The sequence below is a fragment of the Hemitrygon akajei genome, chromosome 31, assembly GCF_048418815.1.
Source record: "Hemitrygon akajei chromosome 31, sHemAka1.3, whole genome shotgun sequence".
Taxonomy (NCBI): domain Eukaryota; kingdom Metazoa; phylum Chordata; class Chondrichthyes; order Myliobatiformes; family Dasyatidae; genus Hemitrygon; species Hemitrygon akajei.
The window spans coordinates 17,034,765-17,178,006 of NC_133154.1; the positions used below are offsets into that span (position 1 = coordinate 17,034,765).

General features: G+C 45.2%; 6 protein-coding genes across 13 annotated transcripts in view; 4 read left to right on the top strand and 2 right to left on the bottom strand.

Moving 5' to 3' along the window:
* Positions 1-1,235: 1,235 nt before the first annotated feature.
* Positions 1,236-10,112, top strand: hmox1a (heme oxygenase 1a). The gene is made up of 8 exons (XM_073033846.1): positions 1,236-1,385; positions 2,019-2,139; positions 2,854-3,345; positions 3,573-3,637; positions 5,157-5,277; positions 6,424-6,915; positions 8,145-8,235; positions 8,741-10,112. The coding sequence occupies exons 1-8, from the start codon at positions 1,372-1,374 to the stop codon at positions 8,878-8,880; spliced, it is 1,536 nt and encodes a 511-aa protein (XP_072889947.1). The 5' UTR covers positions 1,236-1,371; the 3' UTR covers positions 8,881-10,112.
* An 11,778-nt stretch (positions 10,113-21,890) lies between these two features.
* Positions 21,891-46,706, top strand: mcm5 (minichromosome maintenance complex component 5). The gene is made up of 16 exons (XM_073034124.1): positions 21,891-22,413; positions 23,048-23,174; positions 25,279-25,407; positions 27,187-27,359; positions 29,035-29,190; positions 29,452-29,618; positions 31,584-31,755; positions 34,196-34,307; positions 37,094-37,237; positions 38,429-38,494; positions 39,559-39,735; positions 40,199-40,311; positions 41,507-41,635; positions 41,750-41,892; positions 44,637-44,764; positions 46,346-46,706. Exons 1-16 carry the CDS (start codon positions 22,247-22,249, stop codon positions 46,445-46,447), a joined length of 2,205 nt encoding a protein of 734 aa, XP_072890225.1. The 5' UTR covers positions 21,891-22,246; the 3' UTR covers positions 46,448-46,706.
* Positions 46,707-54,099: 7,393 nt separating this feature from the next.
* On the top strand, positions 54,100-60,985 carry ndufa6 (NADH:ubiquinone oxidoreductase subunit A6). Its single transcript, XM_073034100.1, has 3 exons — positions 54,100-54,270; positions 58,914-59,029; positions 60,779-60,985. Exons 1-3 carry the CDS (start codon positions 54,135-54,137, stop codon positions 60,908-60,910), a joined length of 384 nt encoding a protein of 127 aa, XP_072890201.1. The 5' UTR covers positions 54,100-54,134; the 3' UTR covers positions 60,911-60,985.
* Positions 60,986-66,864: 5,879 nt separating this feature from the next.
* Positions 66,865-72,671, bottom strand: smdt1a (single-pass membrane protein with aspartate-rich tail 1a). Its single transcript, XM_073033478.1, has 3 exons — positions 72,479-72,671; positions 71,443-71,586; positions 66,865-67,916 (listed from the first exon to the last, which is right to left on the bottom strand). Exons 1-2 carry the CDS (start codon positions 72,638-72,640, stop codon positions 71,449-71,451), a joined length of 300 nt encoding a protein of 99 aa, XP_072889579.1. The 5' UTR covers positions 72,641-72,671; the 3' UTR covers positions 66,865-67,916; positions 71,443-71,448.
* Positions 72,672-74,153: 1,482 nt separating this feature from the next.
* naga (N-acetylgalactosaminidase, alpha) lies at positions 74,154-105,541 on the top strand. 5 transcript variants are annotated; one of them, XM_073033473.1, is made up of 10 exons: positions 74,154-74,290; positions 77,849-77,970; positions 78,612-78,774; positions 81,054-81,228; positions 82,833-83,010; positions 89,669-89,763; positions 93,267-93,428; positions 96,967-97,164; positions 98,650-98,793; positions 102,523-105,541. In XM_073033473.1, exons 3-10 carry the CDS (start codon positions 78,623-78,625, stop codon positions 102,679-102,681), a joined length of 1,263 nt encoding a protein of 420 aa, XP_072889574.1. In that variant the 5' UTR covers positions 74,154-74,290; positions 77,849-77,970; positions 78,612-78,622; the 3' UTR covers positions 102,682-105,541. The 5 variants fall into 5 exon arrangements, with proteins under 5 accessions (XP_072889574.1, XP_072889575.1, XP_072889577.1 ...); XM_073033474.1 differs by having other exon boundaries at positions 77,852-77,970; XM_073033476.1 differs by having other exon boundaries at positions 74,154-74,286; positions 77,852-77,970.
* Positions 105,542-138,279: 32,738 nt separating this feature from the next.
* Positions 138,280-143,242, bottom strand: part of serhl (serine hydrolase like) — a 37,949-nt gene continuing 32,986 nt past the window's right edge. For all 4 annotated transcript variants that reach the window (XM_073033910.1, XM_073033907.1, XM_073033909.1 and 1 more), the window contains exon 13: positions 138,280-142,456. In XM_073033910.1, coding sequence (XP_072890011.1) covers positions 142,346-142,456 — 111 coding nt within the window. In that variant the 3' untranslated portion in view covers positions 138,280-142,345. The remainder of the gene's footprint in view (positions 142,457-143,242) is intronic.

Sequence of the window (143,242 nt, forward strand, 5' to 3'; positions counted from 1 at the left end):
GATGGGGGGTGGGGGGTGGGGGGTGAAGGGAATAGTACAGTTATGTTGGGAAAGTGGGGAAGACAGAATTGAGAGGATTATGGAGAAATGGACAGAGCGTGTCAGGAGAATGAGAAGGAATTCGGAGGGAAATTCGGAGGGTGAAATGAAGTTAAGATAGTTAGTCTGTCCCGAGCCTTATGGGCTCATCAGGCCAGTTCCCGTGGCATGAAGCGACTGATGAAGCAGTTGGTCTCGACTGAGAGTACGAGACCACCCCCCCCCCCCCCAGATAGGACACCAATCTATCGCGAGGTTAACCCCCAGCATTTTGCCGGTACCCGTTTTCAGCTGGGTGGACTGAAGCAGAGTGTGGTTAAGTGCCTTGCTCAAGGACACAACCTGTTGCCTCGGCTGGGGCTCGAACTCACGGGCTAGTCCAACGCCCTAATCACTTGGCCACGCGCCACACATGAAATGATAATAAGCAGAAGGGTCTGAGATTGCTGGGAGAGATAGCAATTAGGTTTGTGGGAAGTGACAACAAGAGCGAAAGGGGACAAAGATTGGGAGGGGAGAAGGAGGTGAGGAAGGAGAGTGTCTCTACACTGTCACCTTCCTAAAAGTGACCAGTGTGGGAACATCAGACTCTTCCACCTACTGGGTTACCTTGCAGACAACTTTTCTGCCTGAGGGCTTACGTCACTATCAGAGGTGGCATTTATTGATGGGAAACAGGTCCCAGACATTTTCTGCGGGTGCAAAAGGTCTTGGGGGACCATTTGGGAGAAGGGAGAGTTCTCTGCGTACCAGCTTGCGATCAGTACCACAAAAGTACTTGCTCCATCCACTAAAGTGCGGAACTTGGCCGCTCGTAGATCGACTGTACTGATAGAAAACCTCAGTGGGCGCGAAATGTCTCACAACCTGCAAGCTGCATCTTGCTTCCTGAGCCACACCGTGACTTTCCACAGACTCCTTATCTTGTAAACAGCAACCAAGGGGTAAAATCCGGGCAGAGTTCTGCTGATGCCGATTCTGTTGTTTGCACCACCCCAGCCTGTCTGAGATGGGGTGGGGGGGGGGGGTAACCTAAAGCCACAAGGGAGCAGACTGTGGTCCCTCTTCTCTTGCTGCAGCTGGGAGCAGTGGACAACCCCTGAGGAAATGAAATCAACCAGCTCCAGGGCGGCCTCATTGTGCAAACACCGTCATGTGAATGGTGGGAGGGACCTGGCAACAAAGACAACCCCTCGGCGCGTCACTAAAGCCCGAGAGGGAGATAAAAGAGACTGAGGCTGCCCACTTCCAGCAGACGTTTCATCAGGGAGTCCGAAAATCAGAAGCAACGAGGGGAATCAGAAGCAAGAGCAAGAGGCGAAGACATTCCCCATGGACGCTGAAAGGTAGGAGAGAGCGGTTCTGAGCCAGGACCGAGGCTGGGATTTGGAGCACGCAGAGTTAGAGGAAAAAGTGATCCGAGTTTCGGAGCAGATGGGGAACCGGGAGCTGGAGACGGGATGACAGACAGCAGAGCGGAGGGATTTGAACCGGGAGTTAGGGTAAGGGAGTAACCCAAGATTTGCTGTGGGGAGGGGGAGCCCAGGATTTGAGGTTGGGGAGGGAATTAACCTAGGAGATGGAGCAGGGGTGGGGGCTAACCCAGAGAATGAAACAGTGAGGAGGGGGTAACCCAGGAGATGGAGCGCTGGTTGGGGGTGGGGGTTGTGACCCAGGAAATGGAGTGGTTTGGGGGTGGGGGTTGTAACAGAAAGAGTGTGTGAGCCCAGGAATTAGAGCCATAGTGGGGAGTGAGGGAAACCCATGGGATGGGGATCGAAACTGGGAGTTAGAGTAGGGTAGGGGGAGGGAGCCGGAGCCAGATGTGAGGCACCCAGGAGTTACAGCAGGAGTGGGGGACTTACTCAACCTGATTAACTCCTCCTGTCCTGCCCAGGGATGTGTTTAACTAGGATAACTTCCTGTGTACTGCTGTACTTGACCCAATTTAACTATATCCTTTGACCTCTTTGTCCTAGCATGCCCACCGACTTATCCGAGGCTCTGAAGCTGGCCACAAAGGAGTCACACGAACTTGCTGAAAACTCTGAATTTATGAGAAACTTCCAGAAGGGTCAGGTCACTCCGGATCAGTTTACTGTAAGCACCTACCTTTACAATTCGGTCAAACAAATATACATGGGGGGGAGGGGGTTAAGTGGGATGGAACCCCAAATGTGGATAGTCACCTGCTCAGTGTTATTCCTTCGAGTTTTGATGGTCTCCCTTCAAATGTAGGCCATAATCTCTCAGTCAACTTCGAAGGACAAGGTGAAAGATCTGATCAGGGCCAACACCGCTTTACTTTCTTTGAAGTACTACAGTGTGATCTCCCAATCTCCTGCCTTCAGCAAGTATGCCCAATTTGTGTAACCAGTTCTCTCGACCCAGTCCCTCACTACAGAGGCACTTCTGGTATGGAATCTGTAGTAATGTGGGAAAGAAGGCTGCCAATTTGGCAGAGGCATGATCCACACTATAGATAAGATTTCCTATCGTGATGTTGATTGAGAAACAAATATTGGCCAGGTTCCCATGGAAACTGAATGGATTATATGTCAACTGGGCCAATGTAGTGTTTCCTTTGTCAAGCTTGGAAAGAAGGCAGAATCTGCTATCTGGGAAGGCTCACTCTGACCCCACCCTTCTTTGTCCCTGTGCCCTCTTTAATATTACTCTCTCTACCCATACCCCTCACTCTGAACTGTCATATTCATTCCACCCTCATTCTCTCTCCCCACGTGCCTTTTCTACATTGTTTGAATAGTGAGTCAAGCCTTGTTTACCAAACGCTCTCTTCCGTCCCCACTCCAGCTGTTACTAGACTCTCTGTACTTCATCTACTCTGCCCTGGAGGAGGAGAGCGAGCGGAACAAGGACCATCCAGCCTTCGCCCCCGTCTACTTTCCCTCTGAACTGGATCGGAAGGAAGCCTTGGAGAAGGACCTGGAGTACTTCCATGGGCCGGAGTGGAGGAGCCGCATTCAGTGTCCGAAGGCCACCGAGAAATACGTGAGCCGGATCCGGCACGTGGGGCGCGAGGAGCCGGAGCTGCTGGTCGCCCACGCCTACATCCGCTACCTGGGGGACCTGTCCGGGGGGCAGGTGCTGAAGAAGGTAGCCCAGAAGGCTTTGCAGCTGCCGATCACCGGCGAGGGGAGCGCCTTCTTCACCTTCGACCGCGTCACCAACGCCAACAAGTTCAAGCAGCTCTACCGCTCGCGCATGAACACGCTGGAAGCTGTCGGAGAGACTCGGCAAAGGATCCTGGAAGAGGCAAATAGGACCTTTCAGCTGAACGTGGAGGTAAGTGAGAGGTCCCGGTCGAGTATCTCACTGGGTGTTTTTAATATTATCAAAGGCCATTTGGATTTGTTTCTGGTGCACGCTCAGCTTCAGTAGGAAAGTTGTTTGTCCTTGGTACAAATAGCTCACTAACTTCATACTGAGGGTTTATGTTTGGCCTGATACTTGAGGCTTGTCTGGACTTCATTCTTGGTCTCAAACTGCCTCAATTTATTTCCACACTACAGGTTTTCAATGAGCTGCTGCAGCTGGGAGCTCAGGACCAGAAGGACAGCAACCACCCGAATGGCAGGTAGGACTTCTGCAGCTTGTAACACAGTTATATGCAGAGTGACGCTCCAGCTTCCCAAGCCAAAAAAAATGTCCCAAAGCCACTCCTTCAATATTTAATTTGGGGGGGTGGTATTACAGTTATTGACCCAGCAAAATATTGGGTAGGGGAACCATGTGATGGATGTGATTAGTTGAGTAAGTGAACAGGATACCATAAGGACAGATTAACCACTGAGCTGATCAGTATGGTTCTGTACAAAAGACTTAGCTAGGATTCCTAAGACTTTTGCACGGTACTGTATTTGTCAACGTGGAGCGGAGAGGAAGTTTGTAAATCTGGTGGGAGCAAGGGACATTGGGAATGCCGAGGGTAGAGTGCCACGGGAGGGTTGTGGGACAGGTGGCAGAGAAGGAGTGCCAGGGACAGAGGTTGGCAAAGGTCCAGACAGGCCCAACCCTGAGACACCCGGTATGGTCAATTGGTTTATTGATATTATAGAATCTCTCTCCCCTCCCCCCCCCCACTCTCCCTTCCCCCTTTCCCAACCATGATGCCCCCTCTCCCTGCTCCCCTTCCCACTCTCAGTCCACAACAGAGACCCATATCAGAATCGGGTTTATCATCACACACAGACGTCATGAAATTTATTTTCTTTTTGTTTGAGGCAGCAGTACAGTGCAATAAATAAAATTACTACAGTACTGTGCAAAAGTTTTGTCCACTTTACCTATACATGCCTAAGACTTCTGCATAGTACTGTACAAGTATCGCCCGTTCTCTGTCCTTTGCCCAAGTGGAGCACGATGACAACAAACCTACTGGACTCGGGAAGCACACAAGATGGATGGGGAAGAGCAAGAAGGGGGCTTCCTCAATCCAAACCCAAATTAGTCACATAAAATGCCCGGATAAAGGTTTTAGCGAAAAGTGCTCTTCATGCATTGCTGTCCTGAAATTGATACCTGCTACATGGTAATCCATCCCCACTTCACACTAGCCACACTTTGGTGTTTAATGTTGGTAAATCCAGCATTTCCTGGTGGCGAGGAGGCCAAGCAGCTGGTGACTGAACTACTGCAGTGTGAGTTGGAGAGGAAGTGGGTAGGAGTTGTAATCTATTACAACATCCTGAATTGGAGAGCGGGCTGGCAGGAAAGGTGTGTGCCCACACAGCTCTGGGTTGAGATAGGCAGACGGCATTAATTCCCTGTCGTGGATTGGGGAGCGTAGAATAGCACAAAAGACACCAGAATGCCTTGGCATTGCCCTGGGTTGAACCGGAGGCATAATTGAACTCTGGCCTTTAAAACACTGAACAGAGAACCGAAAGTGTACACTGGGAAAGGCTTGGTGTACTCGCGTTCACAGCTGAATAAGCTTCTATTTCCCTCCATAAAGCTATTGGTTGGAAGAGAACTAATCAGGAATTGTGCATGTGCTTTGGAGATGGGTCTGTTTGAACCAGGGAGTTTGTCTGTGGAGACTGAACTGACATTGGACTCGTCCAAACTAATTCCCTTTCGACTTCTTCCTTCAGCATGCCCAGTGACCTGTCAGAAGCTCTGAAGCTGGCCACAAAGGAGTCCCATGAATTGGCCGAAAATTCTGAGTTCATGAGGAACTTCCAGAAGGGACAGGTCACCAAAGATCAATTTACAGTAAGGATACGAGAATGTACCATTCTCTTAGTTTGAAGTTGGACTGTAATCATATATCCTGTTTCATATTTTCTTCATTGTTTGGCCTGCACTTGGCCCATCCCTTCTCTTTTTCCATCCTTCCCACATCTCTCTTCCCTAAGTTCAGCTGGTCTTGCTGCTTTCTTGCGTGGGGTGGTAAGACAAATGTTTGTAATACACTAGTTGAGAGCAGCTAATTCTGACCAAGGATGAAACGGAGAGATACAACTGATCAGTAGAGCATAATACCAACTCGGGGAGGATGTGGGAGAAGGCCTCTTGGAGAATATCCACCTTCCTTATGATCCTCCATGTATACCATGTTCCTTTAATACAGCCTCTGCTGCATTGTTTCTCGAACGAGCACTCTTTCAATATTGGTTAGAAATCTGGCTCTCAGATCAATGAATTCAGAACCATGGGAGTTCTTTTCCTGCCTTCCCCTTCGTGTTCAATTCTGGTCACCTCATTATAGGAAGGATGTGGAAGCTATGGAGAGGGTGCAGAGGAGATCTACCAGGATGTTGCCTGGTTTGGAGAACAAGTCATATGAAGCAAGGTTAGCAGAGCTGGGACTTTTCTTTTTGGAGCGTAGAAGAATGAGAGGGGACTTGACAGAGATCTACAAGATTATGAGAGGCATAGATAAGGTGGATAGCCAGTACCTGTTTTCCAGGGCATGAATAGCAAACACCAGAGGGCATATATACAAAATTAAGGGAGGGAAGCTTGGGGGAGACATCAGGGGTAAGTTTTTTTTTTACACAGAGGGTTGTGAGTGCCTGGAATGACTTGCCAGGGATGGTGGTGGAGGCTAAAACATTAGGGGTATATAAGAGCCTTTTGGACAGGCACGTGGATGAAAGAAAAATCCATGAGGTTATGAGGTAGTGTGGGTTTAGTACTTTGTTTTAAGGATTATATGGGTCGGCACAACATGGAGGGCTGAAGGGCCTGTACTGTGCTGTAGTGTTCTGTGGTTCTATAGTACCCTCATATTGCTGGCAATCTCACTGAGCTGAGCCAATGTCTACTCTGCCCTCTCCCTCTGTCCCTTCCTATGTTGATGCTCCAGTCATGAGTCAAGCCTTGTTTACCAAACTCTCTCTTCCATCCCCACTCCAGCTGTTACTAGACTCTCTGTACTTCATCTACTCTGCCCTGGAGGAGGAGAGCGAGCGGAACAAGGACCACCCGGCCTTCGCCCCCGTCTACTTTCCCTCCGAACTGGATCGGAAGGAAACCTTGGAGAAGGACCTGGAGTACTTCCATGGGCCGGAGTGGAGGAGCCGCATTCAGTGTCCGAAGGCCACCGAGAAATACGTGAGCCGGATCCGGCACGTGGGGCGCGAGGAGCCGGAGCTGCTGGTCGCCCATGCCTACATCCGCTACCTGGGGGACCTGTCCGGGGGGCAGGTGCTGAAGAAGGTGGCCCAGAAAGCTTTGCAGCTGCCGATCACCGGCGAGGGGAGCGCCTTCTTCACCTTCGACCGCGTCACCAACGCCAACAAGTTCAAGCAGCTCTACCGCTCGCGCATGAACACGCTGGAAGCCGTCGGAGAGACTCGGCAAAGGATCCTGGAAGAGGCAAATAGGACCTTTCAGCTGAACGTGGAGGTAAGACGTGCTGAATGCTACGTAACCAGTAACCACAGTTTCTGGTTAAATTTGTATGCTCTGTGGGTCAGCAAATCATTTAAGTCTGGCAGTGTGCAGTGGTGGTTCTGCTCATATCCGTACGTTCTATTTTTTGTTTCAAACACTGCAGAGGATGTAACCTCACTCTGACTAATACAATGATGGAACATGTCACAAATCCTCTCTGCACCACCTCCATCCTAACCGACAATGAAATTATTCTGAAACTACTTTTTTTTAATATAAAAAAAACTACAGATGCTGGAAATCTGAAATATCAGCAGTTCTGAGAAAGGGTCACAGACATGAAGGTTTGACTGACCTGAATTTTTTTTTTCTCTCTCTCCCTCTGCAGCATTTTCAGTTTTTGTGATTACTTAAACTTTTTTTTTTGATGGGATGGGAAGATGTTTTGTGGTCTTGCACATACAGTGCGGAGGGGATGCAGTGATCTTATCAGACCATGGTATCCCTTTAGCTAGTCCAGAACTCCTACCCAGTTCTCCACTCAACCTTCCAGGAGGGCGTTCCAACACTGCTCCTTTGATTCAGAGGCGCGTATGCTGCTACCCAGCTCAAGTCAACCTCTCGAGTCAAAGTGTCCAGTTAGCTAGTCCAGAACTCCAACTCGCTGTCCTCTCACTAAGACCTTCCAGAAGGGAGTTCCACCACTGCAGCTTGGATTCAGAGGCAGGAATGCTGCCACCCAGTTAAAGGCTCGCTCCAGTGACCAGGCTTGCTTGGCAATGTATTTCGTGTAGTGCGGATGGGGGTGGGGGGGGGGGGAAGAATGATAATTGGTTTACTTGTAGTCACTTCCTCCACCCCCATCCCCAATTTTCTCCCCAACCCTCCCCCACCACCACCGTACGGCTGACACCTTGTGGATGGGGTGACCCTGTATCCTTCGATTCCTTGTCCAAATGTTGGCCGTGGTATTTAAATATAGCATCCCGGCAGTCAGGCGATGGAATATTTCCTGCCAACTTGAAGAACAGTGGTCAATTGTATCCCTTTTACTTGTTTTAAAGATCAGCTGCTCCGAACCTCTTTTGGGGGTTGGAGCCCAGCCTTCTCGGACTATGGCACATTGATTTGAGTTGCTCAAAACATCCCTTCCCTAAACCACCATTTCGCGCCCCCCCCCCCCCCCCCAAGTGGCAGCTGCATCCTTTGGAATAAAAACCGCTCTTCATTTCCAATTGCAGGTTTTCAATGAACTCCAGAGTCTGAGCTCTGGGTCAGAGAGAAATGGCACTGTGCACGAGAGTGAGATCCGGAAACGTACCGTTTTTCAGGGTAAGGGAAATGCGAGGGGGCATAACTTTGTCTGGAAGATGCCGGGCGGGGGGGTGTTGATTCTAGTGGATGATCGGAAAGGAGAACTCTAATAGTGGGTCAGTGGGTGGAAATAGGATGGGTTACTAACCCTCGCCGTGCCTAGGAGTCAAATAACATCTCTGGACTCTGCAAAAGGAGGGTGTAGAAACAAATCGAATACAAAGGCTTGCATGAGGATAAAACAATATTCGGTTTTAATGTAAACACAATGATTCTTGCAACCACTGGCATAGGAAATTCTGCAAATTTTGGAAATCTTGGACAATGCACACAAAATGCTGCAGGAACTCCCAAGTTGGGCAGTGTCTATGGAGGGGAATAAACAGTCGGCCTGAAACATCACAGGTTATTTCCCTCCACAGATGTTGCCTGACTTGCCAACTTCCCCCAGCATGTTTGTGTATTACTTACAACCACTGGCTGGTTATAATTAACCAATGACAGCAATCTGCTTTCTTCACAGAACGGGCAGTGCACAAAAGAAACACTCCAGATCTGCCTTCACAACCACACGATTTACTGGCGGACAGTCCCAGCCTGCGATTCGCTCTCTTTTTTGGCTTGGTGGTAGTATCACTTGGCTTTGGATGGTATCTGCTGTGAGCCTGTTGGACACGAAGCACAGGGTTTCAACCTAAGTGGACCTCTTCTCCTACATGTCTGTATCTGCAACGCTAACTGAATTGAATCATATGTCAGCTGTGGCTGGGTGGATTGTAGTCAGAGGGGTGTGGGTTCAAGTCCCACTCCAGTGACTAGAACACCTGATCAAGGCTGATTATCCCAGTGCAGGATAATCAGAGATGCTATGTTTTGGACAAAAAGTTAAATTAAGATCCCACCAGCCTATCTGAGAATTCAAGAGCAAAGTAGAACAGAATTCTAAATTCTTGGGGTGCCAGCAATACTTGGCTCTGAGCCAACTCGCATTGAAATCGATAATCTGGACATTATTGCACTACTGTTAGAGGTTCTCAGGGTTTCTAAGTACTTCAGATGCTCTTGAAAAAGACATTTTTGTCAATCTTCTTTGAGGTCCTGTGGTGCTCTGCCCATGCAGAAATAGTGCTCCAGACCCATGCACTGGAAGACTGGGCCAGTGTCCAGTTGCTCAGGTCCTTGCCTGATCTTGGTCCTGCACTGTATCGGGCACTGGAACAACCTCAGGGAAGAGAATGCAGGATCAGGAAGGAGCACGGGAACAGGAAGCATCTAGATCCTTGAGTTGGATCCATGATTCAATTAAATCAAAGCTGATCTGCACCATTCACCAGCTTTACTCAATATCTATTAATATTCTTACCAAACAGAAGTCTATCGGTCTCAGTATTTAAAGGTAATAATTGATTTCCCCCCCCACTACCTACAGCTCCTGGAGAAAATCCAGGTCTATGTGTCCTGCCTTTCAACAAAGTGCATCAGACAATGAGAAACACGAAACGGAGAATTTGCGTATTTTCTTAAAATAATTTTTTTTTTGTTTTGCTTTCAAATGTGAACTGTTGGAGTTGTTAATGCTAAGAGTACAATTAACAGTTGGATCCACCTCAGTGTTGCAATCAGCAACGAACCTTTTAGCTGCCCAGCCCATAAACTTTGTACTCCCTGCCTTTTAATTTCCCTACCCCAGATCTCTCTCCTCAGACCAAATCTTGGTGTCCTATTAATCTGGCATTAAATTTTGTCTGATTGTCCCTTGAGGTATGTGAAGTTTTTAAAAGTTATAGACATTTTTCTATTTTTTTGATGTTCCGTATATAAATATTTGTACAAATTATTTTGCAATCATGTTAATCCAAACTACTGCTTTTGAAATAAAATTTGCATCAATTATATATTGCATGATGTCATTCAGTGATTGTGGAAGTAGATGGAATAAGAGTTTGAGAATTTGATGGGTTAACTCAATGGTGAGATACACAAAGCCCCTTTTGAACTCTGGTTCTGTGCTGATCTCAGTTAGTACTGTCACGAGATATTAACTGATCACAGAACCACTGATAGAGGAACTTCGTCAGTAAGGGGAATGGGTAATGTGGGGAGAAATTCACTCACGTTCTTGCCCCCGCCACAATAACCAATGCAAGCAGCTGTACACCAGAAATAGCTTTGGATGTAATGCCACTTTGTATTTAAAGAGCATTGGATAATTGGGTGAAATACCTTAGAGGCACAAATGCTTTTAAAATACACAAACTAGTGGGCACACTCACTGCAAAACTGCAGCTTTAAAAATATCCTGTGGAGAATGTGCAGACGGTCTCTGACTTGCAACATGAAGCAAGGGGAGTGTTTTCACAAAACTGGACTGGAAGGAGAGGGTTACAACTCTGGGACAGAAAGGGCTTTCAAAGTAAATGTTATTATCAAAGTACATATATGTTGCTTTATACAACCCTGAGATCATTTTCTTGTGGGCATAAAACAATAAGCCTTACAGAATCCATAAAATTTTACTCAACTAGGGCATTCAACCAGATTGCAGAAGACAACAAACAATGTAAATACAAAAAGAACAAATAATAAATATCAAGAACATGAGATGAAGAGTCTCTGAAAGTGAGTCCAGTGGTTGTGGGAATACTTCAATGATGCACCTTCAGGAGACATGAGAGATAGCCTTCGATGGAAGAACCAGAAATCGAGGATGTAGACTGGGCCATGGGATGTAATGTTAAAATAGGTGTTAAGCTGAACAAGTATTGAGCCATCCAAAACAAAAGCCGTGACGTGAAACCCATAAAATTACGATTTTCAGTTGGTAATTGGTTTATTTTTTCACCTGTACTGAGATACAGTGAGACTTTCATTTTGCATATCTTCCATACTGATATTTCCAAGATAGCACAAAGGGAAAAGCAATAACAACGTGCAAAGCTGCCGAGAAAGTGCCATGCAGATAATCAATCAGGTGGAAGAGCCATGACAAAATAGACTGAGAGATCAAAAGGCGTCTGAAGAGCATTGTTGGGTTTCCTTGTGTAACACCATGCCGTCTCCATTATGGTGCTGCTGCTTCTAATAAACTTGTTTTTGGGAGGCCTCGACGAGGCTCTCCCCATCTGTTTTCAGATGATCTTGTCAAACACGCAGTCCGTGAGGTGGAAGGTGATTTTCTAATCCGCACCTCAGCCCTCTCAAGGGCAGCGTGCAGCAAGAGCGATTTTCCGGCTGCGTAGGAAGAATCCGATGGGGAGGGTCCCTCTCACGACAGTTGGGAGGGGTTTGGCGATGAGGCCTCTGCCGAATAACAAACAGGTTGCATAGGAGACCACCCCACCAGATCCACCAGCAGCTTCATCTGCAGAGCTTCCAGTTCATTCTGCGCTGATGGATGCTGTCAAAGGTGTTCTTTACTGCTGAAACTTTTCCGTGAAGGGCCTAGGTCCAACTGAGTGTAATATTGAATGGCGCTGAGGCCAGGATCATCCTCTGCAAAGGCGTGGGTGGGGGAGAGAGTTAGCCACACTAGATGGTTGTGTACTCCAGCTTGATGCAGGCACATAAAAAGGTGGCCGTTGAGATCGGGTCAACGCTGGGACTCCTTTCTCTGGACACCATTCAAAACCTCCAGCTGATCCAGCTGAATCTAAAGATGGGTTGGCTGGCTGCTGTTAGACAACAGTGAGATACGGGCCACATCTTCTCCACATACTCCACTAAGAAGTCTCTGGATCGGAAGACGATCTTAGTGGACATCAAGGCCTGCTGACACTTTCCTCTCAGAGTTCCTCCTCTACATCCATCCCATTGTTTTCAGCAGTAGCAGATTACACACGTGTCTTTTAGAGTTTATCCAATTTCTCTGAGGCAGCCTTGCTTTCTAAATGCATTGATGAATTCCCATTGATGTCCTTCAATTCTCCCCGCTAGACACCAGGGAGTCTAAGAGGGTCTTCATGGTCTCTCCACCATTTAATACCTCCTATGTTTCTCAATAATATCTGAGTCAGCAACTTGACATCCAACTTCAATATTCCCCTGGTCAGCCCTGAGATACTTCTGTAAGCCACAGTCAGCCAGAAGGAAGCAGTGTCAGAGCCACTGGTGGGATCTGACCGCAAGTACTTGAAGGACAAAGAGGAAGTCCATCTGAACAGTTTGGTCTTGACCAGGAAAACTGTTGTTGTGCTCCACCTGCAGGTTGTCGAAGACATTGCACAATTTGCTGTCTTTCTGCTTCACCAGGACTCTGGAGATGATAATCCAGTTTGCTGTTGGAACTGCAGGGAGTCATCAGTCGGAATGACTAGGTAGAAAGTGCCAGCAGTGGTGGTAGTGGAAATAGTGGAGCTCTGGACTTAAGCTCCCCAAAAAAAAGCACGAGACTTTTCATGATTTTATTTCAAATTCAGTTTTCATATCAGTAGAATCTGGGGGGATTCATAAGGATGTGGGAGAATAAAAAATGGGATTAGCAGAGGATGATGGCCAATGCGGACTTGATGGGCTGAAGGGCCTGATTTCTATAAACTATCACTCTATGACTTGTTTATTTATTGAGATACAGCTCAGCAACCCCCAATTTAATCCTAGCCTAATCATGGGACAATTTACAACGACCAATTAACCTACCACCAGATTGTGGGAGGAACCTGGAGCACCCGGAGGAAACCCACATGATTAAGGGGAGAACGTACCAACTCCTTACAGGCAGCAGGAAGAATTGAACCCAGCTCGCCGGTACAGCAAAGCATTGTGACTTATGCCACAACACTGCTTGTTTCAGCTGGTTTAATGGGTTTACCAAGAGTGGTGGAAAAACCCTTCAATACCATATGCAAAAATGTAGAAATAGTTTCTACATGGAAAAATATAGTCTTCTACGAAACCCTGAAAAAATTGTCAAAAGCAATTTGTGCTCAACTGCTTTTACCCAGTTTTTTGATGAAACAATGATGTGTTACACATACAGTCTTCTTCAGCTGTCCGTCGATTACGATGTTGACTGAAGTCTGGGCAAGGTTATATGGAAGACTGGCAGTTGCCCATGCTGCAAGTCTCCCCTTCTCCATGAAACCAATGTTGTCCAAGGGAAGGGTAAGGGCTGATACAGCTTGGCACCGGTGTCATCACAGAGCAATGTGTGGTTAAGTGCCTTGCTGAAGGACACAACACAGTGCCTCAGCCAAGGCTCGAATCAGTGACCTTCAGATCACTAGACCATCCGGAGATGCTGGAAATCCAGGTCAACACACACACACACACACACACACACACACACACACACACACACACACACACACACACACACACACACACACACACACACACACACACACACACACACACACACACACACACACACACACACACACACACACACACACCCCTCCACCGGTTAAATGGGACGCATCGGGACCAGAACAGTTTGGCCCAGTTAAGCAGCTGCCCCAATTAACCAAAGTTTCATGGAAATAAGTCAAACTACCATTTAACTCAGTAACAAATTATGTATTTAAATAAAATACAAAAATTGAACACTACCAATACTAATTGATTATTACTATCGTAATAGTTATCAATGGAGGAATTTATCGAGTGTACACTGCTGTGTTCTTTTGATTGACTGTAAGTGAACAAAATCAGTGGAGACACCTAGTGCAGATAACGGACTGCCTTCATTGCCTTCCTTCAGGTGGATGGCTTTTAATTTGGTCCAGTCGGGTAATTTTTTTCGGCTACTGTAAAATCCTTTTGTGGCATCTTGACAAGAGCCTGAAATTCTTAAAAGTCAAAATGAAAACAAAATGGTCAAAAATCACTGCTTTTTGAATCGGTTTCTGTCAGCCCAAACGGATAACACAATGCAAGTACACACAATGCTATTTAAAACCTGCTCGCTCTGAACGTGGTGTAGCATCTAACGGCCACACAAATGCACACAACTGACGCTAGTTAGAAAATACTTAGAAAGTCCTGTCCCAAATAAGTGGCATAGTGTCCCAAATAAATGAAGAGAATTCTCGCTATTTTCTGGATTATCTTTTGTTCCGTAAGAGTTGTCCTAATTAAGTGGCTACCCCAATTAACTGATGGCCCAAGTAACCAAATAATTGCCTTCTTTATGAAAGAAGACATAGAGAGAATATTCTTGTGGGAATCACCCATATGGATAGAACCATAGGCCATAGGGAAAGAAGGGAATAGCCACTCTGATGGGACTGTATTATAGGCCCTCCCCCCAACAATCAATGGACATTGGAGGAGCAAATATGTAGAAAGATTTCAGTCAGTTGTAAGTATAATAGGGTAGTTTTAGTGGGAGATTTTAACTTTCCTAATATTGACTGGGCTCTCCACGGTATAAAAGACATGGACCTTTATCATTAAATGGAGGGAACTACGAGAGAGTGGACTTCCTGCTGGGAAATGAAGTAGGGCAAGTGGCGGAAGTGTCCGTCAGCGAGCACTTTGGGACCAGTGACCATAGTTCAGTGTTTCTACCACTATGCCACAGGGGTCAGTGCTGGGACCTTTGCAGTTTGTAATCTGTACAAAATGATTAGCATATGAATGCACAAGGCACAGTTAGTAAGTTTACAGATGATACTGAAATAGGGGTGTTGTAGGTAGTGTAGGCTATGATGCACCATCAATAACTCACTCTGAGACATAAAAGCGAGGTATCGGCTTTTATTGACTGGAAGAAGGAACGAGCAGTGAGCGACCACCATACTACATCCTGGAGACTGAGAGGCCAGGCTCAGACCTCCATCACCTTTATACAGGGGTCTGTGGGAGGAGCCACAGGAGCAGTCATCAGGGGGCGTGTCCAGACAGGTATATGTAGTTCACCACAGGCTATGAAAATGTACAGGAGGATATTGGTCGGCTAGCTATTTGAAAGAAGTGGTTTTCAATCCAAATAAATGTTGGATATTGCTTTTTGGGAGATCAAACCAGGGCAGGACTTAGACAATTAGTGCCAGAGCCCTGGGGAGTTTTATGGAACAGGGACTAGGGAGTGCAAGTGCATAGCTCGCTGAAAGTGACATCACAGGTAGACAGGATGGTGATTTGACATGCTGGCCTGAGCACAGAATATAGAAATTGGGAAGTTATGTTGCACAATGCTGGTGAGGCTGCACTTGATGTATTGTGTACAGTTTTGATCACCGTGTGTGAGGAAAGATGTTATTAAACTAGAATCACAATTAGAATCATGTTTAATATCACCAGCATATGTTGTGAAATTTGTTAACTTAACGGCAACATTACAGTGAAATACATAATATAGGAAAAAATAAATACAGTGCCTATAAAAAGTATCCACCTTAATTGGAAGTTTTCGCGTTTTATTGTTTTACAACATTGAATCACAGTGGATTTAATTTGGCTTTTTTGACACTGATCAACAGAAAAGACTCTTTTGTGTCCTGTGCTTCCCTTGGCCACATCTTCTTGGTCCTCAGTACTGGTGCTGCAGTCTTTAGTCTCTGCCGATACTCAGGGAGTTGAAGTACAGCCAGGTGATCAGACTTCCCAAAGCACAGGTGTGGAATAGCACGGTAGGCATTCTAGATGGTGGTATAGCAGTGGCCCAGTGTGTCGCTTCCTATGGTACTACCAATGATTTGTTGCTGATAATTATTTGGTGACTTCTTCAAGCTGGCCTGGTTAAAACTCCCAAAAACGATGGTGAAATCATCAGGGTTTCCTGTTTCATGCATGTTCATCACCTCACTCAGATCATCTAGAGCCTGTTGACATTGGCCTGAGTTGGAATGTACACCGCAACCAAAATGATCGCTAAAATTTCCCCTGGTAGGTAAAATGGCGGACATTTCATTGCGAGATATTACAGGTCTGGTGTGCAGAATTAGGACATCACTGACACACTTGCGCACCAAGAAGAGTTGATCATGAGGCATACACCTCCACCTCTGCTTTTGACAGTCCCATCCCGATGGTGTATAGTGAACCTGTTCATCTGAATCGCTGTGTCCGGTAAGGAAGGGGTTAACCAGGATTCCATGAAGCAGAGGTCCCAACGCCCCTCTGTTACAGGTACCCTACCTCTGAGATTGTCAGTTTTATTTACCAGGATACATATATTTGCCAGCAATATAGGCAGTGCTGGGAGTCGATAACCTCTTTTTTTAAAACACATTGTAGCCTGGTACAGCAACAACGCTTCTGACGAGGAGTAAGGATATTACAGCCACAGCTGGCATTATTTCCATCGGTTTTAAGCAGCGATAGATTGTTTGATCGCATTAAAACATCTTTATTAACTGTATAGACCCTGGATGCAATTGTGTTTCTCCGCGGTGGCAGGCGGAAATGGGAATATTTAATTGTATCTGTCGAGCTGTGCCGTATCGAGTCCACCCTGAAAGTGCCCCGGAAGCTAAACAAAGTGTGTAGAAAAGATTTACCTGGATGTTGCCTGGCCTTGGGGGCCTGAGTTACAAGGAGAGGTGTTGTAGACCAGTGCAAGAAGAGGGAAATGGATCAACCTTGATGAAATGGTGGAGCAGACTCGATGGGACAATTGACTTAATTCTGCTCCTATATCTTAAGGTCTTTGTTCCCTGGAACACAGAAGGCTGAGGGGTGACCTGACAGAGGTGCATAAGATCATGGGGTACATAGAAGTGTCCAGAGAGAGGGCACTAAAAACAAAGGGGGCATAGATATAAGATCAGTGGCAGCTCCTTCATGCAAAGAGTGGTGAGTATTTGAAGTGAACTGCCAGAAGTAGTGGTTGAGGTGGCCATATTAGAAGCTATCTGGAGCAGTACATGGGTAGGAGAGATTGTGGTCTGTGAGCCAGATTGGACTAGCTTGCTGGGCCACATAGTTGGCATGGATTAATTGGACTAATGGGCTTATTTCCATTCTCTATGACTTAACAATTCCGTGTGGCAGAGAATAACATCGTAGAGACAGAATCTAGCCAGGAAGCATTGGTCATGGTTAGAAAATAAATCAAAGGAAAGACTGCAGATGATGGAAAAGACTGAAATAAAAACAGAAAGTGCTTGAAAAAACCCAGCCTAACCTGCTGAGATTTTGCAGCACTTTTGTTGCGATTCTTGATCTTGGTTCCAGCCCGTCCAGGATTCTTGCGACTTCCTGCTCAGCTGCTGGCCTGATTTAAAATTTCCCCAAATCACTCAGATTTAAGTGCCATGCATTTCATAATCATTGATAGTAAGTGGCATGCTTAACGCCACTACCTTTAACAAAAAGATGAGTGGAGAGATTCAGCAATTTCTGTATCCTTCTCACCCTGTGAGATTGCTGTGCCTCTCCGATTACTGACGCTCACCACAAACCAAATTTCTTCTTTCACCACTGGCAATTATGACTTCAGCTACTTAAGCCAAGCTATAGTATTTCCACTCCAAAGCTCTCTATATGATACTCACTGAATCCTAGCTCGTAGCCAGGATTTTGGTCGGCAGTCCGAGTGCCAGCTGATGTGACTCGATATCAAAATGTTTTTTGAGAGCATCACTGTGAAATGCCTCGGAATAGTTTCACGCCCTTCACAAATGAGAGCAGCCATTGAGAGAGATGCTGTTGCTCGATTTGTCAATGGGACAAATTGCTCAGGATTTTCAGTCGCTAGGACTTGCCCAGCTGTTTTCAAGATTAACCCTCGGCCAGACATACATAACACCCAAACACACTCTTATTTCACTTCCACTAGGAGGGCACGGTAGCACAGCGGTCAGCGCATCGCTTCACAGCGTCAGCTGCGAGAGGAGTTCGATTCCCACCGCCGCCTGTGTGTTTTCCCTGAGGCTCCCGTCGGTTTCCTCTGGGTGCTCCAGTTTCCTCCCACGTTCCAAAGATGCATGAGTTGGGAGAGCACGCAAAGATGTGGGCATGCAACGTTGGTGATACCAGCGAACTGCCCTCATCGTATTATCCATGCAAAAGATGCATTTCCTTGAACGTTTCCATGTACGCGTGACAAATAAGGCTGACGTCCTTCGTTTATTCCGCACCCCCCCCCCCCAACATGTCACACAGTAGTACGTTTAACAGCAAGCACGGTGCGTTTAAAGGAAGCGGGAACTATACAAGCATCTGCACCCTTGGTCCTCACTAATAGTGTCTTTAGTCTCTGCCTATACTCAGGGAGCTGAAGTCAGCCAAGTGATCAGACTTTCCAAAGTGTGGGCGTGGAACCGCACGGTAAGCACTCCTGATGGTGGTGTAGCAATGGCCCAGGGTGTTGCTTCCTTTGTAGCACTGGCTACAGGACTCACCCATAGTCCTGGCTGTACATCTGGTCCCCAATCGAGAAAGAGCCCAGCCCAGGCTATACGCCCTCCTTGTTCTTTGGACCCTGACTCACACCTGGATTAATAAGTGACCCAAATATCAGGCTATCAGGATTTCCAAGTAATTGAATGGTGTTGTCAGAGTTCCACTGTAAATAGTTGAAAGGCTAGTGGAGATGAAAGGATCAGAATAATAACTTAATGCAGGTGCAAAATCAGGCAATAAGGGCTGTATTAAGCCTTCATTTTTTTTTAAGATGGGGAATTGCACGAGTGGGTTACAAGGGATTAATAAGCTGCTAGAACTAAACAGGAGGTGGAGGCTCCTGTGTAACATGACAGCGTGGATCAACTGGGCTGAATTAATGTTTTTTTTTCATTGTACATTTTCTGCAATGCAAAGGTAGCGATTTCAAAATTTGTGCTCAATATGAAAAATAATAGTAAATGTAAGTTGGTAAACTGGTTAAATGGACAAATACAAGATTACATTTAACAAAAACTGCTGTAGTTCCCAGAGTCCAGAGATCTTCAATATAAAAATCCCTCTCAATTTAAAATGTTCGATTGGTCGTTTTTTTCCTAGTTCTGATGAAAGTTCTTTGAACTGAAATCTGACTTACTATTTCAGTTCCCTGTTGCCTGCATGTTAATTTAATACCGTCAGGATGGGTTAAAGAGGCTGTCATAAAGATGCCTGTGATTCCTTAGCAATAGCAACTAATGCACAGGAGGTGTAGTACACCTTTACTGACACAGACTTCCACATCGTGTCTAATTTTGGGAAATTTAGAAGGAGCTGGGGCTTCAGAGCAGCCTTAAGTTCCTGGGTGTCAACATTTCATAAGATCTGTTCTTAGGAGTGGCATCAATCATATCAGTGCCCAAGAGCGGGATGGCGTGCCACACAATTTCCACCTGACAGAGCACAAATCTGCTGTTGGCCATGGTGGATTTTAAATATGGAAGAAAACGTTGAGCTCGAATGGGTCAAGGACAGTGGAAGCAGACAGATCAATTGTCTTTGTTCCTGCCATGTGCCTGGAGGTGGGGGCTGCCATCTTGTGGAACTGTTTTACGTCCTCCATTTTGTGAGACGGAGTTGCTTTAATGTAGACACAGGTTTCAGGTAATCTGCTGTACTGGAGATAATTTCCAAATAAGAAGTTACTTGTGAGGTGTTTTTTGATATAACACAACATGCAGGTTTGTGAATGTTGGGGCTGGTGCCTGCCTGGAGTGATTCGAGCTGGTTACTGAGGAGAACAAAGAGCCATAAATCACCGACTGTCACCTGCTGGAAAGAGCGCAATAAGTGGATGCTGGCCTGGAACAGAGCCAGTAAAATATGTTTCAGGTCAGTCAGATGACCGATAGCCAATGACACTGGAATGCAATATTTGAATTGGTAAGGAACGGGTATAAAAGTGGACTCTTCGAGCGTGCTTTCAGTGATAACTCTCTCAAGAGGCCCGCCATCGCAAGGAAGAACCCCCATGCCAGTGGCTGGGCGAAGAAAGGATTGATTATCTGTTATAAAACAGACAAGTGGTCTGAGTGTGATTTGGTATGGAGGGAACAGTAGAATTCATGTTCTAAGTTATTGGCCCAGGGTCAGCATAATATGTTGTTGATTGCACAGAGACAATAAAGTGCGAGCTTCGATTAATTACGAGTTGGGCAGCAAATTTCCTAACCTAGTTCTGTTGACGAACCGTCAACACTGCTGTGATGAAATGCTTTGAGAGTTTGGTCAAGAGCAAGGACCTGGATCACTACAGTTTGCAACAAATTTACAGCAGACACAATCTCACCCCCTTTTCTTGACCTTGGAGCACCTAGACAACAGCAACACAAAGGTCAGGCTGCTGTTTATCAGTTACAGCTCGGCATTCAACACCATCAGCCCAGCAGTACAATTCCACAAGCTTTAAAACCTGGGCCTCTGGCCCTCCCTCTGCAACTGGATCCTTGACTTCCTCACTGAGAGACGAGTCTGTATGCGTAACATCTCCTCCTTGCTGACTATAAACGCGGCTGCAACTCATGATTGAGACGACCTCGCACTGCTCGCCAGCAAGACCAAGGAGCTGCCGGTGGTGGACTTCAAGAAGAGCAAGTCTGGAGAATCCACAATAGTCTTCATTCAGGGGTCAGTTAGGGAAAGAGTGAACAGGTTCGAGCTCCTGGGCATCAACATCTTAAAGGATCTATTCGGGACCCGACATATCGATGCAATCAGGAAGAAGACACGCCAATGGCTCTACTATATTTAGGAGATTTGGTATGTCAACAAAGACTCTTGTAATCTTCGTCAGATGCACGATAGAGACCATCCTGATAGGTTGCATCACCACCTGGTAAGGAGCTTCCAATGCACAGGATCAAAAATAAACTGCAGGATGTTGTAGACTCAGCCAACTCCATTATGGAAACAGGCCTCCACACCATCGAGGACAAGCCTCAAAAATTCAGCATCCATCATTAAGGACCATCACAGACATGCCCTTTATGTGTTACTTCAGGAAGGAGGTACAAGAGCCCGAAGAACCACACTCACCGTTTTGGGAGAAGTTTCTTCAGTGTTTCTTTCTGAATGCTCCATGAAACCATGAACACCCCCTCGTTATTCCACTTTCACGCAGTTTATTTATTTATTTTTGTAACTTTTACAGATTGAATTGCACTGATGCTGCAAAACAACAGATTTCACGACACGCGTCAGTGATAGCAAGCCTAATTCTGATTACCCGGATTCTTCGAGTACCCGTGACAAGGTGGTGCACACAAGGTAACAAGAGCCAAGCTACTATCACGGAAAGAAGATCGGTTGATTGTCAGAGAGCGAAGATAAAAGCTTCCTTTTCAGGATGATGTCAGCGACTGGTGGGATTCTGCAGTGGTCAGTGTTGGGACTGCAACTTATCGCTTCCTACTTGAATGGCATTGTGGCCAAGTTTGCAGATGACGGTGGATGGAGAGTCAGAGTGTCACAGTGGCATGGGGTCTGCAGGCCGTGTACAGGTTTTATGAGTGGGTCAAGAAGTGGCAGATGGAAACTTAGGGGAGTGTACTACACCTTGGTAGTAAGTATAAAGATGCAGGATATTTTCTCTGTTGTCACAGAGGGCCAAGATGTTGGGTGCTTTTAAGTTAAAAGAGTGATAGATCTTTGAAAATTAAGGGGGCAAAGGGAGAACCAAGATTAGGGTTTAACAAAATCAGCCATGAATAAAGCAAATGTGATCGTCCAAATTCTGTTCTAATAGGGTGGGTGTTGGGGGAGAGCGCGGCGGGGTGAGTGAGATACTTTTACACTGTGGCGAAGAGATTTCAAACCCCGTTATTCATTCAGGTTTGTACTTTATAATCCTCCCGTCCTTAGCGCCCTGCTTCCGGGATGCCGACGGAACTTCAACTAGAACCCAAAGCAACGTCGCGATTGGTTCGCCCAGGGTACCGCAGTTCTACAGAACCCCACCTCCCGTTTACGTCATGTCCGCTCCTGTTTCGCGCCATCGTTTCACAGAAGGGCGGGGCCGTGGCTGACACTGACCAATTACCCATCGGTCTCGGTCCGGCAGCCAATCCGAGCGGAGTGGGTGGAGACTGTTGCTCGGTTTTGGCGCGAAACCCCGGCTGGCGCGGAGCGAGTAGCCGGAAGCGGGAGCGAGTCCTCGGTGTGTTGTGTTCGAGTCCTCAGGTTTGTCTCTGGTGCCGGCTCCGCCATGTCCGGTTTCGATGATCCCGGCGTCTTCTACAGCGACAGCTTCGGGCCCGACCCGCAGGGCGACGATGGGCAGCTCCGCCGCTCTCAGGTCAAAAAGCGGATGCGGGAGTTCCTGCGCCAGTACCGGGTGGGCAGCGACCGCACCGGCTTCACCTTCAAATACAGGTCGGTGCAGACATAGGGGAAGCGGGAGGAGGGTTTAGTTAACCAAAGGCCTGTTCCTCAATACAACCCTCCCCCCAGAGATCGCCGCTTCTCAACAACCCCTCCCCGTGGTTGCCCACTCCTCAACACCCCTCCCCGACCGAGATCGGACCCTATTTCTACCACCTCCACACCCCCTTCCTGCTCCCCCTGCCATTTGGAATCAAACCCTCCCACTTCCTTACTCCCTTATCTCCCTGGGCTCGTCCCTGCTGCCATTACCCCCCCCCCCCACCCCAAGATTGATCCCAATATTCAAGCTGGCCCTTCGCCCACATCTGTCTCTTTACCCAGTCCCTCCACTGTTGTCCATCCTCCTTCCTCGACTCGCTTTGCTTTCCTCCTTCACCATGTTAGACAGTCAAATTTAGTTTCATGCAAGTGCCAATCAGGAAGACCCTCTGGCTAGAGCTTGTGTTGTGGCTGATATCAATGGTCAGTTGCTGGATCTGTCTGCACATTTGCGCACTGGGGGAGGAAAAGTACTTCAGCGGTACTTCCTTGGCTGAGTATTGCTCTGGAGGTGCTGAGATTGTTAAGGATGCTGTGTAAATGCTGCTCTCTTCCCCTCATCATCCTCCTTACCCCATTGTAGGGATGAACTTAAACGCCACTACAACCTGGGTGAATATTGGATTGAGGTGTCTGTGGAGGACCTGAGCAGTTTCGATGAGGATCTGGCCGACCTCCTCTTGAAGCAGCCATCTGAACACCTGCCGCTGGTAAAGTTTGAGTGCATTAATGTCTACTGTGGCATTGGGGGACTTGTCTAGTCCACACAGCTTCAGCACTGATGGGCTTAACTCTTCTCGCCTGCCTATCACCTCCCTGGTGCCCCTTTTCCTTCCTTTTCTCACATGGTCCACTCTTAATGTCAGAGAAATGTATATAATGTGCGCCCTGAAATTCCTTTTCTTCGCAAACATCCGCGAAAACAGAGGAGTGACCCCAAAGAATGAACGACAGTTAAGCGTTAGAGCCCCAATGTGCCCCCCCATCCCCATACACAGGGTTCTCTCCTATCAGATCCCTTCCTCTCTGGCCTTTTACCCTTCCCACCCACCTGGGTCCACCTGTCGCTTTCTAGCTTGTTTATTCCTTTCTAGGCCTCGTGAAGGTTGTTGGCCCAAAACGTTGACTGTTTATTTGTGCGTTTTGCCGACGGAGCTTGTCCAGTGCTGGTCTGTGTGCTGTTGGTCAAGGTGATTCGATCAGATCTCTTCCTGTATGAGGGGGAGATTGGGTCACCCCGTGGATGGATAATCTAGTGTTAACAGGCCATTTGAGAAGAATTGATATTTGGAATGAGGCAGGAGATTTGTTTTGACAATAATAGTTGGCAAGAAGCCGTATTATTTGGCCTCATGGGTGAACCAGGGATTGTGCGTCCCATGTGGGGCAGTGAGGTTTTAGTAATGCATTGTTTGCAGTTGCTTTTCCCCCTCGCTGGCCAGCAGTTAAACTGTGAAGGTAGAATGGTGGAACAGGAGGATGCTACTCAGTCCGTCCATCATTCCTGGGCCAGGTCAGTGACAAGATACCCAACAGGTCCCACTCCAGAGCTTCCTTTTAAACTCTTTATTCTCTTGCCCTGTCCTTTCAGGTCAGGAACTTCAGTTTAAAGTTCAAAGTGCACGCCTCAGATTCGTCTTTCCAGAGTCATAAAACAGAAACATGGAACCAACCTGTTCAGAGAAAAACATCAGGTGGGGGTGTTATTTGGAAGCAAAGCTGTCACCAGAGCGTGCCCAGTGTGCACCCTCTGTCAAGCAGGGTTTGGTGGATGTGGTCCAAGGGTGCTTCTGTGTCTCCGTGCGCTGTACAGCAGTGGCTGGATTGGCAGCTCTTGCTTCCAACTTTGTCTTGTGCAAATTGGCATTGAAGAGAACTTCCAATGCTGTGTCCAATAGTGCGCGTGAAGCTGGTGTGGAACGTAGAAAAACCCTCATACCCACAAGCAAAAAACAATTGCATTGACAGCAACCGAAAACAGATCAAAGACGCAAGAGGCATATTTCAGTACAGTTTTACAACATATTTCAGACACTGTTTGCAATTCACTGCTTCAAAGGTTTCGCCTTGCCTCAGTTTCCATTGTTTTTTCCCTTCTGTCTCTTCGCTGGTCACCGGGTCTTGCGTTACGAGAGGCGACTTTCAAAATCCCTGGATCTGGTCACCGTCTGTGTTGTGAGAGCAACCCGGGAACTAATCCATTTGGCATCCAATAGGAATATAATAATTGTGGTCTCGGGTAAAACCAGTCCTGCCTAAACATTGGATCAGGAGATAAAAAAACTAGGTTCATGCCCAGTGTCAGGATGCTGCACGTTATTCAGCCCCAGTGGCCTAATAAATACGGTACTGGCTTCCTAAACCAGGGATTGTGGGTCCCCTCTGGGGTGGTGAGTTTTTAAAATGATGCCTTACATTGTTTGCAGTTTGGTTTACACTTCAAGACGTTTTCCCCCATGTGAGTTTCTTCATAATCTCACACTTTGCATCCAGACGTAAATGTGGTTTATATGATGTAAAGGCTGGTGCGGCAGGTAGTGCTGCTAATCCAGACACAATCCTGGCCTTGGCCCAGCGTGTTTGGAGCTTGTGTGTTCCCCCGGGTGCTCAAACCTGTGACGGTTGATAAGATTGTTGTAACTATAAATTATTCCTTGTGTCGGTAGATGATGGGAGAATTAAACAGGGATTGACAGGCTTGCGAGAGAGAGTGTAGGTCAGAGGGAAGTGAGTGGGAGGATGGGTTACTGTTTACCCTGGTTGGTGGACCTTCTGGTCTTTCACAGTTGCCTCTTCTTTCCTTTGTTCCTGTAGCTGGAAGAGGCAGCGCAGGAGGTGGCAGATGAAGTGACCCGTCCCCGCCCGGCGGGTGAGGAGATCCTACAGGAGGTCCAGGTCATGCTGCACTCCGACGCCAATTGTGCCAGCATTCGCAGCTTGAAGGTAACTCGACCGAGGTCAGCTGTGCCCTCGGAGAGGTAGGGGCGTTACTTGGAAGCAAAGCCGTCACTAGAGCGTGCCCGGTGTGCACCCTCTGTCAAGCAGGGTTTGGTGGATGTGGTCCGAGGGTGCTTCTGTGTCTCTGTGCGCTGTAGAGCAGTGGCTGGATTGACAGCTCTTGCTTCCAACTTTGTCTTGTGCAAATTGGCATTGAAGAGAACTTCCAATGCTGTGTCCAATAGTGCGCGTGAAGCTGGTGTGGAACGTAGAACTCCTTGCTTGTTTTGTTAATCCTCAACACAAGATCAATCTGAAGGAAAAGACGGGAGCCCAAGAGAAGTGAGTCTTATTTTGGGGTGGCAAGGTAGCGTAGTGGTTAACACGCTTTACGGCTCCAGCGGCCTGGGTTCAATTCCTGCCGCTGCCTGTAGGGAGCTTGTACGTTCTCCTCGTGACCGTGTGGTGCTCCGGTTTCCTCCCGCAGTCCAAAGACTTTCTGGTTGGTAGGTTATTTGGTCATTGTAAACTATCCCATGATTAGGCTAGGATTAAATTGGGGGATTGTTGGGCCGTGTGGCTTAAAGGGCCAGAAAGCTTATTCTACTCTGTTAAGTGAGGTGCACATGTATCACATGACATATGAAAGTTATTTATTTTTATGTATAACCCATAATAAATTATTTAGACTAGGCATTCCCACCCTGGGGTCAGCAGACACCTTTCTTTATAGGTCTATGGCATATAAAAGGTTGGGAACCATTAATTTAAATAAAAAATGATGTTGAATTATGCAATATTACTCAAATACTACTGAAATATTAAATAGACAATATTGATAAATTAAGAAAGTCAATGTTACTCAGCAGTAGAATTTATTTATAGGCACCCATTAGTCTCGTGAGACCATGGGTTTGTGCTTTGGAAGGTTTCCAGGGTGCAGGCCTGGGCAGGGTTTTATGGGAGACCGGCAGTTGCCCAAGCTGCAAGCCTTCCCCTCCACCCCACCGATGTTGTCCAAGGGAAGGGCACTAGGACCCATACAGCTTGGCACCGGTGTCATCGCAGAGCAATGTGTTGTTAAATGCCTTGCTCAAGGACACAATGCATTTCACATCACTAGACCGATGTCTTATCCACGCGCCAACACAGAATTTATTTAGATTGTATAACTCCCAAGATTTTTAAAGTATCATTTCAAGTCAAGTCCCTTATATTGTCATTTCAACCATAACTGCTGTTACAGTGCATAGTAAAAATGAGACAACGTTTTTCAGGACCATGGTGTTACATGACACAGTACAAAAACTAGACTGAACTACGTTTTTAAAAAAAAAATCTGAATCTGAAATGACCAACACAAAATTATCTTTTGTCTATCGTTTGGCGATTAGGGTTGAAGCTTTGGTCTTGCATGAGTGTTATGGCTGCTGAAGTCAGTGCTGCCAAGACGTTAACTGCCAGATAAACCATGTAGTTTTGGTCAGTGCTGTTCTCTGAGAAATGTAGAACTGCAAAATACATGTATGCACTGCCCGAAATTTCAAGCCTGGTGTTTTGAAAGTCAAAGGTTCCAATCTAATCAGCCTGAAGGGGCAATTGCACTTATTGTTCTCATTGTTCAATGATTTGCTCTCATTGTTCTCAGAGCATTTAAAGATAGATTAACACTCAGAATAGAAGGATCATTCGTCATGTTGATAGATGGATAGCTATCTCTGGTTTTGAAGGCAACGTTTATTAATGTGTGAACTTACAGACTGACCCTCACTCTTGCTCCTTCAGTCAGACCAGATGTCTCGGTTGGTGAAGATCCCGGGAATTGTGATCTCGGCGAGCACCGTGCGCGCCAAGGCCACCAAGATTGCCATCGAGTGTCGCGGCTGTCGCAACGTGATGAGCAACATTGCCGTCCGGCCTGGCCTGGAAGGATACGCTTTGCCTCGTAAATGTAACACGTGAGTGTGATGCCAGTGGGGAGAGAGGGGTGCTCACAGACTCGGGGACCCTCTGATTCTGACAATTAATAGAGAATGTCGAGTGCTTCCTACTAGTACCTTGATTATCTGTCGCTGTAGAGGCCAGTGTGAAACTACATCTGTAACTGACATGTTTTGTGGACATTCCCACCGTTGCTGATTAACTGGACTCAGATCTCGCACTCGTTCCGCAATCATGCTATTTACTTGCGTGTGAGGAGAGCATCATGATTTCTATTACTAAACCATACTGAATTTTGAATCTAGAAATGCTACTTTTATACAGAAGTTACTACTTGCGTGCAGATATTGACCAATTGATAACTTGGTGGAAGTTCATTTTCCTTATTTGTATAATCACCAATCACACTGCAGTAATACAGGTATTGATGGCCAATAGAATATGCACATTAAAAGCCAATAATACTTCCAAATTAGTAAAGTAATTGACCAATTGTAAGTGTCGTCCTATAATCTTTTCATTTTTACTTTGTCTTGGTAAACCAAAGACAAACCTGTGCAAAGGAAGCAATATTTTTCAAGACCTTCATTGACCCAGCTGACTGCACACCACTATCTGTGAAGTATCCTTTGCTGGACATTATCTTAGCCCTTGCCTCGTTGCAATTCTGCAATTGTGGCTCAGTTTTTGCTGTGTGCTGTGATGGAAAAAGCTTTGGTGATACCGTGTGAGGAAAGGCCGGTTAGAGGTGCTTAATCCTTTGCCCTTTCACTTGGTAGGGCTGACGTGTCCTTGTGTTGGATACCATTAACTCGGTGTCAGTTGTTCGTCTGATGTCCTCTCTCCTTGAGTCAACGTCCAGTGCCATCATTGCCTCCTCCAGCCATGTAACAACACATGGATGTGTGTGTGCAGATTTGTGGACTGTATAAGATTCGCCAGAGTCCGGAACATAATCCACATGGTGCTTGACGCTATGCCTCGATCCCAATTCATTATGGTTGTAGGGTGGCACGGTAGCGTAACAGGCAACACAACGCTTTACAGTACAGGCGAAACAGGTCCAATTCCCACCGCTGCCTGTAAGAAGTTAGTACGTCCTCCCCGTGACCGTGTGCATTTCCTCCCAATGCTCCGGTTCCTCCCACGGCCCAAAGATGGGTCATTGTAAATTGTCCTGTGATCACACTAGGATTCAATTGGGGGATCACTGGGTGGCTCTGTATCTCAATAAATAGATAATTGTACCAAGATACAGTGAAAAGCTTGTCTTTCATACTGTTATACAGATTGAATCATTACAGTGTATTGGGCTAGAATAAGGTAAGACAATTACCACTCAGAATGAAGTGTAAAAACTACCAAAAACGTGCAGTGCAGGTAAACAAAATCACAAGGTAGATTGTGAGGCCAACGGTCCATCTTATTGTACAAGAGTCTGATAAGTCGATAAAAGCTGTCCAACATGCTTGTGAAGGTACTTTTTTTTAAAAAACCTTGACATACTGTAAAAATATCCATAGAATTGTGAGGTGCCATTCCAACACAGCAAGAGATTCCTGGGCAGGGTAGGAACACTGGCTTGGGGCTTGCAGTTGCTGAGGGGAGGGTGGTGTCTTTCTGGTGCCTGGGAGCAGGGCTGCCCTCTGAGAGTGCTGTTTGCTGAACGAAGGCGGTGTGTTTGTGTTGTAGGGATCAGGTAGGCCGGCCCAAGTGTCCTGTCGACCCGTACTTCATCATCCCCGACAAGTGCAAGTGTGTGGATTTCCAGACCCTGAAACTACAGGAGTCCCCGGACGCCGTGCCACACGGAGAGATGCCGCGACACTTGCAGCTGTATTGTGACAGGTAGGGGTCTTGGGAAGGGGAGGGCCCCCCATCGACGCGGTGTAGGTGGGTGGTAGGAGGGTTCAGCAGACTCTGTCCCCGTTGATTGGGATGAGGAGTCTCTGCCTCCTGGTAGTGGGGCTGGGGCGGGCGGAGGTTGTGAGCCTCTTGCCGAACGATGGAACAGCTTTCCAGTTGATGGTGCCGGAGGTGTGCGCCAAATATTCGGGGTTGACCACAAGTATGCTCCAGCCTCTCAGTGACTGCTCTCTCCACCCGCAGGTACCTGTGTGACAAGGTTGTCCCCGGCAACCGGGTCACTATTATGGGCATCTACTCGATCAAAAAGTCGGGCAGGACTGCCAACAAAGGTCGAGACCGCGTAGGCGTGGGAATCCGGGGCTCGTACATCCGAGTGGTCGGAATCCAAGTGGACACTGAGGGCACGGGTACGTTCTCTTTCCTTGGGACTGTCCTGTCCGGCTGTGGCTCCCTTTGCTGCCTTATTCCTGCTATTGCCAGCTGGCATGTGTATAAGATTAACACTAGATGTCTGTAGATCCTGTATCTAACATAAAGTGTAACACAACACAGCCATGCTAATTACTCACGTTCTTGCCTCTTCAAAACTACAACGATCTTCAGATCTCATGATTGATAGAAGAATGTGGAGCGGTTAAGCGTGGCACCTTTAAGGGGTTATCACCATGGCCGTAAGCTTGGAAGGAGAGTGGGGATCCAAGTCGGGCTGAGATGCTGTGGAACGAGGCCTCCTTTATCCATCATCTTGTTGGCGAAGGTGCAGTTTCTGGAAAATAAGATTGACAATCTCAGGACAAGACTGTAGTGTCAGAGGCAGATCTCAATTGTTTGCTGTGCCGAGGCTTGGCTATCAGACAATCCCACAGAAGGTAGTGGATTTGGCCAGTACGTCATGGGTATAGACCTCCCAACTATTGAATACATGTACATAAAGCGCTGTCGTAGGAACGCAGCATCCATCATCAAAGATCCTCACACACCCAGGCCGTGCTCTTTCCTTGCGGCTGCCATCCTGTAGAAGGTACAAAAGACTCGGGCTTCGAGCTACTGGGTTCAGGAACAGCTATTACCCCTCAAGCATCAGGCTCTTGAACAAAGGATCTTATTGATCTGTTTCCACAACTAATGATCTTGTATTAACGACTCTTTATCTTGTTTTTTCATGTTCTTGTTATTGTTTTATATTGCAATATTGTTTTATATTGCACAGTTTGTTGTTGTCTCTGCTCTGTTCTTTCATTGATCCCGTGTACAGTTACTATTCTATAGATTTGCTGAGTTATGCCGGCAGAAAAAAATAATCTCAGGATTGTATGTGATGACATGTGTACTCTGATAATAAATTTTACATAATTACGGATGCCCACCACCCAGGACAAGTCCTCTTCTCATTGTTGCCATCAGAAAGTAGGTACTGAAGCCTGAAGGCACACAGTCAGCGATTCAAGTTCAACATCTTCCCCTCCACCATCCGATTTCTAAATGGAAATTGACCCCGTGAACACTACCTCACTACTTTATTTTTTTAACCTGTTTTTGCACTACTTTTAATTCAACTATATACAAGTGGCCCCCGCTTTTGGAACGTTTGCTTTACGACAACTCGCTGTTATGAAAGACTTACATTAGTACCTGATTTTCACTAGCCAAAGAGAATTTTTGCTTTTAAGAAAAAAAGACGCCCTCTTTATACGTGTGTTTACCGCAAGCAAGACTACAATGACCATGAAGCCTTGTGCGGGCAGTGTATGTGCATACGTATACATGTACATGCCGATTTTATTTTAAAAAAATCTTTTTCCTCTCCAAATCGATTTTGGCTCACTGCCTTCCTGAGTTTGATGAGTGAAACTACACCGTACCTACAATATTTCTACTTTATATAGGGTGTAAATTTATCATATCATTCCTGCTTTTACTATATGTTAGTGTTATTTTAGGTTTTATGTGTTATTTGCTTTGATTTGGTAGGTTATTTTTTTGGGTCTGGGAACGCTCAAAAATTTTTCCCGTATAAATTAATGGTGATTGCTTCTTCGCTTTACGACATTTCGGATTACAAGCGGTTTCATAGGAACGCTCTACCTTCGAATTGCGGGGGAAATCTATATATAGTTGTACAGTGTGCGTACTTTCTGTAGGCTTTGCTTGTAAAGGAGATGGTGGGGCGAAGGATTTGCTGGAGTTGACTGAGGTTCAAGCTGAGGCTTTGGGCTGCGTGAATCTGCCCCTTCATTACCTAACCCTCTGAGTAGCTAACAATAACCGCATCTAGAGAACTTTTTTCCCCTGCCCCTGGTCTGTAGGGAATTGGGAGGATATCTCTGTGGCAATGGTTTCTAATGAGTTCAGTTCCTTGCTTTTCGCTCCAGGTCACGGCCTGCCTGGGACCACGTCGCCGCAGGACGAGCAGGAATTCCGCCAGCTGGCCGCCATGCCCAACGTCTATGACGTCATTTCGAAGAGCATCGCTCCCTCCATCTACGGCAGTGCCGACATCAAGAAGGCCATCAGTTGCCTGTTGTTCGGAGGCTCCAGGAAGCGGTGAGTGTTGGGTGGGGGTGGTTATAGACTGCATGAAGCTTGGGCCCAGGTTTTGTCCTCGACTGAGCCCAGCAGAGAATTCTGACCATTGTGTTGGTGCTATCTATTTGAAAAGATCTTCTTCATTAGTCCGTTCTCCTCTGGTCTTTACCCATTACTCGGTAAAATATCCCGTTTGAGTATTTTTCTAAAGTTCTGATTGAATGTTGCTTTTGAATGTCCAATGCCATAACAATGTGCTGTATCTACTAAACAGTTTCCCATTGGTTCTATTGCTAATTGCCTTGTATCTCTGTCCTCACTGAAGCTTCTGCTAAAAAAAAAATAGTTTGCCCGCATCTCAGGAAAATCCTGTCTCCATTAAAGATCATCTAATGGTGTTCTCCAGTGTAAGGAGGTTAATGCCTATAAGGCTTTGCGGGGTTTCTGGGTTGAGAAGTGCAAAGAAAGAGCAAGTTGCGCAAATGGCAAAAAAGGGTGAAAAACACAAAGTTAACCATCAAACCACGGTCATTGAAACAGTGTGGGAAGTTCAGTTCAACTGAAACAGGACCGTGCACACTCCTGTCATCCCAAATGGTCGGAATCCATTCTTGTTTGACCTGCGTGTTTCTATAATGAGGGTAAGACCACATCTCGACCAAAGGGAGTGTGAGGCGCTCCTTCCCTCCTCTAGCCTGCAAGTCACCCTTGGGCAAGGTGTCGCACCTGTTTGCCCCCCCCCCCCTCCAATCAGGGTCATGTGAAGCCACGGGGGCATGGGACATACTTATTTTTTAATGTACATTGTTAGCAAGACCTGCATTTATATTGAACCCCTAATTACACTTGAGAAGTGGTAGGAGATAGATAGATAGATTATTCATCCCCATGGGGAAATTCAACTTTTTTTCCAATGTCCCATACACTTATTGTAGCAAAACTAATTACATACAATACTTAACTCAGTAAAAAAATATGATATGCATCTAAATCACTATCTCAAAAAGCATTAATAATAGCTTTTAAAAAGTTCTTAAGTCCTGGCGGTTGAATTGTAAAGCCTAATGGCATTGGGGAGTATTGACCTCTTCATCCTGTCTGAGGAGCATTGCATCGATAGTAACCTGTCGCTGAAACTGCTTCTCTGTCTCTGGATGGTGCTATGTAGAGGATGTTCAGAGTTTTCCATAATTGACCTTAAACACCTTCAACTACTACATCATTCCTTGGAGTAGAGATACTCTCTTCTGGCGACTTGGAGGAAACCTTGCATGTCGTTGTATTTCCCGTTCATCTACTGGTCTTGTCCTCCTTGTCGGGTGTGAGCATGCGTTTAAGCGTTATGGTTGGAGTAGCCTAGCTGAGTAACTCAGTTACAATGCACTAGGTCGCTCCCTCTGTGGCTTACCAAAATGAAAATGCCCTGGTGGTTAGTGAACTAGTCCTCTATTCATGCTTGTACGTTAAACCAATATTTAGAGCCCTTGTATTCTACAGGAACTTTTTAGGTACTTTATCAAATGCCTTTTGGAAATCCAGATAGGCTGCATCTACAGCCTCCCCTTCGTCCACCTGCTTGTTATATTCCCAAAGAATCACCAAGGCATGAAGGGTAATCCCCTAACGTAGGTAAATGGGGTTAGTATAGATGGACAGAGCGGGTGTGAAAATCGGAGGTGAAGGGGCTATTTGAATTCAAAAACATTAGTGAATCACTATTTCCTTCTGTTGATTTGGCTTGGTGGTTCTATGATTTTCTAAATCTGTTTTCAGAATGGATTCCAGCGTTGTCTGCAGTAACAGGTTCTGGGCTGGCTGGGCCTCTCGTCTCCTGGTTTCTGCATCCTTCCTTTCTTGAAAAAGGAGTTTACATTTGTACTTCCCCGTCTGCTGCATCGCAGTCAGGACCTGCGAGGTTTTGGAAGCTCTCAGCACATCCACTGTCTCTGCAACTGCTTCTTTTGATAGCGACAGCCTCTGGTGACCCACTCATTTACTTGGTTCCTTCACAATGATGTTCCTGTAAATTCCTTTCGTTTTGTACACCCCCCCCATCTCCAGGTTTTGTTTCTTACTATTTTCAGGAGGCATTTAGTGTTTTCCCTTAAATCTGTTGAGAATATTTCCTTGTGTCACTAATAACTGCCCAGTGTTCTCCTGATGCATCCAGCGTTTATGGTACTTTCAAAGGCAACACGAGTGAATCTGCAGATGCTGGAAATGAACAGGCCAGATAGCATCTATGGAAGGAGGTAGTGACGACGTTTCGGGCCGAAACCTTTCATCAGGATGTCTGGCCTGCTGAGTTCTGCCAGCATTTTGTGTTTATAGTACTTTCCTTTCTTTCAATATGCTCTGTGCATTGCTGTGTACGTGATACACAGGGTGGACTTTCACGGAGAATGGGATTGTGCGCAGTACTGCGTGTGTTCTGACTGGTTTGTCCTGCCCACTGCAGGTTGCCCGACGGTCTGACAAGGAGGGGCGACATCAACCTGCTGATGCTTGGCGATCCCGGCACAGCCAAGTCACAGCTGCTGAAGTTTGTGGAGAGGTGTTCGCCCATTGGGGTAAGTGAAGAGGTCTGGCTTCTGGATCTTCGTCCATTCCGTTTATTGCTTCCCATCCTAAGTCCGTTGCGAGTCAGTTAATTGCCCGCTGTAGGTTGCCTCCAGTGTGTAGTGCTGCTGGGGGAATGTGGGGAGAATAGATTTCAAAAGAAATTAGTGGGGAATGGGAGTTCCGAGCTAGCACAAACTGGATGAATTGATGTAAGGAAACCTGGAAATAGAGGGGTTAAACACACCTAGCCTACAGTTTATAAGAGTGGAAGGTGATCTCACTAAAGTCTGTTTGTTTGTGCTTGGAGAGCTGTTGAAAGTGATGGTATCATGTAGTGAATGTGGTGCACAGAGGGGTCTGACTGCTCCATTTTCTGCAAACTGAAAGTACACCAAGAATTCAGAGGACAAACTGTGCAATAGCCTCTTGCAGGGTTTCCACCTTTTTATGCCATAGACCCCTACAATTAACCCAGGGGTCCATGGACTCCCAAGCTGGGAACCCTTGCTGTATTGCAAAGGGATGAAGTAGTAAAGGGACAAAGTCTAACTGGAATTGAGCAAGGGTTTTTAGTGACACTTTGCTGGCTTTGATCTTGGATCCTAAGAAAAGACGCATTTGCTGGGTAGGAGGTGTAAGATAGGGTCACTCGAATGATTCCTACTGTTGACTGGGATGAGATTGGTTAAGCCTTTACTCATAGACTTCAGAAGAGTGAGATGTGTGACCTGATTGAGACTTGAAAGATTTTGGGAAGGGTTAGATTGCAGAACTGACATCTGGAAACAAGCCCCCACTCTTGGGGCCAGCACCGCTTAGGACTAAGATGAGAAATTTGGCTGCAGACAAAGTTTTTCAGTTTTTATCAGAGCTTGCTGATTGCGTACGCTCAAGACTGTGACACAGGTAAAGTGGTCACTTCAACGTTTTGGTTATGGGCACCAGGCAGGAGACACCTGAACAGACCTAACGTGACCTGCTCTGAACTGGGAAGGATGTAAATGGCTTCTGAGTACCCAGCTGCAGTGAATGGCTTTGTATTAAGTCCCTGTCACTTTGGTCTGTGTTAGTATTGCCCGCTATGAACGTGCTGCCTTGCCAGATCTGTGCAAACCCGCGGGTGGCTGATTTGCTGTTGTGCCTGATCCACGTATGGAGAGGCAGGTGACGGCCCAGTCAGAGCAGAAAAGAAACATTTGCCCACTCATTCCTGCACTAACCCAATGTCCCTCAATTGCTTTATTATCCAAGAGTCTATCCATCTATCTTGAATATTTTTGGCTGTTGAGGTCCCATGTCCCTCGTAGGTGAAAAATTCTGCGGATTAGTCATCCTCCAAGAGAAGAAACTTCTATGGATTTCTGTCACAAACAGCCAACCTGGTCTGGGAAAAGTATCAATTCTATATCTGTCATGTGACATCCTGTTGTATGTTTCAGTCAGATCACCTTTCATTCTGATAAACTCGAGCGTACTGGGTCAGTGTGCTCAACTGCTTTATTTCCATGTTCCGTTACACCAATTGGAGTATGGCGCCTCATAGAATAGCCCTGGTATCTACTGATTTTCCCTGTGAACACATTCTCCCCACATTCCAGTCAATCCCCCCAGATTCTACCACTCAAACACACATGGGGCGATTTACAGTGCATGTCAACCTACTCAAGCAAGTTTTTGTGGTAGGGAGCTGGAGCATATGGGAGAAACCCACGAGGTCACGGAGAACATGCCAACTCCACACAGACAGCACTTGATGTTAGAATTGAAGCCGTTTGACGGATGCTGTGAGGCAGCAACTCTCCTTGCACATTCTGCTCTGGTGTGGCAAAGCTCATCAACCGGGGATCTTGCCATTGATGACATGTATACAGAAAGGTGCCAGTAAGGTGAAGGATCTCTCCCACCCACCCTGCGCATGGACTGTTTGCTCCACTCCCAGAAGGGAGGACGCTGCGTAGAATCCACACCAGGACCACCAGGCTCAAAAATAGTTACTTTCCCCAAGGAGAAAGGCTGATCAATACCCCCAGTCCCCACCCCACCAGCACTATTTTATCATTTCTTGTCAGTCAACGTGTGTGTGTGTGGATGTATATACACAGGTGTCCCCCGCTTTACGTCACTTTGCTTTTACGAAAGACCTACATTAATAACCTGTTTTCGCATTACAAAGAGGATTTTTGCTTTTACACAAATTTTTCCGTGTAAATTAATGGTTCTTCGCTTTACGCCATTTTGGCTTAAGAAAGGTTTCGTAGGAACGCTCTACCTTTGTAAAAGGGGGGGAGACACGTGTGTGTGTGTGTGTTTGTGTATATACATATTTATGTCAATGTATATAAACTATCTTATGTATTTTAATTTTTTTTTACTATTGTGTTGACTCTTACTGTGTTAGTTTTGTGCTGCTTTGGATCCTGAGTTACAATTATTTTGTTCTCCTTTACACTTGTATACTGGAAAGGGCATCAAAGAATCTTGAATTCCCCTCCCAGGGGTTAAACTGGTGAACTTTCACTGCATTCCCTCTATCAGAGAGGAAAGAACAGTTACAGACGACACTGTTAAAGTTAATATCACCTCTGTCCCTCTAGCTTCCAGCCCCTGCCCGCTGGGACCTCTGCACAGCTCCATCGCCCCATGGTTAGCCCTTGGACCCCAGGGGCGGCTGTGGCTGCATTGCTCTATCCTGTGATTGCCTGTTGCCTCGAGGGGTGCAGTGGGGTGGGAGGGGGAGCCCTGAACGGTGGCCGTGGCTGTTTCTCCACTAATGGAACTCTTTGTCCTGGCGCAGGTGTACACCTCCGGGAAGGGGAGCAGCGCGGCTGGGCTGACCGCTTCCGTCATGCGAGATCCGTCCTCTCGGAATTTCATCATGGAGGGTGGCGCCATGGTTCTGGCTGATGGAGGTGTTGTCTGCATTGATGAGTTTGACAAGGTAAAACGTGGATACCATCAGTGTTGCACTAGGAGACAGTTATGAGGAGATGGTCTGTGTGGTGTTCTTGGGGTGGACAGCAAACTTTACTGCACACCAGAGTTGTCTGGACCAAGGCCAGCTACTGACTTAGGCCCTTCTGTTTGTTCAGTGTTCAGAGCGAGACTGCCAGCTTTTGCCCTTACGATGCCCCTGAGCTATTGAAGGAATTGCTTGCCCATGAACTGTTGCTGTTCCTCTGAAGGTATTGCCACAGTACGAGGCACGAGAGAGACTGTCGATGTCGAGAATCCGGATCAGCGTGCCCAAAAAACAATGCTGGAGGAATTCAACTGGTCAGGCAGCCTCTGTGGAGGAAAATGATCAGTCAGTGTTTCGGGCTGAGGCCCTTCACCAGGACTGTCTCCCAATCCTGTTGTAGGATCTCTGCTCGAAAGGTCAACCTACGTCCATAGATGCTGCCTGAGCCAAGTTCTCAAAGTTCCAAGTAATTTTATTATCAGAGTACATATATGTCACCACATACAACCCTGAGATTCATTTTTTCTGCGGGCATACTCGGCAAATCTATAGAACAGTAACTATAACAGGATGGATGGAAGGTTCAACCGGAGAGCAGAAGATGACAATGTGCAAATACAAATAAACAGCAATAAATAATGAGAACATGAGATAACGAGATGGTCCTTAAATTGAGATCATTGGTTGTGGGAACATTTCAGTGGATGGGCAAGTGAGTGTAGTTGGCCCCTTTGTTCAAGAGCCTGATTGTTGAGGGTAGTAACCTAGTGGTGCAAGTCCTGAGGTTCTTGTATCTTCCACCTGATGGCAGCAGTGAGAAAAGTGCACGACCTGAGGGGTGAGGATTTCTGATTGATGAATGCTGCTTTTCTACGGCTGTATTTCATGTAGATGTGCTCAATGTTAACTTTTGTAGGATTTTCTCTTCAAGGACATTGGGGGGGGAAAATAGAACTTGTGAAAACCTACCTAGTGCCTCCAGGCACCTATTATTCTGAGTAAAGAAAGAATCCTTCCCACGTGGCCTGTTGGGTGTGGGAAGGGTCAGAAGGTGCTGGGGTTTACTGGTGCACACATCCCAGGACTGGAAAATGAGATCTGATGGGTGCACTGGTTCTAGTTCCTAGTTCATTGCCTGTTTTGCTGACCGGTTTTGTCCTGTCTCCCCAGATGCGAGAAGATGACCGAGTTGCGATTCACGAAGCCATGGAGCAGCAAACTATCTCCATTGCCAAGGTGAGGAAGGGGTGTCAGTCCAGAGTGCCTAGGGACCGGTGTACGGTTATGGAAATGGAGTTGACCAAGTTCCAGGAGATGGTGTCCTCGACAGGAAATCTGTGTATTATATGCATGCCAGAGAGAAGATGCTAACTGGGGAGTGGATTGAGATACTTCGCAGACAGGGTGGAATGGAGGCCACATGGGCTATGGGCACGGGAGCATGTGTGGATCTCGGAGCTAAATGTGGATTGGAGTGTTGTAGGGAGGATAGATTTCATGTGGGAGTGATACCTGGGCCAAATATCGTGCGATGCAGCCAGACTGACGATCGTTAAAGAAATAATTGAGGCACGTAACTAAGGTAACACAGTGCCTGGGGGGGAGGGGGGGAGGGGCTCAGTTTTCATATCAACTGCACAGACTAAATTCAGCAAGGTAGCCTTAAGGATGAATTTGTGGTTTTTGTTCAAAGTGTAGGGTAGTTATGAGGAAAGGTTAAGGGGGACAGATTGGTCAGGGGAAGTAGAGGGGAGGAGGCAGGAGTGAAGGTTTTGGAGACAGGGTTTTTGCAGGGAGGAGTTAAGGGTGAGGGAAATAAAAATTAACAAAAGAGGACGGTTAAGAATCATGTGACAGTGTGTGAGATGAGGAAAGGCATAATATCTGTTTTCCAAATTTTGAAGTTCCAACAGTATTTCAAAATGTTCAACTGATTGGTTGCTGGGTTAGAGTGTATAATAGAAGACAATTGGATGGGTTTTGTTTTGTGCAACTGACGGGCTGGTGTAAGATGTGGGTTGCCATTTTAATCATGGACAGTGAGGAGCAACTGTCCCTGTGTTCCTGGGAGAGGTTTGTCTGGTTTTCAGGGTAAGGGTTGCCATGGTTACTGTAGATCATGGAGTGGCTTGCAGTGGTAATCTCGTGGTGACTGTACGCTGTGGAGATTTTTGCCAGGGGCATTCCTGCAGAGGAGATTGGTGTTTCGTGGGAGCCCTACTTTGAACATCTGGAGTTGGCCAGGGTTTCTTTGGAAAATCTGTTGCTGGGGAATTGACGGAGATGTCTTCCCCATGCAGGCTGGCATCACAACCACCCTGAACTCCCGCTGCTCCGTGCTGGCCGCAGCAAACTCTGTCTTCGGCCGATGGGATGACACCAAAGGAGAGGAGAACATCGATTTCATGCCAACTATCTTGTCCCGGTTCGACATGATCTTCATCGTGAAGGATGAGCACAATGAGGAGAGAGATATGGTGAGTGCCGGGGAATGAGGAAAGAATCTTGTGTTTGGGGCGGGGGTAGGTTAGTGTGGAATCTGAAAAGGTTTCATCGTTGATCCTTTTCAAAATGGGAGCAGGATATTCAGTCCTTTTCATTTTTGTTCCCCCTTAATATATCGTGGCCCTTTTACATTTGCCTCCATTTGCCCGACTGAAAGTTATTGCTTCCAATTCCTTTCGTTGCCTTCTTCCAGTAACTCCTGGGCAGCAGCAATATCTGGTGCTCTGCTTGGCAATGGCTGCCTGGCCAGAATCAGAATGCCCTCGGTGGGGAGGGTAGTGCCTGTGCTGGAGTGGGCTGAGTCTATAACCCTGTGCGTTCCATACCCGGCGTTGACGCGACCAGTTGGAATGCTCCCCGCGGTGGGCCGGCGGGTCTGGCTTTTGCTTCCTTACGGTGTCTCTGCCTCACTTTGTCCTCCGTCCCCTCGCCCAGATTCTGGCCAAGCACGTCATGAACGTGCACCTGAGCGCCCTGACGCAGACGCACGCCGTGGAGGGGGAGATCGAGCTCAGCAAGCTAAAGAAGTACATCGCCTACTGCCGCACGTAAGTGGCCGGCCGCTGTTGTACCGCTTGTGCCCCATACCGTGCTCACATGGTCAACGAGCCTCTGAAAGGGACATCTAAGGAATGATGTGCTGGGCCTTGAGAGGATCCGGGGGGAGGTTTACAAGAAAATCCCGGGAAAAGGCTTAAATTATGAGGAGCATTTGATGCGCTCTCTGGAGTTCAGAAGGAGGGGAGGGGAGGTTTCCATTAGAGGAGTTTAGACCCAGAGGGCATAGCATGAAGGGATCTCCCTTTAAATCTGAGATCATGAATCTCTTCATTCAGAGGGTGGTGAATCTGTGGGATTTGTTACCACAGAGGACTGTGAAGGCCAAGTCATATGTATTTAAGGCAGAGACTGATAAGTTCAATTGGTAATAAGGTAAAGGACTATGGGAAGAAGCCAAGAAAATGGGGTTGTATAAGAATCCGTCATCACTGAATGGCAGTGCAGGCGGCCATAATGGTCTAATCCTGCTCCAATATCTTAAGTCTTTCTTTATCAATCTTTTTTATTGAGTTTCCATTAGATAAATATAACAATGATAATGATAGAGAGATGGGGATTACATTAATAACAGCTAACGTATACAGAAACAGACTCCGATAATAAACGTGTAATCTAAGCCTCCCAATCTCTTAGTAACTGAACATGAAAAAGATTGAAAAAAAATTTGTTTTTTACAAGAGAAAAAAGTCCCTTAAACTTTAAGCGAAACAAAAGTTGGGCTGCCATGTTTCATCGGTTAAAATCGTTATTTGTCATTAACTCCGCTCCTCTATACACCAACAGAAAGTTATTGAGAAGGATTCGGAAAAGGTCAGCTTACATCACATGAAAATGTTGAATAAATGGCCTCCAAGTTTCTTCAAATTTAACCGAAGGGTCGATAGTTCCACTCCTAATTTTTCCTAGTTTAAACGTGTTATAGTTTGGGAAAAACCATTGAAATGTAGTAGGAGAAATATCTCAAGTCTTGTAGCGTTTGGGTCCCACTGAAGTGACTTAATGCTGGGGTCTCCTCTGAATGTCACCATGATGCCGTGGATCACCCTGGGTGTGATGTCCTTTGTGGGCAGATGGATCGGTGCCGATGTCTGCCCAGGCGTGTGGGTCAGTCACTAGGACAGGGCTGATCGGGAGAAGTGCCAGTGAGGTTCGATGGTGCCTAATCTGCCCTCTCTCCAACAGGAAGTGTGGCCCGAGGCTCTCGGCTGAGGCCGCGGAGAAGCTGAAGAATAAGTACATCCTGATGCGGAGCGGAGCGCGGGAGCACGAGCGGGAGAGCGACCGCGCCAGCAGCATTCCCATCACAGTCAGGTCAGCAGCGGGACGGGGACCCAATCCGGCCGGGGGGTGAGGTGTGTCTAGACGGTCTGTGTGCTCACTCCACTCTTCCCGCGCTCACCTTTCCCTTCCTCTTGCCCGCCACAGGCAGCTGGAGGCCATCGTTCGCACCTCAGAATCGCTGGCGAAAATGAAGCTGCAGCCGTTCGCCACGGAGCGGGACGTGGAGGAGGCGCTGAGGCTTTTCCAGGTCTCCACGCTGGATGCGGCGCTGTCCGGTAGTCTGGCTGGTGAGTGGGAGCCGGCCAGAGTGAGATTGGTGCTTCGGTGCCCTTGGCTGGATGTAGGGGGGGTCACAGAGTATAGGACAGCTCGGGTACAGGCCATCTGGCCCACAATATCTGCGGCTTATTCACCTCTCTACCTAAAAGCCTCTTAAACATCGCTATCATATCTGCTCCTAGGGGTAACCCCCTAGTGTAGTGGTTAGCACAGTACCTGCAACCCAGGTTCAATTCCCAACGCTGTCTGTAGGCATTTGTACATCCTCTCCATATCCACGTGGGTTTCCTCCCACGGTCCAAGGATGTACTGGTTGGTAAGTTAATTGATCAATGTAAATTGCCTGTAATTAGGCTAGGATTAAATCGGGGGTTGCTAGCCGGTGTGGCTCGAAGGGCTCTGTTTTGCACTGTGTCTCAATAAGTAAAAGTACTCTTGTCCCCTGGCAGCCTGCTGCAGGCGCTATCACTCTTTTCAAATAATAAAATCTTGCCTCACGCAGCTCTCACATTACCTCTGGTATTTGACATCTCTAACCTGGGGAAATTGATTCTGGCTCTCTACCCAATCTATGGTTTTCAGTTCTCTCCTCAGCCTCTGCCATTCCAAAGAAACTAATGCAAGCTGCCAGACCTCTCCTTTTAACTCTAGAGTAGGCAATATCATTGAGAAGGGTACAGACGAGGTTTTCCAAGCATCCACTTCTAACCTGGACTAGATCAACCAGAATTGCACGCAGTGCTCCAAATGCCAACTGCTCAAGCTTTTATATAACTGTAATGATATCCTGACTCGTGTACTCAGTGCCCCTAGCAGTGAAGGCTAGCATACCTTATGCCCTCTTTATCATCTTTAATACTTGCGTGGCCACTTTCAGTGAATTATAGACTTGGTCCCCAACATTCTTCTGTCTATCGATTCTGTTGCTGCCACTAACTGTATACTTCCTCCTTTGATCTCCCGAAGTATGTTCCCTCACACTTGCGCAGATTAAACTACAGTTGCAAGAAGAAGTTCGTAAACCCTTTGCACTAACCTGGTTTTCTGCGTTAATTATTCAAAGTGTGGTCTGATGTTCTTCTAAGTCACAAGAGTAGGCAAACACAATCTGCCACAGACTAATAACACACAAACAATTGTACTTTTCATGTCTTTATTGAACACGTTGTTTAATCCTTCACAGTCCAGACTAGAAAAAGTACTGTATGTCAACCCTTGTAATTAATAACTTGTAGAACCTCCTTTAGCACCAATAACCTCCACCAAACGTTTCCTGTAGCTGCAAAACAGCGAGGAGGAATTTTATACCATTCCTCCATGCAGTTCATCGATATTTCTGGGATATCAGGTCATGCCACAGCATCTGAATAGGGTTAAGGTCTGGACTCTTTGACTCAGCCATTCCAAAACATGTTTTCTTCTTTTTAAACCATTCTGCTGTTGGTTTACTCTTGTGTTTCGTATTATCTTGTTGCATTGTCATCGCTAGCCTGACATTTTCTTTTAAAGTGCATTGATGCAATTTTGAATTCATTGTTCCTTCACCATTGCAAGCTGTCCAGTTCCTGAGGCGCCATGATGCTCCTTCCATCTTGCTTCAGTTAGGGATGAGATTTTGTGTTGATGTGCAGTGCCCTTTATCCTCCAAACATAGCAGTGTGCATTTCTACCGAAAACTTTGGCTTTTGCCTCATCTGTCCACATAACATTGTCCCAGACGCGTCCCAACCAGGTCGTCTTATGCAAACTTGAAACGTGCAGTAATGGTTTTTATTTTGACGAGCAGTGGTTTCCTCTGTGGTGTCCTTCCATGAGCAGTATCATTCTTATAGTGGACACATGAACAGACTTCAGTAAAGTCCAGAGGGTTCTTTATCACCTCCTTCAGTGTTGCACATTGTGCCCTTGGTGTGCTCTTTGCAGGATGCCCATTCCTAGGGAGATTGGCATCAATACTGACTTTCCTCCATTTGTAGACAATCTCTCTCACTGTGTACTGATGAACACTCCGGTCTTTAGAAATGCTTTTGTAACCTTTCTCAGCTTCATGCGTCTTTACAATTCTTCACGGGTCTTCTGAAAATTGTTTAGACTGAGGCATGGTGCGCATAAACAGATCTTTCTTGAGAAGAGCAGGCTTTGTCAGTAACCTGACTTTGTGTCTTTTTTGTAGAGCAGGACACCTCTACAACCCACACCTCCAATCTCATCCCATTTATTGGAACACGTGACTCCAAATAGCTTTTGTAGAAGGCATTACCCCAGAGGATCACAGACCTTTTTTAAACTTGGACTGTGATTGTTTAGATAGTGTTCTCTGTATTGATGAGAAGTACAACTGTTTGTGTGTTATTAGTTTAGGCAGATTGTGTTTGTCTATTATTGTGGCTTAAATGAAGACCACATTTAATGAGTAATTAACACAGAAAACTAGGTAATTGCAAAGCATTCACATCTTTTTCTTGCAACTGTGCATCTGTCATATCTTAATCTTTTGACAAACTTCACTGCCAATTTTTGTGTTACTGCAAATTTACTAATCCACGCATCTACGTTTTTATTAGTCATTTGTATCACAGAGGTCCCAGCACTAATCCCTGGGATCACAGGGTTCTGCAAGTATTGGGTCTGACAGTGAGTTGGTGGATTAAACTGTAGCTCTATGGTTCGGAAGGGGTCAAGGGGCAGTTTGGTGCTTGGGAGGTGTCAGCGGTGTGTCGGACTCTGCCCCAACATGGCCTGTTGTTCGCAGGAGTGGAGGGCTTCACCACAGCCGAGGACCAGGAGATGCTGTCACGTATCGAGAAGCAACTGAAGCGTCGCTTTGCCATCGGGTCGCAGGTGTCTGAGCACAGCATCGTCCAGGATTTCCTGAAGCAGGTGAGTGCCTCTGTGCGGAGCCACGTCACTGGGTTGTGGGGCTGAACGACCTCCCTCTCCCTGACGGTCATGCAGGAAGCAAAAGAAGAGAGTGCTGTCTGCGCTACAGTCAACGCTGGCGGGCCACTGACCGAGGCGATCGGGTTGTTGCTGAGGACTGGTGGGGTGCGGTTAAACTGGCAGTGTTGACTGACCCCCTTTCCCAGGAGTTTGAGGTTGGGCTGAGATCGCGGCCGGGACAGCAGGGTGCCAAGTGACAATAGACAGTAGGTGCAGAAATAGACCATTCGGCCCTTCGAGCCTGCACCGCCATTTTGAGATCATGGCTGATCAATTACTATCAATACCCGGTTCCTGCCTTGTCCCCATATCCCTTGATTCCCCTATCCATAAGATACCTATCTAGCTCCTTCTTGAAAGCATCCAGAGAATTGGCCTCCACTGCCTTCCGAGGCAGTGCATTCCAGACCCCCACAACTCTCTGGGAGAAGAAGTTTTTCCTTAACTCTGTCCTAAATTACCTACCCCTTATTCTCAAACCATGCCCTCTGGTACTGGACTCTCCCAGCATCTGGAACATATTTCCTGCCTCTATCTTGTCCAATCCCTTAATAATCTTATATGTTTCAGATCCCCTCTCAATCTCCTTAATTCCAGCGTGTACAAGTCCAGTCTCTCTAACCTCTTTGCATAAGACAGTCCGGACATCCCAGGAATTAACCTTGTGAATCTACGCTGCACTTCCTCTACAGCCAGGATGTCCTTCCTTAACCCTGGAGACCAAAACTACACAATACTCCAGGTGTGGTCTCACCAGGGCCCTGTACAAATGCAAAAGGATTTCCTTGCTCTTGTACTCAATTCCCTTTGTAATAAAGGCCAACATTCCATTAGCCTTCTTCACTGCCTGCTGCACTTGCTCATTCACCTTCAGTGACTGATGAACAAGGACTCCTAGATCTCTTTGTATTTCTCCCTTACCTAACTCTACACCGTTCAGATAATATAAGTGGTGGGGAGCCTGTGGATGCCACAGCACAGATATGAGATATGCTGGGGGTCGTTCATCTGTCATGGTGGTGTATCTGTTTGCAAGCTTAAAGTAAGCCCTGGATGAAGTGAGAGAAGTCCTAGTTGAGCGGGGGAGCCGGCAGATCCGTCCGACCCGAGTCACTTGCTCCTCAGCTGACGTTCCAAGCTCTGTTGGTGGTGAGATCTCAGTCTGGACCAGGGTGTTCATTGGGTCGCGGTGCTGGTGGTATCTAACTTCTTGTTAGAGCAGGACGGCCAGTCCAGAAGGTCAGTGCAAGCTCAGGCTTGTGATGTCAGTATTCCCTCTGTGCGTGCTGTGTTAAGCAGTGAGGCATGCACTGTCACAGAAACCCTGTCCCATCGCACACCCATTGTTCATGAGCTGCGCCTTGATAGAAGGGCGGCTGCACTCATTAAAGGACTTGGCCCTATCCGGGCCCCTGGAAAAAGAGGGCAAAGGACCTCGCGATGTGGCACGCCTTCCCGCCCACAGGCCTCGCTCTCGCACCCCCACATTGAGTGTCATTTGTTTTTTTTTACTCCTCGCAGAAGTACCCGGAGCACGCCATCTACAAAGTCCTTCAGCTGATGATGCGTCGGGGGGAGATACAGCATCGCATGCAGCGCAAGGTGCTTTACCGTATCAAGTGATGGCCGCCGCCCGGCCTGAGAGAGACGAGGTGACTCCTGCAAGAGTGGCAGTTCCGGGTGCCCCTGTCCGATGGTGCTCACCCTAGCATCCCAGCCAGGTCACTGGTAGTCAAACCGGACAATAAACCGTGTCCCAGCTCCGAACGCACTTCATCCGGGCTGAATTTTTACCTACCTTGATTTTGATAAAGAAAGGAGTTTGTCACACACAACACAGCTGCTTTTGTTATTCCCTAATAAAGTTGCTTGTCAGAATGAATTGTGTTCCTATGTTCTCAATAGATTTCAAATAGGTACATTTAATGTCAGATAAACATATACAATATACATCCTGAAATTCTTTTTCTTCGCAAACATCCACAAAAGCAGAGTGCCCCAAAGAATAAATGACAGTTAAATGTCAGAACCCCAAAGCCCCCCTCCCACGCAGTAGCAAATCGACGACCTATCATACATCACCAGCTCCCGCTGATGCCCTCCGTCCCCTGGACTGTCGCTGCACCCAGATCCCTTCAGATTCGTCACACTGACTTCCATTTGCTTCAGAGGCATTGCAGCTCGTGATTGTGAGTGTCCGCCAATGTGGTGCAAGCTTCGGATGGTAGACGAGTGACCACCAGGCGTGGTAAGGGGAGTAATCAGTCGGGGTGGGGTTCCCATCGGTGGATGCTGCTGGGGAGAGGGGTGACCTGCCAGGGCACAGCAGCAGCCGGGCCAGTGGAACTGTGGCCAGCTCTGAGGCTCAACCGGGAAGGGTAAAGTCAGGTGGAACGCTAGTGAAAGGAGATTCGATTGGGGGGGTGGGGATGGACAGGAGATTCTGTGGCTGTGAAAGAGATCGGGTTGATGTGTTCCCTCCCAGGTGATAAGGTCACGGATGTCTCAGGAATGGCAGCAGAAAATTTTCAAGAGGGGAGGGTGGGTAGCCAGAGTTTGTGGTGCATGTTGACACCAGTGACATGGGCAGAAAGGGGGAAAAGGTCCTGTGCAGTGAGTATAAGGAGTTAGCGAAGAGGAACCTGAAGGTAGTCCTGGGTTACTCAGTACCATGAACAGGTCAGGGTAAGAACAGACTGATGGCACAGGTGAAGGAGTAGCTGAGGAACTGGTGCAGGGGGCAGGATTAGGATTTAATGATGGGATTTATGGCTTTGTAGTTGATACAAAGATGGAGGGGCAGGAAGTAAGGAGTCTGAAGGTTTTGGATAGATTGGGAGAATGGGCAAAAAAGTGGCAGATGGAATATAGTTAAGGAAGTGTATGGTCATGTACTTTGGTGCAAGGAATGAAAGTGTGTACTTAAAATCTGGAGTAATTTCAAAAATCAGAGGTGCGAAAGGACTTGAGAGTCTCCGTGCGGGATTCTTTAAAAGTTAACTTACAGGTTGAGTCAGTGGTAAAGGAGGAATGTTAGCATTCAATTCGAAGGGCTAGAATGGGTGCAATGCTGAGGCTTTATAAGGCATTGGTCAGACCACACTTGGAGTATTGTGAGCTGTTTATCTAAGAAGACTGCTGGCATTGGAGAGGGTCCAGAGCAGATTCTGGGAACGATAGGGTAAATGTACGCAGAGCATTGGATAGCTCTGGGACTGTACTTGCTGTAACTTAAGAAGAATGGCGCGGTGGGGGTTCTTACTGAAGCCTGTTGAAAGGCCTAGATAAAGTGGGCCTGCAGAGAATGTTTCCTACAGTGGGTGAGGCTAGGACCAGAGGACACAGCCTCAGAATAGAGAGATGTCCATTTAGAACAGAGGTGACGAATATCTTCAGCCAGAGAGCAACGAATCAGGAATTCATTGCCACAGACCATTGTAGGGCCCAGGTCATTGAGAATATTTAAAGTGGAGGTTGATAGGTTCTTGATTCAGTCAGGACATCAAAGATTATGGGAGAAGACAGGAGAATGGGGTTGAGAGGAGCCCTCAACCTGGAATGGCAGAGCAGACCCAAAAGTCTAATTCTCCTGTGTTTTGTGTTCTGGAAAGGGTAAACTAGTCTGAAAATGGAGAGAGAGAGAGAGAGAGAGAGAGACTGTAGTATGTCGAATACTACATGTTGAATGCTGGGTAAACAACGTAGTCTTTGGGGTAACTGCAAGTCTTGCTTTGCTCACACGAGTGCTCGGTGGTGTTGATGCATTTATTTTTGTCTGGGGGGAGGGGGATTGTTGCTCGCTGCCGCTTACGCGCGGGAGGGGGGGAGTTGGGGGGGACTTTGGGGTTCTAACATTTAACTGTCGCTCTTTCTTTGGGGCATTCTTGTTTTTGTGGATGTCTGCAAAGAAAAGGCATTTCAGGATGTATATTGTCTACATTTCTCTGACATTAAATCGTACCTTTGTAAATGTGCTACTACTGAAATATATTTCTTCGCCCGCGTGCTGTTCCCATTAACCCTTCCTGTTCCACATTGGCATTGGTTTATTGTTACATGTACTGAGATAGTGAAAAGCTCGTCTTGTAGACTATTCATACAGATCACAATGCAATGAGGTAGAACAAGGTTAAAACAATAACAATCAAGTGTACAGGCTACAGGGGAAGTACAGTGCAGGTAAAGCAAGTGCAAGATTATAATGAGGTTGATTGTGAGGTCGAGAGCCCATTTTGTTGGAAAAGAGGTCCATTCAATCGAGAAGTCTGTTAACAGCAGCATAGAATCTCTCCTTGCTCCTGATGTTACGTACTTTCAGGCATTTGTATCTTCTGCTCGATGGGAGAAGAGAGAATGTTCAGGTTGGTTGGGTTCTTAATTATGCTAGTTGCTTTACTGAGGCAGAAAGAAACAGAGTCCATGGAGGTTTCTATTATGTATACTAAGCATGTGATGGCCATTCTGCTATTGAACCCTCTATCTCCTGCTGTTGTTGCAGCCCATGCACAGCCTGCCCCTTTCAGTTCCAGAGCAGCACTCTGCTTCTCTAGAACCTCTGCTTTCTCCTTTGACCTGCCTTCTATGTTTGTACCATTCCATTCTAGAATCTTCTCTTTTGAAAGCAAACAGTGTGTGCTGACTTGGATGAAGGCAGCTGTGAGTGTCAGCTGGTTCCCGTTGGCACCTTTGGGCGGCTGGGTGTGGACACAAGGGGAAGGGGGTAGGCAGGACTTGGTGGAACCAGAGAGAGGCTGCCCCCGGCGCGGTGGGATGGGGCAAGATGCTGGAGCAGCTTCAGAAGATCGACCAGCTAGGCCTGGCAGTGGACGAGGCATTTTATTCGTGGACTATCAGGAGCTGTGAGAGGCTGAGGGCCATTCCCTCTGTCCGGCTGATGTTGAAGTGTTGCCGCTGCTTGTTGGCCTTTCTGGGGAGGGTGCTGTGCTTCAGGACGCTGGTGGCTTACTGGGGCTGGGCAACCAACTGGCTCAATGAATGGGTGGCAGAGTTCGAAGCCGTAGCACAACTGGACTTGAAAATGCCGCTGGGGGTCCTGGAGATGAACAGGTAATGGACAAAGCGGCAGGGTGAAGTTTTATTGGTCAAAGAGCCGATTGCCCAGACTGAGGCAGAGGTGCCATCTTTCACTCAAACGTCCTGCAGTGCTACTTGTGAGAAGGCCAGGGATCTTAGGCCCGTAGCACCAAAACAAAATGGCTTCATTTTATAACCTCACTGTTGGTGGAACTTTGCTTTCTTTCCCCCTAACTGAGAGGAACTTTAAAAAAAATCATTTTTTAATGTAGTCAAAAACGCCAACTGAAAAATGGCAGAGACCTATTGGGAGATTACTATAAGTTTGGTCGGGGGAAGAGGGAGGGAGTTTTCTCAGAAGGTGGAACTGGGCCCTATAAGGGTCGAGAGATAGCTCAGTGAGGCCAGAAATGAGAACGGTTACTGGGGAGGATTGTCGAGTGACCCGGTTAGAGAAATGGGAAAGGGTATCAGAGAGTCAGAGGGAGAATGGAAAGTAAGGAGAAATGAATTGGCTGTGATTGAATAGGCGTGTATACTCGATGGACTGAATGGCCTAATTCTGCTCCTAAGAGCAATGGGATGTGGATGGGCTGTTGGTAAGTTAGCGGGGTGATGTTGGAGAAGGGCCAGGTGGTGCTACAAGGCCAGTGTTGTAGTGGGGAGAGCGGGTGGGGTGTTGGAGATGTTTGAATTGGAGGCAAAATGTTTTGGGGATATCTACCACCCACCCTCTCCTTTTCCCCAAGCCCTTTGCCCCTCCCGCTGCCCCCACTCCTTTGTAGCTCCTCTCCCCATCCAACCCCCCCCCTTCCTCACCGTCCTCTGTGCCGTGCGCCGCTCAGCCCTCCGCTCTGTGTCTAGGAAAAGGTACAGCTACTATCGGAGCCTGCAGGATCAGATACTGCCACTTAACTGGGACCCGAGCACCCGCCTGAAGCAGGACCTAGCCGAGGCCATGGCCCTCAGGAAGTACCGCAATCATCTCCTCGACGTGCTGGAGTGGGCCAGCCAGTCTGCTGACAAACAGAGGTACACGGTGTCTGGCTCGCAGCTGGGGCAGTTATAAAGCGACCATCCTTGCTGTTGCGGTGAGGCATCCGTTGCAAACCAACCCCCCCCCCCCCCACCCCATCACCTGCTGCCACAGCAGGATACAGGAGAGGAGACCCTCACGTCCAGCTGGTGGGCAAAGACAAAGCTCTCCCAGATGTATGTTGGGGTCATTGAAACCCAGGATGGGGGGGGGGGGGGCTCTCTGAGTCCCCTCACAATGTCTTGTCTATCCCTTGGCCCAGGCTCATGTTATACCTAAGCAACATGCACAAAATGCTGGAGCAACTCAGCAGGCCGGGCGGCATCTATGGAAAAGAGTAAACAGTTGACGTTTCGGGCTGAGACCCTTCAGCAGGACCGGGGGAGAAAAAGAGGAGAGGTGGGGGAGGGGAGGAAGAAGCACAAGGTAGCAGGTGGTAGGTGAAACTGGGAGAGGGAGGGGTGAAGTAAAGAGCTGGGAAGTTGATTGGTGAGAGAGATACGGGGCTGGAGAAGGGGGAATCTGATAGGCAAAGCCATGGAAGAAAGAAAAGGGGGAGAGGAGCTCCAGACGAGGCAATGGACAGGCAAGGAGAGAGGGAAAGGGGAATGGGAATGGTGAAGTGCCGGGGGGGTGGGGGATTTACCGGAAATTTGAGAAAATCAATGTCCATGCCATTGGGTTGGTGGCTACCCAGATGGAATATAAGGTGTTCCTCCAACCTGAGTGTGGCCTCATCACGACAGTAGAAACACGATCAGATTAAACACTATTCTGATTCCTATTCACATGCTGTTAATAGCTCTACAACAGATCATTGCCCTGTCCCAGACTGGGATGTATACAGACGGGTGGGAGTAGGTTTGGGTCTGGCTGAATGACCCTCTGCTGATGTAAAATGGGCCTGGTCGATCAATCCCCACTGGTCCTGATGCTGCATTTCTATGGAGGGACGTTGGGGAGTGTTTCTGGGGCTTTGCTGGTGTGACTGGGGAGAGGAGAGTGGCTGCTTTTACAGCGGAAACCATCAGGGACTGCTGTTTATTGCAGGATCATAATTCAGGAGGGAGAGCTGGCCCGCAACCTCCAAGCAATGGACGATCTTAAGAAGATCTGGAGACTCCTCGTCAAAGAAGAGAAGCGACTGAGTGAGGAGCTGAAGAATTACCCAATGCAGAGTTTTATACAGGAAACCTCCAGCCCAGGCTCTCTGCCCGATTAGCCTTTTGTCTCACCTCCAAGATTCTTATAAATAATAAATAAAAGCATTCAAAGAAAGATAAGTTGACAATTTGTTTTAATAGCCCAGTGGTTTCTTAGATTGCAGACAAAATGGGTTTTGGGGAGTTATTTCTGTATAGGCCTTGTTGGAAATGGTACTTCACTCAAAAAGGTAAATAAAAACGTCACACGGCAACAATAGTTAAAAGTTGTGCTTGCGGAATGCAGGTTGCATGTAACGTTCAGACGTGGCACCAAATGGAGTGCACTGCCCTGGGAAGAGATGTTCACTTCATCTGCTTTTTCAGACGGAGTTGACAGCCCAGTGTAAGATGGGTGGCAGGGCAGGGAGTATGTGTGTATGTGTTTTGTGCTCTCATTGCATCCCCAATCCGATAACTCAACTCTCAACTGGCACCAGTGACAGCAGGTCATCTACTGTGTTTCAGTGGGTGGAACCTTCCTGTGCCTGGAGCACTTGCCACTTTTCTGACAGAGCTATGCCGAGGTGAAAGGGGTTTTGAAGTGACAAGTGCTCTTATAGGCCATGTTTTTAGACTGCTTCTGCACTGCTCTACACACATGTTGAAAGTATGTTTATTATCGAAGTATATTTACAGTGTACAACCTTGAGATTCATCTTCTTGCAGGCAGTCAACAAAAGAAAGAAGCCCAATAGAACCCATCCAGAGAAAAACCCCACACGACAAGACCATCAAATAGCCAATGTGTGGGGGGAAAAAACTGAACACATCACGCGAACAATAGGAAGTCAACAAGTGGCATTAACCGCAGACTTTCCAACAGTGAATCCTCAGCTCTGTGCCATTGGCCACGGGCCACAGCTGCAGGGTCAGTTCAGCGCTGAGGCGGCCCGATCAACTCACGCAAATAGTAAAGGAAGAAGTAGTTGACAAAATGCACAAGGAACATGAACTGCGGAGTCCACAATCGCGGAATGTGTTCTGCGCTGAGGTGGGCCAATGAACATAAGAACGTAAAAAATAGGAGCATGAGTTGGCCATCTGGCCTGTTGAGCCTGCTCCGCCATTCAATAAGATCATGGCTGATCTGACCATGGACTCATCTCCACCTACCTGCCTTTTCCCCGTAACCCTTAATTCCCCTACTATGCAAAAATCTATCCAACCTTGTCTTAAATGTATTTACTGAGGTAGCCTCCACTGTTTCATTGGGCAGAGAAATCCACAGGCATCAGCTGTTTCTGAACTCGTCGGCTTGGGACCCAAGGCTTCTGCATCTTCCACCTGTGGGTAGAATCTCGAGAGACCGGTCAAACCCAGGCAGACTGTTTGTTTACCGCTCGTCCTCAACAATTTCAACCTTGCTTGATACTTTCATTGGCTCGGAGCAATGGAGCCAACCGTAGGTTCATGTTCCACCATTAGGGATCAATAGAGAATCTCAACCATGCCTCACCCTCCCACCCCCAGGAGATCGCAGCAGTGGCAGATTGTTCAATTGGTTCAAAAATATATTAAGACCATAAGACAGGAGCAGAATTAGGCCATTCAGCCCATTGAATCTGCTCTTCCATTCCATCATGGCTGATCCTGGATCCCACTCAACCCTTTCTCGCTTTATCCTTTGACGCCCTGACTGATCAGGAAACGGTCAACTTCCACTTTAAATACACCCGCAATCTGTGACAGAGCATTCCACAGATTTACTACTCTCTGGCTAAAAAATTAATCTATTTTTGTTACTTACCCACCTGCACTGCACCTCTTTAAATAATAACTTTGTTAACGCCGGCGCTTGTGATTGATGTAAATATTAACCAATAAATGAAGGGGAAATGACAATCTCTGCAGCGGCAGAACTCGAAGTCAAATATCCACCAATTAGTGCAAAGAAGGGTGCAAGATGACACATGATTGATGTAAATATTTACCAATCAGTACAAAGATGTGAAAACTTTACACAGTTGTCATGAGGTACGCACCAATAACCTTCCAGTGGCCTCCCTCCGGAGGCGGGCATTGCGCTTGAGTAAAGATGATGGCGGCGGCCGGCCGCGCCGTTGCGGCTTCAGGGAAGGTGGTGAAGCCGCTCCTGTCCCGGGACCAGAGCGAAGCCAAGCGGCGGGTGCGAGAGTTGTACCGGGCATGGTACCGAGAGGTGCCCAACACCAGTAAGGAGCGGCGGTGCAGTGTGCACGGGGGTCGGGTCAAGGTCGGCGGGCGGCCGGTTGCCTGGCTGCGAGTCCAGGGAACCGCGGCCTAGACTGCCTGGCTCTATCGCCGGGATCTGGGAATGGTTGAGGGGCGAGAATAAGACTCCGAGCCCCAATGTGGTCACTGACTACCCGGTCTTTTGGTAGGAGATGCTCCAGGGTAGGTTAATACTGGCTAGTGATGTCCTGGAATTTAAGCATAAAAATATAAGCAGGAAGCACGTCTACAAGCACAGCGAGTAATTGGAAAAGAATATTAACGGAGTACTAACACTTCCTTTAGCTTTTAGTCTCACTGGGCTTGTCAGAGGGTGGAGAGGCTTTGTAGGCAAAATGGCTGGGTAGAAATTAGATAGGTTTATGATTGGTAAAGGGGGTTAAGGTCAGAGAATTGACTTTTAAAATAAGCAAACATGACCGAATGGTGGGACAGACTCAATAGATGGGATGGCCTGAAACTGCTCCCATATCTTATGGTGTGATTTAGTGTAAATCCAGAGAGGTTATGTAGACACAGGAGACTGTGGACACTGGATTTTGGGGCAATGAACAATCTGTTGGAAGCATTCAATGAGCAGAGAGGAATTGAAGTCCTCCTTCATGATTTAGATCCAAAACATTGACAATTCCTTTCCTCCCTCAGATATTGCTCGACCCACTGACTTCTTCCAGCAGACTGTCAATCAGGAGGTTATGCTACTGTAATATAGGGTCTTGGTGATATCTTAATTCCAATAATCTCTTTGTAAAACCAAGTCTGTATTGAATGTACAATCACTGAGTTTTCTTGGGCAGAGATTTCAGAAGATTTCTAGACTCTGGGGAAGAAATTTCCTCTCATCCCAGCCCTGCATGGCAAACCTCTGGTTTTGAGTCTGGTTCTAGACAGTTCAGCTAGCAGAAGCTTCATCCCCTGTCAGACCCTAAGATTTTAGAATCTGTGGGTTAATTCTCATTGTATAGCAATGTTACTCCTATGTCTTATGGTCATTATCAGAATTGATCTTGAGGGTTATTGTACTCCTGAGCAGTATAGGAGTATACAGGTCCTCTCTAGGTTTCTGCAGGGTTTTGTTCATTTGAACCATTCATAACCTAACCGGTTCACAAATCACAAGTCGGAAATACTGCCGTGAATGGAGTTCCTACGTGGCTGAGGTTTCCCGTAGCAGCTACTGTCTGATTGTTTATCAGTATAAGCTGTGCAAAAGATGGGTGTTTGTAAGCTGAGTCGGGATGTTCCAGATGTGATCGCAGGAACATCCCATAAAGTTGGAGCAAGACATTTCTACTGCGATAAATCCTCTTCACACTCAAATTCAGTTTATTGTCATTCAACCATATACGCGTATACCACCAAATGAAACAACGTTCCTCCAAACCAAGGTGTGCAAGACAGTGGATGTCATTCACACACAATGTAATAATGCCTCAAATAAAGTAACAAATAATGTGTATATACTATGCACGTTATAAACAGTGTAATGCTTACCTGCCCATCACCTCCCTCTGATGCTCCTCCTCCTTTTCTTTCTTCCATGGCCTTCTGTCCTCTCCTATCAGACTCACCCCCCTTGTATCTCTCTCACCAATCAACTTCCCAGCTTTTTACTTCATCCCTCCCTCTTCAGGTTTCACCCATCACCTTGCGGTCCTCTCTCTCCTCCCCCCCCCCCCCCCCCCCCCCCCCCCACCTCTTCAATTTACTCTTCAGACACGAGGAACCCCGTCTCTGGAGCTGGGAGGCTGGAGAATCGCCATGTGGGCACAGGAAAAGCATGCAAACTCATCGGAGGTTGGGACTGAATCCAAGTTGCTGGAGCAGTGAGGCAGTTGCTGTGCTGCCAAACAGAGCAGGGAGCACCTGGCTTCCCTCATGTCCAACGGAAAGGCTGTAGGCTCCGGGTAACCTATCCGCCTGTGGAGTGAGTGCTGTTGGTCCCCTGCAGCGGCCTGCACTGATTGTCCACTTGCACCCCTGAGCCTCTTCTCAGAGCTGTGTGTGTGAGATTCATTGCTGCAAGAGCACAGACAGAAGGTGGGGATTTGCTAGAGCCCTGCCACTCAGAATACCACCTCAAAGTACTATCGGAAACGTATCTCCCCTCTGCGACATCAGTGCCGTCGGAAATGCATCTCCCCCTCAGAACCATAAATTGTTAGACCTACCATTTACAGCATTGATCTCATTCTTGGGGGCACATCCTGAGCACCGAGAGGTGCACACATTTTTAAATACTTAACAGCTAGCTGCAGTAGCCAGTTGTACAACCCTACTCTGCCATTCAACTGAATCATGACCTATCTGACTCGCCTCACTTTCCCTGATAACCTCGGGGCTTTCTGCACTATCGTGGAACAAATTACCATCAACGTTTTTTTCTTATCATTTTATTCTCTATCTTCAGTCATTCCAGAGCTCAAGTGCTGGAAACGTCGATGCAACTCCCTATGCTACATACTTGGCGTGCTATTTTGGTGCCAAAAGAGGGCTGCCCAGGACAATCCTTGCTGATTCAATTTGACACAAACAACGCATTTCACTGTATGTTTCAATGTACCTGTGACATATAAAACTAATTTCATCTTATCTACCTAAGCCCCCTGCAGGTGGTTATTCTGCCTCCCAGAATAGCTGAGCTTCCACTGTTTAATACTTGAAGCACAATTTATTTTGATTCCAGGGTCTGGCCAGATCCTCCTCCCAGTTGAGTGTATTTGTGCTTCCATTTCCTTTTCCACTTTATGTCAGATAATGTTGTTTCCATTAAGTTTCCTGCCTTGTTGCCCAGGATTAGGTCCAGAAGTTTCCTTTCTTCGGCTGCAGACACACAGATAGATTACATTTTCATGAAATCCTCTTCTTCCCCAGCTTCTCTTATCACACTTACACATTCCCATTTGTATTGCATCTTAATGAAGAAATGTAAAGGCCAGTTTTTGCACAGCAAGATCTCAACATCAATTATATAATCACCAAATCTGATCCAAGGTGTTGCCTGAGGAACCAGGACTTCGACCTCATCTGTTCTTTGCCCCCGTGTATCTTGCGTTCACTTGGAAAGGAAGATGATTATTGGTTTAACTTGTCACCAAATAAATGGCTGTCTCACTTCCTCATTAATCAATTTGACCAAGACCAAGGAGATGATTATGGACTTCAGGAGGAGAAAACCAGAGGTCCATGGACCAGTCCTTATTGGAATATCAGAGATGGAGAGGGTCAGTATCTTTGAACTTTTTGGTGTTATTATTTTAGAGGACCTTTCCTGTGTCCAGCATGTAAGTGCAATTATGAGGAAGAAAAGCTGTGCCTCTACTATCTTTGGAATTTGCAAAGATTTGGCATGACACCTAAATCTTTGATAAACATCTGTAGATGTGTGGTGGAGAGTATATTGACTGTTTTCATCACAGCCTGGTATGGAAACGCCAATGCTCTTGAAAGGAAAATCCTACAAAAAGTAGTGGATACAGCCTAGTCCATCACAGGTAAAAACCCTCCCACCATTGTGGACATCTACATGGAGTGTCGTTTGCAGGAAAGCAGCATCCATCATCAGGGACTCCACTACCCAGGCTGCCATTAGGAAGAAGGTACAGGAGCCTCAGGATTCACCACCAGGTTCAGGAACTGTTATTACCCGTCAGCCGTCAGGCTCTTAAAGAGGATAACCACACAACTTCACTTGCCTCATCACTGAACTGTTCTCACAACCTATAGATTCACTTTCAAGGACTCTTTATCTCATGTTCTTGATATTTATTGCTGCTTGTTATTATTACTCTCTTTTTGCATTGGCACAGTTTGTTGTCTTTTCCACTCTGGTGGAACGCTGAAGTTGGTTTGGTCTTTCATTGATTCTATTATGGGTATAATTTTATGGATTTATTGAGTATGCCTGCAAGAAAATGAATCTCAGGGTTGTACATGGTGATATATGTAATTGGGTAATAAATTTACTTTGAACTTTGAATTGTGTGCCTCAGTCCCTGGGATAGATCTTAAACTTAATGGTACAAAGATGGTTGGCAACACTGCCTGCCAAGCCTTGGCTGATGATAATTGGGATTTCTGTTGCAGTTTTCAGAGCTTTACAATGTCTCAGATCACCTCGTATCCAGTGACCTATCCTAGCAGAACTGTAACATAGTGGAACTGCAGTCCTAGCACGCTTTTCCTCCAGGCAGCCTGTGCTTGACGTCTGAAAGCACGATCCGTGTAGAGCTTCTGTGGTTAAAGGTTGTGACCGTGGGGAGTGAGAGCCAGATACTCTTTGTAAGCGAGAGGACAACCTGGTTCTGACACACTTAAACCATGGGATGATATTTTTTCTCTACAGTTGTCATGAGAACTGGTTAACCAATAACCAAGCCAGAACTGTTGCTCAATATGCTGAGTTATGATCAGCCACAAGTCCCAGAAAAAAGGATGATAAAATCTGTTCAGGTTGTGTTCGGGTAGAAAGAATCTTTTGAAAAGTCTATATTCTGACTTTGCTCAGTTGGGCCAAATGTCGTTTCTATGCCTTCTGAGAGAGTGGTAGAATCCTGCAGCGTTTGATCACTGCTTGATGTTTGGTATTGTGTCTCCTCTGCAGTACAGAAGTTCCATCTGGATATCTCAGTCAAACAAGGACGTGATAAAGTGCGGGAGATGTTTATGAGAAACGCCCATGTCACTGACCCCAGGGTTATCGACATTCTGGTGATTAAGGTACAATCTCTTTTGAGTCAGTTGAAGCTCAGCTGTTTTTAGCTTTTCACTCTGAACTATTTCTGTCCAGGTTCAGGTCAGACAAATGCTCACTCGCCTTTAGTTTTGCCTACTTCTTTACTCATTTTATGCTTAAGGTTAAAATAGTTAACAAAGCCCACAGGGATCAATGCTGAGGTGAACAGGGGGGAATTCATCATGCTGTGAACACTGCCTCTCAAAGGTCCCTTTACCTTGAGTGCCCTAATCAAATTGGTTCATTCCATAATATTAAATCCAGAATTGCCTTTTTATTTGTGCATCTGCCACATGCTGTTCCAAAAAGCATTCTTATAGACCTTCTAGAAGTTATTTATCTTGAATTTCACAGTCTACCTACATATTGAAGTACACCCATGCCCACTGTAACAATACCTTTCTTACATGCCTGTTCTACCTCTTGTTACTCTTGCAATTGTAGGAGAGGACTATGTTGAAAAATAAATGTGCTAGGTTTTCTAAAATTGACTCCTACCTTAGGCCACCAACTTATTAATCACCCCTCGTATGATACCCAAGTACAACTATATTTCTCTTCCCTCTCCCCTCTCAAATGGCTCCCTGAATCACAGGCTACCATTAGGTTGCTCATCCTTCCTGTAGACCCCGCTCTCACCCTCACGGAGTAAGAATTTCAGTCCTGTTAGACAAGCTTGAGGGCTGAGGCTCCTCCAGTTCTACCTCTTGATGTTGACCGTAGTCCAGATTTGAAGCAGTTAATCTACTGGGTATGACTGCCACCTGAATCACAGTATCCAAGTAACTCCACCCCTCCATGGTGTTTGAAGCTCAGATTCCAGGTGATCAATTTAGAGCTCGAGTTCCTCAAGTTGCAGAGATTGTAAACAGGAATTATGCTGGGGTCCACCAGCAACCTCAACTGCATCCCTGCTTTATTTAATTAGTTGTAGTTTTACTGTCAACCACATTTTCAGTAACCTTGTTTAAGTCTCAACTAGTCAGCAATTAGTCTAGTAGTTTAAAAAAGCTTCTTGCCGAAGCTTCTCAAGTCAAAGCCCTATAGCTCAGCCACTCCACTTGCACTCACCTCCCTTTCATTAGCAGTTGCTGTCCAATTAGCCAATCAGCCAACATTTTGCCGAGATTGTGAATAAATTAATATGGTTATGTGAGGCTTATTTCTTTTATATATGTGCACGCCAATAAAGTGGTAATTAAGATGATAATAAAGCAAAATCCTATAGAGACTTGTAGGATAGATTCACATATCATTAAAAGTAAAACTGTAGGTTAATAATAAACAGAAACCAAGTAGTGGGATTTATAGCTGGAGTAACAGAATTCTGAAGCAGTTAAGTTAAACTTGTATAGAAATAAAAACAGAAAGTGCAGCTCAGGCAGAATCTGTGGAAAAAGAAACAGCTGATGTTTCAGGTTGAGGGATTTCCCATCTGCACTTGATCACAGACGTTCCCCATGTCCTCCTCAAATTCTCTGGAGGTTAAACACGTTGGATTTCTAACTCCTCTCCATTCCTAAGAGAGGTTAGCAACCTAAAATGCCGACTCTGCTTCTTCCTTTGCCTGACCTAAATATTTTCGGAATTTTCTGCTGTTGTATCGGAACTTGCAAAGGACTTTTGCATTGTCCACACTTCTGATTTAGCCACAGTTCCATTTACTTAATCACCCCATCTTTGGTCGTTCATACTCCCCTAATTTCATGCCCTGTTGGTTTTTCCATTTCCAGGGTAAAATGGATCTTGAAGAAACAATTAAAGTTTGGAAGCAGAGGACACACATCATGCGTTACTTCCATGAGACAGAGACTCCTCGACCTACCGATTTCCTATCTAGATTCCTCGCGGGCCACGATGTGTAAATAATGAGGCAGTGTCTATTGTAAAATAAAGATATTCAAAAGTAATAAATCTGATGGATTTAGTCTCTTTCCCTAGAGATGTCTCATGTTGTTATTTGGACACAAATTCATTGTTTTACAGTCAGTGAGCTCTTGTATCCCCAGGTAATTTCCCATCAATCTGGGTCTGAGTCTGAGTCTGGCTTCTAAAAGGTTGGGTCACAACTTCATGGTGCTTCACACCAGAGTACCTTAGATCAACTCTTCTGTCCACTCCTAACCTCATCTTAGACCTACTGCATCTGTTGTCCCTCAAACATCTGTTTTTCTCATAAGGACATATTTCAGGAGAGCAGGACTCTGCCCTGTTAGGGTGTATTCTGGAGTGAGGGTATATGGCAGGTATTAATTTCGGTAGCAAACAATCTTCAGATTTGAATGTGGATCGTAGATTGAATTTAAAATGCAGCTCTGAACGAGCCTCCCTGGTGCTGCAGATTGGGGTTGATTACAAACTACACATGCACTTGACGTCAGCATATGCGTGAATCTAGAGTCAGTGGGGATTAACACTCATTTTGGGTGTCAGTGTGGGTATGAAGGAGGATGTGTTTGGAAACTATATGTAATTCAAAGGAAGCATTGTGGATGCATTTTAACGAGAGAATTGTCCTGCTGTTACCTTTGATCTTTAGCATGTAAAAATGCGATGTAATATTGTGTCAAGCAGACCTCCTTTTCTGAGAGTATCTCAAATAGCTGCTCATTGTGCTGAATAAACTATATCCACTGTCTCTCCAACGGTGCACTTAGCTTGCCCTACCTTCAGTTAGCCCACAGCTGATCTGATCTTTAGTGTCAACTTCACTCTCCCTTTTCACCACCATTTAGCCCCAAAATCCATCTCTGCTTTCAATATACTCAGCGACTCTATTCCCATGACTCTCAGGAGTAGAATATTCCAAGTATTCACAACCCTCCTCACCCCATTCTGAAATGGGAGACCCTTGATCTTGAAATTAAACTCTGGAGGGAAAATGCAGAGGATCAAAAGAAACTGCAGAGAGTTGTAGACTGAGCAAGGTCCATCAAAGGCACGAGCCTTCTTATCAATGGCATCCAGGACATGTCCTTTTTTTTAACCATCATGAGGAAAGAGGTACAGTAGTCTTAAGATGCATACACAATAAATTAAACACAAAATGCTGGTGGAACACAGCAGGCCAGGCAGCATCTATAGGAAGAGGTACAGTCGATGTTTTGGACCGAGACCCATGAATTCCCAGCATCTGCAGATTTCCTTGTGTTTGCATCAATACTTTAAAGACAGTTTCTCCACCATCAGATTTCTGAATGGTCCATGAACATGATCTCACTATTCCTTCTTTACACTTTTATTTCTTACTGCAACTTACCATAATTTCTTTGTCTTGCACTGTATTGCTATCACGAAACAACAAGTTTCATGACAATAATAAACCAAATTTTGATACTTGGTGGACAATTCCTTCAATCCAGGAATTAATTTTTAGCAGGTTAATTGGTCATTGTAAATTGTCCTGTGATTAGGCTAGTGTTAAATAGGTGGGTGTTGTGACTCATTGGGCAAGAAGAACCTGTTCTGCAGTGTATCTCTAAATAAATAAATTCAATGAGTCTCTTTTATTATCTTCTTAGCAGTTACATTTATCATTAAATGAGGGACCAAGACATAGATGCCACAGGGGTGCAGCAGGTAGATCTGCTACCTCTCAGAACCAGAGATCCAAACCTTCAACATTATCTGTGTGAAGCTTGCATGTTCTGTGACTGTGCAGTTCCGCCCCCACTACCACAATGTTCCAGTTTCTTCCCACATCCCAAATATGTTTAACTTGGCCCTTGTAAGTTGTCTGTGGTATGTAATGAATGGCAGAGTTGGGTAGTTGGTGAAAAGATATAATTACTGTATAAAAATGCATTGATGTAGGATCAGTGTAAATGAGTGGTTGAAGATCTGTGGAGACTTGGTGTGTTGGAAGAGCCTGTTTTGGTACCATGTGGTTCTATGGTGTTAAAGCTGCTGGTCTTCTAGCTGTTATCTCTCCAAATCTATCCACTACTCTTGTATCCGACAAAGCCATCCCATCCCTTCTGCCCACCTGTCTTGTCAATAGGATATATATCCTTAGATGTTTAGCTCCCAACTGTGATCTTCTTTTAGCCATGACTATGATGCCCACGGTGTTGTACCTGCTAAATTCTAACTGTGCTATAAGTTCTTACAACTTGTTTCATATACTGCATGCATTCAAATATGACATCTTCCATCCTGTATTCAAAATCCCTCTTCTCAAATTTTGTCTCCGTGTTGCCTGAAATTAAATTTTTAACTCTTTCTAAACCCTCATTTTATTCTGGAGACTTCAATCACTTCTCCTGACCTCTCCCTCCCTTTTAGTTTATCCACACGTTTCCAGTCTGCTGAATCCACTCCCCTGCTACTTAGTTTAAAACCCTAGTCACAGACCTAGTTCTGTGATTTGTCAGGACCCTGATCCAAGCATGGTTCAGGTGGAGCCCATCTTATCAGAATAGTTCCCTCTCTCAACAGTGGTATCAATGTCCTACAAATTCAAATCCACTTCCCCACACCACTCTTTGAGCCACACATGTAACTCTCGAAACTTATTGACCCTGTGCCAATTGCATATGGTTAAAGTGGCAATCCAGAGATTATTATCTTTTCCATTCTGCTTTTTAATGTTACCCTTAGCTGTTCAAATGTCATTCGCAGAACCTCTTTGCTTGTTCTACCTGGTACCCATATAAACCATGACAACTGGGTCTCTCCCCTCCCACTCCAAATTTCTCTCCAGATCATATTCAATCTCCTGCAGCTGGGCACCAGGCAGGCAACACAGTCATTGGGACTCTTGATCCTTGCAATAGACAATTACCCTGACTATATGATGCCCAAATATAACTATATTTCTCTTCTCTCCCCCTTCTCAAATGGTTCCCTGAACCGCAGGCCCCAATTAAATTGTTCATCCTTCCTGCAGCCCCCAACTCTCACCCACACAGGGAGTAAGAACCCTGTTAGACTAGCTTGAGGGCCAAGGCTCCCCCAGCACCACCTCTTGAATTCCCCTGCATGCCTCACTCATAGTCACACCCTCTTGATGTCGACCACGGTCAGAATTTGAAGCAATTAATCTAATAGGTATGACTGCCACCTGAATCACAGCATCCAGGTAACTCTACCCCTATATCAAGGACTATTTCTTTCATCCACTGCCTCTGGAATTCAACCTTATGGTTCATTTGTCCAAATCTGATAACTTCTGTCAATTCAACATGTTCCCAATGACTCTTACCAACTTTTGCAAATACACTATATAAAGCCTCCTATTTGGAGGCCTCACAGCTTCTGCCCAAAACCACAAGAAATGCAGAGTTGTGGACATTGGCTAGATCATCATACAAACAAACCTTCCCTATTGACTCCATCTACACTTCCTGCTGCCTCGAGAAAACAGCCAATGTAACCAAGGACTCCCTCTTATCGGCATACGTCGTGAGATTTATTAACTTTGTGACAACAATACATAATAACAGGGAAAGAACTGAATTACAGTAAGTATATATATTAAGTGTGTGTAGGTGTAGGCCTCTGTTAGTCTCGATAGACCATGGATTTGCACCTTGGAAAGTTTCCAGGAATGGAAGACCGGCAGTTGCCCAGGCTGCAAGTCTCCCCTCTCCACACCACCATGGGAAGGGCATTAGGACCCATACAGCTTGGCACTGGTGTCATCGCAGAGCAATGTGTGGTTAAGTGCCTTGCTCAAGGACTCACAGCCTAGCCAGGGCTCGAACCAGCGACCTTCTGATCACTAGGCGAACACCTTAACCACTTGGCCACGTGCCAACACATATATTAAATAGTGCAAAAATAGAAATAAAAAAGTGGTGAGGTAGTGTTCATAGGTTTAATGTTCATTCAGAAATCGGATGGCAGAAGGAAAAAAAGCTGAATCATTAATTATTCAGTTTATGCCTTCAGGCTTCTATACCTCCTTCCTGATGATAGCACTGAGAAGAAGGCATTCCCTAGGTGAAGGGGGTCTTTAATGATGGATGCTGCCTTTCTGAGGCATCGCTCCTTGAACATGTCCAGGTTTCTATGTAGGATAGTGCCCATGATGGAGCTGATTAAGTTTACAACTTTCTGCAGCTTACTTTGAACCTGTGCAGTAGCCCCAAACCAGATGGTAATACAGCCAATTACAAGGCTCTCCCATGTTACATCTGTAGAAATTTGTGTGTTTCAGGTGACATACCAAATCTCATCAAACTCCTGATGAAGTATAGCCACTGTTGTGTATTCTTTGTAGCTGCATCAATATGTTGGGTCCGGGTTAGAACCTCAGAGATATTGACACCCAGGAACTTGAAACTGCTCACTCTTTCCTCTTCTGATCCTTCTATGAGGACTGGTGTGTCAGGCAGTAGAGAAGTCTGAGATTACAAACCATCAGACTCAAGGACAGCTTCTATCCTGCTGTTATGATTCTTGAATTGTCTTCTCACTTGCTAAAGGATGAACTCCTGATCTTCCAGTCTAGCTCATCATGGTCCTTGCACCTTGTCCGGCTGCACTGCTCTTTCTAACTGTACACGATATTCTACATTACTTCTCCTTTTACTACCTCACTGTAATGTGTTCCATAAGGATGGTACATAAATAAAAGCTTTGCACTCTACCTCAGTATGTGCGACAGTAATAATCAAATCTAAACTGGCCATTGCCTAAGCACCATGTGATCACTTTAATGATTTTGACTGTTTGGGTAGTCACTATTGGACTTGTCCTACAGTTTGTGTCCACGATATTGTGGGGCAATTATCTGATAGGAACCCATAACTACACTGGCAGGCACAAGTATTTGTGGTGTTCAGGTCTTCAGTAGTACGGTTGGGAAGTTGCCTGCTCCTGTAGCCTTTGCTGCATCCTGTGTTCAGATATTTCTCAATACGAGGGGAAACTTCTTCACTCAGAGAGTGTGGAGCCAACCACCAACTCAAGAGGTGGATGCAATTTTGATTTAGCATAGTGGTTAGCACAATGCTTTACAGTACAGGTGACCCAGGTTCATTCCTGCCACTACTTCTTACGTAAGGAGTTGGTCCGTTCTCCCTGTGATCATGTGGGTTTCCTCCAGGTGCTCCAGTTTTCTCCCACAGTCCAAAGATGTACTGGTTGGTAGGTTAATTGGTCATTGCAAATTGTCCCGTGATTAGGCTAGGATTAAATCAGGGTCTAGTTGGGCGGCATGGCTCAAAGAGACGTAAAGGCCTATAGCACGCTGTATGTTTAAAAAAAAGTAAGAAGTTTGGATAACTACATGGATGGGAGTGATATGGAAGGCTGTGCCTGCGTGTAAGTCAATGGGACTAGGCAGTTTAAGTGGTTCAGCACGGACTGGACGGCATGAAGGGCCTGCTTCTGTGGTGTAGCTTTCTATGGCTCTATATTATACAAACTGTTCAGTTCCTTAATAAATTGTCTATAGAGGGAATATCCACATTTGACAGTATTAAAGGGGGCAGGAGCAGAGTGCGGAAGAATACAAAGCTCTTGGTAACAATGGAAAGGGATGTTTCTGTGCAAGTTTGTGGACAAATCTACTGTCCAAGCAAGTTTTCAGAATCAGCTACCTACTCACACAGATCATAGGGCTGGTACTGAGAAAGAAAACTTGAATTTAACAAGATGAATGGGGGAACCTGCGCAGGTAAAAAATACAAACAAAAGCCCGCTGTATTGGGGAGAATTCGCCAACATTCACAATAAGCATTCATGTCAGCCTGCATCAAACTTAAAGGCCTAGGGTAGGGAGAAATAAAAATTAGGCCACACAATGTACAAATCTGCTAAACCATTTGTCAAAATGCAGCTCACCCAGTAATATGCAGAAAAACACAAGCTGTTTGGTCAGATTTAACCAGTTTTATTGCTGTGGGTGACAGAAACACATTCCATCAAAGACACCGGCAAATCTTTAAACCAGAGGTAACGTGGCTGAATCCCACACATCATGCACGAAATAAAGCAAACAGCAGGCAGTCAGTTACACACCAGATGTGCACACTCACTGGCAGCATATCACACGTTCCCAACCCATGCGGAAGTCCAGATGCACACAACCAGCCTGAATCTCGTTCCATTTTTCTTTACATTAATTTCTCTGTGTTACTGGTCGTAATGATCTAAACTTTCTAAAGTATTACTTAGTTCTGGGCCAAAAAAATAACTACTGATCACATTTCACTCTGTTCAATGTTTCTAAATTTCAGTTACTTGTTTCAAGGAAGTACTTTTTCTCGTTTGATTAGTTTAGTTGTGGAAATTATACATCCCTTAACCAATATAGAGTTCAAGCCCTTCTATCCCAAACCACCACTGGCCCCCTTGCTGATTCCAAACTGCAGATGATAAATTTGAAGAACCAGTAAGGAGTGTTTAATCCCTGACCCAGTGCTGACAACTGTTGGGTCACTTCAACCAACATATAGCAGGCATTTAGTGAAACTATAATTCAAAGGCATCCACAGAGCACCAACACCATCCAATTCTAATTCTGAAGCAAAAGCAAGAGTTTTAGTGCAACAGGACATTTACATGTGCTGAAGTCCAGCCTGGGTTTTGTACTGTTGGAAGTAGAAATACAATTCAAACATAAGAAGTCCTGGTCTAATTAAGTGTTAATCTAACTAAGAATAGTAAAGTTTTCTGAGAGTGATCCTAATTTTAATGAGTGTTGATTGTCTCCCCCATACCCTCTTGATCCAAACCCCACCCCACACACAGACTATGTGCAACACATGCAAAATATGGTTATGTTTGATTGCTCCTCTCTTCAGAGAAGTCGTCTCTTCAGTCCGAGAGATTTGGGCGATTTAGTTACAGGATCAATATGTACAGATAATGGCTCCCATGGATTTCAATCAAACGAGACAAGCTTGTGAACAGAGGTAGAACCTGAAAGACAAGAAGGAGAAAGATGACACCATTTTCACTGCTTCTTTCTGCTGAGTGTTTTATTTCCCCATGCAGTCTTCGGGGGGCAGACTAATACTGAAGCATCTGCTGCTGATTGTCATCAGTGACGTTGTGTTCACATCCCTCTATGAATAACCAAGATAATCTCTGGAAGAACGACCCAGAATCAGGAGATTTAGAATCGGAAGGCTGATGGGTTGTAAAATCCAACTTGTTCATCAATGCCATTCAGGGGAGAAGACTGGCTGTTCACAATCAGAGTGTCCCCTGTGCAGCTCTTCCCCCACCCACCTTCCAAAATGGCAAACAATTTGGTCTTGCACTAAATCTATGCTCTCAGAACTCAGAGGAACAATGTTTCCAATTGAATCTGCAAAGCAAGCTCCCACAAATCCCAGATAATAAACTCATTTTTAAAATCCAGTCAGATTAGATAAATACTAGCTGGTGCTTCAGGGAAAAAAAATGTTCTTGCTTCTCTTCACATAGGTCATAAAATGCTTTCCATCGAGGTCAGGCCGAGCCATAGTTTAAAAGGTTTGTATGTAACTCGTCATCACTGACAGGAAATAATGAGTGTGATTTGAACCCATAACCCGATTTAGAGGCAGGAACACTACCCACTGAGCAGGCAACTTCAATTTGCCAAGACACATAGTAAAACCTTTACACATTGGTGGCTCCCTCCTGGCAGTGACAGGGAACAGTTTTCAAGGACAGCAGTTCTTTCTTTAGATAGCCCTGCAAGTCATCCTAATGACAGCTTGATTCTACATAGACAAGGATTACACTCCCTAGCAGTGAACTGCCAGTCAGTCTTTGTTCTCCAGCGTGGGTATCTGGAGTAATTTTGAGATACAGTCGGCCCTCCTTATCCACGGCGGATTGGTTCCGGGACCCTCCGTGGATACCAAAAAACACTGATGCTCAAGTCCCTTATATAAAATGGCCTAGTATTTGCATATAACCTACGCACATCCTCCCGTATACTTTAAATCATCTCTAGATTACTTATAATACCTAATACAATATAAATAAGTGCTATGTAAGTAGTTGTTATACAGTATTGTTCAGGGAATAATGACAAGTAAAAAAGTCATGTACATGTTCAGTACAGACGCAACCGTTGTAGCTCTTCTGGGAACCCTGATGCCACCTCGGCATCAGCCGATCCCGATTCTCCCGTGATCTTTAAGTTCTTAAGGCTGTAGCGCTTTACATAGCTAGCCAGCCATCCCTCACTAGCCTTAAACTCCTTCCTCTCGCTCACAACACAAGTAGCGAACGAACGAGATGCGAGGTGAACAATGCTCAACTTCCCGGTTTTCCCGATCCGCAGTTGGTTGAATCCGCGCATGCGGAACCCGTGGATAAGGAGGGCCGACTGTAGTACAGTTCACTCCTGTTTCCTGTCAACACCTAGTGCCTTCATCCAAATCGTTAACGTAAATGGTAAACAGCTGTGGTCCCAATACCGAGCCCTGTGGCACCCCACTAGTCACCACCTGCCATTCCGAGAAACACCCATTCACCGCTACCCTTTGCTTTCTATCTGCCAACCAGTTTTCTATCCATGTCAATGCCTTCCCCCCGATGCCCTGAGCTTTGATTTTACCCACCAATCTTCTATGTGGGACCATATCAAATGCCTTCTGGAAATCGAGGTACACTACATCCACTGGATCTCCCCCGTCTAACTTCCTGGTTACATCCTCGAAAAACTCCAATAGATTAGTCAAGCATGATTTACCCTTGGTAAATCCATGCTGGCTTGGCCCAATCCTATCACTGCTATCTAGATATGCCACTATTTCATCCTTAATAATGGACTCTAGCATCTTTCCCACCACCGATGTCAGGCTGACAGGTCGATAGTTCTCTGTTTTCTCCCTCCCTCCTTTCTTAAAAAGTGGGATAACATTAGCCATTCTCCAATCCTCAGGAACTGATCCTGAATCTATGGAACATTGGAAAATGATGAGTAAAGGATATTATGAGTGATGGACAATGGGGTGCAGAGTTAACCATTTCCACCCCCCCCCCCCCCGAGAACTACAAACTATTGCTGTTGCTATGCTGCTATTGAGAGAGATAAAGCCCAGGCAAGAACATCTGCTACAGATAAGAGGGGGAGAGAGACTGTTGATTTACTGCATTATGACTCTTCCTGGATTATTTACCTTCTACTACAAGGACTGTACTTTGCTTGTTAACATTCCTCAGGAGATAGCAGGAGTGGCCTGATTTGATGGACACGGTCATTCAGAGTTGATGGATAGCTGAGACCCCGTGAGTGGGGATAAAAGACAGGTCTGGAGAGACACCCTTCAGACACACCAGTGGACACTGATTGAGTGTTGGGAACCCACAGAAAGGTGGGGGCTTCGGAGACCGAACCAGGAGATCGGTCAGTAAAGCTCACAGTGTTACAGCAGGGCTGGTGGGGACTTGTGTGTGTCTCCACTCATGCCAGAGTGATGAGTCCACCACAGAAGAACGGACTAGCTGAAGACCAGAGGGGTCATAACTGAATGACCACAACGATACGACGGATTAAGAAAGCCACAAAAAGGTTTGCCTGCCGCAACTGTTGCTGTTACATCTCGCTCACTCTCTCTCTCTCTCTCCGATTTCAACACAACAACCATAACTACTTCAGCATTTATGAACTGAACTCTATACTTTCCTATGACAATTCATTTACCCCTAGACATCGATAGAGCTTGTTTATTATTGATTATTATTATTCCTACAACTTGTTTTATATGTATATTTGCATTTTTGATACTGTATTGTGTAGTTTACTAATAAACATCTTTAGTTTGGTACCACCAGACTCCAACGGATTCTTCTTTCTCTGCTGGTCAGATACCCAGTTACGGGGTACGTAACAAAGCAAAGAGGGCAGCTTCACTCACCCCATCACTCAACTGTTTCCACAACCTATGGACTCACTTTCAAGGCCTCTTTGTCTAATATTTATTGCTTATTTATTTTTTTTGTATCTGCACATTAGTTGCCTGTCTTGTGTGTGGTTTTTCATTGATTCCATCATTTCTTTGTATTTACTGTGAATGCCTGCTAGAAAATGAACCCCAGGGTGAGATATTTAATTTGAACATTAGTAAGTTTTTGACAAGGCCATTCGGCCCATCAAAACTTGCCAAGCTCCTACTCACATAGCGTGTTGAAATAACTACTGAGTTTAGATTTACAAGTCTCTAAGGTACAACTCTTAACTACAAAACTAGATTGTTCTATGTGTCCACAACTGGCTGTGTGAAGAAATGCTTCCTGAAATCGGTCTCCACCTATGGCCCCGTGTCCTCATTGATGGATTAATTTTGAAGTGACAGCTGGCATTCAGCTTACTTTAGACCCTTAATGATTTTGAACACTTCTATCATGTATGGTGACACATATGTATTTTGATAATACATATACTTTGAGCTTTGAAAAGGCAGGACGGGCATCAGACAATAAATTTGCAGGCATGCTCCTTTACCCTGAGTCAATCATCATCGTCGTCATCAGCTGGGACAAAGATGTCATGTTCCTCCAGCAGCGAGGCAAAGTTCTTGCTGATCAACGTGCCCATGTATAGAAAAGGAATGACCACAACGAAGATTTTCAAAAGACCAAACGAAATCTGCAGGAAGGAAAGTCAAACTTTATTTTAATATTCATCGCCTTCTACCAGCTCTGCGTGCCAGCATCAGCCCGCGAGGTGATGTTCCCAACCCAAACCTGCACAGTCTCTCTCATCCGATGTTCACACAGATGTCAGCCATAGCCGGTGTCAGAAAGCAGAGCATCATATCACACCCTCCCAGGAAACACAGCATTCACATCCCATGAAGAAATAAATGTCATTAAGTATATTCAAGATAAGAGATGGATTTCTGGTCTATAAACGGAGTCAAGGGTAATGGAAAACAGATAAGAAAGTGGATTAAAATAAAACCTGTAAGTTGCTGAACATCGCAAATAAAAATAGAAACTTCTGGAACCACTCAGCGGGTTAGGCAGCATCTGTTGAAAGACAAGCTGAGAATATTGTTGGGAGTTATTAAAAAGCTTTAGAAGCAGATAGGTCATGGGAGGAGAAGGGAAGATCAGATCAGCTATGACCTCACTGAACGCACCCAACAATCCTAGGTGGCGTGCGACCAAATCCTGACTCCATGTTCCAATGAAGCTGACAACTTAAAATATGGATCAGAACAGTATAATTAAATCGGTCTTCAAAGCCTGAAGTCATTCATTGAAACACTGAAATAAAATATAAACACTGGAACACTTAGCTGGTCGGGCAGCATATGTGGAAAGGGGAACAGTCCTGACTGACGGTCTCGGCCCGAAACATTCAGTTTATTCCTCTCCCTCTCCATAGATGCTGGCCGGCCTATTGAGTTCACCAGCATTCCTTCTCGTTCATCAATGGGCAAGGAACATATCAATCATCGCCCTTTGCCCGCTGATTGGTGCAGCACGCCGTCAATAAAATGTCTACCGTTCACCGGCCGAAGAGCCGACCTTACCTTTTCAGGTTTGGGTAAAATGGCTCCTGATTTTGACACCAGCATGTTTCGGGCCGAGTCAAGCTGCCCCCCAGGTTTGTTCTGGGGATGCAGCAAGCCCCGGGTTACCCCGACCTTTAGGGTGTTTCTGAGACCGAACAGAGACCGCCCAAAAGCCGCCATGTCTGTGGCAGGAGAGAGGAAGTTGCTCACTGCAGACGTCACGCATTTTTTAAAGGCTGCGCCCCGCCTTCGACTGGGTTCACATGGCAACTGGTTACTATGGCGCCGGAATCAACACAGTAGGGAGGTCCACACCAAACACTGCGTTAAAGGGTCAGTAATAGTTGGTGATCGAGATTTATTTAAAAAGCCAACTGAAATGTGCAGAACAAAAGTAAATGACAGTGTTAAGATCTAAATCACAGGTTCGAAGGGCCAAATAGTTTGCTCCCACAACAGATGGATTGCACACAAACCCTATTGTCAATACCTGATTACACTCACACACACACACACACACTCAGTGCTGGAGGAACTCTGCAGGCCAGGCAGCATCTATGGAAAGTAGCAAGGCTTACAAATTGCTGGATTTCCAACATCTGCAGTTTTTTCTTGTCTGTCTATGGCAAGAAGTGCATTTGAGGTTCCAGGCCGAGACCCTTCTTCAGGCCAAATCTTTTGTTCAGTAATAATCTAATACTTGCTGCCTAAAATCAAGTCGTCAAGTCACTTTTTATTGTCATTTCGACCATAACTGCTGGTACAGTACATAGCAAAAATGAGACAACGTTTTTTCAGGACCACGGTGTTACATAACACAGTACAAAACCTAGACTGAACTACGTAAAAAAAAAACACAGAAAAACACTGGACTACAGACCTACACAGGACTGCATAAAGTGCACAAAATAGTGCAGGCATTACAATAAATAATAAACAGGACAATAGGGCAGTAAGGTGTCAGTCCAGGCTCTGCGTATTCAGGAATCTGATAGCTTGGGGGAAGAAACTGTTACATAGTCTGTTCGTGAGAGCCCGAATGCTTCGGTATCTTTTCCCAGACGGCAGGAGGGAGAAGAGTTTGTATGAGGGGTGCATGGGGTCCTTCATAATGCTGTTTGCTGAAATCATTGAAGCAATGCTTTCAAAAGAGAATTGGAAAGGCACTTGAGGAAATGAACGGGAGATTGGGAATGAATGGTCTGCATTACAGGGTTCTATATGACATCGATGGACAGAATGACTCCCAGAGCTTTAATTCGATGATTCTAAGTTATTTCTGATCTGTAATTATTTGAGTTGTGATGACAATGCCTGAGTCAAAACTAAGGATATGGGTAATCGAACGAAGATGCACGACAGTATTCAATCCTTGCTTTAAAATGGTCCATTGTTCTCATTATTTGTAAATTAAGTAATTCCCCTTTATAAATGCTCACGTTTCTACTTCGGGCCTACGTATCCGTGGCAGATGGGAATCGCAATCACAGGTTAGGTCGGCACTGCACCTCCTGTAATGTAAACGATGAATTTATAAAGTAACGAGTTTATATTTAAATCCGGCCCCAACAGGGTGTGGGGGGTCCTCTATGTGACGGGGAAGAGGTTACGCCAGAAGTGAGCTGCAGGTGGCAGTGTCGCGGGAGCTGTGCTTTGTCCCTCCCGACTTTGCGCTTTTTTAGAAGCAGCAAACTACCGGGATCGCGTTTGCGTGGCATGGGAGGTGCGAACTAAAGTTGAGGATTGATTGCTGTCAGGTGACACAAGTCAGCTGATGCTGAGGTTTCAGCTCTAACTCCTGCACTGCAACTAGCCAAGTATCAGTGGTGGGTAAGTAAATGACAACGGGGGCAAGAGGGAGAGGGGGGAAAGGGGGTTATGGAGGAAGGGATCGTTGGCAAAGGAAGAGAGGGTGATGAATGAAGCTCTGTCAATTGGAGAGAGGGAGGCAGGGTGGGAAATGGAGAGAATATTGGAAGAGGGATCATGCACATCGCCATGGAGAGAGTGATAGATAAAAACTATGTGTTGGTGAGTGGTGGCAGCGATGGGCAAAGTTTCGTGGTATCTTCCTTGAAAAAACTAAGATTGGTTAGACACAAATTACCATGCACAAAGCCATGTTTTTCACTGTCTCTAGTCAGTCCCTGTCTATCCAAATACTCATACATATCCTGTCCCTTAGAATACCTTCCAATAACTTTCCCACTCCTGTCAAATTCACCGGCCTATAATTTCCTGGCTTATTCTTAGAGCCTCTCTTAAACAATGGAGCAACATTATCCATCCTCCAATCCTACGGTGTCTCACCCATGACTAGGGATGTTTTGAATATCTCTGCCAGAGCCCCTGCAATTTGTACACTAGCCTCCCCCCCCCCCCCCCCAAACATAAGGTCCGAGGGAACACCTTGTTGGCTCCTGGGGATTTATCTACCGTAATTTGCCTCAAGACAGCAAACACCTCCTCCACTGTAATCTGTATAGGCTCCATGTTCTTGCTGCTGCTTTACTTCACGTCTATAGACTCTGTGTCCATCTCCCGGGTAAATACAAATGCAAAAAAAAATCATTTTTAAGATCTCCCCCATCTCTTTTGGCTCCAGGTATAGATTACCAATCTGATCTTCCAGAGGACCAATTTTGTCCTTTGCAATCCTTTTGCTCTTAATATATCTGTAGAAGCCCTTGGGATTCTCCTTCAATGTCTGCTAGAGCAACCACTTCTAGCCCTCCTGATTTTCTTCTGATGTGTTCTCGCATTTTTATACTCCTACCTCATTTGTTTCTGCCTGCCTCTAACCAGGGCCTCAATATCTCTTGAAAACCAAGGTTTCATAAATCTGTTATCCTTGCCTTTTGCTTTGACAAGAACGTATTAACTCCGTACTCTCAAAATTTCACTTGAAGGCCTCCCACTTACTAAGTACACCTTTGCCAGAAAACAGCCTGTCCCAATCCACACTTGCCAAATTCTTCCTGATAACATCAAAATTGGCCTTTCTCAAATTTAGAATGCCAACCCATGGACCAGTCCAATCCTTTTCCGTAATTTCCTTGGAACTAATGGCATTTTGATTACTAGGTGCAAAGTGTTCTCTTATACAAACTTCTACCACCTGCCCCATCTCATTTCCTAATAGGAGATCTAGTATTGCATCCTTTCTAGTTGGGACTTCTATACAGATTAAGGAAACTTTTCTGAATACATTTGACAAATTCTTTCCTATCCAGCTCTTTTAGAGATTGGGAGTCCCAGTCATTATGAGGAAAGTTAAAATCACCCACTTACACAACCTATATTTCTTGCAACAGTCTGCGATCTCTCTACAAATTTGCTCCTCTAAATCCTGTGGACTATTGGGTGGTTTATAATCAAGATGGCGGCGCGACGACGCAGGGCGCAGCGGCCACTCCAGTAAGGAATATCCGTTATCTGTAAGTAGGGGCCGTGCACAATCCTGATTTGACTGAGACGGATGTGTGAAGCACGGAGGAACATCTGGCGAAACTTCTGACATGCCTGTGCTGCTGACGCTGCTACTGAGCGATCGGAGAGATCTCCAGAGAGGAAGGCCCCGAATCCTCGGCTTTGCCTGTTGCTTGGTGGCCGGAGCCGGGGTTGAAGCACTCGGCAGAGATGGTGCTCGGTGCTCGGTGTCGGAGGGCTGGTCGGAGGCACGAAGTTGTCGGAAGTTTTCGGACGGACTCACAGTTGGCTGTGCTCGGGTGCTTCCAGAGGCTGCATCGGGAAGTTTTGCCACGTTGGAGGTTTCTTCCTTCTGCCATCTGCGTGAGATGATGGGCTATCTGGGACTTTGAGACTTTTTTTTTTACCGTGCCCATGGTCTGCTCTTATCAAATTATGGTATTGCTTTGCACTGTTGTAACTGTATGTTATAATTATGTGGTTTTTTTGGTCAGTTAGTCTTGGAACTGTATGTTATAATTATGTGGTTTTTTTGGTCAGTTAGTCTTGGTCTGTCTTGTGTTTATGTGATATCATACTGGAGGAACATTGAATTTCCCCTTGGGGATGAATAAAGTATCTATCTATCTATCTATCTATATAATCACATTAACGTAGTCATAGCTTTCTCATTCCTCAGTTCTACCCTTAAAGCCTCACTAGACAAGGTCTCCAGTCTGTCCTGACGGAACCCAGGAATGTTGCGCTGCCAGTCCTGACCCTTCTGTAACCAAGTCTCACTAATGGCTACAATCACTGTCTTAATTCTACATGCTGATCCATGCCATAAGCTTGTCTGCCTTGCTTACATCATTGCATTGAAATATACAGAGCTCAGAATATCTGCTCAACTTTACAGATGCTTAACAACATCTTTCTCCACCGCCAGTCCACAATCTGTTCTGGCACTCTGTTCCCATCCTCCTGTAACTCTCATTTAAATGTGCCCCCCCTCCCCCCCAGTGCAGCAGTAGCAAACCTTCCAAATAGGATATTAGTTCCCCTCCAGTTCTGGTGCAAGTTATCCCTTCTGCACAGTAATCACCTTCCCTGAAAGAGACCTCAATGATCCAAAAGTCTGAAGCCCTCCTTCCTGCACCAACTCATCATCCATGTGTTCAACTGATTAATCTTCCTATTTCTGGCCTCGGTGGCACATGGCACAACCGTGGTGGTCCTGTCCTTTAACTTAGCACCTGACTCCCTGAACTCATTTTCCAGGACATACCACCCATCCTATCCAGGTCATTGGCACCAGCATAGACTGTGACCTCTGGCTGTTCTCCCTCCCTCCCACTTAAGAATGTTGTGGATCTCGATCTGAGGAATAGGTAAATGTACTTATCTGAGGAGTAGGAGTGGGGATATAGCCCAGTTCCATCTTCCAACAAGTAAGGCTATTTCCTTTCAGGTTGATTTTAGGAACTGGCGATCGGGAACTACAATGAGCTGGATGGAAGGGATGGTAGGGAGAGGGGAACTGTGATTGCTTTCCAAAAAGTTTGAAATGCAACCTATTGTTTGGCTTTTTCTACCTGCCGTTAGGGTTGAAGGCCTTTAATTATCTGCATTTATTTGCAGAGAATTCCAAAGTTTGGCTTCTTTTTTTTTTGAGAGGACAAACTCCTCCTCATTATCAATTATGCTCAGGCCCCACTTACCAAGGTAGACATCCTCATAGCACCTGCCCTGGGAATCACCATCCACTCCCCCATCCTACTGTCCCTCTCTCCTAACCCCTCCAAACGCAGGGCCCTGAATATTTCAGTGTGATCATCGTCCATTCTTAAACTCGTCAGAGAGTGTACGCTCAATCATTTCTTGTAACACAGCTGTTTCACAGCAGCAACTCTCCTCGACTTTGTACCTGAGATTTTGAGTGCTTTAAGTGAAGTTAATGAGGAGGAACGCTTTCTCTAGCAGGACACACAAAAAGCTGGAGGAACTCTACAGGCCCGGCAGCACCTGTGGAAAAGACTAAACAGTCGACGTTTCGGGCCCAGACCCTTCATCAGGACTGGAGAAAAGGAAGAGAAGTCAGGGTAAGAAGGTGGGGGAGGGTGGAAGAGGAAGAAAAAGTCCAAGGTGATGGGAGAAATTGGGAGAAGGGGTAGGGGTGAAGTAAAGAGCTGGGAAGTTGATTGGTGAGAGAGATAAAGGGCTGGAGAAGGGGGAATCTGCTAGGAGAGGTTAGAAGACCGTGGAAAAACAAGGAAGGAGAAGGAACACCAGCTGAGGCAATAAGGCGAGGTAGGGAAACAGGAATGGGGAATGGTGGGGGGGGGGCATTACTGGAAGGTCAAGAAATCGATGTCCACGCCATCAGGTCGGAGGCTACCCAGACGGTATTGCTCCTCCAACCTGAGTGTGGCCTCATCGTGACAGTAGAGGAGGCCGTGGGCTGACGGTAATAAGAAGGGGTAGATTTTGGACAGGTGTATATGAACCAGGGCTGAGCTGAGGAAGGTTTTGTGCAAGGAGGTGCGTTCTGAAGTGGGCTGTCTAACAGAACATCGGGGGAGGCAAGACACAATAAAAACTTTCAAAAGGGAATTGGATAGGGAAGATGGGACACGAGTCGCCGGGACATAGGGCTAATTTGGAAAGGTCTCCGTCAGGGTCAGCTGAAGGACGGAGCTCAGAGCCGCTCTGCTACATCAATCTCTTTCTATTAACCGTACAGGTTGTTGAGTGATGGAGCTGCTGGTTTTGTCTCTTGTGCTGCTTGCCCACTTCGCTCTGTCCCTGGACAATGGCCTCATGAGGACCCCTCCCATGGGCTGGCTGGCATGGGAACGGTTCCGCTGCAACATCGACTGCGCCACGGACCCCAAAAACTGCATCAGGTGAGGCCAGTTACTCCCCGGCACTGAGACGTGGTACTGAGGTCCATGGCAAGGTCTTATACACAGTCCCATTACCAGGAGAATAGATACTTGTGGGTCCTGGTGGATGGGCAGTTCACTGAGGGTGCTGACTGTAGTCAAGATCCCTTTGTTGGTGATGCCGACTGTTGCCAAACTCCCATCTCCAGGGAGGTGAATGCTCGCTAAGCTCTCCTGGTCAGCCGCATCCTTACCTGCTGACATCGCCTTTCACAAAGTTTTTTTTCCAGTTTTTCTTTGTGTGGATATTATCCCTCGCCAGGTTCCTGATGGTGGGTGGGTCCTTGGCTCTTCTCAGGGTCCCATCCCCAGTGGCATTGACTCGTGTTGGAGAGTGGATTTTGTGACCTCAGAGCCTCTGAAGTCATGCTGTGATGAAACTTGGTAACTTAAGAAGGAAAGAGCTTCTCAAACAGAGGCAGGATTGGGCCATTTGAATCCTCATACTTGTTCCATTAGTCAGCAAGATTACAGCTGATCCTCAGCACCACTGTCCTGCACTGATCCTATATGTCTTTACTCAGAAAACTTGGATCTGTGTTTTGAAAGTATTCAATGACTGAGCCACCACAGTCCACTTTGTAAATAATTCCTAAGACTCACCATCCTTCCGGTAAGGTTGGTTTCTTCCCATCTCAGCTCAGCTTAACCCTTATTTTGAGACTGTTGTTGCAGGAATTTGTGTGCTAAACCTTGACCCTGAATCTGACTTTCACACGGGGCCCAGTTGCCTCTTAATTACAGCTTAGATCAGGATAGCACACAGAGGAAATCTCTTGTGCAACAGCGGTGAGTTTCTCAAACAAATTTATTCAGACCCGATTACAGTGTACGCTGGGGAGCTCTTCTAGTGAGAGTCCAATACTGATTCTAAAAAAAAATCTAACAATTTATAGTATTTGTGTTACAATAGTTTCATACAGAATTTACAATCTCACTTTAATTTGTGCTATTTGATCTTTGTTTCATTTCTTCAGAGGTTGTCACTTAACTGTTTGACAAATGGGACTACTTTTGCCAAACAGCAACTGTGCCTCCCTCCGCCCCACAAGGTGCTCTGATTTATGGTCTTGCCCTTTTTTGCCCTTTTATGGTGTCTTGGTTTGTCTCCTTTAATTAAGCTATATTCCAACCTCCCATTTATTTATCTCTGATCCAGCCAACTATGCCTTTTAATCGAAACTCTTCCCTGCTCTTAATAGTAGCCTGTTTCTGTTCCACTGCAACAGGTACAAAATGCTAGAGGAGCTCAACAGGCCAGGCAGCATTCAAGTCAAGTCAACTTTTATTGTCATTTCGACCATAACTGCTGGTACAGTTCATAGTAAAAATGAGACAACGTTTTTCAGGACCATGGTGTTACATGACGCAGTACAAAAAAACAAGACTGAACTACGTTAAAAAAAAACAACAATACAGAGAAGGCTACTCTAGACCACAGACCTACACTGGACTGCATAAAGTGCACAAAAGCAGTGCAGGCATTACAATAAATAATAAACAGGACAGTAGGGCAAGGTGTCAGTCCAGGCTTCGGGTATTGAGGAGTCTGATGGACAATCAGCGTTTCGGGCCGAGACATTTCATCAGGGTTATTGGCCTATTTTCCCATCAATCCATTCTAATTTGAATGGCACTTAAGTTGACCTTATAACAAAGTTCCCAATTTTCTTAATTCCTAGAGGTTCCTTGCTCAAACATGAACCCCAATTATAACCATCCAAACGGGGTTGTATCTATCCTATTAAGTTCTTTAAGAACTATTCCTTAGGTTCTAGTCCTGACGAAGGGTCTCGGCCCGAAATGTCGACAGTGCTTCTCCCTATAGATGCTGCCTGGCCTGCTGCGTTCCACCAGCATTTTGTGTGTGTTGCTTGAATTTCCAGCATCTGCAGATTTCCTCGTGTTTGCATTTTGAAGTTCTATAAGAACTGTGCACCTTTCGGAATGAGGTATATTACCACTGGTGTACAGTATATCATGAAATTTGTTGTTTTGCGGCAGCAGGGCAGTGCAATACATAAAAAAAATCACCTACTATATCAATATATCAATGATATCACCTTTCATTCTTCATCTCTCCGGAGAATAGGCTTCGTTTGTTTACCTTCTCCTTATGGGACTCATCTCCCTCCCCTCCTCCATCCCAGGAATCAATCTGTAGGACCTTTGTCGAACTCCCCTGTGACCAGGTCTGTACACAGTATTCTAAGTTCTAACCCTATGCCCTCTGTGAACAGTGAGAGGTTGTTCATGGACATGGCCGATCGGTTGGCAGAGGACGGCTGGAAGGAGCTCGGCTACCAGTACGTGAACATCGATGATTGCTGGGCGGCAAAGGAGAGGGATTCTCAGGGACGTCTGGTTCCCGATCCTGATCGATTCCCCAGTGGAATTAAAGCTTTGGCACAATACGTGAGTCCATATGTTAACTCCCTCTTTCTATCCTGATTGTCCCATACCGTATGTGGCAATGACTATACCAATGAAGGGGTGAGGGTTCGTGCAAGGGGGTGGTGCAAGAGGGTGGTGTAGTTGGGCTTGGTCATGTAACTACTGACCCCATGACTGATTTGGGTGGTGAACGAGTCAGAATGCGGTGGGAATCGGCTGCAGTGGCAAGTTCTGGTTTCTGCAGAAGAAGGACTAACTTCTGCATTTGTTGCTGTATTGTGGGCAGTGCTGGCTAGAACATCTGTTGTTGCTCTTTACTAGACAAATAAAAGGCAACCAAATCGGTGCTTGGAAGACACGTAAGGGATAGTCTTGAGTAAGTGTGGCCGATTTTCTTCCCCCGACAATCATTGGTGAACCAGAGGAGATTTTGCAACAGTCTGGTGTCTTCAAGACTACTGCTACTGAGACCAGAATATTAAGTTCAAATTGTGTATTTGTCACTGTCTGTTACTCCGCTGGCGTTTAGGGCAGCAGTGAAGGTCCTCCATCTATGGCGGTGTTCAGGGCTTCCTTCATGTCAGTAGCTTCCTTTTGGTTTTTGCTACTGTCTGACATGCAAGTCCTGGATGGGGACTCAGGAACACTCCGATGTCGAACTGAGAACATTGCTGTTTCTGCAACAATTTTGCTTGACCAGTCAGGGTTGTTCGTCCTGAGCTGAAGCCCAGAATCTGGAGGTCTGGTGGACCACTCTTAGTCTGCCCTCTACCCTTTGACCTGTTTGGCATGGGTGACCCTACCAAGAGCCAAAGCCTAAAGCTCTGATTCCAGCCAACATGGCTCTCTGGGTCATTGAGGCACGCAAGTCTCCAAACCCACAACAAGGTTGGGGAAGCTTTCAAATACCAACAGAAGACAATTAAAAAGTCATTAAGAAGGTAAAAATGGAATACAGAAGTCAGCTACCCAATAATGTTAAAGGGGATAGCAAACATTTCTTCAGATACATGAAGTGTAAAAGGAAGTCAAGTGTGGATTCTGGACCGCTGGAAAATGATGCTGGCAAAGTAGTAATGGGGGACAAGGAAATGGCAGGTGAACTGAATAAGTATTTTGCATCAGTCTTCACTGTGGAAGACACAAGCAGTATGGTGGAAGTTCCAGGTGTCAGGGGTCATGAAGTGTGTGAAATTACCATTACTAGAGAGAAGGTTCTTAGGAAACTGAAGGGTCTTGATTGAAATGTGAGGGTCCTGCGGGGTGGATCTGGAGAGGATGTTTCATCTTGTGGACCATCTAAAATCATGGGTGGTTGTTTGAAAATAAATCAGCCATTTCGAGCCACGAAGAGGTGTAACATGGGTACAGGCCCCCTTGGCCCACAAAGTCTGTACCAGCAAAAGACAGGACTGTCTGTTATCTGACATTTGGTATTGAGTGTGGAAGGTTGTGATCTGTCTGATCGGAAGACGAAGCGTGTCCCATGAGCTTATGTCTAGCCTTATTGGAATAGCATAGCAGGTTGAAGAGCTGTTAAGTGTTTCCAACATTTTCTGTTTTTAATTTTAGATTTCTGCAGGTTTTAGATTTCTTAAAATAATTCAACATTTGTCTTGTTAAAGGTCCATTCTAAAGGTTTGAAACTTGGCATTTATGGGGACCTAGGCAAGTACACTTGTGGTGGCTACCCGGGTACCACCTTGGACAAGGTTGACTTGGATGCCCGTACCTTTGCCTCCTGGGGAGTGGACATGCTGAAGCTGGACGGCTGCTATTCAAGCCCTTCCGACAAGGCTGTGGGTAAGGATTGGAGCAGGTGGCTGCCTCGTTTGGTAAAGAGAATGAAAATTCAAAGCTATAGAATTCGCTGAATTTCCATCCTGACCTCAAAGAGGCCATTGATTCATTCAACTGAGGAATTAAAGGTTCAAAGGTTCATTTTATTTATCAAAGTATGTATACAGAATACAACTCTTAAGAAGTGTCTTCTCCAGATAGCCATAGAATACAGAAAACATATAGTTGAAAGAAAGACATTAATCCCCCCCCGCATGAAAAGAAAAATAAATAAAAACTTGTAAACCCCAAACACTCGCAACCCCTCCCTTACACAAGTACTAACGGATCACCTAAACCCCCAGCCAGCCAATTGGCATCAAGAAAGAATGGGTGAGAACACGAAAAATAGCATTGACTGAAAAGGCCAATTTGAACTACGGTACTACCCATAAATCTCAGAATTTTGATAACACCTCCAAGAGCGTCGGGACCCAGCAGCTTCTCTGAGGGAAGTGACGTGAACCAGCAAGACTGTTTAGTTTGGAAGTTGTATTTCCCAATTGGATGTATGTGATTATAAAACTGGTGATTGACAGTATGAATAGAACTTGTACTGGCTCTTTGGAAAACAAAGCAATGGAACCCATTTTTCTACTCTTTCCCTGCAAATATTTTCCTCTATAAGTATTTGCCGATACCTTTTTGAAAGTTCAAGCCAAATCCAGTCATATGCACGATGAAGAACTTGCAGCATCATCACTGGCACTAAGATCTAAACAATCCACAGTATAACAAACATGAGAAAGTCTGCAGATGCTGGAAGTCCAGAGCAACACACGCAAAATGCTGGAGGAATTCAGCAGTTCAGGCAGCGTCTATGGAAAAGAGCAAACAGTCGACGTTTCGGGCCGAGACCCTTCTTCAGGACTGAGAAGGAATGGGGAAGATGCCTCAGTGGAAAAAGTGGGGGGGGGGGGGGAGAGGGGAAAGAGGCTAGCTGGAAGGTGATGGGTGAGGACAGGTGGGTGGGAAAGGTCGAAGGCTGGAGAAGGAAGAATTTGATAGGAGAGGAGAGTGGACAATAAGAGAAAGGGAAGGAGGAGGGGACATGGCAAGATGTAATAGACAAGTGAGAAGTGAAAGGTCAGAGTGGGGAATAGTGGAAGGGGCACTTCAATTTGTTCACCAGAAGGAGAAATTGATATTAATGCCATCAGGTTGGAGGGTAACCAGATGAAATATAAGGTATAAATTGTATACTCCTATAAATTGTACTTCAATGATGTGATATAAAACTGCAAAACAAAACATTAGTGCAAAAATAGACATAATCAAAAACATGTCCAATGTAGTGCAAGAAGTTGTCGTAGTGTTCTGTTGTGGAGGTAGTTTCCCCATCCTAAAACAATTTAATATTGAAAGGTCCAAAGAGAGTGGATGTGGAGAGCATATTTACATTCATAGGAGCGCCTAGGATCTGAGAGCATAGCCTCAATGAAGAGATGTTCCTTTAAATCTTGAGAGATGGAGCAATTTCTTCAGCCAGAGGGTGGTAAATCTGTGGAATTCTTTGCCACAGAAGGCTGTGGAGGCCAAGTCACTGAGTATTTAAGGAAGAAATTGGAAGGTTCTTGATTAGTAAGGAGGTAAGGGTTACACAAGGAAGGCAGGAGAATGGGGTTGCGGGGGGGGGGGGTGGGTGGGTGGTAAGCGAAATCAGCCATAATGGAATGGTGGAGCAGACATGATGGCCCAAGTAGCTAACGCTGCTCCTAAATCTTAAGATCTTAGTAGTGCAGAACATCCCAAGAATCTGATGGCTGCAGGAAAAAAACTGTTCATGAATCTGCTCCTTTCCATACTGGAAGTACATTCTTGATCACATTAACTCACAGTATAAAATAATTCCCATTTCTTCACCTGGGTTTTTACTCATTTCCTGTTTCTTCCCTCATTATCTTTTCCCTCTGACCCTCGTATCACTAGAAGCAGTCGCTTTTTCTTTACTACTTTCGTCATTATTTATGAATAACCGGTCTGCAGCTGATTTATTTTCTTGAGAGTCTCAATGGAATGTTCTCCAAGCGTCAGAAATCTAACTCTCTGACTCGCACTTGATTTGTAAGCCAGTGTATGATGGATATTTAAGCTGTTCTTAGAAAGACTATTGATTGATCGGCTCCAGCATGCCAATGTCTGTAGCTCTGTGTTCAGAAGGGAATTGTATTTGGCCACAGAGTCTTGGAGAGATACAGCACAGAAATAAGTCCCTTGGCTCAATGGGTTTCCAGCAACCAACAACTAGCACCACCCATTTCCACTAATCCTGCATGAATCCCGCTTTTTATTCCCCCTGCATCCTCAGCAGCTTCTCCCACCTACAAGCTAAAGGGAAATTTACAGTGGCTGGTGTTTGAACTGTGGGAAGGAACAAGATCTCCTGGAAGAAACCTATACAGTCACAAAGGATGTGCAACCTCCACACAGAAAGCACTGGAGGATAGAATTGAATCCAGGTTTCTGACACAATAATAGTAGTCTTGTCTCTGGTGTCCTGTCACATTTACCCCTTGGCCAGAATTGCCAAAAATAAATACCTAGTCACGTTCAGGGTTGTAGCTAGTGAGATCTAATCGCTGTTGCACTTCCTTCTTGACAACAATGACTACATTTCCTTTTTTTTGTAATTTATTTTTTATTGAAGTTCATCATCAAACAGACATTTCCATAAGATGCATTTCAGATATTGTGCATATATATCATATAATCACATATGTCACAAATCTCCACGCAGTATTTATCTGAGGTATATACTTGTGGAAAGAAAAACAAGCAAAAGAAAAGAACTATGTACAAGTAGGGAGTGATTGTTTCTTTTTTACAACAGATTCATTGATTTGTGAGAATAAAATCAGGCCTATGAAGCATTATGTACAAACATTTGTAGATAAGCCATATTTCCCAATATGAATCAAATTGTTCCAGCTTATGATTAACAGATGCTGTTATCTTCTCCTTTTTGTAAGTGTCCATTGTAATTTCCATCCATGCATTTAAGGTTGGGCTCTCCTGTGATAACCATTTCCTAGTAAGACTCTTTTTACCAGCCACCAACAGTATATTCATTAAATATTTATCTCTTTTCAACCATTCTTGAGGTATATACCCAAAATATATGGTCTTACTCTCTAAGGGTATTTCACATTTGAAGATGTCTTGTAGGGCATTGTGTATCCCCCTCCAATAGTCTTTGATAACAGGGCAGCCCCAAAAAATATGATAATGATTTGCATTTTGATTTCTACAATTTCTCCAGCAAACAGGGAGGTTACTATCATAATGGGATTTCTGAGAGGGTGTAATAAAATATCTTATAAAGTTTTTCCATCCAAACTCCCTCCATTTCTGTGAACTGGTACACTTCCATTGATACCTCCATATTATTGTCCATTCTTCCTGGATATAATTATCCCTTCTTCCTTCTTCCATTTTGTTTTAATGTATGGAGTTGAATGTGTTTTAAGATTTGACAAACCCTTATACACGCTTGAAATGATTCTACTACCGTTATCTGAATTATATGCTTTTCTAAATAGCTCTATCAAGCATGTACTTGCCTTGGTTACATTTTTAAGTGTCCTATTAACATTGTCACATCTGTAAATACCGATAAAAATCTTGTTTTTCTAATAATAAGTGTTTCTCTTTAAGCATTTCAAAACTGAACAGTGTTCCTTCTTCCATTCTGTTGCAAAGAACTGTTATTCCTTTAGCTGTCCAGTCCTTAAATCTCGCATCCAGTTTATTCGGTGTAAAATCCGAGTCATATGCACATCATTTAAGAATTGCAATATCTCCCTCTAGATTATATTCTTTTATAGTAGTTTTCCATATTTTAAGAGTCAATTTCACCCATGAGTTATCAATAGTATTTATGTACCTTTGCAGGTTGTTATCAACCAAAATTACTTGTATGGGGATGGGAAGTACCCGCTCCTCAATGTTTTTCCCATTGAGCGTCATATGATGGGTTGCACCAACATATCACAGCTCTCAACTGTGCTGCAAAATAATAATCTCTAAGAGAAGGTAGGCCTCATCCCTCCTTTTCCTTTGCTAATTGCAAAGTTTTGAGACGAACTCTAGGCCTTTTACCCTGCCAAGTATACCTTGATAGCATCTTGTTCCATTCATTGAATTGATTTTGATTAATCTCTATTGGTAGGGTCTGAAAGAGATATAACAGTCTGGGCAGTATATTCATTTTAATGGACTCAATCCTTGAACTGAGACTAGAAAAAGGAATCAGGTTCCATCTTGCCATATCTTCCTTAATTTTTTTTTATATAAAGGCTGATAATTACATTTTGATAATTTTGCCAAATCTTTTGGCATAATGATGCCCAAATATTTGAAAGACTCTGTTTGCCATGCCCAGGGATATCTACTTTCAATTTCTCTTGGTGGGCTATAGTTATATGAAAGCAATTGGGTTTTATCTGTGTTGATCTTGTATCCTGATAATTGACCATATTGTTCAAAGGATTGCATCAACTTAGGTAAAGAGTATGTTGGTTGCCCTAGATAGATCAAAATGTCATCCGCATAACAAGCCAATTTATGCTCTGTCCCTTTAATAGTAATTCCCCTGATAGCTTAATTTTGTCTGATGTATTGAGCTAATGGTTCCAGATATAATGCGAAGAGTAGCGGTAACCATGCACAACCCTGTCTCGTGTTCCTTTCTAGGGTAAGACTATTTGATAAATATCCATTGATTTTAATCCTAGCAGTAGGGTTGCCATATAGTGTCTGTATAGTTTTAATAATTGTGTCTTGGAAACCAAATCTATGTAAAACTCTGTGAAGAAAATTCCAATTAACCGAATCAAATGCCTTTTCAGCATCCACGCTTATCACTATTGCTTTGATTTTATTTTTTTGTATATGATCCATAATGCGAAGTCTCCTTCATATATTGTCTTGTGTCTGGCGTTGTCGTATAAAACCTGTCTGATCGTTACGTATCAGTATGGGTAAAAACTCCTCTAATCGTTTGGCCATGATGGAGGTAAATAATCTATGATCTACATTAAGAACGGATATTGGTCTAAATGACCCGCATTCCATTTTATCCTTGCCTTCTTTTGGTATAGCTGAGACAACTGGGTGGCATTTGTGCCTTTTTTTAGAGCGCAGTTCAGTGTGGGGAGCAAAACAGGAATTAACTCATTTTTAAATTCTTTGTATCACTCTGCCATATACCCATCTGATCCTGGTGACTCGCTCAATTTAAGCCTACTAATTGCAGCTTTTAATTCAACTTCAGTTATGTCAGCAGTCATCGTTCTATTTTGTTCCTCGCTCAAAGTGGGCAACTCTAGAGAATTCAGCAAGGTGTCAACTTGGGTTATGCTTCCCCCGAAACCCTGGAATATAGAGTTTTGTAAAACACTTCAAAAGCGTCTTGAATTTCACTTAGCCCATTCTTCATCATTTTTGTTTTTGGATCCGTAATTCTATGAATTGTATTTTCTGCTATTTTTTTTCAGTTTCCACGCCAGTATTTTCATAGGCTTAGATCCACTTTCATAACATCTCTGTTTCAGAAACACCAAACTTTTCTTGATTTCCCGCATAGCCAAACTATTAATTTCATTCCTAATTTTTAAAATTTCCTCTAATGTATCCCGTGCCAAATTCAATTTCTGTTTTTTCTCCAGTTCCCTCAGCCTATTTTGTAATTCCTCCAATGTTTTATTATATTTCCCAAGTATTCATTGGCTGAGATTGTGAAGGTGCAGCAGTAGTGCTGATTAATAAACCCTGGTGAGATTCAAGCAGAGGCAGGCAGTGAATGAGCCTTTTGGATTCCTCACCACACCAAAGTTCAAAGTACATTTATTGAATTGAATGATCTTTATTGTCATTATACACAGGTACAATGAAACTCCGTTTAGTTTCCTCTCAGGCAATCAAACAAAGCGGCAGATAAAAACAAGACTAATAGAAAAACAGTATTAAATACATAAGTAGCAGAAAATAAGTTGCAGCAGCACCAGAATATCACAGTAATGCACAAAGTGCCGTTAGAGCAAGTATTTGAGTCCTTGTGTGTGCTCACAGTTTCAGTCATTGTTCTGTGGGAGTGGTGTGATAGAGGCCACAGCTCTGGGGTAGAAGCTTATTATTAAAGTATGCAATATACAGCCCTGAGTTTCATCTTCCCACAGACAGCCACGAAACAAAGAAACCCTTCCAGAGAAAACAACAAACACTCAATGCGCAAAAAAGGAACAAATCGAGCAAACAGCAAAAAAAACGAGAGAGAAAAACACAGAATATTAAACGTCAGACACAAGAGTCATTGACACAGCCTAGAAATGTTGTTTAGTTCAGTCAGTTTCAATTTAGCGCCGTGTTATTCATTGTCTGCAGGCCGCAGAGCCAGTGCAGCCTAATCAAAATGGCACAGAGTAGCAGATAAAAATGGAGTGACCAGAAACACATATAACATGAACTGCACCAGTGACCCAGTTCTCGAAGCAATGGTGGTGACAATCTGTGTGCTGCCATTTGTGTCAGCAATTGGGAATCAGGCGAGTTTAGAGGAGCTGAAGGAATGGAGAAGGATGAGAGGTGATTCCTTTTTAAAATTCTGTCACTTTTTCTTTTCTAGGTTATCCACTGATGTCAAAGGCGCTGAATGCCACTGGGCGTCCGATTGCCTTCTCCTGCAGCTGGCCAGCGTACGAAGGAGGTTTGCCACCTCGGGTAATGTCACAGCATCCTCAGCTCACTTGGGGTAGAAAAAGAACAGTAATTCAACATAAGTGGTTCAACAGATATCTTGATTCCTGTGGCCAAAGAGTTTATCGCATAGAATAGGACCATTTGTCCTGGCTGCCATTTAAACTCTTACTTCCAACTAGTTCCCTCAACCTAACCCTTTGGTTTTATTTCCCCCCTATTCAGTGACATTTTTAGAGGTTGAGACTGATGGGATACTCTTTGTGAACTGGACAATTTTTCCCACTTGTATCATTTTTTTAAAAATTGCGAGACTGTGTTTAATAGGCCCTTTGAGCCAGGCTGTCCAGCAATCCGCCATTTTAACCCTAGCCTAATCGTGGGACAATTTACAATGACCAATTAGCCTACCAACCAGTACATCTTTGGACTATGGGAGGAAACCAGAGCACCCGGAGGAAACCTACGCAGTCATGGAGAGAACGTACAAATTCCTTGCAAGCAGCGGCGGGAATTTGACCCTGTTTGCCTGTACTGTAAAGTGTTGTGCTAACCGCTCTGCTACCATGCCTTGTGACCTCTTGTTTTGGATCAACTATAAGTGGAAATGTTTCTTTAATTTGCCCTCTTGCAATTTTCAAGCGCTCTTTTACATTGCTCCTTAACCTCTTGACCTCTAGGGACTTGCACGTTAAGCCTGGATATGTATATTGTCAGGGTACAAATGTCAGCGCTCAGTGAGATTCTGTAGTTAATTTCTAACTTTAAGCAGCCTTGAGCGGCTTGCAGATGCATCATGAAAGCAGCCTTTTGTAGAATGTCTCTACAGGGTGCAAAGTTTGACAATGGCAGTTTTTACCTGGGAGGTTGGTTCTGCTGATTTGCTATTTTCACAGAATTGTACAACGTGGAAACAAACAATTTGTTCCAATCGTCCGTGCTGACAGTATGGACTGAATAATCACTTCCACATCTCTTCCATCACTCAGCCCACCCTACCTAAGCAATTCAGGTAAACACTTAAGTGCTGTCAATCATTCAATTTCAGACAGTCCCTCGGACAGTGCATTCCAAATATTCACACTCTCTGAAATAAGATTTAGAGGCGTTTTGAGGGATCCTTCTTTTCATCCTTACCCTAAACCTACATCCTGCAGTTTCATCTCCCTCTGATAGCCTGCAGTCTACCCTATCTATACCCTTACAATTTAATGTACTTCTATCACATCTGTTCTTAATCCCCTCTGCCTTGAAAATATCTCATTGTTCCTTCTTCATTACTGAGTTTAAATCCTGAAGCTCCCTGCCCAAAAGCATTGTGGGAGCAGAAGGCATGCAAGAAAGTGACTCACCTCACCCTTCTCGAGCACCTGGGAATACTGATGTTACCAGTGACACCCCCACCCTGAAAGTGAATAAACAGAAGCCAACCCCGATAGGAAGCCTGGGCTGTGGTTTAAAATCTGTAGAGTGGTTTAGTTTATGCAATTGAGGGGAAGAGAATTTAGTTGGACGAATGCCCAGTGTCTGCAGGGCAGGCTTGAGGGGCCTAGTCGTCTTCTATTTTCTTATGTGTTCAGCCTCACTCTGCAGGCAAGTGTCTGCACACATTTTACTGGGGGGTATTCTGCCTCCTCTGTCCCCATCAAGCAATATATTCCAGATTTCAGTCGTCCCCTAGGTGAAAGAATCCTACTTCATATACTCTCTAAATCTCCTTCCTACTGCTACTTCTGCTAAAGGGGAAAAGTTCCTTACTATCTGCCCCAAACCCAAGTTTGTGCAACAGAGTCAGATTCCACCCTGACCTTCTCCAAGAAAAACTCACCCAACCTGTCCCATTTTACTTCGTAATTCAAAAGCACCATTCCCAAACAACAACATGCTGAGGAAAAGCAGCATCCATTATCAGGGATACATTGGCAAAACAGTAACAGGTAGAATTTAATCCTGAAAAGTGAGAGTTACATGCTCTGTTCTCACTGTTGCCATCAGGAAGAAGGTACAGGATCCTCAGGACTCTCACCACCAGATTCAGGAACAGTTATTAATCCTCAACCATTAGGCTCTTGAACCAAAACGGGTAACTCCTCTCAACTTCACTTGCTCCATCATTGAAATGTTCCTATAATCTATGGACTCACTTTCAAGGACTCTTAATCTCATGCTCTCGATAAGTGTTGTCTGTTTATTATTATTTCTTTCTTTTTGTATTTGCACAGTGTTTGAATGCCCAAGTTAGTTTAGTCTTTCATTGATTTTGTTATGGTTATTACTCTATTATGAATTTATTGAAAATGAATCTCAGGGTTGTATATGGTGACATACAGTATATGTGCTCTGATAATAAATTTACTTTGAGCATGCTTTTGTGGTGTGCCAGCCAGAACAGCCAGTATTCCAGATGTTTTATATACCTTGATCATTTATTCTATGCCTTGACTTAAAGAAGGCAACTATCCCGTGTGCCTTCTTAACTGTCATATCCACCTGTGCTGCTGCTTTCTGTGGCCATGGACAGCAGGGTTCCTCAGTAGTTCTAGGGTCCTACTATTCTGTACTGTATATCCTAGTCTCTTTCCTAAATGTAACACCTCCCATTTTCTTCCAGGGTTAAAGTCTTCCTACCTGCCCCTGTTTTGCCAGTTTTTACCAGTTCATTACTGTTATTCTCACTATGACTGTATGTGTTTCTTCCCACAATCCAAAGATGTGCTGTTAGGTTAATCGGGTATTGTAAATTATTCCTTAGTGTAGTTAAATGCAAAAAGAATCAAAGGGAAGTTGAAGGGCAGTGTGAGAGAGAATAATTTGCAGTGCTCCAGGTAAATAAAGAATGGAAATGATAGCACTGCTCTTTTGCCAAACGGTATTTTTCTTTACTGAGCACTGCTCATTATATTGAAGGATTTACTTGATTTCATTGCCTCGTCTCAAAGGGCCTGAATGTTAAAGTGGTAATTGATTAGATTATTACAGCCTCTTCTGTCTTCCATCTTCTGATAAGATTACACTGTCAGAGTGCAGGTCAGCACAGTGATGGGTTAACACATCCAGCTCTGCTTGGAGTTGGAACAATGTGTTCCAACGTTCAAAGAATATTGAAGTACATATATACGTACTGTACTACCCTGAGACTCATTGTTTTATGGGCACACAATACTTAATAAATCCACAATGGAATAATAGCCATAACAGAATCAATGAAAGATTGCACCAATTTTGGCATTCAACCAGTGTGGAAAAGACTAAACACTGTACAAATACAAAAAGAAAAGAAAGAATAATAATAAATATCGAGAACATGAGTCCTTGAAATTGAGTCTGTAGCTAGTGAGAACATTTCAGTGATGGGGCAAGTGAAGCTGAGTGAACTTATCCCTTTGGTTCAAGAGCCTGATGGTTGAGGGGTAATAACTGTCTCTGAACCTGGTGGTGCGAGTCCTGAGGCTCCTGTACCTTCTTCCTGAAGGCAGCAGTGAGAAGGGCTTCAGTTCTGCCTCTTTATCCGAATCGGTTTTCTGTAGGTGAACTACACTCTGCTGGGGGAGATCTGCAATCTCTGGAGGAACTATGGTGACATCAGCGACTCATGGGACAGCGTTCAGGACATCGTCAACTGGTACGGGAAGCACCAAGATGTCCTGCAGCCGGCGGCTGGCCCGGGGAGATGGAACGACCCAGACATGGTATGTGGACACTGCCTCATCGCTCTGCTCCTTCTCCTCATGGGGCCAATCTGCCCTTCAGATTGAAAGATTCAGGTTTATGGGCTACAGGCACTTTACAGTTTCCATACCCCTTGTTATAATTTCCTTGGACAGTTCTGAATGCATAGCTTGAATGGGAACGGCTGACTTCCCTTCACAAGATTGTGGGTTGACGTCTCATTCCAGTTATTCCAGTTCAAAGGCAGTGTTGCATTGCCAGGAATATGGCTTGTAGAAGGGGTAGTAAATCACTTGCTTGGCTGTTGCCGTATTGTGTGGTATCTCATTGCTGCAGCTTTGAAGTTGAGACAATAGGCTTCTTAGAGTTGTGAAACTTCTTAGAAGTCATGAAATAAGATTTTAAAAAGTACACTTTGCCTTAGCACGAGCTTCTTTGTGTCCTTATACCAGGGGTTCCTAACTTGGGATCCACAGATCCCTTAATGGTATTGGGAACTTCTGTATGGCGCAGGTGTGGCCAGTCCCCCGCTCCTGCAGCTCAGAAATCACCTGGGCCATCTTCAGATTCATCTGGGGATCGAGGATGGAGCGAGTCAGGCGGGCCACCATGCACAAGTCCCTGGACAACAGGGGCAAAAACGTCCCCAATGTCGCCCTCACCCTGATGGCCAGCTTCGTGTGTGGCTGCATCAGGTTGTTTGTGGATCCCAGGTACGTGGGCACCAAGTACCACTATGTGCCCAGGTTCTACCTGTCGCCCTGGCTACGAAGGATGGATCTGGCCCCTTTCCCGCGTAACACCCCTGTCAGCTGGTCATACCTGTTGCCGCCATACCTGTCCTCCGTAGAGAAGTTCTTTCAGGTCAACGCCTTTGACCACAGGGCCATCAGGCAGTGGGCAGCACGTAAGGTCCTGCAGGCACTGCAGGAGAAGGACGTGATGGACACAGTGGGGTGGTTCCCTGAGCAGACCGTCCAGCTCATCTGGCAAAATGCCTCATCGCCAGACCTCACCAACAGGCACCAAGACCTCGCCTGGCTGGCGATGAGAGGGGCCCTCCCAGTCTGATCCCTCCTGTACACCCGGAACATCGTCTCCACACCCCTCTGCCCACGGGAGGACTGCAGTGAGGAGGAGTCGGTGACCCACCTCGTTGCACACTGTGGGTTCGCGGAGAAGGTGTGGAGGAGGATGGAAGGGGCAGTGTCGAGGTTCATCCCCAGCAGCTGCGTAACAGAGGACTCTCTGATCTACGGGCTGTTCCCGGGGACGCACACCGAGACCGACATCCGGTGCTGCTGGCAGATCATCAACTCGGTGAAAGACGCTCTTCGGTCGGCCCAAAACTTGATGGTCTACCAACACGTGGAGATGTCCGTAGGGGAATGCTGCCGACTGGCACATTCTCGGCTGCAGGAGTACGTGCTGAGGGACGCACTCAAACTCGGTGCAGCCACCACAAGGGCCCGGTGGGGAAGGACAACAGTTTAAGGTTTGTCACCTGTGGGAGTGGGAGGGGTTGGGTGGTGGGGAGTTTACCCCTCAACAATGGTGTGGAAAGATGCACCAACATAGTGCCACATGAGTGGCTGAAAGTGTGGAAAGGTATAATCAGTTAAGGAATGAGAGTCAACGTCTGGTTTATTGTAAATAACTACTTATTGAATAAGGACTCGGTGTCAATGAATGGTTTTTGTAAATAATTTTATTTTGTAATATTTCTGAATAAAATATATTTTTGGGGAAAAAAAGGTATTGGGAACTGCTGCCTTATACTGAAGTGCATGTGCCAGCTGTTGACTGCATAGTCCTATAGCCAGCGGGCGATGGGGTTCCATTTCTGCAGCATCTGTCACTTCAGTTCTTAGCTCAACACCACCTTCAAGGCCTGATATGGGTAGATAGTGTGCGCTGGCCAAGCTAAAATTGACAAATCCCACTAGCATCTAAAAGCATATTTTGGATATGAAATAGGAGAAGAGAGTACAGGTGGGACAAGGGGGAGGGAAGGGGGCTAATAATTAATGAAACACACAGTGGAAATATCAAAAATCTTCTTACTGGTTCTTCTGAACGTCAACAGGAGGTTAAGACATTTCCCCAAGGAATGTGGGAAACTTGACCAATAAGATGAAACATCAACAAGGCGACATTTCTAACGGAAGCATTATTCATTTGGACTATTGTGTTTTGTGCTTTCTTACATGGGGTATCTTAAGGAACGCTCGATCGTTAAATGTTCATTTGGTCCCAATCACACCCTTGGTCTCCTTCTGATATCACAGTCCGAGGCTGAGGCAAACTGTTTCTGTCTTTGCTGCAGAGTCTCGGACTCTATACAAAGCTTCTGACCGTGCATTCTATGGATCAAAAAGATCCCAGCATTTTCTATGAGAAAAATATTCTAGCATGGTCTCTGCCCAAGCCCAACTTCTGAAACTTGTTACTCTTTTCTGTCTTGTTGCTCTGGTGTTGGTTATTCCAATGATCTCACTGGTCTTCCAATTTATAGTGTCTTTTTAGTTGAACTAAATCAAAACTTGTGTCCTATCAAAGTTCGAAGTAAATTTATTATCACAGTATATATATGTCAGCATATTCAATCTTGAGATTCATTCTCTTGCGGGCATATTCAATAAACCTACAATAGAATAACAACCGTAACAGAATCAATGAAAGACCGCACCAACTTGGGTGTTCAACCAGTGTGCACAAGACAACAAATGGTGCAAATACAAAAAGAAAGTAATAATAATAATAATAATAATAATAATAATAATAATAAATGTAATAAATATTAGAACATGAGATGAAGAATCCTTGAAAGCGAATCCACAGGATATGGGAACAGTTCAATGATGGGGCAAATGAAGTTATCCCCTTTGGTTCAAGAACCTGATGGTTGAGAGGTAATAACTGTTCCTGAACCTTACGGTGAGGTTCCTGAGGCTCCTGTACCTCCTTCCTGATGGCAGCAGCGAGAAGAGAGCCTGGCCTGGGCGGTGAGGGCCCCTGATGATGGAAGTTGCTTTCCTGCAACTGTCCCTATCGCCTATCATTCCTGCAGTTTCCAGTGTACCTGTTTCGCAGTCCGTCAGCAACTTGAATTTTAAATTTAAATTCTCATTCTTGTTTTCAGATCCCTCCGTGACCTTTCCCTCGCTATCGCTCTCATCCCTTCCTGAGATTTCTGTGTTCTTCCAGCGCAGGCTTTTCCATCTCCCACTGTTTCCACCCCAGAATTGGTGAACTCTCTGGATGCCAACTGAGATTTCCTCTGCAAACCTCCCTATTTCCTTCTGCTCCTTTTGAGATATTTCTGAAAACCCACATCAGCTTCTGCATATTGGGATTGCCTGAGTCCATATATTTTGAGAAGCATCGTGGGAAGGTTTTGTTAGTGGACTTTGGTCATTGACACACGTGACACTTTCACTGTAAGCTTTGATATTTCGATGTACAGGAGACAAGTAAAGCCTATTTAAAAGAACGCAGGGTGGTTGTCATCGCAGTGCACTAATCTCGTCCTCTTGTTTTATTTAATCCTCCCTCCAGTTAATCATTGGTGACTTTGGCCTGAGCCTTGAGGAGTCCAAGTCACAGATGGCTCTTTGGGCCATTCTTGCGGCACCCCTCTTCATGTCTAATGACCTACGGACAATCTCCAAGTCGGATGCTGAGATCCTACAGAACAAGCTGCTGATCAAGATTAGTCAAGATCCGCTGGGAATTCAGGGCCGTATGATACTGAAGGTAATCAATGGAGGAAAGGGTAGGACTGGTGACGGGTGTAGGAGAGAAAATATTTAGTGGGGGAATGCATTCAATGGTCTTTACAAGGGAATATCAACATACAAAGGGCAGTGGGGCTTGGACTCAGTACCAAAGTACACAGTGTGAGACTGGGGCCCTTCAAGTAACCAAAATATGCAAAGTCCCAGTGCTATTAAACTACGTGGATTGAAAAATCACAGGTCAGTGTCTGTGATTGTTTCTGGTTAGGACGAGGTTAGAGGCTCTGTACGAGTGTGTATGCTGTAGCGAGGGTAGCGGGTGGAGGCCTGTGTTTGTACATCATGTGATCATGTATATGTGCGTCTCGTGACAGTGGGTTTGTGGTTTTTGTACGGTTACAGTAACTTGTTCGCATGACTTTCATCTCCAATGGCTTTATGAAACTCAAATTGCTTGAATCTTTTCTCACTGCAACTAAATAAACTATCGGCCGTTACTCTGTTCTTGCATAAACTTGAAAGAAATAGTTGCAGGAGGCTGGCCTACAGTCTGTCCGCTGTCCTTATCAGGGAGAAATTCTGTCAACATCTTTACCAAGCTCCTTCCACAATTTCATATGTTTTGATAAGATATTGAGTACGAGCCAAACCTTAAACAATGGTGAACATTTTTCTTCAAAAATATGTACAGTAAATGCAGGGCCAGTGACTGTCAGTCCTCCTTCACTGAGCCTCTATGGTGACTGCACCAAGCTTCAGTGCGTCCCTCAGCACGTACTCCTGCTCCCTGGTTTGTGCCAGTCGGCAATATTTCCTTGCAGAAATCAGCGTGCACTGGAAGACCCGCGAGCTTAGGGCAGACCAAAGTGTGTCTTTCACTGAGCTTCCAGCAGCACTTTTGATGTTGGCCGCGGGAAACATCCCGTACCTTGTATCACTGAGTCCCCTGTTACGCAGCTGCTCTGGGTAAACTTGTGACAACCCTTGCAACCCTTTCCAGACCTTGGCAAACACAAGTGCACAGGGAGCTGGGTATTCATTTCCTCAAAGGCTGCATGTGTTGAGAGAGACTCTGACTATACAGGAAGGATCTGATGGGATGGGCCCCTCTCACTGCCATATTTAAAACTCCTTTTAAATAAGCCTGAAGTTATGGAACTCTGCTGCTTCAATGCCTATCTTTTTTTTGGGTCAGGGAAAATAATCTCTCTGCAGTAACAATTACCACATTGCAAAATTGGTTATCTGCCCCATTCAAAGCCTTGTGGTGAATTGATGTGGAAATCCAGAAACTTTGTAGCTATTGGGCAGACTGAGGGAAGAGGAGACACAGTTTTTGTGAAACTAAAGGGTTGGCTTGACCTCCAACAATAAGTGAGTTTCATCATCAGCCTGAGGGTGGTTTGGGTAATAATGTATCGCTAGCATGCCTGTCTGTTTCAGCAAGTATCAGTTTGCCGTGTTTTCCATGCCTATGTCATATTCCCCACACTTTCTGTGCCAGGAGAAGTCTAGTATTCAAGTCTGGATGCGAGTGCTGTCCTCCTCAACCATGGCTTTTGCCTTCTTCAGCCAGCGCACCGACACGCCTTACCGGTATACCACATCTCTGACCCAGCTCAACGTCACGGCCCCAAAGGTGTACTCGGTGAGTGGGGGCTACCTCTCTGCAGGCTGAAAATGATTCGGGCGAAGGGGATGGGTGCAAATGGTCAGCTCACGTTCGAGGGGGTGCTGCGGAAGATCCCACAAACAGGAGCACTTCCCAAAAAAGAGAGGGCTGAGGTGACTTAATGCTTTCTGAAAATTAGATTGGTGTGATGTACAGAATAGTCCAAAACTATTTGGCTTGCTTGGTGGGGGGAGGGCGCTGATGCTTTCTGCTGAAGTGGGGGGGGGGGGGGGAGAGAGGGACAATGCTTTGCTGTTGCTTGTGCGTGGGAGGGGAGAGAAGGAGGGCTTTGGGGTTCTAACTTAATGTCATTCTTTGGGGTACTCTTTTCTGTTTTTTGTGGATGTCTGGGAAGAGTAAGAATTTCAGGCTGTATATTGTATACGCTCTCCAATATTAACTAGAACTACTGAACTGTCAAATCCAATGGGGAATTCTGGTGAATTTCTATTGGTATGACTCTTTCTAGCATGTGGATTAATTGAGGCAGAGTGCAAATGATACATGAAAGGGGAAGCTGGATAAATGTAAGGGGGAAAGGAATGGGAGGTTCAAGTTTAATAGTCATTCAACCAAACAAAACAAATCACTCCAGGACCGAGGTACAAAACACAGTACCAAAAGTCACACACAGCATAAAACACGTATAGCACATATAAGCTAGCAAGCACGTAAAATGCAGCCACACAAAAAATATGTAGCCCGCAGCCCTGAATCCATGAACACAGCAGAAATCTGCTGTCGACCACAAGAAAGCTTGTCTTCTGCTGAGTGAACACTAGGGGGCAGCACCAACTCCAGCTTGGATGCTGTCTCACACCACCTCCCGTGCTCAGGAGAGTGAGAGTGAGAGAGAGAGAGAGAGAGAGAAAAGAGTTGATTGGAAGGGGACACTTTGACAGGGATGACAGTAGAGCAGCAATGGCTGGAGTTTCCGGGAGTAATTTAGAAGACACAGGATCAGTTCATCCCAAAGAATTAGCATTCTAAAGGGAGCATGAGACAAACATGGCTGACAGACAGCATAGAAGCAAAAGAGAGAACGCATGATGCAACTAGGAAGCTAGAAGATTGGGAAGCATTTTAAAACCAGCAGAAGGCAACTAGAAAGCAATAAAGAGAGAAATGGTGAAAAAATGACGAAAGATAGAGGTAAGCTAGCCAAATGTAAAAGTTGATTTCTTTTTCCTGATAAGGGAAAGAGACACAAGAGTGGACATTGGACCATTGGAAAATGTCGCTGGAGAGGCAGTAATGGGGTCAAAGAAGTGGTGGATGAGCCGAATAAGTATGTTGCATCAGTCTGCAATGTGACAGGCACCAGTAGCATGTCAGAAATTCAAGAGTGTCAGGAGTCAGAAGTGAGTGTGGGTGCTATAACTAAGAAGAAAGTGCTTGGGAAGCTGAACGGTCTGATGGTAGATATGTCACCTGAACTAGATAGATAGATAGATAGATACTTTATTCATCCCCATGGGGAAATTCAACTTTTTTTTCCAATGTCCCATACACTTGTTGTGGCAAAACTACTTACATACAATACTTAACTCAGTAAAAAAAATATGATATGCATTTAAATCACTATCTCAAAAAGCATAAATAATAGCTTTTAAAAAGTTCTTAAGTCCTGGCGGTAGAATTGTAAAGCCTAATGGCATTGGGGAGTATTGACCTCTTCATCCTGTCTGAGGAGCATTGCATCGATAGTAACCTGTTGCTGAAACTGCTTCTCTGTCTCTGGATGGTGCTATGTAGAGGATGTTCAGAGTTATCCATAATTGACCGTAGCCTACTCAGCGCCCTTCGCTCAGCTACCGATGTTAAACTCTCCAGTACTTTGCCCACGACAGAGCCCGCCTTCCTTACCAGCTTTTTAAGACGTGAGGCGTCCCTCTTCTTAATGCTTCCTCCCCAACACGCCACCACAAAGAAGAGGGCGCTCTCCACAACTGACCTATAGAACATCTTCAGCATCTCACTACAGACATTGAATGACGCCAACCTTCTTAGGAAGTACAGTCGACTCTGTGCCTTCCTGCACAAGGCATCTGTGTTGGCAGTCCAGTCTAGCTTCTCGTCTAACTGTACTCCCAGATACTTGTAGGTCTTAACCTGCTCCACACATTCTCCATTAATGATCACTGGCTCCATATGAGGCCTAGATCTCCTAAAGTCCACCACCATCTCCTTGGTCTTGGTGATATTGAGACGCAGGTAGTTTGAGTTGCACCATCTCACAAAGTCCTGTATCAGTTTCCTATACTCCTCCTCCTGTCCATTCCTGACACACCCCACTATGGCCGTGTCATCAGCGAACTTCTGCACATGGCAGGACTCCGAGTTATATTGGAAGTCTGATGTGTACAGGGTGAACAGGACCGGAGAGAGTACGGTTCCCTGCGGCGCCCCTGTGCTGCTGACCACCGTGTCAGACCTACAGTCTCCCAACCGCACATACTGAGGTCTATCTGTCAAGTAGTCCACTATCCAATCCACCATGTGAAAGTCTACTCCCATCTCCGTTAGTTTGTGCCTTAAGATCTTGGGCTGGATGGTGTTAAAGGCACTAGAGAAGTCAAGGAATGTAATCCTCACAGCACAACTGACCCCCCCTAGGTGAGAGAGTGATTTGTGCAGCAAATACGTGATAGCATCCTCCACTCCCACCTTCTCCTTATCTTCTCCTTCTCTAGTAGTACTAGATGTACTACACCCCACTGTTTTGTAAGAGGTAGCTGAAGAGATTGTGGCAGTGTTAGTAATGATCATTTAAGAATCACTAGATTGATTCTGGAGGATTGCCAAATCACAAATGTCATGCCACTCTGGGAGGGAGGGAGGCAAAAACAGGAAATTATAAGCCAGTTAGCCTGACTTCAGTGATTGGCAGGTAGTGTTGAGAAAATGGATATGGAAGGACTTGGATAGATCAGGAGAATGGGCATAAACTTGGCAGATCAAATACAGAGTGTGGAAGTGTATGGTCCAGCACTTCGATTGAAGGAGTAAAGGCATAGACTATTTTCTAAAAGGGGAGTGAATTTAAAAATCGCAGGTTCAGGATATTTGGGGGTCCTAGTGCAGGATTTCCAAAAGGTTAACTTGCCGTTTGAGTTGGTGGTAAGGAAGGCATTGATTAATAGTGTTCCAAGTCATCTATCTTGTTAGATTCAATTACTACATTCTTAAATTCTTCATCAATGTTAACATGTAATTGAATGCCTGGAACAGGCCTTGTGGCCCACTATCAGTCACTATTTACATGTGGGATTCCCAGCCTGGGGTCCATGGACCTCTCCATTGACAGTAAGGCTTCATGGCATTAAAACATTTGGGAATCTCTGACTTGCACTAGCCGTCTTCTCCTCACATTCCCCCAGATTCTTCCCCTCACCTACACACAGGGCAGCTTACAGTGGCTGATTACCTTACCAACCCTCCCAGCTTTGGGGTGTGGAATAAAACCATAGCACCTGGGGAAAACCAGGGTGATTGTATAAACTCCTGACAGATGGTGCCAGAGGTCAGGATCGAACCTGGGTATCTCTGCTACTTTGGGATGTTTGATTAAAAATACCGATGCAGATCTTCATTTCTGTTTTTAAAAACATTTCTTTCCCTCAGCAGGGCCTAATGAACAGCTTTGAGCACCGCCTCCAGTTTGTGTTGACCTGATCTGTCCGGTTTTGTTTCCTCCATGTTTAGGCAAAGGACGTATACACAGGTCATGTCCTGCACGGCCTGGAGTTTGACACCAAGTTCACTGTCTCTATTAATCCAAGCGGAGTGGTTATGCTCTACGTGTATCCAGAAGACCAGTTCAAACTAAACAGAAGGCCCAGAGACTACCCACTACTGCTGTGAAGGAGCCTCCATCACCATGGCAACAGAAGGCCCAAAGCCTGTACTTGGCCGTCATGAAGCAGCATTAACCGCTATCGATGATCTGGTCTTTAATTCTTTGTGCATTTCATTGCAAATTGGACATACTTTATGCTTAGGTGGGAAATTCTGAAGGGATTACTTATCCCATTGGCTCTTGATGGTCTATTTTTTTTAATGTAGTTTTCCTTTGATCATGGTGTTTCTGGTACTGTAAGGGTTAAGCAGTCAGTGTGGATGTCTTGGTCACTCGATGCCCATTGACTGTCCATTCTCTCAGGTAAAAGTGCACAGCACTCTTGGAGGCTATTCAGCCCAACATGGATCGTCCTCCAGACATAGACCAATAATAGGGCTGTTATCAAACAGGCTGCTTCATCCTTCATCCTGGATGGTAGGTGAAGCATTTAACACGTTAAACTTGCGATGGAATGATTTTTGTTCTTTAACAGCATACAATTTACTAACAAGGATCATCTGATCACTCAAAACCAGACATCCTGTTTCCACTGGAATATTATGGTCAGCCTATGCCAACAGGACTGTACCTTTGGAAAAACTAAGCCCCTCGAGTAGTGAAAATAGGTTCAAGAGTACAGTAGCCTAATGGTCAAATTACTGGATTGGCAGCCAGACCTCTGGAACGTTGAGCTTGAGCTATGAGTTCATTTCCTATGGAGGCAGCTTGGGAACTTAAATTCAACAAAATAAATAAATATTGATTTTTACCATAAAAGATTCTGCAGATGCTGGAAATCAGAACAATGTGCACAAAATACTGGAGGAACTCAGCGAGGTTAGGCAGTATCTGTGGAGTTGACCTTTCAAGCTGAGGTCCTTCATGAGGACTCTTTGTTTTTTGAATTAATATCATTGGCAGTAACGGTGAAGCCACGGAGCTGTTAAACAAACCCGCTTGGTACATTAGTGACAACCAGAGAGGACATCTCTCCTTACCTGGGGTGGCACTTAAGTGGTTAACTCAGCTCAGGGACACTTGGTGATGGGTACTAAATGGTGGCGTGTTCCCACACATCCACACCCCTGGAACAAATCGATTTTAAAAAAAGTTTGCATTTCTAATAGTTAGAATTGGTTTAAGTGTGGCAGAGTGAAGCACTCCAGCCCTCGATTGCTCTGGGTGAGCACAGGAACAGCTGGTCACCTCATTATAGGAAGGACGTGGAAGCTATGGAAAGGGTGCAGAGGAGATTTACCAGGATGTTGCCTGGATTGGAGAACAAGTCATATGAAGCAAGGTTAGCAGAGCTGGGACTTTTCTCTTTGGAGCGTAGAAGAATGAAAGAGGACTTGATAGAGGTCTACAAGATTATGAGAGGCATAGATAGGGTGGATAGTCAGTACTTGTTTCACAGGGCACCAATAGCAAACACCAGAGGGCATATATACAAAATTAAGGGAGGGAAGCTTGGGGGAGACATCAGGGGTAAGTTTTTTTACACAGAGGGTTGTGAGTGCCTGGAATGACTTGCCAGGGATGGTGGTGGAGGCTAAAACATTAGGGGTATATAAGAGCCTTTTGGACAGGCACATGGATGAAAGAAAAATAGAGGGTTATGGGTAGTGTGGGTTTAGTACTTTTTTTCAAGGATTATATGGGTTGGCACAACATGGAGGGCTGAAGGGCCTGTACTGTATTGTGAATTTTTTTGAATGAGCTGAGAGATACACTTACTGAAAGAACTTTGGATTTTTTTAACCTTGGGGAACTGCAGATATCTCAATTATTGAAAATATTTAAGGCTGGTGTTGACGGACTGTGAAAGATTGGAGGGGCTCAATGAGGAAGATATTGCGGAAGTTCAGCTGTGATTGTACCGAACGGCAGTCAGCTGAGGCCTGAGTGACCTCCAACTGCTCTTGGTAGTTAACGTAGTGGTTATGTTACCAGATTAGCAACTGAGCGCTTGGACCATTGATCCAGGGATATAGAATCAGGCTCTTCAGCTGATCTTACAAGATCCAATTTCACTGCAGCCACTGAAAACTTCAAGTATGAAATAAACAGTAATTAAGGAAATCTCAAACAGATGCTTGGAGTTAGGTAATAATGGCCGTAAAACTACTGAATTGTCATTCAGTCCTTCAGATTGATTAATAAGTGTTTGAGGAGGAAATCTATCTCGTCCTTACCTGGTTTGGTTTACATGCAACTGAAGAATCATCAATGTGCTTGGTCCTTAAATACCTCCTTGGGTCAAAGGCGTGGTAGCACAAGGAGAGTTTCTCTCTTCCGTTAAAGGGTGGTGGTTCTCATTCTGTGGGAGCATCACTGCTGTTATACCTCATCCGTCCTCCAATGTTACAACATGTACAAGGGCAATGTGTTCCTGGTGTCTGTGATGTCTGTGTGACAGAGCTAGTTTGCTGGTTGACTACAGGTAGATACGTGCACATTGTTCCAATTCCATTATTTGTTCGGTTCCCTTTTGCAAGTCACCATTCAGACCACCTCCACTGCCACTTCAGTGAATGTGAATCCAACTGTAATAACTGACCATGAGTTTTCATTGCCCTTTGATCTTCCTGACTTTCCTGTTGTCGAGTTATCTTTAATCCCAAATTTCACACAATCACTAGATGAGACAAGTTCTTCTGTTAAATTGCACTTTAAAAATACTTACTAAGGCACTGAGATTGTTGTTTACTCCGCAGTAAAGCAGCTATACTGTGATGGTGGTGGAAGAATTAAGCAAATAGGGTGATGGATTGGGTGCTGAAAGATGTCTTCTTCAGCAAAAAAAAATCTTACCGCTTTTTTAAAATCAACATGTTGCTTCTGTGAATTTGTACTTTCTTAAAAAATAAAAATGTTACCATATGTTCTGCTGTCAAAGTGCTCTTTGAATGAGGGGATATAGTTACAAGATGAGGAGGCGGTTATTTACAAATGATTTATTTGTGGTGGTCCTTTCCGCGCTGTTTCCTTCGCATGTCATCTGTTCTGTACGAGGCCGAGTTGCTAGCTCGACGCTGAACCCAGTGCGTGTGGAAGGTGACGGGATTCAAACCCGGGACCAGCCCACTCACCAGCAGCAGTCGGCTATTTACAATATGAGTGCATAACAATTTCTTCCTACGGCCGGTGGGAAATCACTGTAATCCTATACCTCAGACAATGGAGAGTCAGTCACTGAAGTTTTCTTTAGGCAGTTGAGGGTTATGGAAACTGACACAGAAGATGAGCTGAGATCATAATCAATGATAGAGCCCACTTGAGCGACCGGGTGGTCTACTCCTGCCCAACTCCGCCCTACAATTACTGCCGAAACTCGGCAAGGAGTTTCCGAATGACAGCAAGATATCAGTTCTCCTGTGCTTGCAGGGGTTCCCAACCTTTTTAAAGCCATGGACCAATACCGTTAAGCCAGGGGTCCATGGAACGCGGGTTGTGGTCTAAAGTTCAGTGTGTTGCTCAACTAGCTCAGCAACATTTGACGTCAACTGATCCGCGCACCACAGGGACCCGCCATTCAGCTGGTCAGAGGCTGGTTCAGAGATGTCACTAGAAGCCAATCACATAAGAGGTGAGGTTAGTGTCCCATTACATTAGATCCAACTTTATTGTCATTGGGCCGAGTACAGATACAAAGCCAATGAAATGCAGTTAGCATCTAACCAGAAACGCAAACTACAGTGTTATTTACAAAATAACTGCGAATGAAAAATAAGTGCTACAGCACACAAATCTAAAAGTACTGAGACAGTACAATATGGGTGCAATACTGCTTAGCGCTGTGATGTGAGGTTCAGCAGGGTCACAGCTTCGGGGAAGAAGCTCTTCCTGTGCCTGCTGGTGCGGGAGCGGAGGCTCCTGTAGCACCTACCGGATGGGAGGAGAGTGAAAAGTCCATGGTTAGGGTGAGATGCATCCTTGATAATGCTTTTTGCCCTGCCCAGGCAGTGTTTATGGTAGATGTTCCCAATGGTGGGCAATTGGGTGCCGATAACCCACTGGGCAGTTTTCACCACACGCTGGAGTGCTTTGCTGTCCGATACAGGACAATTGCCATACCACACTGAGATGCAGTTGGTGAGTGTGCTCTCAATGGTACAGTGGTAAAAGTCCGTCAGTATCCTGGGACAGAGGTGAGCTTTCTTGATGCTCCGCAGGAAATAAAGGCGCTGTTGTGCCTTTTTGATCAGGATGGAGGAGTTCAGGGACCAGGTGAGATCCTGGGAAATGTGGACACCAAGGAATTTGAAGCCTGGTACACGCTCCACTACAGCTCCGTTGATGTAGATGGGGATGTGAGTGTGGGTCCTAGCATGCCTGAAGTCTACAATGATCTCCTTGGTCTTCTGGGTGTTAAGAGCCAGGTTGTTGTTGGCACACCACGCGACCAGGTGTTGGACCTCGTCCCTGTAGGCCGTCTCGTCATCCCCTCTGATCAGGCCAACCACCGTGGTGTCATCTGCGAACTTGATTATGGAGTTAAAACCATGTACAGGAACACAGTCATAGGTGAAAAGGGAGTACAGAAGAAGGCTCAGCACACAGCCTTGAGGCATGCCGGTGTTCAGGGTGAGAATGGAGGAGGAGAGGTTGTCTAGCTTAACAGATTGGGGTCTGTTAGTCAGAAAGTCTAAGGTCCAATTGCAGAGGGATGAACTGATACCAAGCTGGCGAAGTTTGGCGATCAGTTTGGAGGGGTCACAGTATTGAATGATATTAAATATCGGTGATCCCACTTGTGTGTAAATTGGCAACAGAATAAGCCATTCAAAGCCTTTTCCGTTTTCACTCAATGATTGGTGAATTGCTGGAAATATGCAAATGTTGAAATAAGCAAACGGTTTTGGAAATGGATAATGTCAATTAAACTGAATGATTTTTACGTAATAAGAAACACAAGTGATGAAATCTTTCACGTCAACTTTATAAAAAGCAGGGTTTATTCTGGGCAATGTTCAATCACCTTGAGGTAAAAGACGTAACGCTGATTAGAACTGAATGTGGTACAAACTAAAAACTCCTTCTGCTACCAACATAAATCACGCAATTTTTTGGATAGGGAGATGGTGGGAGCTCCTTCTGTTGCTCATGATGGGGGAAGGTCATGACCCATCTCCTTCACCCCCTGAGGGAGGAATTATGGCAAATTATCTCCACAATTTAAGCAATCAAAATGCTACAGATTTTTTTTCCCCATCTGATGTCCTTTGATCCTGAAGCAGTCTAAATGAGAGATCTGCTGGTTCTGGTCAAGCTGGTGGAGTTAGGGGTCAGTTTAGAGACGAGGGGAAGTTAAAGGAGGGGCAGGAGGCAGTTTTCAGGATCCAGGTCGGTGCATTCCACGGCCAAAGGTCAGTGATCCTGGAGGGTGAGTTGGTAGGCGCTGATCCTAAGGTCAGCAAATCCAGACTTGGAGATCAACATGCTTTAAAAACCTGGGCTTCTACAACTGGATCCTTGACTTCCTCACTGGGCAACCACAGTCTATGCAGTGCAGATCACAAATAAATAAAAACACAAAATGCTGGCAGAACTCAGCAGGCCAGACAGCATCTATGGGAGGAGGTAGTGACGACGTTTTGGGCCGAAACCCTTCATCAGGAGTGAAGTAACATGGGATGGTCGAGGGGGGGGATCAGAAATAACATCTCCTCCTCGCTGACAATCAACACTGGCGCACCTGACGGGATGTGTGCTTGGCCCACTGCTCTACTCTCTCTACACCCGTGACTGCGTGGCCAGCCACAGCTCAAACACCATCTATAATTTTGCCGACTGAACAGCTATAGTTGGCAGAACTTCAGATGGTGATGTGAAGGTGTACAGGAACGGGACAGGCCATCTGGTCGAGTGGTGCCACAACAGCGGCCCTGCACTCTACGCTTGTAAGAGCGAGGAACTGATTGTGGACTTCAGGAAAGGTAAGTCGAGGGAGCACATGCCTGTCCTCATTGAGGGATCAGAAGTGGGTAGGTTGAGCTGTTTCAAGTTCCTGGATGTCAACATTTCTAGGGATTTTTCCCGGGCACAACTTATTGACGGAGTAACAAAGTTCAAGTTCAAAGTTCAAGTACATTTATTATCAAAGTATGTCTACATTATACATCTGAGATCTGTCTCCTTACAGGCAGCTACAAAACAAAGGAAGTGCAGGTTGATGGGAGTAGGCAGTTTAACTGGTTTCGGTATGAACTAAACGGGCCAAAGGGCCTGTTTCTGTGCTGTATTTTTCTATGACTCCAAACTTCGAAAGAACCCAAAGACCATCAAACACCCAATGCACAAATCGTGCGAACAATAACATTAAGCAAATGGCTTCAGAACCGAAGTTCTACAAAGTACACAAAGCCGGGTCTCAGTTCATCGCGAAGACGTTGTGAGACCACGGGTGCAAAGCCAGGCAACGCCGCGACCAGGAGCAGGCCACAACCTCAGTTCAGCACGGAGCTGAGTAAACGTCACGGAGCAGCGCACAGAACTGGCCCTCGCCTCGCTTCCAGTCCCGACACCCTGACCGTTCAAACCTGGCCCAGCACTTAAATCTTACAAACGTTGGGTTATTCCTCACTCTTGGACCGCTCTGGGGCCTGAACCCCACTGCCATGATTCGACCTGTACCCGACTTTTCAAATTTGGCCCGGCACTTAAACTGATCAGACCGAGACTTCCCTCACTTTCAGGGATATCACAACCCTGCCTTCACTTGCCTCGACCACGCCTCGCCTGCTCCTGCACCTCTGTTTTCCTCGACCATGCCTTGGATTATTTCATTAGGGGTTTGAGGAGAATTGGTATGTCACCAAAGATGCTCATAAATGTCTACAGATGTACCATGGAGATCATTCCAACTGGTTGCATCATCGTCTGATATGGAGAGGCCCCTGCACCGGATTGGGCAGGTGTGGCCCCTAGGCAGCTTGCAGGGATAAGTGCCAGGAGGGAGACTAGTGGGGAGGGACGAACAGACACGGGAATCACAAAGGGAGCAATCCCTGTGGAAAGCGGGGGGGGGTGGGTGGGTGCGATGGTAAAGATAGTGGTAGGAACCCTTTGGAGGTGGCTGAAGTTGTGGAGGATGGAGTGTCGGACGTGGAGGCTGATGAGGAGGTAGGTAAGGGTGAGGGGAACTCTATCACTGTTAAGGCGACGGGAAGATGGGGTGAGCGCGGATGTCCGGGGAATGGAGGAGATGCAGGCGAGAGGGAGGGAAACCCCATTCTTTTCTGGAGCGGAAAGCCACATTCTGGGAGGAGATCTGGCGGAGGTGAAGGAACTGAGAAAGGAAAAGCATTTCTTACAGGAGGGAGGGTGGGAAGGGGTGGAGTCGGGAGTTGGGGAGTATTACTGAGGAAGGCTTCAAACTGGGACTGTTTTACGCAGCCAACAAAGAGGCAGAGTTAGCAAAAAAAACCTGAAGATATTTATTTATTTACTTAGCGATGGAGTGTGGAATCGGCCCTTCCGGCCCAACAAGCCACGCCACCCAGTAATCCGCCTGTTTAACCCTAGCCTCGTCACAGAATGATTTATGGTGACCAGCTAACAGTGGGACGAAACCAGAGCAGCTGCAGGAAACCCAAGTGCCGGAGAGCACGGAGCGACCACTCTCCACTGAACATCGACGGCTCCTCCGTTGAGCTCGTTAAAAGCACGAAATTTCTTTGTGTTCACCTGGCAGAGAATCTCACCTGGTCCCTCAACACCAGCTCCATAGCAAAGAAAGCCCAGCAGCGTCTCTACTTTCTGCGAAGGCTGAGGGAAGTCCATCTCCCACCCTCCATCCTCATCACATTCTACAGGGGTTGTATTGAGAGCATCCTGAGCAGCTGCATCACTGCCTGGTTCGGAAATCGCACCGTCTCGGATCGCAAGACCCTGCAGCGGATAGTGAGGTCAGCTGAGAAGATCATCGGGGTCTCTCTTCCCACCATTACAGACATTTACACCACATGCTGCACCCGCAAAGCTAACAGCATTGTGAAGGACTCCACGCACCCCTCATACAAACTCTTCTCCCTCCTGCTGTCTGGGAAAAGGTACCGAAGCATTCGGGCTCTCACAACCAGACTGTGTAACAGTTTCTTCCCCCAAGCCATCAGACTCCTCAATACCCAGAGCCTGGACTGACATCTTACTGCCCTCTACTGTGCCTATTGTCCTGTTTATTACTTATTGTAATACCTGCACTGTTTTGTGAACTTTATGCAGTCCTGGGTAGGTCTGTAGTCTAGCGTAGTTCTTTTCTATATTGTTTTTACCTAGTTCAGTGTAGTTTTTGTACTGTTTCATGTAGCACCATGGTCCTGAAAAATGTCTCGTTTTTACTGTGTATCGTACCAGCAGTTATGGTCGAAATGACAATAAAAAGTGACGACTTGAGATAGAGTCTTTTCCCCAGGGTGGAAATGTCAATTTCTAGAGGATTTAAGCTTACATTGAGAAGGGGAAAGTTTAAAAAAAATGCATAGGACAGTTTTTACTAAAGAGAGTGGTAGGTACCTGGGACAAGGTCAGGGGTAGTGGCGGAAGAAAAGTTTAAGAGGCATTTAGACGTATGAGCAGACAGCAGAGAATGGAGGGACACAGCCTGTCTACAGGCAGGTGGGATTAGTTTGAATTGACATTGTATGCCATGCTGTTTTATGTTCTTTTTTACTATATTTCAAAAATCAACTTTATTCAAATCTCCAAAAGAAACTGCGAAAGTTTTATATTCTGGTCAATAACTTCTGCTGTGTTAATTTATTTTAAGAGCCCTAGCACTATTAAAATTCATGCCCCCCCAGGTGATGCACCATTTCAATGCTTGAGGGGCCTCCCACCCCTCCCTCCCCCACCACCAACTCAGACCCCTCCATCTGCAGGAGGAGATGGGCTCTGGACTGCTGTCCGTCCAACGAAGCTGCAGAACCACCTGTTTCCAACAGGTGTCGCCCTTCCTGCGCGGGGGTTCCCACATCGATCGGAGTATCTGTGCCATTGATACCGGCGGAGGCCGTCCTGACGAGAGCCCCCTGCAGTTCCACATGAATACTACAGAGGGAGCAGTGGTCCACCCATAGTCGAGTTTAACTTTCAAGTTTAAGTTTGTTTAATTATCATTCAACCATATATAAATACCCATGAAGAAAACAAACAAAACAGTGTTCCTCTGGGCCCAAGCTGCAAAATACAGTATCCACAATCACACACAGTACAAGGCACATATAAGATAGCAGTAAACATACAGTCACACAAAATAATACATAATAATAACAATTACTTTGTTAAACCTGAGTGGGAAATTATTTTGTTACAGCAGCAACATTTAAAAATACACTTAGCAATAATATATAATAATATTATCTAATAATAAGGACATAATAATAATATACACAATAATAATTTACCAATGTGTGTGTGTGTGTGTGTGTGTGTGTGTGAGCCCTAACTCCTGGTGGAGTTGTCGGGGTGCCGTCATGACAAGCTTTTAAAAGATCTCCAACGTCCTGGTGTACACACTGAAGGGTCTCAGCTTCCTTAGACAATAGTCTGCATGTAGCTCAAGTCTTTGACTGTCATCTCCTGATGGATGGTGCATGGATGCTGTCAGCAAGAACAAGCCCACAGCAGTCCACAGATGAACACAATCCAGTTTGTCTTCTACTGAGCAAGACTCTTGGCAGTATGGAGGATCAGAGGGATCTTGGGGTCCAAGTCCATAGGGCACTCAAAGCAGTTGCGCAGGTTGACTCTGGTTAAGAAGGCGCACAGTGTATTGGCCTTCATCAATTGTGGGATTGAGCTTAGGAGCTGAGAGGTATTGTTGCAGCTATATAGGACCTTGGTCAGACCCCGCTTGGAGTATTGTGTTCAGTTCTGGTTGCCTCACTACAGGAAGGATGTGGAAACCATAGAAAGGGTGCAGAGGAGATTTACAAGGATGTTGCCTGGATTGGGGAGCGTGCCTTATGAGAATAGGTTGAGTGAACTCGGCCTTTTCTCCTTGGGGCGACAGAGGATGAGAGGTGACCTGATAGAGATGTACAAGATAATGAGAGGCATTGATTGTGTGGATAGTCAGAGGCTTTTCCCCAGGGCTGAAATGGTTAGCACAAGAGCACATAGTTTTAAGGTGCTGGGGAGTAGGTACAGAGGAGATGTCGGGTAAGTTTTTTACACAGAGAGTGGTGAGTGCGTGGAATGGGCTGCCAGCGACGGCGGTGGAGGTGGAAACGATAGGGTCTTTTAAGAGACTCCTGGATGGATACATGGAGCTTAGAAAAATAGAGGGCTATAGCTAAGCCTAACGTAAGGACATGTTTGGCACAGCTTTGTGGGCCAAGGGCCTGTATTGTGCTGTAGGTTTTCTATGTTTCTAAAATCTACAGATGAATTGCACATGAATAAACCAAGTCAATTAAATATTAAATGTTAGTCCTGACGAAAGGTCTCGGCCCAAAACATTGACTGTACTTCTTCCTATAGATGCTGCCTGGCCTGCTGCATTCCACCGGCATTCTGTGTGTGTTGCTTGAATTTCCAGCATCTGCAGATTTCCTCGTGTTTGTGTCAATTAAATATTGCCGGGCACAGAACAAATTAACTGGTGACACTGCGAATGGGATGTGGCAGGGAGTTCGCAAGCATTTTGAATTATTTTTTCTATTAACATATTCGTGGCAATATTTTGTTTAACATGCTGTGTGTGATAAACGTATTGTGTTTGCACGATGGTGTGGAGAAACACTGTTCCATTTGGTTGTGTATATGTAAACCCAGGTGTCAGTAAACTTGAACTTTCTACAGCCTGAGCAGAATTTAGAAATTACTAAGCATCACACACAAAATGCTGGAGGAACTCAGCAGACCAGGTGGCATCTATGGGAAAAAAGTACAGTCAATGTTATGGGCCGAAACCCTTTGGCAGAACTTCCGACAGTAGAAATTACTGTTGGGCTTGACATACCAGAGGTGGCCAGCAGATGGCTGTATTGAGCATTGAGTACACTCAGCCTGTCAAGGGAATGAGGATCCCATCTGATCTCTGCAGCTGCTAGTGTGGTTCTCTCCTTCACAATCATCCGCCACCTCCCGCCAAATTATTGTCCCTCAGTGTTCAAATTCATTTTTGAGAGCGTGGGCCAACATCTACCTGCGTCTCAATATCACCAAGACCAAGGAGATGGTGGTGGACTTTAGGAGATCTAGGCCTCATATGGAGCCAGTGATCATTAATGGAGAATGCGTGGAGCAGGTTAAGACCTACAAGTATCTGGGAGTACAGTTAGACGAGAAGCTAGACTGGACTGCCAACACAGATGCCTTGTGCAGGAAGGCACAGAGTCGACTGTACTTCCTTAGAAGGTTGGCGTCATTCAACGTCTGTAGTGAGATGCTGAAGATGTTCTATAGGTCAGTTGTGGAGAGCACCCTCTTCTTTGTGGTGGCGTGTTGGGGAGGAAGCATTAAGAAGAGGGACGCCTCACGTCTTAATAAGCTGGTAAGGAAGGCGGGCTCTGTCGTGGGCAAAGTACTGGAGAGTTTAACATCGGTAGCTGAGCGAAGGGCGCTGAGTAGGCTACGGTCAATTATGGATAACTCTGAACATCCTCTACATAGCACCATCCAGAGACAGAGAAGCAGTTTCAGCGACAGGTTACTATCGATGCAATGCTCCTCAGACAGGATGAAGAGGTCAATACTCCCCAATGCCATTAGGCTTTACAATTCTACCGCCAGGACTTAAGAACTTTTTAAAAGCTATTATTAATGCTTTTTGAGATAGTGATTTAGATGCACATCATATTTTTTTACTGAGTTAAGTATTGTATGTAATTAGTTTTGCTACAACAAGTGTATGGGACATTGGAAAAAAAGTTGAATTTCCCCATGGGGATGAATAAAGTATGTATGTATCTATCTATCTATCATCCATTCCTCAATCATCTTGGGAAGTTGATGAGGTTCCCTTCAGTACAGTCCAATTCCAGAAATTATGTTGGAAAATGATAAAAACATGATTACAGTGCAAGCTCAAAGGGCCGAAAGGCCTACTTCTGCTTTAATTCCCCTTTGAAAACAATGCTTCAATTTACCACACCCCTCGCAGTGAATCCCAGATCTGAACTACTGTCTACATGACCTTACTGCCTGGTAAGACGGCAGTGTGTTCTACAGGGTCATTCAAAGGTGGTATTCCCCATTTTAAGTGCATTATTTATGATCACAAGACCTTGCTGGACATTAAGAACATAAAGCACTGTAGATCTATCCCGTCAGCGAGTTGCTCCTTGGTGGAGAAACTGAAGAAGGTGGAGGTGCACCAAGAAAGTGTGCAGTCCAACAACGAGTGATTGTCTTAGTCGCTTTTCTTGTGATCGCAAGACCCTGTTGGACGTTGTTAATCTGGATCGCTACAAGTCCGATTCACTGCCTTATCGGCGGGCGCAGGGGCGCCGCGTAGCCTCAGTCGTAGAGAGGACTGGGCCTCAAGCTGCAGTGTCATCTGTCTGCAGCCGCCCAGGAGAGGGGCGTCAGAGTCGGAGCTGGTGTGGGGCGGAGTCCAAACCGGGGTCAGTGCTGCCCCCCAGTGTTCGCCTGGCAGAAGGCAAGCTGTATTGTGTTTGATTGCAGACTGCTGCAACATTCATGGACTCGGGGTCTTGCACTTCTCTTTTTATTGACCTCTTATATAGTCCTGATATCTTACATGTGCTTTGTGCTGTGTATGTCTGTGTTTTGTACCTTGGCCCCACAGTGTTGCTGCTTGGCTTGCTTGTTCATGTATAGCTTAATGACAATTATACTTGAACTATTTTCATCAAATTTTCATCAAATCGTCCTTACATCTTCTTCTTAACAGTTTAAATCTGAGTCCTGGATCCTTGAATAAATGACTGGTGGGAAGAGTCGCCCTCTGTCTCCCTGCTCTAAACGACTCAAGGTCTTGTCCTTCTCTATCTACACGGCACCGCAGTAGTGTAGCGGATAGCGCAACTCTTTTACAGCCCGGGGCATCGGAGTTCGGAGTTCAGTTCCAGTGTCCTCTATGAGAAGTTAGTCTGCCATTCCCCTGAGTGTGTGGGTTTGCACTGAATGCTCCAGTTTCCTCCCACAGTCCAAAAATATACCAGTTAGTAAGTTCATTGGTCATTGTAAATTGTCCTGTGATTAGGCTGGGGGGAGGGGAATAAATCGGTGGGTTGCTGGGCGGAGTGGCTCAAAGGGCCAGAAGTGCCTGTTCGTTCTTTCTCAATCATTTTATTAAGTTTTGAATAGATAAACGTAACAATGATAATGATACAAAGAGATCGGGATTACATTAATAACGGTTAACGTATACAGAAACAGACTCCGAGTAACATATGTAATCTAAGCCTCCCCATCTCTTAATAACTGAACAGGAAAAAGATTCAAAACAAATTTTATACAGAATAAAAAGTCCCCCTAAACTAAAAAAAAAACCCCAAATAAAAACAAAAAAACAAAAGCTGGGCTGCCATGTTTCATCGGTTAAAATCGTTATTTGTCATTAACTCCGCTCCTCTATACACCAACAGAAAGTTATTGAGAAGGATTCGGAAAAGGTCAGCTTGCATCACATGAAAATGTTGAATAAATGGCCTCCAAGTTTCTTCAAATTTAACCGAAGGGTCGATAGTGCCACTCCTAATTTTTTCCAAGTTTAAACATGTTATAGTTTGGGAAAACCATTGAAATGTAGTAGGGGGATTAGAATCTTTCCATTTAAATAAAATGGATCTTCTGGCTATTAATGTAACAAATGCAATCAAACTGCAAGCTGAAGGAGATAATTGACTGGAGTCCATCACTGGTAATCCAAAAATTGCAGTAATAGGATGAGGTTGTAAATCAATACACAAAAATACTGAAATAATATTAAAAATGTCTTTCCAATATTTTTCCAAAAGAGGACAAGACCAGAACATAATTGTCAAGGAAGCTACCTCAGAATTACATCTGTCACAATCAGGATTTATATGGCATTAAAAACAAGCTAACTTATCCTTGGACATATGGGCCCTATGAACCACCCTAAATTGTATCAAAACGTGTCTAGCACACATTGAAGAAGTGTTAACTAGATGGCGAATTTTCTCCCATTTCTCTATAGGTAAAGATACCTGACGTTCTCTTTCCCATTCATTCCTAATTTTATCAGATGTACCTAGATGTAGTTTCTTAATCAGATCCTAAATAATTGCTATTAAACTCTTCTGATAGGGGTTTAAACCTAAAAATTTTTGCTGTAATTTCAGTTTGATGTGATATCGGAAAAGTCGGTAAAATAACATTCAAAAAGTTTCTAATCTGTAAATATCTGAAAAAATGTGATCTAGGCAAATTATATTTAGTAGACAACTGTTCAAAAGACATGAGGGAGCTATCCATGAATAAATCACGAAAACATGTTATTCCCTTCACTTTCCATAAAAGAACAGCTTGATCAGTTCTGGATGGTTGGAAGAAAAAATTAGATATAATAGGACTTGATAGGATAAATTTATTCAATCCAAAAAATTTACGAAATTGAAACCATGTTTGTATTGTATGTTTAGTTATTGGATTAGTCATTTGTTTATTCAGTTTAGTAAGTGCAAAGGGAAGCGAGGCCCATAAGATAGAAGCCAATGAGAATCCCTGTACAGACTCGCACACGAGGTTCACCCATTGTGGACATTGAATTTCATCCAGATCTTGTGAACAGAACGTTAAATATCGCATATTAATTGCCCAATAATAGAATCTTAAGTTCCGCATTGCCAAATTGCCAAAGTTTTTGATTTCTGTAGATATTTCATACTTAACTTGGGATTTTTATTCTGCCATATATATGTGAAGAAATTTTAGAATCAATAATATCAAAAAAGGATTTAGAAATGAAAATTGGTACCACCTGAAATAGATACAGAAATTTAGGTAAAATAATCATCTTAATAGCATTAATTCTACCTATCAATGATAAGGACAATTGGGACCATTTAGTAAGCAGTTGTTTAACACGATAAATTAAGGGTAAAATGTTAACTTTAAATAGATCCTTATGCTTCTTAGTAATTTTAATACCCAAATAAGTAAAGTAATCAGTAACCAGTCTGAATGGTAATTGTCTATAGATTGGAACTTGCATATTTAGTGGGAAAAGCTCACTCTTATTAAGATTCAATTTATAACCAGAAAAACTATTAACCTGAGCAAGTAGTGATATTATTGCAGGGATGGATTTCTCTGGGTTAGAGATATATAGTAACAGGTCATCTGCATATAGTGATACCTTATGTATCCCATTCCCACGAATAATGCCAAATATATTGGGTGAATCACAAAGAGCGATTGCCAAGGGCACCAAGGCATTATCAAATAGTAAAGGACTTAAAGGACAAATCTGTCTAGTACCTCAAAAAACCCTGAAAAAGGGGGATCTCTGATTGTTGGTAAGTACAGAAGCCAAAGGTGTATGATATATCAATTTAATTCAAGATATGAATTTTGGGCTAAAATTAAATTTCTCAAGCGTGTTAAATAAATTTTCCCATTCAACTCTATCAAACACCTTCTCGGCGTCAAACGAAATACATTCTGAAGTTTTAGATGAAGAAGTATATACAATATTCATTAATATGAATAACGATTTTTAATAAATCCCATCTGGTCATCAGAGACAATTTGTGGCAATACATTATCCAATCTAATTGCCAATATTTTGGAAAAGATTTTGGAGTCCACATTCAACAAGGATACAGGTCTATATGATGCACATTCAGTGTGGTCTTTATCTTTTTCAGGAAGTAACAAAATAGATGCTTAAAAAAGAATTGTGGTAATTTACCTACAAATAAGGCATCCTTAAAGATTCTACATATCCAAGATTTGAAAAAGATTTTAAAAATTCTACTGTATACCCATCCAAACCAGGTGCTTTGCCAGAATTCATCGAAGAAATTGCTTTCTTTATTTCTTCTTCCATGATGAGTGCATCTAATGCTAAACGTTCATTAAGTGGTAATTTCAGAATATTCAATTTCCTTAAAAATTTATGCATTATGGTAGAATCATCAGAAAATTCTGATTGGTATAAAGAGGTATAGAATTCTTGAAAAGATTTATTAATTTCATCATGGTCAACCGACAAAATACCATCCCATTTACAAACTTTAATAACCTGACATTTAGCTGAAGCAACTTTCAATTGGTTGGCCAGTAATTTACCCGATTTATCACCATGTATATAAAATTGACTCTTAGTGCCTGTTCTAACTCGATAAAAAGTCTCCCCCCCCCCCCCCCCGAGCTTAAATGAAAACAGAAACACTCGGAAGGTCAAGCAGTATCTGTGGGGAGAGGAACAGAGTGAATGTTCCAGGACGTAACCCATCTCAAGATCAAAGTTTATTGTCATGCACAAGCATGTATATGCACATATGCAGCCAAAAACTTACCTGCAGCAGCTTCGTAGACGTATAGCATCATTTAAGCAGTGTTAGGGGTTATTCTGGGGTTATGAAATTGTGGATAGCATCATCATGGAATAACTAAAATAAGAACGAGACTTCAGGAAATAAAACCTGCACACTATCGGACTTCCAATTGATATTTAGTAGCTGGTGAATGTGGAATGTGAAATTCCATGGGAAAAGACTTGGATGAATGTCCCAGAAGATGATAGATGTAAGCACTCGCGAAACTGAACGATATTGTCTGCAGGTAAGAAACAGCCCACCCCGACACAGTTCAAACGATAGTCGATGACTTTAACCAGGTCTGTTTAAAGGAAATCCTACACAATTTTCACCACTTGTTCCCCCAGAGGTCCCAACACACTAAACCACTACTAAATTACGATAAGGAATGCCTGTCATTCCTTCCCAAAACCACATTTTGGCAAGTCGGATCATTTAGCCATACTCCTACTTCCTCCATACAGTCAGAGCCGAACCAGCAAGGCTCCAGATATCAAGACAACTAAGAAGTGGTCACAGAAGGCTGAGGAACAGTTACAGGATTGTGTTGAGTCAGTGGACTGGGCCGTGTTCAAGAACTCATCTGAAGACATTAATGATCACACCAGGGTCTTTACAGACTTTATTAAAACAGCTGTGGATGAGTATGTCCTAACAAAATTGTTCAGGGGCCCTGGATGAAGAATGAAATCTGGAACCTGCTGAGATCCAGATCAGAGGCATTAAAACATGAAGATCAAGAACACCACAAGAGGTGCAGGTATGATTTCTGGAAAGCCATCTCTTGGGCAAGGTGGAGATTCTGGACTAGACTGGAATCAACGAGGGATGCTCGACAACTGTGGCAGGGCTTGAATGCTATAACCTCCTACAAAGTTAAATCTTGTGACATTGCACATTGCAGAGCTTCACTTCCAGATGAGCTCAATGTCTTCTATGCTTGCTTTGACCACCAGAACAGGGAGGGACCATCACGCATCCCCAAGTCTCCTGATGATCCTTTGGTCTCAGTATCTGAAGATGACGTGCGGGCTGCCTTCAAGAGAGTGAATCCAAGGAAAGCATCCAGTCTGGATGGAGTACCTGGCCGAGTACTGAAGACCCGTGCTGACCAACTGGCTGGTGTATTCATGGATATCTTCAACCTCTCACTCCGGCAGTGTGTAGTACCATCTGCTTCAAGTAGGCTTCAATTGTACCGGTATCCAAGAAGAGTGTGGTAACCTGTCTAAATGCCCAGTGGTATTCACATCCACAGTGATGAGGTGTTTTGAGAGGCTGGTGTTGAAGCACATCAGCTCCTGTCTGAGTGGTGAATTGGATCTGCTCCAATTTGCCTACCAAAGCAACAGGTCTACAGCAGATGCCATCTCATTGGCTCTTCACGCAATCCTGGAGCATCTGGACAACAAAGATACATACATCAGGATGCTCTTTATTGATTATAACTTGGCATTTAACAGCATCATCCCCTCAAAACTGATCAGTGAACTCCAAGATCTGGGCCTTAATTACCCCTTGTGCAAATGGATCCTGGATTTCCTCACTTGTAGACTCCAGTCAGTTCAGATTGGCAAAAACATCTCCTCCACAATCTCCATCAGCACAGGAGCACCACTGGGATATATGCTTGGCCCCCTGCTCTACTCACTTTACACCTACGACTGTGTGGCTAAATACAGCTCCAACACCACACACATTTCCTGACGTTGCCACTGTTGTGGGCCGTATCAAAGGGGTTGATGAATCAGCATACAGGAAGGAGATTGAAAATTTGCCTGAGTGGTGTATCAATGACAACCTCTCACTCAATGTCAATAAGACCGAGGAACTGACTGTAGGCTTCAGGAGAGGGAAACCAGGGGTCCATGAGCCAGTACTCATCGGAGGATCAGAGGTGGAGAGGGTCAGTAACTTTAAATTCCTGGGAGTCACTATCTCAGAGGACCTGTCCTGGGCCCATCATATAAATATAATTGCAAAGAAAGCACGGCAGTGCTTCTAATACTGGGGAGTCTGCGGAGATTTGGCATATCATCAAAAACCTTGACAAATTTCTACCGATGTGTGGTGGAAAGTGTGCTAACAGGCTGCATTACGGTCTGGTATGGGAACACCAGTGCCTTTGAGTGGAAAATCCTACGAAAGGTAGTGGATTCGGCCCAATACATCACGGGTAAAACCCTCCCAACCATTGACTACATCGACATGAAACATTGCCGTAGAAAAGCAGCATCCATCCTCAAAGATCCTCACCACTGAGGCCGTGCTCCTTACCCATTCTGGCAATGAAAGGGTTAGCATACGAGGACCGTTTGATGGCTCTGGGTCTGTACTCATTGGAATTTAGAAGGATGAGGGGGGATCTCATTGAAACCAATGTTGAAAGGCCCAGACAGAGTAGGAAAGGATGTTTCCTGTGGTGGGGGAGTTTCGGACAAGAGGGCACAGCCTCAGGATAGAGGGGTGTCCATTTAAAACAGAAATGCGGACAAATTTCTTCAGCCAGAGGGTGGTGAATTTGTGGAATTTCTTACCACAGGCAGCTGTGGAGGCCGGGTCGTTGGGTGTATTTAAGGCGGAGATTGATAGGTTCTTGATTGGACACGGCATCTAAGGTTACGGGGAGAAGGCTGGGGAGTGGGGTTGAGGAAGGGAAAAAAGAATCAGCCAAGATTGAATGGGGAGCAGACTCAATGGGCCAAACGGCCTAATTCTGCTCCCATGTCTTATGGTCTTATCAGTACATCAAGGTTATACAGAAAGGAAAACAGTAGCAGAATGCAGAATATGGTGTCTAGGTCCCAAGACAATGAGATCCAATGCAAAATGGAAAGCTACAGACCGAGTATTCACAGTGACAATCTGACCTCCCGCTCGCCACGAACATGAGACGCGGTGGTTGACTAGTGTGTATCACAGCATACCTGCTGCTCGCAATTGATCAGACACACTTGGGTAGTGGATAGAATGCAGCAACTGAAGGCTCAGTTTAGATCGATTTGGTTCAGAATCCTGCAATAGATGAACTTGCCCATTTTGGACGCAAGGCATCAGGGATCAGCTTCACAGCCGTCTCCCTAAATATGACAACCCAATCGGGAAAGGAGGTGGGGGATGAAAGTGAGAACAGTTTGACATCTTGCACCGTATAATTTTACTGTCTTTGGAATTGTACAGTTGACCTGAGTTCATATCATCCGTGCAGAATATCTGCCCCAGCTGGTAGAAGTGGTGCAGCCAGATAGTAAGGTGCAAGATGCACAACCGAGAAGCCAGCTTCATGAATTGCAAAGAAAGCATGGATCTCATTGTCTTGGGTTGTAGACACCATATTCTGCATTCTGTTACTGTTTTCCTTTCTGTATAACCTTGATGTACTGATAAGACCATAAGACATGGGAGCAGAATTAGGCCGTTTGGCCCTTTGAAGAGCTTGAACAAAGAATGGATGCAAATCTCAAGATATTGTTATTGTCACAGGAGATCTAAAGTAGGACAAGGTGCTGATGGAAATACCATAGGAAAATTTGGACTAGGGGAAAGAAAGAAAAGAGGCGAGAAATGGGTAGAATGGTGCAAGATGAATAATCAGGTCATTCTGAATTTTTTTTGTGTGCCATACTCTGCCAGAGCCTCAACGACCACTTCTTTTTTTCAAGTGGTTGTTTTGGAGGGAAGATTCTGTGAGTTGTCCCCCATGTCCTTCTCACAGAACAGTGTTTTTTTTAATGAGGTTGAGTTGTGAGCTCGACTCTCAACCCGGCACGGATGGAAAGCGTGCCCGGGAGCGGCCTGACTGGATTCGAACTCGGGAACCTTCGCTCCGGAGTCCGACGCTGATGTCACTGCGCCACCAGGTTTCTTAGGAATACCCACTTTAAAAACCATCCAAGACGCTTGTGCACCTGGAAAAGTCCAGGTGATAACACCAGAAATCAAATGGACTTTATTACTATAAAGCGAAGATCTAGAAACTCAGTGAGTCAATGCAAAACATATCCAGGTGCAGACTGTAATAGTGACCACAACCCAGTAATATGTCACATAAAAGTAAAACTGAAAACACTAAAGAAGCAAAAACCTGAACAATCCCTTGAGTACTCACAATTAATTAAAGAAAACTTAAGACAAAAATTTACAATTGAAGTAAGGAATAGATTTCAAAGTCTAGAGATAGAATCTGTTGAAGATGACAGCGATCATGTAGAAATGAAGTTTAACTCTCTAAAGGATGCCTTGGTAGAATCAGCAAAGTCAGTGATTCCTAAAAAAGAAAAAGGCACAAAGAATAAATGGATGTCAGATGAAATCAAAAATCTAATGGAAGAAAGAAGACTGAAGAAAGCAAATCCTATGGAATATAGGTTCTTAGATAAAAAAAAGATAAAAGCTTATGTCAAAAAGCCAAAGAATCGTTAAACCAGGAATGTGAGCAACTAGAAAGAATCACTATTACTGATCCAAAAAGGTTACATCAACAAATGGAGAATATCACTGGTAAAAAGCCCCTCTGTTCTTCAGGTGGATGTTTGAAAGCAAAGGACGGCATCATTATCATGGAAAAAGGTGAGATTATGAACAGATGGACTGAGTATATTCAGGAGTTGTTTGAAGACGATCGAGGCGAAAAAACGTGAAATTAAGAAGAAAATTGAAGGTCCAAGTATTTTAAAATCTGAAGTTTGTAATGCAATAAATAAGATGAAGAAAGGAAAGGCAGCAGGTCCTGAGGAATTAGTAATAGAACAAATTGTCGCCCTTGAAGATTATGAAATGGAAAAACTTACTGATTTAATCAATGACTTTTATGAAACTGGAATGATACCAGAAGAGATGAAAAAATCAGTATTTATCACTCTTCCTAAGAAACCTGGAGCAATTGAATGTGAGTTACATAGGACCATAAGTTTAGTCATATCACTAAGATACTGCTAAGGATTTTGATGACAAGAGCTAAAAGTAAGATACAAGCTGAAATAGCTAAAGAACAATGTGGTTTTGTGAAAGACAAGGGTACAAGAAATGCGATATTGATGTTAAGGATACTATCAGAATGAGCTATTCAAGTGCAAAAAGATTTGTTCATTTGTTTTATCGACTACACAAAAGCATTTGATAAAGTGAAGTGCAATAAGTTATTTGAAATATTACAGGAAACTCTAGATTTAGATTCGAAAGACCTCCACCTAATCAGAAATCTGTACTGGGAACAAAATGCCGCTGTAAGGATCGATGGAGAAGTGAGTCAACAGCAGGATGGAAGTTGTCCTCGAGCCTGGTGGGATGTGCTTTCAGGCTTTTGTATCTTCTGCCCGAGGGGAGGGGGCAGAAGAGAGAATGTCCAGGGTGGGTGGGGTCTTTGATTATGTTGACTGCTCCACCAAGGCAGTGGGAGGTGCCGACAGAGTCCATGGAGGGGAGTCTGGTTTTGGTGATGGATTGGGCAGCATCCACAATGCTCTGCAATTTTGTGCAGTCTTGGGTAGAGCAGCTGCCATTCCAAGCCGCGACTGGTGTTGCTTTCTATGGAGCATCTGAAGAAATTGACACGAGTCACTGAGAGTGTGCAGAATTTCCTTAGCTTTCTGAAGTAGAGGGGAATACAGAGCTGAGGTTATAATCAGATAATTTTATTGAATGATAGGAAAGACACGAGGAGCTGAGAGTCCTACTGTGCTCCAGAATTACACGATACAGGTAGAAAAAGTAGTTAGCTGAAGTCATTGAGTTTAATATTAAGTCCAACAGTCTGCAACGTGCAAAGACAGAACACAAGGTACTGTCCCTTGAGCTTGTGTTGGGCTTTGTGGTAACAGATGTCTCTCCGTTACCCACCAACCTTGGCCCTCTCGCCGCCACCCAAGCGAAGTCTTGGTGCTTGTTGGCGAAGTTTGACGCTGAGGCATTTTGCCAGATGGCATGGACAGTCTGCTCAGGGAACCGTGTCCATCGAGTGCTCCTCCGCAGGGCGTTCCGTGCAGACCACTGCCCGATAGACCTGCGGTCAAAGTGCTTGCTCGGAAGAACACTTGCAGGAAGGGCAGGTAGCGTGCCGGTGTCCAGCTAACTGGGACGCTGCGCGGCGACAGGGCGTGACCCATCCTTCGCTGCACTGGGGTCTGATAGAACCCCTGGGTGTATAGTGACAGCTGGTGCCCATGTAGCTCAGGTCCGCACACCAACTGATGTGGCCACACATGACAGTGGTCATCAGGATGAGGGCAATGTTGGGAACACTTCTGCCATTCTCAGGGGAATTGTGCGTTGTGGCCTGTCGGACTTGCTCTACGTTCATCATCAGGTGCCATGCCCAGTTTGAGCTTTGACTGCCATGGCCCACACACTCCTGTTTCCCGTCAAGTGGATCAATTAATTGGTATTCATTTCCAGTTCTCTGGCTGCCGTCTCCATCATCATTCGCCTTTGCCTTCCTCTTGCTTTCTTCCCTTCAATCTTTCCCATAATTACCGTGCATTCTAACTCCTCTTTCCTAATCACATGTCCAATGAAGTTACGTTGCCTTTTCATGATCTCATACATCGTTTCTCTTTTTGTGTTTGCTCTGTTCATGACATCCTCGTTAGATATTCGTTTCGTCCATGATATTCTTTGCATCCTCCTCAAAATCTACATCTCTGCTGCTTCAATCCGTTTCCTCATGTTACTAGATATTGTCCAACATTCTGAGCCATATAAATGTATATTTCAGTACTCTGAGGCGGGTTGTCATGCCTAGTTTAGTGTTGGTCAGTCTACTCTTCATTCTCGTAAAGGTGTCTTTTGCCATGCCTATTCTTCTTTTGATGTCCATATCGCACCTGCCATCTGATGTCACCCTGCTTCCTAAGTAGCAAAAGTTCCGTACTTGTTTTCTGTCTTCCCCGTTTATTTTCAGCCTGCAGATAGGATTCTCCTTTTTGGACATCACCATACATTACATCACCATACATCACCATAGATAGACCCATTTTTGCACCTTCTTCAACAACTATATCCATTAAGTTTTGTAGTTCTTCCTCCATACTTGCAATTAACACAGTGTCATCTGCATATCTGAAAGTATTAATGTTTTCACCACCAACTTTGATTCCCAAGAAGTCTCTCATTTTTTGTAATATTGTTTCACTGTACACATTAAACAAATCAGGAGAAAACACACCCTTGTCTAACGCCTCTCTTGATTTTTGTAAACTGACTCATTTCTCCATCTATTCTTACAGTGGCAGTTTGTTCCCAGTACAGATTTCTGATTAGGTGGAGGTCTTTCAAATCTAGATCTAGAGTTTCCTGTAATATTTCAAATAACTTACTGTGCTTCACTTTATCAAATGCTTTTGTGTAGTCAATAAAACAAATGAACAAATCTTTTTGCACTTGAATAGCTCATTCTGATAGTACTCTTAATATCAATATCACATTTCTTGTACCTTTGTCTTTCACAAAACCACATTGTTCTTTAGCTATTTCAGCTTGTATCTTACTTTTAGCTCTCGTCATCAAAATTCTTATATCTTAGCGGTATGACTCATTAAACTTATGGTCCTATGTAATTCACATTCTATTGCTCCAGGTTTCTTAGGAAGAGTGACAAATACTGATTTTTTCATCTCTTATGCTATTATTCCAGTCTCATAAAAGTCATTGATTAAATCAGTAAGTTTTTCCATTTCATAATCTTCAAGGGCGACAATTTGTTCTATTACTAATTCCTCAGGACCTGCTGCCTTTCCTTTCTTCATCTTATTTATTGCATTACAAACTTCAGATTTTAAAATACTTGGACCTTCAATTTTCTTCTTAATTTCACGTTTTTTCGCCTCGATCGTCTTCAAACAACTCCTGAATATACTCAGTCCATCTGTTCATAATCTCATCTTTTTCCATGATAATGGTGCCGTCCTTTGCTTTCAAACATCCACCTGAAGAACAGAGGGGCTTTTTACCAGTGATATTCTCCATTTGTTGATGTAACCTTTTTGGATCAGTAATAGCGATTCTTTCTAGTTGCTCACATTCCTGGTTTAACTATTCTTTGGCTTTTTGACATAAGCTTTTATCTTTTTTTTTTATCTAAGAACCTATATTCCATAGGATTTGCTTTCTTCAGTCTTCTTTCTTCCATTAGATTTTTGATTTCATCTGACATCCATTTATTCTTTGTGCCTTTTTCTTTTTTAGGAATCACTGACTTTGCTGATTCTACCAAGGCATCCTTTAGAGAGTTAAACTTCATTTCTACATGATCGCTATCATCTTCAACAGATTCTATCTCTAGACTTTGAAATCTATTCCTTACTTCAATTGTAAATTTTTGTCTTAAGTTTTCTTTAATTAATTGTGAGTACTCAAGGGATTGTTCAGGTTTTTGCTTCTTTAGTGTTTTCAGTTTTACTTTTATGTGACATATTACTGGGTTGTGGTCACTATTACAGTCTGCACCTGGATATGTTTTGCATTGACTCACTGAGTTTCTAGATCTTCGCTTTATAGTAATAAAGTCCATTTGATTTCTGGTGTTATCACCTGGACTTTTCCAGGTGCACAAGCGTCTTGGATGGTTTTTAAAGTGGGTATTCCTAAGAAACCTGGTGGCGCAGTGACATCAGCGTCGGACTCCGGAGCGAAGGTTCCCAAGTTCGAATCCAGTCGGGCCGCTCCCGGGCACGCTTTCCATCCGTGCCGGGTTGAGTGTCAAGCTCACAACTCAACCTCATAAAAAAAGACACTGTTCTGTGAGAAGGACATGGGGGACAACTCACAGAATCTTCCCTCCAAAACAACCACTTGAAAAAAAGAAGTGGTCGTTGAGGCTCTGGCAGAGTATGGCACACAAAAAAAATTCAGAATGACCTGATTATTCATCTTGCACCATTCTACCCATTTCTCACCTCTTTTGTTTCTTTCCCCTAGTCCAAATTTTCCTATGGTATTTCCATCAGCATCTTGTCCTACTTTAGATCTCCCGTGACAATAACAATATCTTGAGATTTGCATCCATTCTTTGTTCAAGCTCTTCATAGAATTTATCTGTATCCTCGTTGGTTCCATCTGTTGTTGGTGCATATACCTGTATAATTGCTAAATCAATAGGTTGTCCTCTGAATCTAACAAGGATCACTCTTTCTGATATTGCCCAATGTCCTAAAACACTTTTTGCCACGTTTTCATCCATAAGAATTCCTACTCCATTAGTATGGGATGTTCCACAAGAATACATTAGTGTTGTATCTTAATTCTGACGTGTTCCAGCACCTGTCCAATGAACTTTGCTAATTCCCATGATGCTAATCTTTAGTCTTTCCATTTCATTTATCACATTGTCCAATTTTCCTGCTTGATATAGGGTTCTTACATTCCAAGTGGCAATAATTTTCTTTTGTGTTACTTGAATTTTATAAGCAGTAGCTTGATGACGGTCGGGGATCCCCTGCTGCCCAGAATCAACCCGACCGAGCGAAACATCTTCAAAATTGTCTTGAAGATCCTCTTGATGCTGTTGTTGTGCGATACATTTTGTGAGTTTGGCCATGGTCTTCTTAGCAAATAGATTCTAGGAAACCTGGTATCTAGCGACGGTGATTTGCTATTGCCTTCCGTTGGGCGAACTGAAGATATCGCCATTTCTCTTCCCAAATGTTCATCCGCCTGTACTGTAGCCGTTGTCATCTGAGGTCGTAGCTCAACCGCCTTCTCTGTCATAAGTTCAGTTACTGAACCTGCTGGATCTGCCGTTGGCCTTCGCTCGTATCCTGAGCAGGAACCCTCGCAGGTGTTACCGTTCCGGGTCAGAGCGGCCCTGGGAGAAATGAATGACTAAGGGGTAACTCCACTTTCCCCAAAGCTCTGAAAGTCCCCAGTCAGAGCCTCATCACCGGTTGCAGTTTAGAGTCATACCCAGGATATCACTCTATACTGTTCTCCCAGATAAACTGGAAAATTTCCCGAGTTACTACCAAGAGCAAGGAACAGGCCTCACCTGGGCTGAGTACAGCGCCTGATAACCAAATTCTTCCCAGTTACCGATAGAGAATGCCGTTTCCACAAACTCAGTTTTTGTTTGACCTTCTCGATCTGCTCCAGACAATTCTTGTTACTCACCTCAGCCCTGCTGAACCCTGACTCGGCCTGACAGTGAAGGGGTCACTGGATCAATCGGGCTTGTTACCGAAGAGCACAGCCTCACTCTTCCTATGGTTAACTCTGTTGACTTCAGGAGGGCATGGAGCAACCACTCTCCGCTAAACATCGACGGCTCCTCAGTTGAGATCGTTAAGAGCACCAAATTTCTCGGTGTTCACCTGGCGGAGAATCTCACCTGGTCCCTCAACACCAGCTCCATTGCAAAGAAAGCCCAGCAGCGTCTCTACTTTCTGCGAAGGCTGAGGAAAGTCCATCTCCCACCCCCCCATTCTCATCACATTCTACATGGGTTGTATTGAGAGCATCCTGAGCAGCTGCGTCACTGCCTGGTTCGGGAATTCGGGCTCTCACAACCAGACTGTGCAACAGTTTTTTCCCCCAAGCCTTCAGACTCCTCAATACTCAGAGTCTAGACTGACATCTACATCATTTATTATTATATTGTAATTTGTCCTCTACTGTGCCAATTATTAATTATTGTACTGCCCTGCACTGTTTTGTGCACTTTATGTAGTCCTGTGCAGTTTTAATGTTGTTTTTACGTAGTCTAGTGTAGCCTTGTGCTGTCTCGCGTAGTCTAGTGTAGTTCTGTGTTGTTTCATGTAGCACCAGGGTCCTGGAGGAACGTTGTTTCGTTTTTACTGTGTACTGTACCAGCAGTTTATGGTCGAAATGACAATGAACTTGACTTGACTTGACTTGATCAGTCACAGATGTCGACCTATCTGTGACCTGACCATGGATGTGGGCAGAAGATGGCGGTGTCTTCCATGGACGAGATGTTGTGACTTGCGTGCATGCACTGCCTGTCCATGCCACCCCTCTTATGCCCTCGTTCTTCCCGATGGATTTGGCAAAGGGCTCCCCACGGTACAGAAGCAAGGTGGGGGAGGAGTGGACTCCCTTGACTGGTCCCAGCCTCCGCAGGGAAGCTGTTTGCCTCAAACCCACCGATTTGGACTTCGCTACTGATTTCCATGTAGAATAGTTGGATTCATTTCCTGATTCCCTCCCCAAAGCCCATTCTGGAAAGCACATCAATCACGTACGCGTGTGCTATCCTCTCCACCCTGTAAGTTCTTCCCCTGGGCTTTGGAAGCTGATTTTACTTCCAGTTGGCCGAGGGACAGACCGGACGGGACGCCTTCCTTCAGCCAGAACACCTCTCCTTCTTTAGGCACCAGAACCACAGCCCAGGGACAGACCATTCCACCCAGCATCTCCACATTTCACGGACACCCCTAATACAACGAGTTTGAATTCGCCACACTGTCACCTCACGTGGGGCTTCGCTGACAGTCGTCTGGAAAACTGAATTCAGCTCGTGCCCTTATCTGTTCCACAGTTACTTCCTCAAAGTATTTCAGCCGGATTTGTCAGGCACAATATCCCTTTCTGGTGGCCAGCTATGCGGACGGAGCACATCTGTGGAAGTCGGGCTGCTCCAGAGGGAAGGGGAGGCACGAGGGCCGGTCAGTCAACATGCTCGGAGTTCGAGCCGTGGAGTCCAGGAGCTGAAAGCGAAGATCGAAGCCCGAAAGTTGATCGGAGGCCTGTCAGTTAGAAGCCGGTGGCCAAAGCCTGGAGACCCGGAGGCCTGTCAGGGGGTTGGAGGACTGTCTGCGCGTGTGTGTGGGAGAGAGGAAAGGGGCTTCTTTTTTTTTTGTTGGGTTCTGCACGCTACGTTGGCACCAGAAAGTGCGGTGACTCTTTTGCAGGCTGCCCCCAGCACATCCTTGGGTGTCTTGGTTGTTAAGACAAATGACACATTTCACTGTATGTTTCGATGTATTTGCGATTAATAAATCTGAAATCAATGCTGACTCTGCCTAATCCTTTTTACATTTTGTAAGTGTGCTGTCATCTCACCCTTGGTAATAGCCTCCAGCAGTGTTCCCACTTCTGGTGTTAGGCTAAACGTCTACAGTTTGCTGGCCCTCCTTTTCGCAATAGAAGTCTCCATCCTCTCCTTCACAGGAGTGGTTCCATAATCTGTGGAATCTTGGAGGATGACCGCCCATACGTCCTCTATCAACCAGTACTGACCACCAATATATCCTATCGATCAGTGATGATAACTCATCTGTCAACTAATACAAGGGCATGAATTATGAAGATTGGTCGAGCAAGCAGGGGCTTTCCTCTGTGAGCCAAGGAGGATGAGGTGCCTTGATAGAGGCTTAAGTCAAGTGGACAGAGATTTTTTCCCAGGGTGGAAATGGCTAATACGACGGGGCATAACTTTAAGGTGTTTGCAGGGAAGTTACAGGGGGAAATGTCAGGGGTAAGTTTTTTTTCACAGAGTGGTGGGTGTGTGGAATGCACTGCCAGGGTTGGTGGTACAGACAAATACATTTGAGACAGTTAACATACTCTTAGATAGGCACATGGAAGTCTACATGGGAGGGAAGGGTTAGATTGATCTTGGTGGAGGTTAAAGGGGCCGAAGGGCCTGGACTCTGCTCTGGTGTTCTACGTCTCTTTTCAATACATTCTCTATCAACCTATTATCACATACATACTCCATTAACCAATTATGACAACTAATACATCCTTAACTACTGACACAGCAACCAATGATATCATCTGGTACATTCTTTATCAACCAATGATGATAGCTAGTACATCCTTCATCGACCAATGATGACAGCTGGTACATCCTTTATCAACCAATGATGACAGCCGGTAAATCCTTTATTGACCAATGATGACAGCCGGTAAATCCTTTATTGACCAATGATGACAGCTGGTACATCCTTTATCAACCAATGATAATGGCTGGTACATCCTTTATCAACCAATGATGACAGCTGGTACATTCTTTACCGACCAGTGATGACAACTGGTACATTCTCTAATTGTCTCCCTCCTTTTGGCTCTGAGAATCAGGTTATCTGCCCTTGGGGATTTATCAGTTTTCAGTCATGTTCATTCCTCCACAATAATGTCCCCTGGGAGCCTGCTTTCACATCTCATCCACACAAAAGACAATGAACTTAACCTCAGTTGGCAGGCACGGCACTATGGGACATAACTGTCTTTTTCTGATCTGAGACTCTTTTCCAGGTTACTTTTACAGAATGTTTATTAACCAATCAAAAACTGGGAAATGGTTTTGGGGTCACAGTGACTTGTCCAACACAGCGAGTACTCCCCTCTCTTAGGCCAAGCAGAAATATAATACTTGCCGAAGCCCAGGCCTCGTGGAGAGGTTGTTGCTGCCAAACGGTGCAGCGATTTGGGTTCAATCAGGGAGAGACCGTACCCTGTCTCGGTGGCCATGTGGGTTTTTCTCTTTGCTCTGGCTTCCTCCCAGGGGCCTGCTGAGTGGTTCGATCATCTGCTCTCAATTCCAGAATGAGGAGGGAGTGGACGAATATGTGAGAGAGGTTAGAGGGACAAAAGCAACAATGGGATTGGTCTGAGAGATGGCAGAGAACCAATGGCTTATTTCAGAAGAAAATAAAAATGATAGGGATGTCTCCCACACAGACGGTGCAGAGCACTCCATGCCTGGTAACTCCTTACAGTAAAGAATGTTTCCCATACCAATGACGGAGAACAGTCCGTGCCTGTTAACTCCTTAGGCAGCGTCCAAACAGCAAAGGCCAGTCCCTGGAAATATGAAACAAAATCAGGAATTTCTGGAAATACTCAGCAGGACAGGCAGGAGCCATGGAGGGAAGAAGTTAGAGTCACAGAGCACTACTATGATGTCCCAAATCAATCTGTGGGTCAAGGGAATGAACACTCTGATTCAGTTTTGACAGATGGCAGAGAGAATCTGTCACAGTTCCAACCATTAATTCCCCACATTCTCCCAATTCCCTTTGATTGTGGCACACCTGATTCTCATCTAAACCTGCAGCATAAATTTCCCGGCTTTGCATCCACTCATCGCCAGATTGTTGTTTTAGCCAGTGTGGTAGTTCACATTCCTGGCCGCTTAGGATTGTGTATTCTAAGTTTTACGTCAGTACTGAGGTTTACCTGTGTGACTCGTCTCTCTGTGTCAAGATAAGTATTGCCTGCTGTCTGTCTCCTGTTTGCCGTTCAGCTCCAGAAACGCCCTGTCTCAAGTTAAGTTTTGCCTGCCTCCTGCTTGTCTGTTCACCGTCCTGGTTGCCGTTCAGCTCCAGAAACGCCCTGTCTCAAGTTAAGTTTTGCCTGCCTCCTGCTTGTCTGTTCACCGTCCTGGTTGCCGTTCAGCTCCAGAAACGCCCTGTCTCAAGTTAAGTTTTGCCTGCCTCCTGCTTGTCTGTTCACCGTCCTGTTTGCCGTTCAGCTCCAGAAACGCCCTGTCTCAAGTTAAGTTTTGCCTGCCTCCTGCTTGTCTGTTCACCGTCCTGTTTGCCGTTCAGCTCCAGAAACGCCCTGTCTCAAGTTAAGTTTTGCCTGCCTCCTGCTTGTCTGTTCACCGTCCTGTTTGCCGTTCAGCTCCAGAAACGCCCTGTCTCAAGTTAAGTTTTGCCTGCCTCCTGCTTGTCTGTTCACCGTCCTGGTTGCCGTTCAGCTCCAGAAACGCCCTGTCTCAAGTTAAGTTTTGCCTGCCTCCTGCCTTTCCACTCACCGTCCTGGTTGCCGTTCAGCTCCAGCCACGCTCACGCCCTCGTCTGCATCCTAACTCTATCTCAGTGCTAGTGTCCTGCGTTTGGGTTCGCCCGCTCTTCGCAACAGAATCAGGATCCGAACCAGGTTTTTGTCACTGGCATCAGTCGTGAAATTTGTTGCTCCGTGGCACCAATGCCCTTGACCTGAAAATCCTACGAAAAGCAGTGGATGTGGCCCAGTCCATTACGGGTAATGTCCTCCCCACCGTTGTGGCGTAGTCCCCACTGCGTACATTTACACAAAACACTCTCATGGGAAAGAAGCATCTATCATCAAGGACCTCACCATCCAGGTCATGCTCTCTACTCGCTGCTGCCATCAGAAGGTGCAGGAGCCTCAGGACTTGCACTACCAGATTCAGGAATAGTTATTACCCCTTAACTATCAAGCTCTTGGACAAAAGGGGAGCGAGTCTCCCCTCTCCACGACACCGATGTTGTCCAAGGGAAGGGCAAGGGCCGACACAGTTTGGCACCGGTGTTGTCGCAGGAGTTGCCAGAGCGAGGTTGAAGGCAACGTCGGACTGCCTTAGGGACTCCAGCTCCGGATTTGTCCTCAGGGTTTACTCCCGAAGCCTTTCCCATGAGTGGGTATGGCCGGAAGGCAGCGGAGGTTTGAAATCAGAGTTTTCCCTCTCTTAGATGGACTGCCTTCCCAGGCTGACGAGCTACATCTACCCGAAACAGTGGTTTTAAGGCACCAGGACCCACCTTCGCCCCTTCTCTTGTCAGTAGAAACAGTTCCGCCGGGCTTAGAGGCTAAGCCACGTGAGAAGGCCAGGAGTTGGACTTGGTTGTCAGAGGCTATCTGAGGCACATGAGGAGCACATTTAGGTAGTGGGAGCTTGTTGGCTTGACAACCCTGGAACCTGACATGAATGTACGTTTATAATAACTTTACTTTGAACTTTGAGCAGTACAGATTAGAAGAAGAGTAAAAGAGGATTGGTTCATGGACGGCTCCGAAAACTGATGGCAGAAGGGCAGAAGCTGTTTCTACAATGTTGAGTGTGAGTCTTCAGGCTCCTGTACCTCCTCCCTGAGAAGACAGCATGTCCTTCATGCTGAGGGTCCTTAACGATGGATGCCGCCGCCTTGAGTGACTGCAGGAGGAACGGAGGCAGCGGGAATGTGGATTGAGTCGAAGACTGATGTTGTTGGCAGATGTCAAATACTCAGCGACTGGGAATCTGAAATATCAACGCGCCGTAAGCATTCATCATGGCAGGCAGTATCTAAGGAGAGAAAAACGACATGGACATTTCCACAGGCAATAATAATAATAAGAGGATGAAGAAGAGGAGGAAGAAATACTTTATTGATCCCGAGTGGGAAATTCTTTCATACAGCAGCAATATCTGAAAACACACTTTGCAGAGTGCAGAGTTAACTAATGGTAATGTACACAATAATAATTTACCAACATGCAATAATAAAACAGAGACTATTGCACTATGATGTGTGTTCTCCTGTCACACAGAGATAAACTGCTGTCTGTGCTTGTTGCATTTGGTAGGAAAGATTTTCTGTAACAATCCTTGTGACAGCAGAGCTGAATGAGTCTGTTCGAAAGGATGCTCCACTGCTTATTCAGTAGGCCATGGGGAGGATCTGCCGGATTGACCATGATGGATAACAGTTTGTTTAGTTATCTCCTCTCCACCACTAACTCACAAGAGTCCGGGTTGTAGCCAAGGACAGATCCAGCCTTTTTGATGATGTTGGGTATTTGCAGTATTTCCGTTCATCCATTTCAGCTGGAAGGAGTTTCCGACCACACAGGGATAGATATCGGAATGGAAGAGTTGAGGGGGGTGATGGTGAGGCCGAGGCAGGTGTTGTGCACGGACTACGGATGAAACAGGGTGAGACCGGAGTCAGATGAATGTGCGGGCACTGGAGGAGATGCCACTGGTTGTGATGCTCTGGCTATAAGCAGGCAGACAAGAGCTGAACCAGACCAAAATCGCCCCACCCAAAGGGGAGAAGAACAACATCTTGCCTGTGGAGACCAAACATGATTTTTGTAAGTTAGCTGATGAAACAAAATCAGGCAGGACTACACTCAGGAAGGCGGATGTAGGGAGGAGGCTTCAGGGAAATATTGGCAAATGGGAAGAACAGAGCAAATGCAGAATAATTTGAGAAGTTTCTCTTATGTGGTGATGTTCTGTGAGATTTATTGCGGCTCTTGCTTTGTACCACAAAAAGTCTGCATTTTTGGAATTCTCTACCCTTTAGGAATGTGGAGACTCAGTCATTTATCTCATTTAAAACGGAGATGGAGAGTTTTCTGGATATTAAGGATGTGGGGACTAAGCAAGAAAATGGAACTGAGGGCAAGTGACAGCCACGATCTTGGCAAATTGCACAGCAGTGAACGGGCCAAGTGGACTTCATCTGCTGCTGTCCAGTGTTATCATTCCAGTTTATCATTCATCTTGTTTCTTTCTCCACAGCTGCTGCCCGTTTTGCTGAGTACTTCCAGCATTTTCTCCTTCTAATCGCCATCCAGCCAACTTCTCAGAATGAAGGCTCATGGATTAGACGAGGCTTCTACATTTTCCACACAACACCCACAGTCATTCTCGTATCTCAGGTGAACTCGGGCCGGGACAGGGGCACTGAACTGGAATGGTACGGAGACGACAACAGCACGATGCAGACAGGCAGAGTCTGGGGAGAGATGTGCCGAGAAGCTGAACACAGATGAAAAAGACCAACTCCACCGCCCTTTTCTGCAAACATTTCCTCTCTAAACGTAAATCCACAAGTATTCTGTTCTCCATTAAATCTCTCTTGAACCTTCTTTGCTCTAGGAGAGCAACCTCAGCTCCATATAACTGGGGCTCCTTTCCTAGGTATTCACATACACCTCTACCATTTCCTCAAGGCTTCTCACTGGGCATGTTGTCCACCATCTGGTTGCTCTGGCAGAGAGACAGACCATCCTGTAATGCATAACCAGAAGTGGGGAGTTCTGTGATAACATTCCAATTAACAGCAATTGAAAGTAGGTTCATTGGCCAGGCAACATGGAGCAAGTTATCTGCTGCCTTGTTTCCAGCAGCAGTTCTTGGGTCAGTGAATGGCTCCAGTGACCTTTTTAAGGAAACCTATGAAGTTCCGGAACAAAAAGCTCAAGTTATTTATCAACCTCGCTATTAACAGACAAAGACCAGGTCCGGATAATCACAGAATTTTAAGTGCTACACCTGGAAGAAGTTCAGAAATAACTCCCTGGAAGTATAAATAACCTTGTAATTGAGGAATTCAAATTGCCAATCTACAGCTGACACAAGTACTTTAATCAGCATGGCCTTGAATTGTGTTGGGACTTTCTGATAACATCATAACAAAGAGCAGAGTGACCTTATGACTCAGTCCATGAGCATTTTCCATTGTTCAGCCAGCCGCCTGTGACCTTTGATAACGCATGAGGTTGCTAACCCAAGGTAAGGGCCCATCGTATTACAGGAAAGTTACCAGCATTGGCAGAAAATAGGCTGACCAGCAAGAAGGTAGAGTGAGAATAAAGGGGCCTATTCTGGTTGGCCACCGGTAAATGATGGTGTTCCACAAAGGTCAGTCTGGGACCACTTCTTTTGACGTTATATGCTGATTATCTGGATGCTGAAATTACTGGCTTTGTGGCCACGTTTGCAGATGATATAAAGGTAGATGGAGGGGCAGGTAGTGTTGAGGAAACAGAGAGTCTGCAAAAGGATTTGACCTGATTAGGAGAACTGGCCAAGAAGTAGCAAAGGGAATAGAGTGTAGGGAAGTGTATGGTCATACACTTTGATAGAAGGAATAAAAGGCGTAGATTATTTTCTAAACAGGGAGAAAATTCTGAAATTGGACGTGCAAAAAAAAGTCTTGGGAGTCCGAGTGCAGGATTCCCTAAAGGTTAGCTTGCAGTCTGAATTGGCAGTGAGCAAGGCAAATAAAATATAGGCAGCAATTTTGAGAAAAGACTAGAATATAAAAGCAAGGATAGCACGCTGAGAGTTTATAAGGCATCGGTCAGAGGACATTTGGAGTACCGTCAGCAGTTTTGGGCCCCATATCAAAGAAAGAATGTGCTGGCATTGGCGTGGGCCCAGGGGAGGTTCATGTAAATGATCCCAGGAATGAAAGGGTTAACATGGGAGGGGCATTTGACACCTCTGGGCCTGTACTCGCTGGAATTTGGAAGGATGATGGAGGATCTCATTGAAGGCTATCAAATATTGAAAGGGCTAGACAGAGTGGATGTGGAGAGGATGCTTCCAGCAACACTAGGCAGCAATTTTTATTGGAAGCGTTGCTTCCTCAGAAACATTTTGTGGTTATGATACATCACTTGAAGCTGAACACAATTTCAGACTATTGTATCACAAAGGAATTCGGTGAAACAATAAATTAACTTTTATTGAACGTAATGCATTTATAACGGCACTGACACTTTGCAATGGTTCAACCAAAAATGTTTTGTTGATGATCTTTATTTGTACTCAAGTGTCTGAGACTTCTCGCTTGTGTCCAACAATAACCCGCCAACATTGATAGATTCTACTTGCCCTGACACCCTTTCTCCATGACTGCAATGCCCCGGTGAGTCCGTTCACCATGTTCCTCTCTGACAGCAGAAAGATTTGCAGGGATGAAGACCAAATGGGAATGCAGAAAGTGGATCTTTAGTGACGCGTTGCACTTCACGGTTTTGTATGCTTGAAGCACCTTGTCAACTAGCTGAACAGTTTGGTGCTCTGTCGTTGCCAAGAAAATTTCCAACAACATCCTTGAATGCCTTCCATGTGATTTTCTCCGGTCCCACTATAGGTTCTTTGAGTTGCCTGTCATTGATGACCCGTTTGATTTGTGGACCAACAACAATCCCTTCCTAATCTTGGCATCTGGGAAAAACCTGTCCCAAATATTGAAATCCTTCATGGAAATTTTTGTGCCAAGTGACAGCAGATTCTATCCTGGTAATCTTGAACCCAGTAATTCTGCTACACCTTTGACAAACCCAAGTCTCTGACCAGGTAGTTGAGTTATTAGATGAGGCTCACTTGACATAAAGGGTTCGAAATCTGTATCAGTGTCATTTTCCTTTCCTGGCTCGTGCATCATGGCAACTTTGTCTGCCCCCTCTAGACTCCATGTTTCTGGTAGCTTTGGTACTGGAAGACTGTTGTCACAGGTCACATGGTGAAAGGAGACTGGAGTATTCAATGGGATTTCTTGTTCTTAGCAGAGAAACCACTAATCAGATGAAAGTAAGTCTTGTCACATGATCCTTCTGGTCGCACCACATCCTCGAGACAACGAATAGCGTTAGTTTCTGAGTAGCTCTAAGATCGACAGCACATGTTGTGCAACAGATACAAGGAGCCCAGACTTTGTCTTGGTCGCAAATTTTACACCCAAATAGAGCTCATAGGCTTTCTTAAGAAGAGTCATGCTCCATCTTTGGCAGTTAAGCATATACTTGCCACAAATACAACAGGAAGTACTGCAGCTGTTGCTGCACTGGCAAGACATTTTGCTATCATGAGTATTTCTGAAAATACTCTTACTTTATTATAATGACTACACTCCCGAAGTGACGGCTTATCGGTTGAGTTGTATTTGGCTCTGTGGAACCGGATGGGCCCCAACCTGCTGGAAACAACGCTACGCTTCTGGCGGGCAGCACGTCAGAATCCATGAGGAAGGGCATCATCACCCTCATCCACAAGCAGAAGGGGGAGAGGGAAGACATTAGAAATTGGAGACCCATCTCACTCCTGAATGTGGACTACAAGATCCTGTCCAAGGCTATTGCCAACAGGGTTAAGTCTGTACTGGAGCAGGTGATCCACCCGGACCAAACCTGTGCTGTACCGGGCAGGAAGATCTCAGACAGCCTCGCGCTGCTGAGGGACACCATCGCCTACGTGCAGGACAGGGGAGTGGACGCCTGCCTGGTCAGCTTGGACCAGGAGAAAGCCTTCGACAGGATATCGCACACGTACATGGCGGATGTACTCTCCAAAATGGGATTTGGAGAGGGAATCCGGAATTGGATCAAACTGCTCGACATGGACATCTGTAGCGCAGTCCAGGTTCCCCATCAGGTCTGGAGTCAGGCAGGGCTGCCCTCCCTCCCGTCTTGTTCGTGTGCTGCATAGAACCCTTTGCCGAAGCCATCAGGAGGGATGAGGGCAGAAGAGGACATCCCTTTAGAACAGAGATGAGGAGGAATTTCTTTAGCCAGAGGGTGCTGGATGTGTGGAATTCAGTGTTACAGACAACTGTGGGTATCAAGTCACTGGGTATATTTAAGGTGGAGGTCAATGGGTTCTTGATTAGTGAGGCTGTTAGAGGTTACAGGGAGAAGGTAAGAGAATGGAGTTGAGAGGGAAAATAAATCAGATATGACTGGTTGCTAAAACATACTCGATGGGTTGAATGGCCTAATCTGCTCCTGTGTTTTACGGTCGTACGGACTAAGCACAATCTTTCCTTGCTGCCGTTTCTCAGATGTCTCTATTCGTTCTCTGCTGCGTTGCTGGTCACTCCTCTTTCTCCTGCTCTTCACGGTCACTGCTTGAACAATAGCAGTCAAATGGCCGTGACCCAACAATGAGCTCAGGGTGACGTGCTTTTCATCTGCCAGGGGACACGATTAGAGCGTTACTGGGGATGTGTTGTATCAAAACATTTGCTTTTATCAGGAAAAAAAACCATGATTAAATCAAGCACTTCAGTCTTAGGACAGGAGCCAGCCCAGTCAGGAAGCTCCTCTTCACACAGAAGGCAGTGGAAATTTGCAACTCGTCTCCCTAAAACAAATAGAGGCTGCAGGTCAACCTAAAATTGGGAAAACAGATTGATGCTAATGAGGGTTCTGTGTACTGCAGAGCTAGTTTGGAGACTGTGAGCTATCCATTATTATTGCTGTTAGATCACAAGCAGCCATGATTTAACTGAATGGTGTTTGAGGCTCCGTTCCTAGCGAGTTCAAGTAACAAATGGACAATCTGTCTGGGACCAACGTCTTGAGTGTTGGGCAGGGAGTTCTTAGCCTGCTGAGTTGGAGAGGGGACACTTTCTTACCTCCAGCCCTACCTCTGCCTCGTTCTCTGGGAGGTTTTCACTAAGCTCCTGCTTTGTAGTCTCAGTTATCTCCCTTCAGCTCTCTCCTGCCTTAGCCTAGGGTTTCCTTCCCACTCCGTGAAGGAGACACTGGGCCACAGTGTCTGGAACTATCTCCCACTGGTTAAAAATAAATAAAATGTGCCAAATGATTTTAACGATGACTACCCACAGGCAATGTTCCCCCTAATTTTTAGTAGTCAGTGTGCGCAAAAATCTTATTTTGTGCTAATTATTTTCCCTGTGGCAGAAGTACGTGCACACTGAATGCCGTGATACCGTACAAACCCGAACAGGGAAGGTGAGGTGATGTAAATTAGTGACATGCATTGTGGTGTTTGAAAAACCGACTAACTAGTTAACAGAAACATTTAGCTAAAAGATTATTTTCAATAATTATTGATTACTACATTATTTTAGGTAACTAACCTTTCGTGCGCACATTAATTTCCTTTGTGCACTGGTTGACAAACATGTGCGCGCGCACACACAGCTTAGAGGGAACACAGCCCACAGGGCAGTTCTATTGAGTCTGATCACCTTCATCTCCCCTCCCCCTGACTAACTGGGACCTTCCCAGTTGGTGGGGTTCAAAGTCTTGCTTCATGAGCCTCTGTTAGCTTTGAGTCGGTAGCTGAGTCAAAGAAAGATTTCTCCAATTTATTGTCTTCAAACTGCTCGGGGTTTTCAAACTGGTGTCTTGCCTCTCCTGGGGATCGGAGAATTTTGGTGGGGTGGGGAGTAGGACTGTGGACACGTTGTAGGGTCTTTGCTCATTAAAACAGAAAAGGGTCCGCAGTCGGGGTCTAAGAAATGAACTAAAACATTGGTCAAGCTCAGTTGAACCTGCTCCCATGTGAAAAAGTGTACGTTGATCTGCAAGCTGTTTTATTGAATTCAGGTTTTAAACAAGCTGGTGTAGTCAGGGTGCTGTAATAGGTAATAACCAAAACAGACTGCAATGCTTTAGTAACGGTGGCCTCAGAAACTCAGTCAGAGAATCGTCAATACCTTTTAAAACACTGATTGAAATTAATGTGAAAGATTGAGGATACAAGTTTTCTAACCTTTGAACAAGTCAAAACCCCAGACCATTCACCACCATCCTCACTAATGCTGGATGATGTCTTCATTGCCCAAGTACCCCAGGATAATTAAAATCTTCTTAAACTACCAATTAATTTCACATCATCGCCATTAACATTTCTTCGTGCGTTCAGCTAGATATCGACAAGCTATACTTCCGGTGGGCAAGTAACTGATCTTGTAGTGTCCGCTGTGAGTGACCTCCTCTCTCAAACTCCATACAACCTCGAAACAGTCTATCCTCATAGTCTGGAAGTGACATTCATCTTCAGGAAATCACTGATTATTCCTGCGACTCGCTCCGGCTCAGTCAAATGGACATGGTGAGTTCCCTCGACTTTCTCCAGTTGGAACTGTGCAAAACGAGAGAGAAGGGAAGAGTGTGAGGGACATGCACGGAGGAAAAGGAGCAGGAAACTTAAGGATGGGGTTAGAGGAAGATGACAATGAAGTCAATGAAAGAAGGCAGGAATGGGGTAAGATGGAATATTACACAGGAACAAAGATGGAGGTACATACAGAGGAGAGGAATGCACGTTACCACAACAAGAGCAGACTTTACCCTGCCAGTCAATCCTTTCATTGCCCACAGCCCTTACAACTCAAGGCCAGTGATCCATTTGTCTCAGCCATGAAGATTTTCAGCAACTAAGCCTTCACCGTTCTCTGATGTCAAAAATTCCAAAGGTGCACGATGCTCAGAGAAGGAATTCTTCTTCATCTCTGCCTTATTCTGAAATTACGTTACAGATTCTTCAGGGGAAACATTATCTCATTATGAGTCTTCCACAGAATGCCATGCTTCAGTAAGATCCTGCCTCATTCTGCTAAACTCCAGAGGGTATTGGCCCAATCACTTTTATCCCAGGTATAAACCTAGCCAAGTGTCTGAAATGCCTCCCAATGCAAGTACATCAAATAAGACCAAGACTAGAGGAACAACTAGTGTGACTTTACAAACACCCGTACGGTTGTAGAAAGACCCTCTTTTTGTACCCAGTCCCCTTTCCGCAAAGGCCGACGTTCCATCGGTTTTCCTAATTACCTGCTGGTCCTACATGGATATTCAGCCTTCACGTACAAGGACATCCAGACCTCGCTGTATGATTGCGTTCTCAGTCTCCCTTCATTTAAACTAT

Coding starts and splice junctions, on each gene's coding strand:
- hmox1a (XM_073033846.1), top strand. Junction 3,346..3,572: donor CCTTTCAGCTGAACGTGGAG/GTAAGTGAGAGG, acceptor TCCACACTACAG/GTTTTCAATGAGCTGCTGCA. Junction 3,638..5,156: donor AGCAACCACCCGAATGGCAG/GTAGGACTTCTG, acceptor TTCTTCCTTCAG/CATGCCCAGTGACCTGTCAG.
- mcm5 (XM_073034124.1), top strand. CDS start 22,247: ATGTCCGGTTTCGATGATCCCGGCGTCTTCTACAGCGACAGCTTCGGG. Junction 25,408..27,186: donor CCAGCATTCGCAGCTTGAAG/GTAACTCGACCG, acceptor TTGCTCCTTCAG/TCAGACCAGATGTCTCGGTT. Junction 29,619..31,583: donor AGTGGACACTGAGGGCACGG/GTACGTTCTCTT, acceptor TTTTCGCTCCAG/GTCACGGCCTGCCTGGGACC.
- ndufa6 (XM_073034100.1), top strand. CDS start 54,135: ATGATGGCGGCGGCCGGCCGCGCCGTTGCGGCTTCAGGGAAGGTGGTG. Junction 54,271..58,913: donor CCGAGAGGTGCCCAACACCA/GTAAGGAGCGGC, acceptor TCTCCTCTGCAG/TACAGAAGTTCCATCTGGAT. Junction 59,030..60,778: donor TCGACATTCTGGTGATTAAG/GTACAATCTCTT, acceptor TTCCATTTCCAG/GGTAAAATGGATCTTGAAGA.
- smdt1a (XM_073033478.1), bottom strand. CDS start 72,640: ATGGCGGCTTTTGGGCGGTCTCTGTTCGGTCTCAGAAACACCCTAAAG. Junction 71,587..72,478: donor TTTTACCCAAACCTGAAAAG/GTAAGGTCGGCT, acceptor TCCTTCCTGCAG/ATTTCGTTTGGTCTTTTGAA.
- naga (XM_073033473.1), top strand. CDS start 78,623: ATGGAGCTGCTGGTTTTGTCTCTTGTGCTGCTTGCCCACTTCGCTCTG. Junction 93,429..96,966: donor GATGGAACGACCCAGACATG/GTATGTGGACAC, acceptor TCCTCCCTCCAG/TTAATCATTGGTGACTTTGG. Junction 97,165..98,649: donor AGGGCCGTATGATACTGAAG/GTAATCAATGGA, acceptor TTTCTGTGCCAG/GAGAAGTCTAGTATTCAAGT.